General features: G+C 34.9%; 2 protein-coding genes across 2 annotated transcripts; one reads left to right on the top strand and one right to left on the bottom strand.

The window, feature by feature from the left end:
• Positions 1 to 48,217: 48,217 nt before the first annotated feature.
• Positions 48,218 to 131,758, bottom strand: CHR24 (chromatin remodeling 24). Its single transcript, XM_089792588.1, has 21 exons — positions 131,330 to 131,758; positions 129,251 to 130,377; positions 122,216 to 122,346; positions 121,949 to 122,003; positions 88,206 to 88,343; positions 87,655 to 87,762; positions 87,400 to 87,455; positions 87,208 to 87,298; positions 74,156 to 74,293; positions 73,945 to 74,034; positions 73,424 to 73,660; positions 73,249 to 73,320; positions 61,325 to 61,405; positions 61,084 to 61,202; positions 51,509 to 51,620; positions 51,329 to 51,397; positions 50,491 to 50,585; positions 49,566 to 49,709; positions 49,346 to 49,417; positions 49,053 to 49,182; positions 48,218 to 48,825 (listed from the first exon to the last, which is right to left on the bottom strand). The coding sequence occupies exons 1-21, from the start codon at positions 131,535 to 131,537 to the stop codon at positions 48,496 to 48,498; spliced, it is 3,603 nt and encodes a 1,200-aa protein (XP_089648714.1). The 5' UTR covers positions 131,538 to 131,758; the 3' UTR covers positions 48,218 to 48,495.
• On the top strand, positions 108,109 to 120,571 carry LOC149549173 (uncharacterized). Its single transcript, XM_089793670.1, has 3 exons — positions 108,109 to 108,281; positions 108,378 to 108,608; positions 120,372 to 120,571. Exons 1-3 carry the CDS (start codon positions 108,131 to 108,133, stop codon positions 120,569 to 120,571), a joined length of 582 nt encoding a protein of 193 aa, XP_089649796.1. The 5' UTR covers positions 108,109 to 108,130.
• Positions 131,759 to 144,179: the final 12,421 nt, after the last annotated feature.

The following is a 144,179-nucleotide window of genomic DNA, read 5'->3' as shown; positions in this document are numbered from 1 at the left end:
TTAATCCTAACAAGTGGTATTAGAGCTAGATGGTCATCATTTTTTTTAGCCAAACTATTGCCATATTTATTTTTAGCAATCCTTTGCAAGAAGGTCTCACAATTGAGTGGGAGTCTCACGATTGAGTGTGAGCAATGGCAGATGAGGATAAGCTAAAGGTGGACAAGTTTAATGGGTAGAAATTTTATTTATGGAAGGTGCAAATGGAAGACTATCTTTATCAGAAAGATTTATGGAAGCCGTTGGAAGGCAAAACCAAGAATCAAGGATCTATGTCAAATAACGACTGGGATCTTTTGGACAGAAAGGCACTTGGAAGCATTTGATTATGCTTAGCACCATTAGTGGCTTTTAATATTACAAAAGTGAAGACAACAGAAGAGTTGATGCTAACCCTAGCAAAACTATATGAAAAGCCCTCCGCTTCAAACAAGGTATTTCTCATAAAGCATTTATTTAATATGAAATTCACAGAAGGTGGATCTATTGTGGAACATTTAAATGATTTTAATACTATTACTAATCAATTATCTTCTATGGGTATTAATTTTGATGAAGAAATCAGGGCTCTCTTGATTTTGTGTTTTTTATCTGAAAGCTAGAATGGCTTGGTAATGGCTATGAGTAATTTTGTTCCTAGATCTAGTACCCTAAAATATGATGATGTAATCGATATTATTTTGAGTGAGGAAACTCGAAGGAAAACCTCAAGTGGATCTACATTAAGAAGTGCTTTGAATGCACAAAGCAAAGATAGAACGACTAAAAGAGAAAATAATTCCAAAAATCTTGGGAAATCAAGAGGAAAGTCAAAGGAGAGGAGGTCTCAATCAAGAGGACCAAATGACTATTGGTACTATGGAAAACCAGGGCATAAAAAAATGACTATTGGACTCGAAAGAAAAATGAAGGACAAAATAAAGATAGAGACAAGGAGGCAAATGTGGTAACTAACAAATCCAAACAGGATGCTTTACTTCTATCTTTAAAAAGTGTTGATGATTCATGAGTTTTAGATTATGGTGCTTCATTTCATGCTACACCTCATAGAGGTTATTTTATTGATTATGTCCAAGGGGATTTTGGGCTTGTTTATTTGGGAGATATAGAACCTTTTTAGATTATTGGAAAGGGAAAAGTTAAGATTAAGTTGCAGAATGGGAATCATTGGCTACTACATGAGGTAAGACATGTTCTAAGGTTGAGTACGAATTTAATTTCAGCAAGGCAACTCAGTGATGAGGGTTGTGTAGTTACTTTTAATGATAAAAATTGGAAGGTTTCAAAAGGTTCCCTTGTAGTAGCAAAAGGTGTGAAAGTAGACACCTTATATCTTTGTACAAGTCATATTGTTCCTTCCACTTTAATTGTTTTAGAGAAAAATGAATGTTCAGGAATAGTTGTTGCAGTTGAGCAGGGAGAACAAATAGTTGTAGATTTTGATATAGCACTGCAATACAATAGACTTGGGCGCATGAGTGAGAAAGGTATGAAAGTACTTCATTCAAAGAAATTTTTACCAGGTTTGAAATGTGTTAATATGGATTTCTGTAAAAGTTGTGTCTATGGAAAATAAAAGAGAATGAGTTTTGTGAAGACTGGGAAGGAAAATAAAAGTGAGAAATTATAGCTTGTACATACAGATGTATGGGGACCAGCTCAAGTATCTTCCTTTGGTGGCTCTCATTATTATGTTACATTTATTGATGATGCAACTAGAAAAGTATGGGTTTATTTCCTTAGATAGAAATCTGATGTATTTCAAAATTTTAAGAAATGGAAATGCTTGGTTGAAAATGAGACTGGAAAAAAATTAAAATGTCTCAGATCTGATAATGGTGGTGATTATTGCAGTCATGAATTTGAAGATTATTGCTCTGCTAATGATATTCATAGATAGAAAATTGTTCCAAGGACTCCACAGGAAAATTAAGTGGTTGAATGCATGAACAGGACTATAATGGAACGTGCAAGAAGCATGAGGTTGCATGTTGGGTTGCCCTTGAACATATGGGTAGAGGTTGTCAATACTATTTTATATTTGATTAATAGAGGTCCCTCTACTCCTTTGGGTTGTGGTATTCCATAGGAAGCATGGACTGTTAAGAATGTGAGTTATTCTTTTCTTAGAACATTTGGTTGTGAAGCATTTGCTCATATAGATTCTAAAAATTGAACCAAGCTGGAAGCTAAGTCAAAGAAATGTGTATTTTTTGGATATGGCCTTAATCAATTTGGTTATAGGCTTTAGGATTTTGAAAATCATAAAATTATAAGAAGCAGGGATGTCATATTCAATGAGAAAGTTTTGTACAAAGATTTTTTGTAGCAACATGAGAAGAAAGAAAATGATTATGTAGTGTTGGATGATACTCCAAAAGCTGATGCTCTAAAAATTCCTCATGATGTACAACAACTGCAACAACAAATACCACACACCCCAATGAATGTTAGATGGTCAACAAGGATGAGTAGACCTCTAGAAAGATTTTCTCCTTGTATTATATTTTACTTACTAATGTTGGTAAACCTGAGTGTTATGATGAAGTTGTGCAGGTGGATACCAAGATTCGGTGGGAGTCTGCAATGAAAGAAGAAATGGACTCTTTGTTGAAAAATAAGACATGGGATTTGTCAGTTGCTTGCAACTAAAAAGTATTTATAGAATAAGTGGGTTTACAGGTTGAAAGAAGAGGATGGAGGTAAGAAAAGATTTAAACCCAAGTTAGTTGTAAAAGGATTTGCACAGAAAAAGGGCATTGATTTTGATAAGATATTCTCTATTGTTGTTAAAATGACTTATATTCGCACTGTTTTAAGTATTGTGGCTACTAAAGATTTACATTTAGAGTAGCTTGATGTTAAAACATCCTTCCTTCATGGTGATTTGGATGAAGAGATATATGGCTTAGCCATAAGGATTTGAGGTCAAAAGTAAGGAGAACTTAGTGTGCAAATTGAAGAAAAGTTTATATGGCTTGAAGCAAGCACCTCGGCAATGGTATCTGAAATTTGATAGTTTTATGCATGAGCATGGTAATTTAGATCATTGTGTTTATTTTAAGAGGTTGGATGATGATAGTTACATTATTTTATGTTTATATATTGATTATATTCTTGTAGTTGGGTCTAACATGGATCATATTAAGGGGTTGAAATGCCAGTTAGCACATGCATTTTCTATGAAAGATTTAGGGGCAACAAAAAAAATCCTTGGTATGAAGATTTGTAGAGATAGGAAGCACAAGCAATTGACATTATCTCAAGCTGATTATATTGAGAAGGTGTTGCAACATTTCTCTATGGAGAATGCTAAAGCTATTAGCACACCTTTACCTAGTAATTTGAAGTTAACTAAGGAGATGTGTCCCAAGACACAAGAAGAGGAGGAAAAGATGTCTAAGGTACCTTATGCTTTAGTTGTAGGAAGTTTGATGTATGCCATGGTATGTACTAGGCCAGATATTGTACATGTAGTGGGAGTTGTTAGCAGGTATATGAGTCATCTAGGAATTGAGCATTGGAATGTAGTTAAATGGATTCTCAAATATTTGAGAGGAACATCCTATAAGTGTTTACACTTTGGGGGCTCTACTATTGATTTACAAGGATATAGTGACACAAATTTGGCTAGAGATATTGATACCAGGAGGAGTACTATAGGTTATGTATTTACTATTGGTGGGGCAATCGTGAGTTGGGTTTCTAGGTACAGAAGGTTAATGTTTTATCCACTATAGAGGTAGAGTATGTTTCTGCTATAGAGGTAGCCAAGGAGATGATATGGCTTTGGTTCTTCTTAGAAGAACTGGGACAGCCTTAGAAGGATAATTATTTGTTTACAGAAAGTCAAAGTGTTATTCATCTTGCAAAGAATTCAGCTCTACATTCAAAGACAAAACACATACAGTTGTGGTACCATTTCATTCAGTCAATTTTAGATGATGGATGGTCAAAGCTAGACAAGATACATACAGATGACAATCCAGAGGATATGTTTACAAAGGTAGTGACAAGGGAGAAGTTGAATTCCTCTTTAGCTTCGATTGGTCTTCTCAACTGACAAGAATAAAAGAATAGACGAGTCTAGCGTGGTTTGATATTCCAATGGGAGCTATAGGTTTTAGCGATGCTATGATCAGTCTCCAAGTGGTAGGTTATTATTATGGAGTCTGATCCGTCTCCAAGTGGGAGATTGTTGTGATGTGGAGCCTAATTAGACTTGGAGGTTTATTCATTGCAGTATTTTCTCCATATTATTTCTGTGGTGGTTTTTGGGTAGCATCCCCAAGATGGGGTCAAGGGATAGTGCCCCTACAGGGTCTTGGATCAACACCCCAAGTGTGCTCCCTATCATAGTATAGGGTGGGGTTGAGGACAACACCCCTGTGGGGTTTTTGAGGGTAGCACACCCAATGCCAAAAATGCCCTTATATTGTAAAAGGTGTCAGCTACTATTTTTCTATTATTCTAACCCTAATTTTGTAAGCAGAAAATGCTTGTATAAAAGGCTTAGGTTAGGGATTTCATAATGTGTGATGCAAAAATTGGTTCTTGCAATGGTATTGAGCTATAAGTGATTACGAATTGTAATCAAGTTGTAATCACTAGATCGTAATAATATTGGACTTGATGTTTGGTGGACATAGCCTAGGGATTGGGTGAACCATGTTAAATCTTGGTATCTTGTGTTCTCTTTTATGTGATCTACTATTTTTTGGTGTTGGTTATATTTTCATGTAACTATTATTTTTGTCTAAGGTTAATCCTAACATATTGTTTATGGTTGTGGAGTCACTACAAAGTATCCAAGTACCTCCTTTCTTGGGTGCTAGCATATTTGAAACTTAATATGGACTTATGATTTTCCTAATTAGGTCATTATCAAGGAGCTCCTAGACCTATTTTTTAATTTCTTCATTATGTTGGGAAGTCATTCTATATACATATTTACTAGGTAATGAAGCTCCCAAAATAAAATTAATTTTGTGGCTTATGGATCTTCTAGGTGGTAGTGTGGCATCTTTCACATCACTTGTGATCTCCTTAGACTAATCAAGTAACAATTGTACCTTTGTAGGGATGTTTGGCTTCTTTGCTAACCTTTTCTCCTTTGGTTTTAACATCAAATAAAACATCACCCCTCCTTCCTTTAAGGTGTTTAAGAGCTCCTTTTCTCCCACTAGAAGTACATTGGGAACTATATACTTCATCTCTTCTCCCTCTACTATCTATTGTATCCTAAAGGTCACCTCATATTTATTGAAGCAAATGAGTTCTTTTCTTCATCATGAATGGCATTCCTATCAAACTTACATGGCCTGCCTAGTAAGAGATGACAAGCACTGTGGGTAATACATCGCAAAATACTTCGTCCTTATACCTTCCTATGGAAAAGTCTACCTAATCCTACTCATATACTAGAACATGTTTCCCTTTGTTTAACCATGTGGCCCTATTAGGATTACTATCTGGGATTCTCTAAAAATTAATCTTACTAATTTCTTCATCAGAAAACCTTGAGTAAATGAAAACTTTACATACCTTGCCCAAAATATTGCATTTGATCCTAAACAATGATCTCATTTGGATTGGTTCATCCTTGACAGGTTATTTTATCTTATCATGAGGTTGTCTCCCACCTTAGAGTCTAAGGCTACCTCTTGTGACTTGCTACATGTTGCATCTTCTTACAAATAGTTGACTCTCATCTTACCTCTAGGTCTTTTCAGGGCATCTATAGGTAGGGTGTCCCAACTAGTTGTAGTTGAGAATTTTACTATGGATAAGTAGGAAACTCTCTTTTCTCCACAAGGTCTTCATCTATAACTTCTTCTATATACCCTTCTTCTATTATATCCACCTCTACTACTAGAATCTCCACTTTTCTCTATGAGTTTGGATTCTCCTCGGTGCCTCTAATCTTAAATTTCTCCCTCCAAATCTTCCTCTATGGCCTCTACCATCTCTTCCCCCACTTCTTGTTGGAAATTTGGCTAGGGTATATGAAATAAGGTTGTCACTTATGGAAAAATATATTTAGGATTAAGTGATAAAAACATGAAGATGAAGTTTTGATAGAAGGACTTAAAAAATTGTCTAAGTATCACAAAGTTTATCTATTAGCACAGAAATAATTTTGATTGGTTTAGCTAATATAATTATTATTGACATGTATGCTCTCAAGTATAGTATGGTAGGATACAATAGGTATGTGTGTGAAGTTATACAAATAGTACACACTGAGTTATTTCAATTTTCCAGTTGTAGTATTGAGCCGATAGAATAGGATAAAGGCAAGGAATTAGGCATTTCATGTTAAGGAATTATTTTTTTATCAAAATAATTACTTTATCAATTAGGGATGACATCCTAGAAGTTAACCCTAAGTTAGAAGAATATAATTTTCTATTTTGGCAAGTGTGTAAAGGTACAAAGGCTGAGAGTACAGCTTATTATGAAATACTGGGGTTTAAAAGAAAAAAAATTGAATGCGAAGATATAAGTTGTTGTTGTTATTTGTATGTGATTTTTTTTAATGAAAACTTGGTAGTAAAGTAGTAAAAAGATGCATTGTGCAAATTTGATACAACATGCTACAAAGATTACATCAAATATTGAAGATATCAGCAGATGTAAAGTGGTTTTTTCTATTTATATTTTTATAAACATAATATCATTGTATACTTCTTGTTTGGGTAGTGGGCTCAGCTAGCATACTTTATGTAGTTGTAATAAGATTCTTATAAGATTCTTAATGATATCCATAATTGGGGAAAAGCTTGTGGAATACTGATTCACCCCCCTCCCCCTCTCAATATTTCCTATTTCTAACAATTGGTATTAGAGCCCAATTACTCAGAGAAGGTGTAATAGCTTGAGTAAGATCTTTATGGATATGGATTAGTTACAAAAGAACCTAGAAGAAGTTCTTGAACAATTTGATTTACTTATAGAAGAAAGAGATACTTTGAAAGACAAGTATGAAGATGCTAAAGACTACATTGAGAAGATGAAGGACAAGATTGAACATATCATATCTAAGAAAGAGTCTAAAGATCAAACAAGTATTGCAATAAATTTTCAAGTCTTAATAAAGAGAATGAGATTCTAAAGCATAAGCTACAGATTACAAATCTAAAGTTGATCTTCAAGGATGACGATAAGAAGATTGAATCAAATTTGAGATATGAGAATTCAAATTTGAGATCTAAAGTTGCAAAGAAAACATTTGAAATTGAATCATAAAAGTTGCAATATGTAGAACTTGAAAAGTATAATGTAATTGTGAAGGAGAACTAACACATTCTAAGAAACATCTTGAAAAGTTATATTCTAGCATTGAGAAGGTTGATGAGCATATCTATATACAGAGATATTCTTATGATAGGATTGGTCTTGGAAATTTTGAAGGAGAATCATCTAAGAAAAATGAGTTTACAAAGGAATCAAATATTGTAATCCAAAATCTTGAGCATGAAAAGGAAGATTTGAACAAGGTTGAGTCAAATCAATCTAAAGATGTACCTAACCAACCTAAACAAATTGAATCACCTAAAAAAGTAAGGAACCAATTTAGAGGAATATGTTATGCATGTAATGAATTTGGTCACATGAAGAAGGATTGTATAGATAAGTCCTTTAAACCCCTTTCTAGTTATTATTATAATTATCATGGTTTTGGTCAAAGAGCTATTGAATGTAAGAAACCTAAATTCAATAATGATAATAGTAGAATGTGTAGAGGTACTAACCCTACAGCTAGTAGACCTATTAGAGGAACCAATATTATAAGGAATGGAATTTTGTATTATAAGTGCAGCAACTTTGGGCATATAGCTAGAGATTGTAGAGCATAGATCAATCAGTTAGGACCTAGATATGGAAACAATGTTATAGTTTGTCAAATTTGTAACAATTTGGGTCATACAGAAAGATTTTATAGGATGAACAATATGATAATTCCTAAGAACATGAGGAACAACATGAGGAACCCTAATCCTAGAAGGAATATGAACAACATAAGAAACAAAAATAATAGCAACAGTTAGAGAGAAAATGTGAAAGATCTTGTAGGAAATCTTGATGAATCATTCCTTAAAGATAAGGAACTATCAATTTCATATGTTATGTTGGAGATTTAGTCAAACTGAAGCACCTAAAAATAGATTAAAGTCAATCATAGTCACCAACCAATCACAATTTGATTAAGCAATTCATTTCATTAATTAATATAATAGAATTAGCATCAAAATAGTATAAAAAACCTTAGGGAAGGAATTGAGAATTACAAAGTTATTATAAGGTAAAGAAGGATGTAAGGAAGCTATTATTAAGAGTGCATGAGATTTAGAGCTTATATGCAAGTGCGTGAAGTAAAAGAAGTTCACTAGTAAACATAAACATATTTTTGTTTCTTGCATACTTGCACAATCAATTCAAAATTTTATTCAGAGAGATTTAAAGGTTGGAATCAAATTTTTTAGTACCATTTGATCATGCAATATGTTAAGGAGTCCTTGGAGAAAATTTAAGAGAAAAATTGAAGCATTTTGGAGCAAAATTAAAAGTGAATTCAATAAGCCCTAATTTCATAATTTTGAGTATTTACCATTTGTACAGTCATAATTTGAATGATTAATTTCATAGAAATGAAAACCCCAACTATTAGTAATGTTAGTGAGGGACCCAGATATAAATTCAAGAAGCATCCATAATTTTCACTAGAAGCATTTTCACAAGTGTCTAGTAGGGTTTTTCACATAGAAGACATATGTTCTTGCATTCATTGTAAGTTTGAGTTAATTGGATACAATGAAATTCACAAATACATGAATGTGGTATACAACAATGACCTTGCATTGAAATAATGGTTTCAACATTTAGGAGACCTAAACATCACTAAGCATATGTTCTATTCAAAATTTGATAAACATGAGCGGACAAGGATAATTTTGAGCCATATACATGAAGATATGTTCTTGATAGGAGACATACCTATTATGATTGGAAATGGCATGATTCACAAATTAATTGGATTGAGAAATGAGAGTAAAAAACCATTGAAAAGTTAAGAATGTTAAAAAGTTAGTGGAAACCAACCTGAAAACAATATCAGATGGAAGAAACATGAAGTTGGATATGATCAAGGAAGTTGATGTTAGACTTGTAAGCAAGATAATTTAATATAAGATAAATTGTAGTTCAAGATTGAACTCTATACCTACAAGATTAATCCATGCAGCATATATGATGACTATAAAAAGAGAGAAAGTTAACATGTGTGGAATTTTGAGGCAGAAATTACTTGACAACATAGATAGAATCAAGAAGACCAAGAATGTAACATTTAGATTTGAATCTTTATTGACACATTTGTTCTTCCAAATAGTAAGAAAGTCTTCTGGTATGCATAATTATGAATGGAACTCCAACAAATTTACAATGGACCTAATCACATGCTAATTTAGAAAGAAACTAGAGGATAGAATGATAGAAGATATCACTAGGACGATGAAGTATTTTCAAGCAGAAATGAAACAAAGATTTAAGATTCTAGCATCCCTAGTTGATAAGAACAAAGATGAAAACTTTTTTATGGTTGAAACTGATGTTACATGCATGGAGGAAGTAGAGCCAAGAGTCAAGTTCATTGATGTTGTGGGATATGAAATGATAGAGGAGTTAATTGAAGGATATGCAAAGATCATCTTGGAATCAAAAAAGGATAAGAAGTGTCCAAGATGGGGCACCTATGAAGGAAAAGTCAAAGAAGTAGACATTCAACTACATAGTAAGGATATCAAGAAGAGATTTGAGAAGATAGATAGTATATTGAAGGAATTAGTATGAACAAGAAGAATTTAGAGAAGCCATGAGAATTGCAATGGAAATGAAAGAAAGTGGATAATCTAATATTCTTATTTCCAATCCATTAGCCATTGATAGAGTAGTAGAGGGAGTAATAGTGGCATTACCATCCACACAGACACCTATTGCACCTTATGTAGTAGTTGCACTTGTGCAACCACCATTAGTTCCACTAGTTTAGTCAAAAGAGGAAGAAGATTTCAATATAATTAAAGTCCATTCAAGCACTCCACCTAGCACCAGAAGATTAGTGAGATTTCTAGAAGTAAAACAAGAACCTATTGAGGCACCTAAACAAAATAGAGTAAAAGGAATTGACATTGGTCGATGGAAGAAGAGAAAGACATTAGTTACTTACATGGATAAGAAAAAGAAGAAGAGAACATAATAAGAGACAAAGAAATCAGAATTAGAGAAAGAAAGTATGGAACAAGAACTTAAGAGAGAAACAAATATTAAGGAAAATTAAAAGTATCTACTAGAGAAAGGAAATGGAATCCAAGAATTGAAAATTTAAATTATATGATCATAGATTATGGAAATTTTTCACAATCAAACAAATTTTATGACTTATACAAAAACTTTGAGAAGTTTGAGCTAGAGAATGTAGTAACAAGGCATATGATATTGAATAGAAAGAAATTCATTGATATAAAAGGACTTATTCATAAGGACTTGTATAAAATATTTCTAAATAGAAAGAAGAGAGTTGTTGAAGAGGATAAAGGAATAAAGGAAATATTAATAAGGAAACTATGTGAAGTAGAAGATGATAAGCACCTTGAAAGAATAATGAAGAGTATTAAACCTTTACTAAGAAATAAGACAAGAGACATATTAATAATGGGAGGAAATTATGAAGAATTAAATAAATAAATTGAAGAGGTTATTATCAAGGTTATGACTTCTACAGAAGAAATCTCAAGAAAGGAAAACAAAGTGATAGGGGGAGAAATTCCTAATCAATATACAAAAGAGGTACAAGATGAAAAAGACATATTAGTATCTACACTAGAAACATCAAAGACCACAAAAGATACAAATATGGAAGAGGCAACAACTAGTAAACTTTCAAAAGCATCAAAGATGCTACAAGTAACAATTGATGTAGATACAATTCATGTGGACAACACAAGCATTACAATGGATACAACAGAAGATCCTTTTAAGGATTTGAGCTCCTCTCTTATTGACAATTTGGTAGACTACACAAGCTTTGAAGATGAAAGGAAGGAGGAAGAAGAAAGGAAGAAGAGAGAAGAAGAGACAAAGAAGAGAGGAGAAGAAAGGAAGAAATAAGAAGAAGAAAAGAAGAGAGAATACGATAAGAAAGAAAAGCTTAAGAAAGTGGTGAGAAAATGAAAGATAGCTGGAAAATCATAGTTCAAGAAAGTTATAACTTCAAACTTGAGCTAAAGCATCTTGAAATAGAGGAAGCACCAATACAAAAAAAGGCAAGAAGGCAAGAAGCAAAAGTAAGTGCATTGGATAAGCACACTCCTCAAATGGTAAGTGAATTAAGTTTTTCTAGGTCACCACTTGAATCAGATTTCACAACCCTATCTAGAGAAAGATCGTTGAGAATAAAAAAATAGTAAAGAATCTACAAAGTTTATTGATGGAACTCACTAAGAAATTATAGAGTATCATATCAATCAAAGTTACTGAATTAGACCCTCAGACAAGAGAAAAAGAAGTGATCAAGGCTTTTGATAATGAGTTCACACGATCATCAAAAGTTGCAGCTATAAATGCTCAGACCCTTCATGATATCAAAATGTTCAGAAAGGTTTGTAAGAACATTATAGAAGACTTGAAGAGTCTTGATGTATGCATTGAGGAATTAAGGAGATTCTTGACTAAAGCAAAAGCATTATATGGAAAATGTATTTTTTCACATGATTTTTTCAAAGATATCTCAAATGAGCTAACAGTCAAATGAATAGAGTTGAAGACTTTTGTTACTGAGGTACAAAGTCCTAATGTACAAATCATGGACTCATAGAGTAAAATTAATAGAATTCATGATGACATTGGGCTATTAGAGAAGAAAAAGGATATGATGTTGAAAATATTTTTGCTATTGAGAGAGTGCCTTACCTTAGAAATTAATAATGTGCAGAAATAGTTTGATGAATGCCTTTCAGCTAAAGCATCATATGAAAAATTTATGAATTTAGATTTGAATGCAGTAGAGATTGTATCATATGGGTTATGTGCATTAATCAGCATATTTGGAGCAATCAAGGAAAGGTTTGACAAGGAATTCTCTATCTTGAAGAAAAATTGTATGGATTACATCACACAGATATCGACTCAACAATTTTAAAAGTAGAAGTTTAAATTTTGATTTTTATATAAGTTTTGACACCACTTTTTTCATTGATGTCAGAGGGGGCATATAGTAAGGAAACTTGTATAAGTGAATATAGTAAATAAACTGTATGAGGGAGCTATAATTAAGTGCGTAGTCAAAGGGAGAGCATCCTCATGTAAAGATGGTAAAAATAAGATAATGATCCACAGTTTTTGTAAATTTTGTAATGGCCATGTGAAGATTCACAAGTTTTATAATTTTATTTTTGGGACTTAGATAATTTTCCCATATGTTGCCATCAATGCCAAAGGGGGGGGGGAATTATTGGAAATTTGGCTAGGGTAGATGATATAAGGTTGTCATTTATGGCAACATATATTCAAGATTAAGTGAGAAAAACATAAAGATGAAGTTTTGATAGGACTTAGAAAATTGTCTAAGTGTCACTGAGTTTATTTTTCATCATAGGCACTATTTTGATTGGCACAATTAATAGAGGCATTATTGGCACGTGCTCTCTCAAGTATAGCAAGTACAGTATGTCAGGATACCACAGGTATGTGCACAAGGTTGTATGCATAGTATGAACAGAGTTATTGCAGTTTTTCCAGTTGCAATAATGAGCTAACATAATAGGATAAAGACAAGGAATCGAGTATTTCATGTTAAGGAATTATTTTGTTTATCAAAATAATTACTTGACCAATTACTGATGACATCCTATATGTTAACCCTACGTAAGCAAGATATAATTTTGAATTTTGACAAGCATGTAAATACATGAAGGCCGACAATATAGGTTATTATGAAATAATAGGGATAAAAGAAAATTTCTTGAATGTGAAGATGTGTGTTGTTTTGATTTGTATGCAATTGTTTTGTGATGTGAACTTGGTAGTAAAGCATTAAAAAATCATATTATGCAAATTTGATACAACAAGCTACAAAGATTATATCATATATTAAAGATATCAGCAGATGCAAAGAGGTTTTTTGTATTTATCTTTTTGTATACAAAATATCAATGTATATTTCTTGTTTGGGAACTGGGCTCAACTAGCATACTTTATGTAATTGTAATAACAACTCCTAATAGGACTAAGCTGCTAACAAGGCTTGGTCCTCTAACAAGGATTGAGACACTAAATAGATGTACTAGATTCCTAATAGGGTTAATATCTTTCACCATATACTTTTAATCAGTGAATCATTTTGTGGGTACCATCCCCACCAGGGTTTTCCCTTGGCCATTGTTTCCCTAGTTAACAAAATATGGTGCTATGTGTTCCATTACTTTATGGTTGTTTTTAGTATTCAGCTTAATTAGTTTACTTTCATATACAAGTTATAATATTGTTAATTATATCCATTATTGGGAAAAAAAATTGTGGAATATTGATTAACCCCCCACCCCTTCTTAGTATTTCCTATTTTTAACACATCTATCTCTACTAATTGATTCATGCTTCTTGTTCTTTTCTGCAACCTTAAGTGCTAGTTGATAACACTTATGCACTGTATTTGGGCTCAATGGATTGATTTCCTCTTGTATATTCCACCTCAAACCATTGAGATATCTTGCAACTTTTATGCTTTCATCTACTACCACTTTAGACCTTTAGCATAGTTTGTGAAATTCCTCTATATAGGAATTCACATCCAAATCTTTTTGCCTCAAGTTTCATCTTTTCTAGTGAATTTGAATATCATAGTACTCTAGTAGGTATTTTTTTATAATCTTGTTCACCATACCTTTCCAAGTTGCAATTTGATTCTTACCTTCCTTTTCCCTTTCTGACTGCACAAAGTTCCACCAATTCAAAGTATCTCCTCTCATCCTAGACTTGGAAATCTTGAATTTTTGAGCCTCTATAGAACCCTCACACTCAAAAAAAAATCTAAATCTTTTATCTACTCCATCACCAAATATGGCTCCATCTTTCCACTAAACAGTGGTACCCCTTCCAAATCTTTACCACCTAATGCTTTCAAATCCTTCAAGAACGATTCTTTAAGAAACCTATGGTCTAGTTTAGGAGCCTTCTATTTTTATGTATTTACCTTTATCCTTTGTTTCTTTCACCTTCTCACTGACTTCATCAGTCTTTACTTGAACCTCACCTAGTTTGCTTTCAATATATATCATCTTTTCCTTTAGGGTCTATTTTCCACCTCCTAATCTTGGAAAATTTTGGCCAACTCCATATTAGTCACCATATTAGTTTCACCTATTGATTATAGTTCAAAAATATATACACCAACTAGCCTATAGTATCCCCTCTAACTATGAAATCCCATATTAATACTCCTAATTGACAAAAAGAATATAACAATTGATTGATTACTAGATCAATAAAATAATAAATAAATATATAATATATAATATATTAAGATAATTGAATAATGAATAATTATATGTCCTATGATGATAATAATTATACTCAAAGGAAAAATACACATCATCTAATTATATCATTAAATTATATTAAAATAATATTTTTTCGCTTAAACATCACCATAGATCTTAGGGTTTGGTCAGATTCATTGAATCCTTCCATCAATTTGCCTTCGATTTTCTCTTCTAGAAACTTCTCCAAGATTCTCCTTGAATCCATGCATATAAACACTCAAACACGGTTTCCCTTGAATTAAATGCTCTAGGTCATCCATCCTTATCTTCAACATGTTTTCCATATTCCAAGAATTCAATTATGTCGGATAGAAATCAAGATTTCCTCATAATCTGTAAAATGTTGTCACTCGGCCAACAATGGGTTATGATGCTCAGTCATCACATAATTACTCAGCACACTTGTTGATACTCGGTCGATACTGATGCATAGTTGATATTGTATTTTGGTTGGCTTATACTATTGCTCAGTCAACTCTAGCATCCCTCAGCATATACTTTAAGTTCCTTAATCTTCTACTCTTTTCTCATTCAATCCTATGCATTTGGTCTTTCTTTGATTACTTCTTCTAGGCTTCAATACAACTACCCTCTCCACTTAGATTATGATTCAACAATCACATTATCTTGTCAAGATCTAACTAATCAAGTGCCCATTGTAATTTCTCATAACTCAACCTTTCCTCTAGCTCATTTTGTTATGTATTTTGATCAAATCATCTTCATCAATCATCTTGATATGGAACTCTAATCATATAGCAATTGTCTTACCAATAAGCTTTGACATCAACGAAAAAATAAAAATTATTCCTATTGTAGATCCAACAAAAACTACAGAAAAATAATACATTTGCACATGTTATTTAATTCAAGTTTCAGTATAGTTTATTTTAAATATAACTCAATGTATCTACAACAAAGTGCATATCATGTGAGGGATACCAACACATCTAGGTCTCAAATGATGATCCATAAAAGGCACATTGTTATATGTCCTTTATGGTTCATAGGAGTATATATGTGGATTGTAAATAATCATACTCTAAAATATAATTAAATTTGTACATATTTTTGAATATCACCCTCTGCACAAAGAAAGTCAACATATGAGGTCATTTCAACATCATTATGGAAAGAAAAAGCATCAGTAGGATCACTTTTGGGACCCCTATGTATATCCTTGAAACTAATGCAAATATGTGTTATTTTGGGAATTACCTTGGCCTGAGTAATTGCTCTAACAAATTTCCTAAAGGGCACTCAACAAACCAAGAGCAGAGATCATCACTTGATGATGGAAAGGTGTAGGAATAATTATTACAGAAAGAGAAATAAGGGTTTGTTGGCATTGTCAATTTCTAGTTCTATCATTAAGTTTTTTCCTTGCCATGTCTTATAGCATACCTCTACTGACCTCCTGAAATGCTCTCATGTCAAAATAATTGGGTTTTTTACCCAATTCAAATTTTTCCCTTAATTTTTTAAGAAAATATAGAGGCATCTCATGATTAGTATGTGGTGGATGGTCAAATATCATCCACCACTACTTTAAGAAATACTTTAATATACATGGGCTTTGAAACCATATAATATATATATATGGGGTACCTTTTCATTTATAATATCACCCATCCTCGAGTTCACAAAATGCCTTTTCAAATCAACTTTTGAAATTTTTTAACCACAGACCTCTTTATAAGAGAGGTCATCAAAACAATAATCACACACTGACTCCCTCCATGTGTGAAAACTATCAAGTTCTCTCTCCAATTTTTGGATAGAATCTACAGTGCCTTATATACTATCTATGAGATGAAGTAGATGAGGAAGGGGATGAGGATCATGTCTAATGATCCCAATGCCTTGAATGAGAGAAGCAATGTTTCACCTCATATTGACTCTCAAATCCTTTGGAGTAGGTGGAGGAGGAGGTGTAGATTTTCAGGGAGATGGGGGTTGCGATGGGACATGGAGATGGGGGTGGAGATGGAGGGGTTAGGGTTGGCTCCTAACTTAAGAGGTCATCTAGACTGAAATCATCCATGACTTTAATTTGAATATATATATATATATATATATATATATATATATATATATATACAACTTGAAAATCTACAAGTACTATTTAAATGTAGACATATAAACATGTCACATGTAAATTTAATACATCCAATATCAAAAACATATATAAATTACACATAACATAGAAAGAGAGGAGAGAGAAATAGAGGAAAGAGAGAGCAGAGATAAAGAAAAGGGGAGAAGATAGAAAGGGGGAAGAGAGAAAGAGAAAGAGAAAGGAAGGAGAAAGAAAGGGAGGAGAGAGAAATGAGGAGAACAGAGTGAGAAAGAGAAAAAGAGGAGAGAGGAAGATAGGAAATAAATGTCTAAAACATATAAAGTAAATACATCTAAAACATAAACTAAATACATAGATAGACATCTAAAATGTTGATTTAATGTCTCTAAGCATAAATAAAGTATAAAGAAAATGTACATCTAAATATCAAAAACATATATAAACTACATGTAACATAGAAAGAGAGGACAGAGAAAGTGAGAAAGGAAAAAGAGAAAGGGAGGAGAGAGAAATAGAAAGGGGAGAGAGAAATTAAGGAGAAATGAAGGAGAGAGGGAGGAGAAAGAAAGAGAGGAGAGAAAAAGATAAAGGGGGGAGAGAAAGGGAAATGAAAGAGAGATAAAGGTGGGAGAAAGAGAAGGAGAAGAGTGAGAAAGAGAGGAGAGTGAAAAAAAAGAGTGAGAAAGAGAGAGGAGAGAGAAACGTAAAGGGAGGAGAGAGAAAGAGAGAGAAAGAGAGAGAGAATATAGTAAGGAAGGAGAGAGTGACAACAAATATAAAGAGAGAGTATATTAAGGGAGGAAAGTGAAAGAGAGAGGAAGGAGTGTGTGTGTGTGTGTGTGTGTGTGTGTGTGCAGGCGCGTGCGTGCATGCGTGCGTGTGTGCGTGCATGTGTGCGTGCGTGCGTGCGTGCGTGCGTGCGTGCGTGCGTGTGTGTGTGTGTGTGTGTGTGTGTGTGTGTGTGTGAGAGAGAGAGAGAGAGAGATGAAGAGGAAAAGGAAAGGAGAAAATAAGGAGAGATCAAAAGAAAGAGAGTGAGAGAGAAAAAGAAAGGTGAGAAAGTAAATATAGGGAAAGAGAAATAGAGGGGAAGATGGGAGGAGAGAGATAGAGAGAGATTAAGGAGATGAGATAATTAGATAGATAATGATGTGTGTGTGTGTGTGTGTGTGTGTGTGTGTGTGTGAGAGAGAGAGAGAGGAAAGAGAAGAAGGAAGGGGAGAGGACACATCAAAATGTCTAAAAAAATAAAAATACATCTAAAACATAAATTATATATAAGAATTTAAAATATAAATTAAATACATCCAAGTTCATCTAAAACATTAATTTGTTGTCTCTAAACATAGATAAAACCTAACTTGAATGTACATCTAAATATCAAAATGTATATATAAATAAAAACTGAGAGGAGAGAGAGAAAGAGAATGGAAAAAAGAGGGAGAGAGAGAGAGAGACAGAGACAGAGAGAGAGGAAAGGAGAAAGTGGGGAGAGCAAAAAAAAGAGGGAGAGAGGGAGTGACAAGAGATAGTGAGAAGAGAGAGATTTTGAAATCCTAAGGGAGAGAATGAAGAGAGGGAGTGAGTGAGAATAGAGAGACAGAGAGCAAGTGAGGAGAGAGAGTTTAACATTTTCAATTTTCTAGGTCTAGAGTTTACTTTTCTACTTTTTATCTTCTATAGATGTAGGATAATATATGTTTTTATTTTTATTTTTTACTTAAGTATAACCATTTTTTTTTCCCTAGGGTTAAAATTTTTTGTTTTTGTGTTTTTACCTAAGGTTTTTGTTTGTTTTCTACCTACGATTTACGTTTTTGTTACCTAGGATTTAAAAATTTAGAATTTTTCTAAGTTTTATGTATTCTATACTATGAAATAATTATTTCTCACAAAAAAAAGCTAAATGAAAAAATATATATAAACTATTATTTATAGACCAAAATAATAAAATACTATATATTTTTTAGCAAAAAAATTAAAATACTGAAGGAAAATAATAATAAAATAGTTGAACATACCTAGAGAGTGAAAATGGATAAGAAAAGGGGTTTGGCATGGCAAAGAAGAGTGAATTTTATTTTAAAAAGTTGGCACATGTCGCCTAGAAATCGTGATCATGTTTTTGAAGTTATAAAAGTCGGCGAAAATGGATTAGAAAAAATTATTCATTTTTAAAATGGGCAAAAATTAGGCGCTTCCTTTAGTTTGGGTGCCTGAAATGAAATAGGAACTTTATTTATAATTGGGCATTGGATTTAAATTTTTGGGTCAAACTACTGAAGTGAAACTAGGAGCCCATTTCTAGTGGCTAAACTTTTCAACTTGCCAACTTCTGTGAAATTAAGAGTCGTTTTGTGCTTTCACCCAGGATCTATAGGGTCCTTTATTCCTTGTTTGTGAATAGAAAGACCTTGTCTACTATATCCTTTTTGAAAACAAATTTAATATCCTACATTATAGCAATAATTGAGATAAGAATGGAGAATACTTTCATCTTCAGGTTTTTATAAGTGTGTGGTGTAAGGAGGAATAGTAGCATGATTAATCTCTTTAGGGAGATTTAAATTCTTCTCATCATTAGCCACATCTATAGGTAAGAAAGAAGAAGCTTTATCAAGATCTTCATTGTTACTTAATAATATATTAGGCAATAAATCATGAAGAGAATCCATCATATTAACATTATTTAAAATACTTTAATATAAGAAGTGTCTCTAGGAGAAGAAATGGGATCTAAAAAAATGTGTAAAATAGCATTTGTATCCTCTTACATCAAGGTATCTTTAGCAGGAGAGAACCTAGTACTCTCTTATATGGTGTTCTTAGGAGTATGATTTCTATTACATTAGAAAAAGATAACCCAGGGGATACAAATTTTGTTCATATCAATGTCATATTTAGATAAATCATTTTCTACAAACTCTTATGAACTCTATGTATTTCATCTATTTCATTAAGAACATAACTATATAACCACATGAAACGTGGATAAAATTATTGAGAAAAAAAATGTTATAAGGAAGATTGATTGAAATTCTCATGATGTCATAGCAAATAGGGTAATGAAGAAATACAAGTGACATGAAATGAAAGAAGATATTATCCATCGCATAAATTTGATAAATGAAAGTAATAAAAAGATTAATCACGTAAATAACAAACCAATATAATTTAGTGAGTTCTATCATGAAAATGAAAGCTAACCAAGTTAGATCTAGCAATGAAAATTTGAAGTATGCATGAATAGTCAAATCTGTTCAAATTCTTTAGAATAACTGAGAGGGGGGGGTGAATCAGTTATCCAAGGTCCAATGATGTCCAATACAACTTTTTCTACAAATCTTTAATGGCACATAACTGAAATTTTCATGCATGCAATTGAACATTAAACAATCATGAAAAGTAAACATGCATCACACCATAACACTAAGGATTTGATAACCCAAAAACCCTCCAGGAATAAGAAGGTAAAACTGGAGTGGGGATGATACCCACAAAATAACTACACAATTGATTTCAACCACTTCTGATGGTCTGCCCTGTTAAAGGCTATAGCACATTGTTAAATGTGACCTTGTTAAAGGATTTAAGAACATTCAACTTGGAATATCACCCTGTTAAAGGATTTACATAGAGTTGTTAGGCTCACCCAAGTCCATGGGATTAACAATCACCTACTCAAAAGAATCTTTCATCCCTCTCTAAGGATCTCCTATCCTCCTCCTAAGGATCTCTTTTATCCTTCTCCTGAGGATCTCTTTATCCTTCTCCTAGGGATCTTCTATCCTTTTCCTAAGGCTTATCCACCTAGTTGTTAAGCTAACCTAGCAATGTAGGGTTTCAATATCTAATACAATGATAAGAAAGTATTAAAAGGGTTTTGACCTGATATAGATTGTAACTTCAACCTTGCAGATTTCATATCACTCTCCAGTCCTTTTCTTTGCTTAGATTTCCTCCCTTGCAGTGCTGACAGCTTGTTCACCCTTCAAGATCTGTCTCCTTGAGTTCTTCCACTCGTTATGTCAATGCTCTTTCTGGTCACTCGATCAATTCAGAGTCTTGATGCTCTATTTTTACTCTTCTTGGCTTCTTCGCATGATTACACTTATGACCAACTCCCTCTCATGCATGCGTACTTGATCTTTGACCTGTAACTCCTTATAAACAAGTTTTGTTATTGATTTCTCACTCAAATCTCCTTCTCCAACTTTAGGGTTTCAATGGATTACATAGGCTACAATGTATCTGTCCCATATCTTGTTTCTATTTAGAAACTTCCTGATAAATCCATTAGCATACGCTAAAAATGTTTTACATAGTGTTCTGTGCCACCAGCTCATCATTCTTATCTTCTATCTGTTTCACAAAATTCTAGATAACTACCATGTCGGCTCAGATCTAGCGAATCTTCAATTTTTCAAAATAATGCAGCAACTCCGCATCATTGGTTTATTGATGCTAATCACCTTTTGTGTTACTCAACTTCTTAATATTATTTACTGGTGCTCGGCACCTGTATCTTGCCACTTTGCTCAGAACTTGAAGACTTACTGGGCATCCATTATCTTTTTCTGCTACTCAGCACCTGAAGGATTATGTGTTACTCGGCACCTGATCTTCACTCGATACCTGAAGACTGCTCAGCACCTGAAGATCACTTGGCATACACTAAGTTGAACTTGCTTGGCTTCAACTGAGAATCTTTTCGGCACTAACTAGAACTTAGTTAATCCTTACATCTTTGATATGTCTTAGTGTGTCCATCCTCTATGTCTTAGAGTATGTCATCAATACACTATTTCATCAATGGCTTAGTTGATCCTTATACTTCATTACAACATCATAACTTCAACCTTTATCTAGGTACTCTAGTTACATCTTATTGATTGCCACATCCTTGTCAATCAACCAATTGATAGTATTTGGATCACTTAAGCAATTGTCATTCCTGCAAGTGGCAAGTTTGAAATCAATGACAAAACAATGATTGAAAACATTCTTTACCAGTTCCATTATTCTTCATTCATGATCTTTTCAATCATTTCAAACAATCTCCCTCTTTGGCATTGATGGCAAACCAAACTGATCAAATGATTAAGCTGATCAACTTAGTTACCACCAAAATTTGAATCCTTTGTTTTGCTTCTCCCTCTGGACTGCTACATCCTTACTCTGTATTCCTGATCCTTCATATATATCTCCCTCTTTGTATTGATCAATTTCTCATATATCTCCCTCTTTGACATAAATGCCAAAGATGTAGCATCTTTAACATGCTAAATAGAGGCTTTGCATCTTCATGTTTTTCTCCCTCTGTCACCATGCTTGTGACTGATCTGTAGTTCTACTCCTGTTGTCATCCTCTACATCATTCTTCTAATAATTCAATGATCTGCTCCTGTTGATGCAAGGCAGCTTCTATGTTGCTTTAGACTGTTTGAGTTAGGGGCATTACCCCCAACTTGCCTCTAAGATATTCATAAGCATCCTTGGGCAATGGTTTGGTGAAGATATCTGCAATATGTTCCTTTGTGTGAATATACTCCATCTTCACTCGTCTATCTTCCACCAATTCTCTAACATAGTGATACTTGATTGCAATATGCTTGGTTTTTGCATGCATTACTGGATTCTTGGATATGTTTATAGCATTTGTATTGTCACAATACAGTATCACAGGTTTAGTTACCTCTTCTTTCATTCCTTTCAATAGATGTTTGATCCACACAATGTTTGTGCAATTGACTACTGCTGCCAAATATTCTACTTCTACAGTGGACTGAGATGTGCATGTTTGTTTCTTGCTAGTCTAAGTAACTAGCCTTTTACCTAAGAATAATGCTCCTCCACTTGTGCTTTTCCTATCATCAATGTTTCCTTCCCCATCTACATCTGTGTATGCATTGAGCTCAAACTTCTCATTCTTTTTGTAATATAGGCCAAAATTATCAGTTCCTTTGAGATACTTCATTATCCTTTTTACTGCCATGAGATGATTTTCTCTAGGATTGGCAGAGAATCTAGCCACTATTCCAACTACTAGTGCTATGTCTGGTTTGCTATTTACAACATATTGTAGTTTTTCAATCATGGATTTGTACATTGTTTGATTGACTTCAGTTGATTCATCATTTTTAGATAATTTATGTCCTATTGCCATTGGTGTGCTGACAGGTTTGGAGTCTTCTAATCCAGACTTTTGAGTATCTCCTTGATGTATTTTGATTGTCTCACAAATATACCATATTTTAGTTTATGCACTTGCAATCCTACAAAGAACTTGATTCTCCAAACATAGACATTTCAAACTCATGTTTCATTTTGTCAGCAAAACTTTTGCACAGTACTTCCTTTCCTCCAAAAACTATATCATCCACAAATATTTCAAATACAAGAATATCCTTACCTTCTTCTGATTTGATGTACATGTTGTTATTATCATCAGTTCTTTCAAATCCTATTTGCACCAAATACTTGTGAATTCTCTCATACCAAGATCTAGGGGCTTGCTTCAATCCATATAGAGCCTTATGTAGTTTACATACCTTATTTTTGTTCTTTTCATCAACAAAACCTTCTGGTTGCTCTATGTAGACTTCCTCTTCAAGTATACCATTCAAAAATGTGGACTTTACATCCATTTGATAGACTTTAAATCCTTTGAAGGCTGCTTATGCTAGCAAGGTCCTTACTCCTTCCATTCTAGCAACTGGAGCAAAAGTTTCTCCATAATCTAGTCCTTCTTCTTGTGCATATCCTTTGCAGACTAATCTTGCATTATTTCTTGTGATTTCACCATTCTCATCTAACTTATTTCTGAACACCCACTTGGTTCCAATCACATTCTTATCAACTAGTCTTGAGACTAAGGTCCATGTCTTGTTCTTCTCAATTTGTTTTGTTTCTTCTTTCATAGCATTAGACCAGTCATCATCTATTATGGCTTCACTTACTATTTTTGGTTCCATTTTGTTGAGAAGACATGTTTCATTTCTGAGTCTATTCCTTGTCATTGGTCTTGCCTCTTTGTTTCCAATAATTTGATCTCCAGGATTATGTCTTTTCACATACTTTGCCAATACAAGTTCTTTCCTTGTTTGCATGTTGTCTCCTTCAGAATCTGTATCCTCATGCATATTTTCATCAGGTATTTGTTCATTTTCCTCTTGTTGGTTGTTCTCAAAATCTGAATGAACATTTTCTATATTCTGCAACTCGGCTTCTGAATGTGTCTATTGTTCGGCATTCATTGTCTATGACTCGGCAAATATTGGATTATGTTGCTGATTGTTACTCTAAGTTGCAACTTCACCATTATTAGGTATACCTTCATAAAAGTATACAAATGTCTTGTATTCTTCTGCTTTCTTGGTGTTCTCAACACTTTGAATTTCTACAAGCTCATCAAATTTCACATTTGTGCTTTCTACTACTTTGTTAGTGTTACCATTCAAGCACTTATAAGCTTTGCTTCTAGTAGAATAACCAAGAAATGTGCCTTCCTCACTCTTTGCATCAAACTTTCCATTCCTAGACTCTTTATATATAAAGCATTTGCATCCAAATATTTTGAAATGTTTTACATTAGGAGAATGCCCATACCATAATTCAAAAGATGTTGCATTTGTACCTTTCTTGACTTGAACTCTGTTGAGTGTGTAGACTGTAGTACTTACAGCTTCTCTCCAGTACTTTAGTGCAACATTTTTCTCCATCATTAAGGTCTTGGCACAGTCAATAACTGATCTATTCCTTCTCTCTACTATACCATTCTGAGGTGGAGTTCTGGGTGCTAATGTCTACCTTTTAATTCCTCTTTTATTGCAGAACTCTTCAAATTCTCTTCATGTGAATTCACCTCCTCTATCAGATCTGAGACATTTTAGGCTCTTTCTAGTTTCTTTCTCAACTCTAGCCAAGTACCATTTGAACATTTGAAATGCATCTGATTTTTGTTTTAGGAACATGACTGTCATCATTCTTGAATAGTCATCTACAAATAGCATTATGTATCTGTCACCTTTGTAGCTTTGTACTTCAATAGGACCACACAAGTTAGCATGAACTAACTCTAATACTTCATTTGAAGTATAAGTCTTGCTTTGAAAGTTGACTTGGTCATCTTCCCTAGTTGGCATTGTTTGCACATGATGTTATCAGGCTTCTTCAACTTTGGTAGACCTCTGAATTTCTTCATTTTGCTGATGCTTATGAAATTGTCAAAATTTACATGACATAGCCTCTTGTGCCATAACCATACATCATCAGTTTGAACAATAAGACAAGAAGCATCTTCCATGTCTAGGTAAAACAAATTACTCTTAGTCTAATCACCTTTTCCTAATAGACTTCCTTGAGAATCATAAATCTTTGCAACTCTTTTTTCAAATTCAACCTTACACCCTATGTTGTCTAACTGTGAGACACTTAACAAGTTATAATTTAGTCCTTCAACATAGTATGCATTATCACATGATATCTTTTCAGTAAGCTTGATACGACCTTTCCCTTTGATCTGACATGGTGCATTGTTACCAAATCTAATACTATTTCCTTCATATTGAATAAAGGTAATGAACTTAATTTTGTCTCCAGTCATGTGATGAGAGCATCCGCTATCTATTATCCATCTATCATTCTTGTTCATATAGCTTACCAGAGCAGTTGTTTCATCTTCATCTGATTCATCTTTCATAGCCACATAGACTACTTCATCATCATTCTCGTTAGAGTCTTCTTCAACAATATAGCATCTTTTGCCTTAACCTTTGTAGTCCTTGTTTTCCTCTTTCTTGTTCTTGAAGTTGCCTCCATCCTTGTAATTTTTCTTTTGTGTGCATCTGGCTGCAATGTGACCAACTTCATTACAATTGAAACAAATGATTGGTAGCTTACCTTTGAATTTGCCTCTTCCTCTGTGAAATATTCTTGCTAGTAATGCCTCCAATTGGTCCACATCATCTTCATCAGTGCTGCTATCACTGGATACATACTTTCCTTTTCCATTATTTTTCTTTGTTTGAACCTCCTCATTGTGTTTCATTGTCATCTTAGCTTTAAATGCAGATTCAAAAATTTTTGGCTTGTAGTTGTCAAAGTTGGATAGCTCAAAGGCAGTGAGTCTTCCAATTATTCATTCAAATGTCACTGTGTTGCCTGGTACACACCTTAGCTCTTGGATGGTTGAAACTCTTATAGCATAGATGGGAAGCAAAGTTCTCAAGTATTTGTTGCATACTATTTCTTCTACTAATTGTCCTCCTGGGCTTCTTATGGCACTGACTACTTCCTTCATTTTTGCACCATATTGAGCAGCATTCTCTCCTTCTTCCATTTTCATATTATCAGATTTTCCTCTTAGGCTTTCTCTTTTGGCTCTCTTGACATTATCATCTCCTCCATCGATTCTTGATAGTGTTTCCCACATCTGATGTGAAGTATCATATCCTTTGATGTCATCATACTCAACATAGCTTAGTGCTGAAGCAATATCTAACATTGCTTGATTGTGCTTCTTCTTCTTGCTCATGTCATCTGCAGTGAGAGGTCCTGCAGGGTCTACATGATCAATTGTGATTGAGGTCTGTGCATAGTCGCCTATTGATCCGAGGTGTAGCTTCATCAGACTTTTCCATGCAACAAAGTTATCTTTTTTTAGCTTGGGAACTTCTCTCTTGGACATCTTGATCTTTCTACTGTTAGTACCTTGAAACAAATCAGCAACCTATCTCTGATACCAATTGTTAGAATTCTTTAGAATAACTGAGAGGGGGGGGTGAATCAGTTATCCAAGGTCCAATGATGTCCAATACAACTTTTTCTAAAAATCCTTAATGGCACATAACTAAAATTTGCATGCATGCAATTGAACATTAAACAATCATGAAAAGTAAACATGCATCACACCATAACACTAAGGATTTGATAACCCAGAAACCCTCCAGGAATAAGAAGGTAAAACTGGAGTGGGGATGATACCCACAAAATAACTGCGTAATTGATTTCAACCACTTCTGATGGTCTGCCCTATTAAAGGCATGCCCTGTTAAAGGCTACAGAACATTGTTAAATGTGACCTTGTTAAAGGATTTAAGAACATTCAACTTGGAATGTCACTCTGTTAAAGGATTTACATAAAGCTGTTAGGCTCACCCAAGTCCATGGGATTTACAGTAACCTACTCAAAAGAATCTTTCATCCCTCTCTAAGGATCTCCTATCCTCCTCCTGAGGATCTCTTTTATCCTTCTCCTAAGGATCTCTTTATCCTTCTCCTAGGGATCTTCTATCCTTTTCCTGAGGCTTATCCACCTAGCTGTTAAGCTAACCTAGCAATGTAGGGTTTCAATATCTAATACAATGATAAGAAAGTGTTAGATGGGTTTTGACCTGATACAGATTACAACTTCAATCTTGCAGATTTCAGATCACTCTCTAGTCCTTTTCTTTGCTTGGCTTTCCTCCCTTATAGTGCTAACAGCTTGTTCACCCTTCAAGATCTATCTCCTTGAGTTCTTCCACTCGTTATGCCAATGCTCTCTCTGGTCACTCAATCAATTCAAAGTCTTGATGCTCTATTTTTACTCCTCTTGGCTTCTTCGCATGATTACACTTATGACCAACTCCCTCTCATGCATGCGCACTTGATCTCTGACCTATAACTCCTTATAAACAAGTTTTGTTATTGATTTCTCGCTCAAATCTCCTTCTCCAACTTTAGGGTTTCAATGGATTAGGTAGGATACAATGTATCTATCCCATATCTTGTTTCCATCTAGAAACTTCACGATAAATCCATTAGCATTTGCCAAAAATATTTTACATAGTGTTTTGTGCCACTAGCTCATCATTCTTATCTTCTATCTGGTTCACAAAATTCTAGATAACTACCATGTCGGCTAAGATCTGACGAATCTTCAATTTTTCAAAATAATGCAGCAACTCGGCATCATTGGTTTACTGATGTTTGGTACCTTCTGTGTTACTCGACTTCTTAATATTATTTACTAGTGCTCGGTACCTATATCTTGCTGCTTTGCTTGGAACTTGAAGATTTACTCGGCATCCATTATCTTTTTCTGCTACTCGGCACCTGAAGGATTCTATGTTACTTAGCACCTGATCTTCACTCGGCATCTAAAAACTGCTCAGCACCTGAAGATCACTTGGCATACACTAAGTTGAACTTGCTCGGCTTCAACTGAGAATCTATCTAGCACTAACTAGAACTTAGTTAATATGTCTTAGTGTGTCCATCCTCTGTGTCTTAGAGTATGTCATCAATACACTATTTCATCAATGGCTTAGCTGGTCCTTATACTTCATTACAACATCATAACTTCAACCTTTCTCTAGGTACTCTAGTTCCATCTTATTGATTGCCACCTCCTTGTCAATCAACCAATTGATAGTATTTGGATCACTTAAGAAATTGTCATTCCTGCAAGTGGAAAGTTTGACATCAATGACAAAACAATGATTGAAAAAATTCTTTACCAGTTCCATTATTCTTCATTCATGATCTTTTCAATCATTTCCAACAAAATTCACCAAAATGTAATGAAATAACATAGGTGTGAGCATGTTCACTAGGATGGATGATTAAACTAAAAAGATCACACCTAATTTCTCTCACAAATTGGAAGGAAAGATAAGCTTCTATGATGAAGAAGACAAGTGTTGAATGGATGTAAAGCTTCCTTTGTTATGAGTTGAAGATGACTATGTAAAATAGAAATGCATGATCTAGGGAAATAATGGAAGGAAAGAGGAATGATATGCATGAAGGTGGATGAAAAACCATAAAATCCAATACCAAAAAAAAAAAATACAATAATGATTGACCGATCATATTATTTTTAGTCTAAAAAGGTAGGTATGGAGCAACCAAGAGGATTAGGGGCAAGACAAATTGCCTTATATCAAGAAAAAATTAATGAAAATCCAATCAATAATTATAGCTCTCTATCAAATCTCATATCCTTGCCTATAGTTGTGCCACTTGTCACCAGCAAACATGATGGGAAGAAAGGTTGTGGAAAGGGGTTTTCCTTGACCAAACCCCTATTGAGTTAATAATCTTGAAATCGAATTGAAATACTTGAAGGTAAAGAGTGTTTTCATGTAGAAGAAACTTTATAGGAGAATTAGATGTCTTAAACCTTGATGAAGCAAATGCTTCTTGAGATTCGATCAAAGGTTTTACGTAATGACATGAATCCATAAATACCTAAAAGGAAATCATAAAGGGAACGCTTTCATGATGGTTGTAAATGCTCACCTCAATGAAGGATATGGTGGGATGAAATGCCTGGAATTCTTGAAGTTCTTGAACAATTGAGTCTCCCTTGAATGTTTCTTAAATTGTTGAGATAATGATTTTTGATTAAAGGAATGGATAACTTCGCTTTTTTGTTATTTTGTATGGATGCCAATGTAGTGCCTCATGTGGTGTCATTATGTACCATATCTTATTTTGGTTCGAGAGATACTTTATGATATTCATGTATATGTGCATTTGAGATGCTTCAATAACTTGACATTATTTTAATTGCAAGTATCATAGCTAATAGATGTTAGATGCTATATTGTTCAGTTTGATCATATCTGCATGATGATGTTAATGATGTGGCATGATAATTTTTGATGATATCTAGTTGTTTTGCATTCAAATATAAACTTTGTTATGGTTATTTGATGGATTTTGTTGGACTCGTTGTGATGTTCTTAAGCTATGGTTAAGTATATCACTATGTCAATAAACTTGTATTATAATGCAATGGTTGAGTTATAATGCAATGGTTGAGTTAAATGAAGTATTTTAATGAATTTAATTAAATGTTCATTTTTGCAATTTTGCGCACTATTGCTTTAGCTATATATTATGCATCTACTCTTGATTGAGTTGTTTATTATGCAAGACTTATATCCTCGGTAGTGGCACATGGAGTTAGTGATTTGGTTCTTCATATTAAGCTATTGTCATCCTTGAATGGGTGATGTATCTGATTTAGCTAAATAATTAAACTCTTCAATAATGTGCTCATCCGTAGTTGTCATAGAAAATGTGAAGTAATTATGATGTATTATTTGGGAATTTTTATATTTGATTTAAATTTAATATTAAATTTAATGGCTAATTTTTTGTTGTTAAGTTCCAAACAATTGGAATGGCCAGATTTAATTGGAAAAATGGGCAATAAAGTTGTTAAAGTCATTTTATGTTTTTGTATTATAAGTTATTTGAAAAATGTCTTATAATATAGCATTGGAACTTTTAAAAGTTCACTATGCACTTGTGAATTCTATTTTTGGAGAGAACTTGCTCAAAACCTCTTTGTGAGCTTTTCTTATTTTGTTCATTGTGAGAGAATTGCCCAGAGAATCAACATGAGAGTGATCTCATTGGATTACTAGCAAGGAAATCTCCAGTTGTCAATCTTTTCATCAAATCCAATGGTTAATTCTTTTTACGATTGCATTTTTTGTTTCGCCCTCTTGGTTGTGAGGTAGGGCTCTCTCATTTATTTTTGTTTGCTTTCTTTAAGCTTCTATTTTTTATAGCTTTGTGGCTAGAGGTTGAGAACTAGTGTTCCTTTTCATTTTCACGCTTTAATTCAACCCAGTTGGGCAAGAATGAATAATTAGAGGGTTTCATGTGTTAAATTGAAAGTTTTAGAGTGTTATGCTGTCAAATTTTGTGGCAACTTGTATCTCAAATTTTATTTAATTTCTAGGTGTTTGATCCCATTTCGGAAGTGGGTTTTTTATTTTGTCAGATTTTAACAATTTTGTTTTTTGAGCAATTTTTGCATCGTCCCATTTTTATGTATCACCCAAATTTTACGAGTGTTTCATGGAACATGTTTTGGGTGTGAATTCTTAATGTATTATTGGTTTCCAATCCAACCATGATTTTAATTTAAACACATTGGGATTCATGTCAAATATGTACTCCTGACAATATGCATGGTTGAGTGAATTTTACACTTGGTATTTTTTTGTCATTTCTCATCCAACCCATTTTTAGTCTTGATTTCGTGAAGATGGATTTTCCCTCACACAAGCATGTGTGTGTGTATGATGGGATCTTGCAAGACTCAAGCTCATGGATATAGGTTAGTTGAGATGTGATTCATTTAGGGTTGCGTTGGGAGATTGCAATGCCTATAGGCACTCTTTCTGTGATGAGAATGGGTATATGGGGTAGGTAGTGGAGTGACTTCTCTTGTGTACCCCAACCTGGAAGTGGCTGACAAGGTATCATGAAGAGGTTCTAATAAGTGAGAACCAAATTAACTAATGGGTAATAAAACTTAATAAGTGTACACATGTACAGTTGTCAAGCATCCTAAGGGAGTTTTTTCAAGGGTGAGGTGTTGATATGGTTTCCAATTTTTTGAGTTTGTTCTAGGGAATGGTATGTGGCCTCTAGTTAGAGTAGATTCATGTCAAGTATGTGGCATCATTGGGGGAGTTGATCCATACCACATGTAGCTTGGGCTTCCCGGTGCCAAGCAATTTACACTCTATTTGAGTCCCTACATAGTTATCCCATAGAGTGTGTTGTTAGAAAGTAAAGTCTTGCATTTAAATAAACACTCAATATTTTTATTAATTCTAAAACATGTCAACAATAGATGCAAGAATGATAGGAAGACAACCATGCACAATAACACCAGATATGTTAACTAGGGAAACCCTTGATCTCTGCTCTAACCTTAGCCACAATATAGTTCCTCTACTCTTAACACAAGATATAGTTCCTTTAAAGCTCACAATACATCATCAACATTGATCTCTACTCTAACCTTATCCAATTTTGTATTCAAGTTTGCATAAACAACATAGTGATCTCACTGATTACAAAACATCCACACTGGATCACATGTACACTAATCCACAAGGAAATGACCTTTCATTTATACCAAGTTGTAAGAATTTGCTTAAGGGCAAAATTCACCCAAGAACCAAGAACTCAAACACAAGCACACAGTAGACCAAAGAAGGATATGATCAATTAATCAGAGTATGTCTGAATACATTGCTCTGTTCAGAATGTGATATGCTATGCATGATTCAGAGTACACTAGGAGTGCCTGATTATAAAGGCTACAAGAGAGTTTCTAGAGTGTATAGAAGTTAGCACCATGAAGTGTCAAACAACCAAGCACATGTCCACAAGTTATGGATTATCCTCCATTAAGCACGGAAGTAAGTGCGGTGATGAGAGGATAAGCCTACAAGGGTGGGACACGCAAAATAGTGTTGTAGACACCATGTGCTCAAATAAAGGTGCAGACTCCTGTGTTGTCAACATGACAAATCACAAGGTGGCACAAAATCCTAAGTGTCCCACAATAAAAATAATGCAAAGTAATTAACTAATGCATTAACCTAAGTAAACTTAAGTAAGTGTAAATAGTGAAGTACTAATTTACACCAACACCCCCCCTTAAGTGCAAGTTAGGGGAATGCACTTAAGCTTACGAGCTAGGATGAAGATGCAGAATGGGTCCCAGCTACTAGGCCATGTTAGGTACCCATGTACATAATGAAAATGCAATGCAAATCTCCCATAAAGCGGGGAAAGAGGGAAAATCTCATGGGAAAAACCCTCCCCCAAAAAGAGAGATAAAGATGGATGCATCGATGGATGGAGTAATCAAGACCCCCCCCCCCCCCCCCAATTATGACATACATCCAATATATACAAAAGAGAATGAAAGAAGGAAGAGAGACAGAAGAGGCTCCCCCCCTCCCCCCCCTCCCCCAAAAGAGAGAAGAAGGAGACGAAGTAGTCCCCCCCCTTAAAAATAGTGTGCCGATCAGTGAGAAGTGCTCCGATGAAGAAGCTGATCCACGACCTCTGAACAATGTTCCTCCCCTTTGGAAGAAACAATGGCAAGGGTGCAGGTGAGAAGTGTCCCCTGGATGGAGAAGGAAGCTCGATGATGACCGGTATCACTGAAACCTGTGTCAGAACACCAACAGTCTTCTCGAATGTGAGAGAGATCACCTGCAGATGTTGGACATAAGTATCCACAATCACACCAACCTGAAATGATTGATCATGTAGAGAATGTACAAGAACTGTAGAAGAATCAATCTCAGCAAAGAGAAGCAAGAAATCGTCATAAAAATCTCCCATATCAACTGTGTGTGACTCCAAGAACAGAGCTGAAATGTCTGGCAAGAAATCAGCACCTGGAAGACCATGTGTACCCTGCAATGCTGAAGTGCATGAATCTATTACTGCGGCAAAAGATGAAGTGTCCGCCTCAAAAAGCAGACGGATGTCATCAAGAATGTCTCCCACATCTTCAATCTGAGACTCCATGAACAAATTTGCAATGTCTGAAAGGAAGTCTTCGCATGAAGGTAGAGTAGGAAGACATAAAGTATCCTGCTGCACTGAATCCGAAGCATCTGTGGCTGGAATAGGATCAATAAGAGCAACAGGAGCTGGAGGTGTGATCTCATCTAAAGAGGTGTCAGTTGCAACTGGAGGTAGGAGATCTTGTGGGAATGGAGGAATAGCTGGATCTCCAAATGTCTCCCAAAGATACATCCAAAACTGATATGGATCAGATGACTTAATTTTGAACATTTTTTCATGGTTTTATAATCCATATAGCGACAAAGAATAGTAAGAAGGATGTCAACTTGAGCAGCAGTATACTCAAGATTAGGCGCATATGGTAGTGCATTATGCTGAGAGAGATATCTGGCCATTAGTTGACTCCGTGCTTGATAGTTGTCTGGTTGCAAATCAATCAAATCGTCCTCTTCCATGATGGATCAATCAAAAGAACCTCCAAAAAATCAAATAACCCCCCCTAAAAAGATGCTTTTGGCATGTGAAATGTGGTGTGTCCACTAGTCAAAAAAGAACAAAGTAGACTATTGATTTTGTTAGATGCAACTGCCGCTTGAGGCCAAAGACCCAAATGTCCTAATTCTGAAAGTGACAAATATGTCCACACAACCCTAGAATCTGAATGCAGATCTGGAAAGTAGACAAAAAAATATGCACTTTCAAAAAAAACAGAACTTGAAAAGGAGTCCAGATGTGCCCGTACGGAGCGTTTCAAGTTGCAAAGTGCAGGATGAAGCAGTTACAGTCGCCAAAAGACGCAAATTCTGACCAATCCGAGCACCAAAAATAGAAAATAATACCACCACTGAAAAATTCAGGAAATTCTACCTGATTTCAAAAAAAAATTGCACCTAAATCGGAGATCGGATGCCCGAGTTATGACCTCGTGAAGATAGGCTGCCAAATTGAAAAGCAATATGGAGAGGGGTCTTGAGCAGGAACTGCGAGCCCAAATTTGACGGTCAAACAGCCGTCAACGCAGTGCAAAAAATACCCTGGGATGACGTCCTGATGGGCGTCAATTTTAAACCAGTGAAATAATGACGTCAGCAAAAAATGTTCCCTTGCTGACGTGGCAATCTGAGCTTTCGGGGTTCGTACTGTACAGAACGTACGAATTTGCTGACGTGGTTCAATACCGGCTGTCCACAGGTGATGTGGCAATTTCGGTTTGCACTGGAGTGACATGGCGACAGGTTGGACGGTGCAGTCACGTTTCCACGTGGCAAATGTTTATTGATTCTGCGTGGAAGTTGGAAAACCGCGTGCGTGCCGGAATTTTAAAAAAAACCTTCGCCGGATGGATCTCCAACGCTGACGCCAAAGAGTGGTAAGCAGCGCCGGAAACCTCGTTCAGCGATGCCGATTTTTACTGCGCCGGCGGGAGAAACGAACACAGACGCCGGAGGTTAGCTGGGATATGTAGAGAGGTCGCGCGGGTGTTGAACATAGATTCCAGAGAATGGACGCGGGCCAGATGGCAAGAAATGTCGTTGCCGGATCCAAATCAAACGTGCTGGTGAACTCTGTAAACCCTCACCGTGGTCGGATCTATGCTGGAAAACACCTCTGTGTGGGCGGATTTGCTGCGACAATCGAAAAATGGAAATGGGCGCCGAGGGATCGGCGAACCCTCGCCGTCACCGAAACTGTGCCGAAAAAAGTTGCAGCCGGAGTGGAAATCGCACGTCGGGTCTTTCGATGCCGATGCCGGAAAAAAACGTTGAGGGATGCCGGGAAAGGATGCTGCGAACCTCGAAATTCGTGGATCAAGCCAAAAATTGCAGGATTTCGGCCAGGCCGAAAATATAATAAAAAACCTGCGAAATTTAAATGCCACCACAATGTGCAGTACGGGATCTGACAGCCCGTATTGCATAAAAAAATTTCTCTGATGGGTGCCCAAAGGGCCAAAAATTTCGCAAATAAAATTGACGAAAAATACAAAGAAAAATAACAGATCTGAAAATAAATTAAATCACAGATCTGAAAATGACCATACCCATACCGTAAATCGGGCCTTCGGGTTTCGATTTGCTAAAAAAAATTTTGCCTCACGGTCGACTTTGAGCCAAAGTAGGCTTGCTTATAGTCGATTTTCACCGGTTCAGCGTTTCGAATGCAATGGAGAGGTCAGATCTAATGCTGGACGCTCCCAATTTTTGCAGCACTCCGGATTCAGGCTGAGGTGATGAAGCAAGAGGTCTCGAACGGCTATGTGATGAGAAAGTCTCCAAGCTCTGATACCATGTAAGAATTTGCTTAAGGGAAAAATTCACCCAAGAACCAAGAACTCAAACACAAGCACACAGTAGACCAAAGAAGGATATGATCAATTAATCAGAGTATGTCCGAATACATTGCTCTGTTCAGAATGTGATATGCTATGCATGATTCAGAGTACACTAGGAGTGCCTGATTATAAAGGCTACAGGAGAGCTTCTAGAGTGTATAGAAGTTAGCACCATGAAGTGTCAAACAACCAAGCACATGTCCACAAGTTATGGATTATCCTCCATTAAGCACGGAAGTAAGTGCGGTGATGAGAGGATAAGCCTACAAGGGTGGGACACGCAAAACAGTGTTGTAGACACCATGTGCTCAAATAAAGGTGCAGACTCCTGTGTTGTCAACATGACAAATCACAAGGTGGCACAAAATCCTAAGTGTCTCACAATAAAAATAATAAAAATAATGCAAAGTAATTAACTAATGCATTAACCTAAGTAAACTTAAGTAAGTGTAAATAGTGAAGTACTAATTTACACCAACACAAGTATTGAGTCGGCCTTGAGGATTCTCAATTTACAATGAATAATATAGGAAATCATACAAAATCTTAAGATTTTTTTAAGCATATGCATGTAATAGCATGGTTACCTAAAACGAAATATTAGTTAGTATTGGAAATAGAAGTAAGCTTTTAGATCTTTCCATCTTATTGTTTCTAGTAGGTGTTTAGGTGTTCATAGCAAATGTCACCATAATCATTCTAGAATTATTGTAAAAGGAGATCAAAAAATCCAATGATGTTAGTCAGGTTGAACTATACCATAAAATGTCAAAATATAAAAGGTCACTACACAACGCTAGTTAGTTAACTTGAAATTTGTGTGTTCTAAACCCACCCTATATGGTATGATTAAGGAAATCATATGTATGGAGTTGAAGAGTGGTGACCAACCTTTCACTGGATAGATTATTTTCTCTTTCATTTGCAATGATCGAGAGAGCCATAATATTCTTGGTTTCATAGCTTTGTATGAGAATAGACTAGTGAGGGCAATTCTTTGTCATGAGAACAAGTTATGGATTAGGATCTATAGGATTTTCAACCTTCGTTATGGGAAAATCTTCCGTGTCTTTCACATTATCGTATTGGTCTTCAAAGTGGAGTGGTTTTACCTTTGTTTACTTAAAAGTAACTTGCACCTCTCAATAGATGATTATAGAGTACTTGTAATAGGTACACAATTATTTCTTGCTACTAAAATGGAGGAGGATGAATTATTTATTAAAAATGATTAGACAATAGGGTGAGTGGCAATTTTCGAGGTGTCATGTGGTATCCTCTTTTTGAATTATATCCTACTTTTTGTATCCATTGCCATCTTGAACAACCTATCTAAATATTTTTCTTTGGACATAGTCATCTATTTACAAAGGAAATCAGAGAAACAAAAAATAGATGTAGCTAACTTGAGTCATTTTGGAGTTATCAATATATTACTACACTAGCTGACTCTAGATCTTCTTAAATTGTAACCATCAACCTAACATGTTTGGTAAATAGCTAAGGGGATACAATATTTCCTTATAAAATGCTTACATATCTAACAACTAAGTCATCCTCTCTCCTCTTTTTTCATGAATTATTAATGAATTTTTTACCAATTTATGGTCAATTCTATTAAATGAACCTTACATGTACACATTAGGGGTTACCTAGATCATGACATATTTTAAAATATGCTCTGGGCCTATGAGTTTGAGAATCTAGGTTTGCACTGGTAAATGTTCCATAAAATTTGGAAACGGAGACCTTTGTTTCAATCTAAAATGTAGGGGTTTGACTGGCATACATATTGCTATAAAATATTAAAGTGGCACTTGGAAAACTGTAACTAGATCTTGCATGGCACAATTTTGACTTTCTTTGATTCAAAAAAAATGGGAGAGGACTCATGTTCACTAATTCTTCAAAATTTTGTTTGACAATATATCAATTAGGATCCATTACAAAATGGTAAGAAAAAATGAAAATAAAATGTATTAAGGGTTTTCCAAAAAAGTAACTTATAACTTTTGATTCCTAGTTCTAATTTTGATATTTTTTTAGATAAAAATATCAATGATATGGACGCATTAAATTGGTCCACCCAAAAATAAGTTGTCAAGATTTACACGGTGATGCTTGTGGAAAAGAGAATATAGGGTTAAACTAGAAATGCTCAATGATGTTAGATCATTTATTGCAAATGAATAGATAGGAGCACTGAGTGAAACCCCCAATGATCTTAGAGATCTATGGAAACCAAAAGGGAAGTAAAGGTTTATCAAAACCTTCATGAATATCATATCAAGTCTATGACCTTTCAACTCTAATCTACATAGATAACATCTTACCAACATTATTAGTATGATAGATAAATGACAAAAGAATACTATTGTTGTTGAACCATTTGTGAACACCATGGTTGGTAATTTGTGACATACAACATGAGCATGTAAAAGAATTTGACATTGATGATATTCTAGTAAATTCATCCACATGCAAGTGAAATGGTAATTTTTTTGGTCTAATCATATCAAACTATCAAAGATAATAAAATTGCACAAAAATCTAGGAAACGTCTCAATTCCCTACAAATGTGAGAAAATAATGAGAATCGAAGTCACACATAGTGATTTTATACATGCACTATAATACCATTAATAACCCACCAAGAAAAAAGACACATTGTTACCAATTGCACTACCTTTGTATAGTGTGTTATAGTCATATTCAAGAAAACTTAATGTTATGTTTAGGGGAAACTCACTAGTAGTAGTTATAGCTAACTTCATGCACTTAATTAAGATAGGACAATATATCATATTGCAACATTTTTTTCAATTGTTTATGTATGCAAATTAATTTCTTAACGCTAAGGTTTTGGCTTCTATGTATTAATGATGCACATTGTAGGAGTCATTATGCGTGGAATGGTCAAAATAGGTCATTTCAAAGTGTCAATTGATATGTGTCCCCCATTATGCCAATAATTGTTCACAAAAAATCACCAATACTTGTGGACAAATACCTTAGTAATGGTGCATAAATGTCCTAGTAGTGGTTCACAAGCCTCCAACAGTGGTGCACAAATGGGTCAATCATGAATCAAGAAAGCTAAAACAATGTACAAAACTTGATCAACTAATAGTACATAAATGATTCGCTATTGGTATATGTGAGATTATTTACATTAATGATTATAGGGGGTCACTACAACAAAAAGTGAGTGGTTATTGGACTCTAAACCTCTTTTTTGGTACATTTCCCCTATATTAAAGAGAACTTATTTAAGTATTCAATTAACGTAATTTATAGTGATTGGTCAACTTTGTTTGGTCATCCATCCATTTATTATTTAGTACATATAGTTAAATGGCCTAGATAATAAGGTATTTCTTATTGTACAGAATGAAGTTTTGCTTGGCAATAAGAACAATTATAATGTATATTGCAAAAATTATGCTTCCAAGTGAATCCCCTACCTCTAGGATTTTGTGAAATTATTGTGGCATGTCTCTAAAGAAGTTTTGTTATCAATTTTAAATTTTTGACTTCCCTCTCCACCCAATTGAGCTTTGACTACTAGTCATTATCGCAAACTACAAAAAGAGATGGAAAAAATAATACTTGAAAAAATCCATCAAAGGACTTTGGAATGGGGTTTAAATGCATACCCTTAATACTTAAATCTCCTCTATGGAAGCTACTTGGTACTCCAAAATCAATCTCCTTCGAATACAATCACCTTTCTTCAAAATGTCAAGATGGAGAGAGCATTTTGAGAGAGAAAATGAGAGGTAAAAATGAAATGTATGTTTGTTTGAAGGCGACACATTGGGCTATTTTAGGGTTAGGAAGAAATAATAACTAAAAAAAATATGTTTTAATTTGCTTAGACTCACTTTTCCTTAGGTAGACCTCCCAATGCACCTGGGTCTCTATTAGGTGCACATAGGGTTTATAACTTGACGGACCCACAATTTTGGGTGTGCACCCTTTGTACACCCAATAGGTACCCACAAATGTACTCTTACCAACTTTGTACACTTCCATCTTGGCATTTTGAAGGAAGTTGATTGTATTTGAAGGAGATTGATTCTAGAGTTCCAAGTAGCTTCCATATAGGAGATTTAAGGGTCAATAGCACTCACCAAGTAGCTTTCATCAAGTAGTGTTAATTGTATTTGAAGGAGATCGATTTTGGAGTACCAAGTACCTTTCATAGAGGATATTTAATTATTATATGTAGACTATATATACATACATAATAGCTATTAATAGCACTCAACAAGGCTTGATCCTTGGTGGGCTCATTTGGAACGATTCAACTCCACAATTAGACCAAGGGCCCATAGATTATTTTACAACCAACTAATGGGTTGTTTCAAGGTCTCAGAGGATTCAGTTTCATAATTTAATTTGTCATGTTTTACCTAATTAAATAAATATTATTTTGTATGATCTAAATATTTTAAATGTGTTAACAACTTCCTATTAACATGTTCTTGGCTTGTTGAGACCCAGTTTGCATCTTACAGAAATCTTCTTAGACAACTTTGTAATGTCCCTCATTGGGACCTTCATGAATTTATTTTTATTCTTCAATTCCAAACTAGTTTTTTATCATTTCTTCAACATATTTTTCCCATGCTTCAGCCAAGATAATTTTCCATGAGAAGATGACGATCCCTATATCTATTTCTGGTGCATCTACTTGTATGTTTGGATTGGGAATGGTAAGTTGGGTGACTCCAGCCGCATCTTTTCATCTCAATTCTACTAATAGTGCTCCCACTATAAATTTTAATTATGATTTTGGTATTATAGATTTTATCATGATTTGGGTATTGTAATAGATTAGAAATCTTACTATAATTTATTTATTTTATTTTTAATTAGTTAATCTTATATTTATATTAATATATAAATATTATCTAATTTACTATACTCAAGATATCATTATTTCAATATTAACATTATATGTAATTATATATTTGAATAATATGTTATTATAGTGAGGATGGATTATTAGTTATTATTATTAACTGTATTTTTTTTTTCATTTTATTATTATTGGGATATTATATTATTTTTATATTACCTCTTATATCAATTGATATAACATTATATTATATCAATTTGATATCTTATAAAATAATTTGTTTAATTATTTAGTGATATTTATTTATATTATTATCTATTAAATTTAGCTTAGAAATAGGGGACATTACAACTTTTGAAGGTGAGAGAAGCATTAAGTCAAATGGTTGTTAGCAACCAATGGGGTATATGGAAGCAATTAAATTCAGAGAAGGCAAACAAGGTCAAGGCATTGATCTTAGATGACAATTGATGGGTTTGTGTGGTTTATGTATTCAAATTCACCAAACCTATCATGTATATGTTTGATGTGTTGATTCAAATGCACCATGCGTGGGTGGTCTAGGATGGCATAGACACAATGTTAGAGAAAATAAAAATTGAGAGTTGCAATGTATTTCTTTGTCCTTGTTTATTGAGAGATCTAAATCAAGATATCATTTGATGTCCTAAGTAATACAAAGGAGAGAGTGATTTTGAAGACACGTTTTACAAAAGGGTGGAAACTATTAATTAAGTCATTGGAACAAGATAGCCACGCCATTGCACCTCCTCGTGTTTGACCTATCTCTGAGGTACAAACAAACATTTACTAGACTCTTCAAAGATCCAAATGTAGAATCAATTGTTACGCAAGAATTTGAATCGTTTGAATAGTTTTATGTGATCTGAGAATGTGGAGAAGCGTTGGCTGCCGGCTAGGCTAGGGTTTTTCCCCTAGCCTGTTCTTGGTGTTGGATCTTTACTATTTTTCTGTTCTGTTTGGATTGCTAGCTACTGGACATAATTTGCGTCAGTGTTTTTGGAAATCTTCTGCAGTCAATTTTGGATTGGGGTTTTATTGTTTGCATGGCAGGGCCTGGGATTTCTTCTCCATTGCTGAGAACAAATGGTTCTTCTCCAACTATGCATGCAATGTGATCTAAATCGTTTTATTCAGGGGAGAGCTCCAAGCTGAAAAAACTTAATGGTTGTTTTCCGCGTAGCCATGATCGCCATGTTCTAGTTATTCCTCCAACGGCTGTAATGGAGGACATTGATTATTGGACCAAGCATGCTTTGATATGCAAATTTCTTGGAATCCGGATTTCCCTATCCGCTCTTGAGGCATGGATCCGCCGCTCATGGCAAGTGGAAGGCGATATGGAGATTATGTTGGCGGGGAATAGTTTTTTTTTTGTTGTATTCTCTTGCATGTCTGATCGGGATCGTGTTTTTGAAGGAGGCCCTTATTTCTACAACCATGTGGGGTTATTTGTCAAACCTTGGCATTCAAGTTTTAATTCTGTTGAGGATCTCCCTTCAACAGTGCCAATTTGGGTTCGCTTGCCTCGTCTTCCCTTGGAATTTTGGCGTGAAGACATCCTTCGACAAATTGCTACTTTGTTGGGGAAGCCGGCTACGATCGCACATCAATCCCTCGATAAAAAGGTTATTTCTTATGCTAGAATTTGTGTTGAAATTAATTTGAATAACCCATTACCAGATTCTTTGGAAATTTGTATGGGGGATTTATCTTGGGTGCAGTAGTTAGATTATGAATCTCTCCCTTTCCGTTGCCGGATTTGTCATGAGTATGGTCATTTACTGCGTCAGTGCCCCCATAACTCAAGTTTCAAAGGAGTGGATGGTTCTACAGCTAGCAATACTGGTGGTTTGGCAGATACTACAGGGAAAGGACAATCTCAAATGGTTAATACTACCAAGGGGATGAATCCGAAAGATGCTACAGGTAAGGGTAAGGCTCAAATGCAAGATAAGGATGGATTTACCCCTTTTCACCCTCGTGCTAAGGGTCGTGGTCAAAAGAGGCCTTTGAAAGAAAGATTATCTTATTCAGATTTTAACCGCTTTGAGGTGCTGGATAGTATGGTTCTAGAGGAGGGTATTCCTCCTATCTCTTCTGATCCAGTTTGCCCAGATGAGAGATCTGTTCCTAATGATGCTTGTGGGGCATCCCAAGTTGTAGTATATCAGAACTGTGAGGTCCCTGTAGCTCTTGTGACAGAGGCTCTGGTGACTCCTGCAGTGTTGGAGGATAATGATGTTGTTTTAGCTGATTTGGTTAAGGATGTGCTACCATCAGGTAAGGGCAAGGGTTCTCCTCTCCCCTTGGGGTTGATGTCTCGACCATTTAAGCGGGCTTCTTCTACTCCTCCTCTAAGGAGTGGGCGCAAAACAGACCAAGAGAAGATTAAACTCATAGGAGATATATTGATTGAGTCTGGTTCAGTGAAACCTTTGGATTCTCATTTTCCCAATTCTACCCAATGATGATTATTCTCTCATGGAATGTAAGGGGGTTGAATAGCATCCCTAGACAAAAGGCTATTCATAACTTGGTGGTTGATCATAGCCCTGATGTTTTTTGTATCCAAGAGACTAAGCTCTCTGTGGAGTCTATGGTCCAACATGCCTCTAGTACTTGGTCTCGTGGCCAATGCCAGTGTGTTGGGGCAACAGGCAGTGCGGGTGGTTTAGCTATATTTTGGGATCCTCAAAAATTTCTCCTCTTGGCTGGATGTCTTCTCGCTCAGCTCTCTCTATGGTAGCTTCTGCTCTAGACTCAAGAGAGGTAATCATGGTTACTAATATGTATGCACCTGTTGATCTTGTGGGAAAGGAGGAACTTTGGGAACATATTCAATATGTTAGAAATTGTCATCCTTATCATCCTTGGGTGTTAGCAGGGGACTTCAATTCAGTTTTAAGTCTGGAGGAGAAGCATGGTGGTTTGGCTAGATTGGGGCCTTCTTCTGCTCTTCTTCGGCAACATATATCTCTTTTGCATCTCTCTGATGTTAAGCCTTCTAATGGTCTCTATAACTGGAATAATCGCAGGACTGGTGTTGCTGCTATCTCAGAACGTCTGGATAGATTTCTTGTTTCTTACTTCTGGGTTAGTGGCACCCTTACTATCTCTTCAGAAATCCTTGATTGGAGGGGTTCAGATCATTGGCCAATCAAATTTTCCGCTATAGGGGCTTATGTTCCGAAGCATCCTTCTTTTAAGTTCCAGTTGATGTGGCTTCGGGACTCCTCTCTTCATGATTGTGTTTTCTGTTGGTGGAAAGATGGTGCTCCTGCATATGGTACTGCAATGTTCTCATTTTCTAAAAGGCTTCAATATGTTAAAAGGCAGCTCAAGATATGGAATAGGGAATGCTTTGGGAACCTTCACTTTATGAAGAGGCTTGCTCAAGAAGATCTTGATGTCATCACAAGGGAGATTAGAGATCGAGGTTTCTCAGAGGATCTTGGCAAGGTTGAATCCCTTGCTTCTAGAGCTCTAGAAGAATGGGAACTTCGAGAGGAAATTTTTTGGAAGCAAAAGGCTAGAGTTGATTGGCTCCAGGAAGGTGATCGTAACACTGCCTTTTTCCATAAAACAGTGCAATCTCGCCGGAATCAGAGCACTATCTCTTCTTTGGTTAATTCTCAAGGTATCCAACTGAATTCCTTGCCAGCTTTGTTCCAGGAGGCTATTTGGTACTTCTCTACCCTCTTCTCTGAGGACTGTCCTCCTGCTAATAATGAAGAAAATCTTATTTTGTCCTGTATTCCTTCCCTTATCACTCAGGAAATGAATGATTATCTCATGCGTCCTATTTCTTTGGAAGAGCTGGAGGAGGTGGTCTTTGGCATGCCTAAGGGGAAGGCTCCTGGTCCTGATGGCTTTCCAGTTGAATTCTTTCAAGAATTTTGGGACATCATTAATCATGATTTGTTGGAGGTGGTCAAAGAATCCTATGCTAGCAAGCAGATGCTTCGAGCTTTTAACTCTACATTCTTGACTCTTATTCCTAAGAGAGAGGGTGCTAATCAATTGGAGTTTTTTAGACCAATTGCCTTATGTAATGTGGTTTACAAAGTTATTACTAAGTTGATTGCTGAGAGATTGAAAAGGTGGCTTCCCATTATTATCTCAGAAGAACAAGGTGGTTTTGTTGCTGGCAGACAAATTTTGGATGGGGTGGTTATTGCTACTGAGGCTATTCACTCTATGGCTACTTCAAGGGAGAGAGCCATGTTTGTTAAGCTGGATATGGCTAAGGCCTACGATAGAGTTAAATGGAGCTTCCTAAGGAGTATTCTTCTTTCTTTTGGATTTAGCTCTGACTGGGTGAGTTGGATTATGAGTTGTGTTACTTCTGCCTCTTTTTCTGTTCTTATTAGTGGTCAACCTTTTCAACTATTTGGTGCTTCTAGAGGCCTCCGCCAGGGTGACCCTCTCTCCCCATATCTATTCATCATCATGGTTGAAGGCTTGGGCAGATTCATTAAGCATCAGGTGTCCCAAAATTCTATTCAAGGCTGGCGGTGAGGTAATGGCTTACCTTCTCTTTCCCATCTTCAATTTGTTGATGATTATGCTCTTGTTGGTCTTGCTAGGATCAAGGAAGCTGAAGCCTTTCGACATGCTTTGGACGTTTATTTGGCAGCTTCAGGCCAGAAAGTTAATGAGCACAAATCTTCCATTTACTTTTTTAACACTCCTGATTCTATTCAGCACAAGATTGTTGGTATCCTACGGTTTCAGATAGGATCACTTCCTTTGACTTATCTTGGCATCCCTATTGCTGTTTCCAGGCAGCCACGTCTCTTCTGGCAAAATTTGATTACCAAGCTTCAAGATAAGGTAAATCATTGGACTCATAGATGGCTTTCTACTGCTGCCCGGGTTACTCTTCTTCAAGTTGTTATCCAAGCTCTTCCTACTTATCGAAGCATGGTTCACGCTGCACCTATTTACTTTCTCAAGGAGTTTGATGCTCTTTCTCGACAATTCCTTTGGAGTGGTAATTTGCATATTACTAAATGGAGCTTGGTTAATTGGGCAACTGTTTGTAGGCCTAAAAAGGAGGGTGGTCTTGGTCTTCGATCTGCTCTATTGAGTAGTTAAGCTTTGGCTGCTAAACTTTATTGGCGATGGTGCTCTGGACAACATCAACTTTGGGCTCGTATTATCACTCATAAATATTTTCATGGTGTTGATCCTTGCTCTGTTTCTGCACTTCCTTTTGAAGGTCGTGGCTCAATGGTTTGGCATACTTTGAAGACAGGTGCGATGTTGGTAAAGAGGGGTCTGTTTTGGATATGTAAAGGAGGTTCTCAGGCTTTGTTTTGGTATGATGCTTGGGATGGATTCCCTTCCATTTTATCCATATACCCTCATCTTCAGCCTCTTTGTGACTCTTTTCTTGCCGTTGGATGGGATAAAGTGGCTCATTACAAGACTCCTTATCAATTGGGACCTGTTGTTGGTTACAGATGGAAGCATTCTTCTTATTGGCCTCCTGGAGGTACAGACATGGATCGTTGGGAGCTTTCTCAAATTCTGGCCTCTAGAGAGTGTTCTTCTTTGCTTGGTCCAGATGTTTTGGCTTGGGACGGTACCTTGTCTGGTAAATATCATGTCTCTGTTGGGTGTCAGGAGATAACTAGACAATTATTTGGAGATGCTGGGGTCCCTTGGTGGAAGCAAGTTTGGAATAAAGTTTCTTGGTCCAAGTGCAATTTTTTCATGTGGCTAGTGGCTCACAACCGTTGTCTTACCTGGGATAATCTTTGTAAACGTGGATTTCAGGGCCCCTCTTATTGTGTTTTGTGTGGTAATGGAGAGGAGTTTGTCTCCCATTTGTTCTTCCATTGCTCCTATTCTACTCAGATATGGCACCTTTGGTGGCGCGCTTGGGGTTGCTCTTGTCGGCATGCTTCCTCTTTGCCTGAGTTCTGGGCCTACTTGGGTACTGCTCCCTCCAAGTCTTCTTTTCTCCATGCTGCTTGGATTGCTGGCCCATCTTTCATGCTTTGGCATATCTGGTTGGAGAGGAATCGTCGCATATTCCAAAATGTTCGGCTTGGTGTTTTGCATCTTTGGTGGAAAATATCACATTCTCTTCAAGAAACTATTCTTGTGAAGTGTGAGCTTGATGGGGGTATGGATCCGATTGATCTTGCTATCTGTAATCGCCTCAATTTTCATCTGCAGGATGGGGCTGCAGCTCATAGGTTTCCTTCTATGTCCAGGCAGTTTCATCATCAGAGGAAGGGTCGGGTTAACCGGGATGGGCACTGGACTCCTCCTCCCTGTGGAGTTCTAAAAATTAACACTGATGGTTCTTCCTGTGGGAATCCTGGTCCGGCTGGTATTGGCGGAGTGGCTCGTTGTAGTTCTGGGGATGTTAAATTTTTCTTCTCAGTTCATAAGGGTGATTATACTAACAATCTCATGGAAGCTCAAGCTATTTTATATGTTGTGGAATAGTGTTGCTTGCGAGGATGGAGTAAGATTATCTGTGAGTTTGATTCCCAAGTAGTGGTGAACATGCTTTCTTCGCAAGAGCTTGAGGATGTTAGTTGGCAACTGGCTACTGTTGTTAAGCAAATTCTTTTCTTCTCTTCCTCTTTTCAGTTCATTAGGTTCACGTATATTCCTCGTGAATGGAATAGAACTGCTGATTGTTTAGCCAAATGGGCATCTAGTCATGATCCGAGTTGGAATATTAGGGATAGGAGGCAACTGTCCTTTGAGATGGTGCAAGAATTTGATGATCTTGTTGCTCAGGATCGAGCTCCTTGTTGAGCTCTCCTTGTTGTATTCCTTTCTGTCTTAATAAATTTTTACCCCTCTTTTTGCAAGAATTTGAATCGTTTGTCTCATGAAAAGACTATAACCCATGTGTTGTAAAAGACCAATCTAAAATGGATGCTATTACATGGTGATATGTCCATGGTCAAATTTATATGAACCTCCAACCTCTTCCAAGTAAAATTCTCACAAGTTTTTTTTTTTTCTATTGATCACATGTTTTGTAGAATTTAGCAATTGACATTCTTGAATTTATCTTACATTTTTTAAATTTTATTCTATTGGGCTTCCCTAGGTTGCAAGCCCTCCTACAATTGAATAGAATTGGAGTACATGCTCATTTATCACTCAATGAAGTGTAACCAATTAGCTGCAAAAGAGTTGATGTCTTGGTGTCTATTCATTCCAATTTGTGTCTTGATCTCATATAAGAATCCCGAATACAAATAAGGGGCGGCGAAGCTTTGGAATACAGCACCTTAGAAACAACTACAGTTGATGTAAATGATGGTGCTAATGTCACACCACATGGTACATCTAGTGCAAGTGGAAACACTTTGGGTGCAAATGATGATGATAATCTTGTTCTTGCAGCCATTGAAAATACAATAGACAATTTTTTTTTTAAATCTCTTTGATGATTGGTGAACATTAGATCATATTTCATGAACTACATTTTGCAATTCAGTAATTGTAATGATTTTCAATGAAGTGTGAGCATAGACGTAGATGATATCATTGATATTTCTTAATCAAATATTTGCCAACTATCAATTAATATTTATCTTTAGAATTGACAAATGATGAAACATCATCCCATAAAATGGTTTAGTTTTACAATTTTGTATGTTTATCTTCTTTTTTAACATATTGTATGTTTTATCTTCTTTTTTAACATATTGTATGTATATCTCGCACCCACGTTGGGTTCGTGTACCCACGCCCAAACTGGAACCAGTAACTTAGCTGATGGGTGGTATTTGTCTTAAATAAGATGATTAAAATCTACAATAATTGGAAGCTTAGTTTATTCGGAGTGTTTGGGAGCTAGAGAAGTAGTGATGCACTTTTAACAGTAGATTGTCCTTGAATTTATTTAAGGTAAATTTTGTTGCAGAAGCATTAAGACCACTCAAAAAATATGACAATACAGTTCATATGAAATGATTCCACTGAATGATACGCGTCAATTCATCAAACGTCATTTTAAATATATCCATTCACTTTGCACTCGATCTAGAAAATAATTACGAAAATACCACTGAATGATTATCATATGTCAATTTTAATATATTCATTGACTTTACACTCGTTGTAGAAAATAATTACAAAATCGCTTGCACATCAATTGTATTCAACTACAGTGGACACCCAGAAGTTCATATTCCCAGTAAAAGGAATCAATTGATGTATACTTCATCAAAATTCACAGCTGGCGTCTGTCTCAAAAACTCGACAACATCCAACTTCAGTCCTGTATAACCTGAACAGAAAGTTTTTGGAAGTCTGAAGAAATGTCTTCAAGGTCGATAATACTGTCACCTTTCCAAAAAGAATCCTTTCTGTCTCCGTGTATATTCTCTTTATGAGATGTCACAATCAATTGATTGCTTCGTTGAGATCCAATACATGATAAATTGGCCTTTTCAGTTGAGAGAACTGAATCAGATGAACTATCAGGTGCAAGTTCTACAACACTCTCAGAAGAAATCCTTTGCAAGTTATTGAGTTGATTAGTTAAATCCCTCACTTTCTTAAGTAAGTTTTCCCCTTTGTCTGGGAGTTTAGCCAATAAAGCCTGAGATTAAAAAATACCTCTTTTCAGGCAACAAGCACTATGATAAATCATTAAAAAAGGGTTGAATGAATTATGTTTAACAGTAAGAAATAATCATGCATAGAATGCAGCCAAAAACCATTAAAAATTCAGAAACCATAGTTTAAAAGAACAATAGTGCACTTGCTGTTTTACAACTTATATAATAATTAATCTTGTCAATTGCTAAGGGAATCCAATCAGCATACCGTATTTGCAAGAGTTTTCTGAAGACGGATGATATTCTCTTTGATGCTACGTTTCTTCACTTCATTGTCATGTACAACATGTCTATGATCTCCAACATTTACGTCTTTTGGCCTGAATGCAAATTCATGTCTGCAAGCAGAGAATGTTATAAATCAACACACCTAGTCCATTAATGGTAGATTTACGTCTTTTGTCTTCAAAGCACAAAAGTAAAAGGATAAAATCTTTAAATAAATATTCCAAGCATCATGTGGAGCACTTCTGTAGCTTAATAACATTATATCTGCCATACCCAAGCACAACATCATCCTTAACCGATTTTGAGATACAATATCCATAAAGGGGCGCTGTGAACTCTTTTCTCCTGCACACATAGTTCAGATAAACACAGATGATAAAAAGTTAGTCAAACTCTTATATCTCAAGATAATAGTGTGTACTTAACAAGTAATTGACCAATCCATACAATGAAAGGGTGATCAGAAATAATTCCAATTATCTATTATTTATACCTAATATCCCACTTATATGAATCTTCATCTCCAGGAGGCGGTGCTTGCACTGTTTCCGTCTTAGAGTACAACATGCTATGATGACTTAATCCAGCAATCCCCTGCCCTTCTAGGAAAGCAAAATGGTTTTTTAATGAATCATCACTGCAAGCATTAATGAAACCAATGAGTTTACTGATCTTAATAGAACGCCAATTTTGTTCTCTGATCCATTGAAACAATACCAATGCACTTGGTCAATGTTTTATTTTACCATCCATATCAATAACTTATTGCAAAGTATATATTTATGCCTTCTAAAAAGGTGGAACAATTCTTATAGAACCTGCACACTAAATATCAATGAAACCAATGTATGTGCAAATCATATCAAGGAAAAAACTGTAAGCATTTCGTGTAATCCCAAATTATTGTTCTCGGCCTTAAAAAAACAATAAAAACAATACCGGTGAACTATCTTTCAGTTTTATCATTCATATCAATAACTCATCAGAAACTATAGACCATCATATTATTAACACATATTGCATATATATAACAGAAAAAAATGCCTCAACAAGAAAATTAAATTTTACGTATCCAGAAAGTACAAGAAAAAAAAATTATGTAATTAAATCTCAGTTTAGAAAAGGAATACATGTCTATGTTGGCAAATGAGATTGAGCTTACGACCAATTGATGATCTATCATATTAACATTGACTTCCAACAACGTGGTGCTCATATGATGTCAAAGTCTTGAGTGCATTTTGTTTCAGGACATTCTCTCAAAGTCTACAGAAATTTAAAGATAGCTAAAAAACTAATGAGAATAGATTGGCCATACGATTTATATAAAAAGCAAAACACAATATATCACAGTACCTTTTGAAAATATAGTAAATGCTTTAGAATCATGGACTAAATATTAAATAAAAATATCATACATTTCATGTTGACTGTCATGTTCCTCATGAAGTTGTTTCTGAGTCAATGAAACATCGAATCCACTCTCTGGTATAGTGAAAAGATCTCGAAGTTCCTGCATTTGCATGTATAGAAGATTTTTCTTAGTTGCCGATTTGTGACAAGAATCCGATTCGGGCACAAAATCGGATCCGTGGATTCGGGGATTTTTTATTTTCCCAATTATGATTCGTGCATATATATATATATATATATATATATATATACTAAAAAATAAGAGAAATATACATAATTCTAAAACTAAATCATTTCATAGTATGCATCTATGAATCTAGTATACTTGATCAATGACATTGATAATTAATCTATTTTCATGATTATAAAGAAAATCAACACATTCATGATTATAGATAGTAAATGAACTTGCATTGTGATTTAGAGGGTCATTTTTAGGGTTTAGAGCCTTTAGAAAAAATATATATATTAAAAAATGAGGCTGGGCCCACTTTTTTGCAAATTTTTTTGGACCCTGCCATGGATTCACGCAGATCTGCACGTGGATCCTCGAGGATCCGGGCAGGATCCATAATCCTGCCTGTGGATCCATAAGGATCTGCACGCCGCAGATCCGTGCAGATCCTTATGGATCCACAGGCAGGATTATGGATCCTGCCCGGATCCTCGAGGATCCATACACGGATCCGGACCCGAATCCGGATCCGAGGGTAAATGCACGAATCCGGTAACTAGGAAAAAATCAATTCCATTAACTTGAAAGCTGCCAAAATAATTTGATAAAAGTGATAGCAAACAAAAGCCTGCACAAGGTAAATACCCAGTGACCAGTTCAGCAATCACCTGTTCAGAGAAATATCGAGTTTGCTGTTTGTGTTCTGTTGCAGTTTTGAACAGTCCTCCTTTGAACACCTAAAATGATTAATTAAAAAGCACAATATTGAGAATAACATATGTAACTGCACAAGAAGATTTCAATAATGATTGTATATAAGTATTTTCAAAAACAATAAAAACTAAAACCTGTTTTCGATAAATCTTTTCCTCAATTGTCCCACATGTCATTAAACGATAGACAAGAACATTTCTTAGCTGCCCAATGCGATAAGCACGATCAACACTTTGATTGTCTGTGCTGTAAAAATAAAACATTTATTATACATAAGTCACTTCAAAAAAAAATTAAAACATTAGACCACATTCTCAGGGTTTACATTTGATGCATTGCAAAAAAAAGACCCCCTATTAGACTTCTAGGCTCTTCTCCTATTTTTCTGTGCTTTCGACAAAATATATCCTGAAATTCCCTATTAGAAGAAGTGAAGGTGACAGATCTTCTAGCTGAATTGATTCATAAATGCTTGGAAGCAGCAAGATACCAGTCAAAATAGCTATCAGTCAGGGAAGGCAGATGTTACTGATTAGTCTTTTAATAAACTTGATTCATTACCACGAACAACTGATAGAAATAATTGATGGTGCAGAGAAAAGCTCAGAGTTCACACTTTAGCTCTGTACGCCACTATGTACATGTCATAAATGCTTTGTTCTAGCATCCATTTTAGCTCTTCTAGAGGACTTGGTAAACTTAAAACAGAACCCCTCACTCTGTTATCCATCTTAGACTAGCTCAATTCTAAGGAGTTTGATTCCTAAACTAGATTTCTATAGACACAATCTCATTCTTAGTTTCAGAGTTCAATTTCCAACTTTCAATCCAAATACTTGTCACATTGCACACCAGAAATCTCAAATAGTGTGCCTGAAATTGTGTATCTATACACAATATCCTGAGACATTTTTGTTATCAATTGGTAGCATCTTGCGTTCACATTATCTGATCACATACACAAAATCAGCTGTCATCAGTCTCAATTTGAATCATTCATATTTTAGTGGCATCCAACGTTTTGTATTTCAATCTTCTGAAATGAGCCTCAGGGTTTGACTACATCAAGGATATCACAATATATTTTCATTGTACATAATAGGCGTTCAATGAGCCTCATGCCTTGAGTACACTCTACATCTAACAGGTTTTGTAGTCGAAACTATGCATTAGAAAAAATTGTGTGATTTGGACCAAATTAATGTGTAAGCTCACCTCGAAATCTAGAAAACTTGGGATTCATTCTCACAAGCCTCTAGTCACTAATTCAATTTTAGATTTCAGTTTTCAGCCCTTTGTCACAACATGTCAACAATTTAAGCACTAATCTATCTGTAAATTCACAATACTTTTGTCAAACATCACTCAATCCATCTAAATTAATCAATCTAATCTTTTAAATAATTGAGTGTTTAATCTTTAGATTAAACCACCTAAATCAAACTTAATTAGTTTATTTCCCAACAGGAAGAGCTTCTGGAACAAGCTTGTGCGTGTTCCATATATATAAGCAGTTTGTACACCTTCCTGATCCATCATCAACATAAGAGCGAAAGATGGTAGGACTGCAGCAGTCTCAAATACAGTGCCAAGAGATTAAAGGAAACACCAAAACCAAACGAGAATGGTGCAGGGAGTGGCAAGGAGGGGAATAATCAGCAGCTGCAAAACTAGTCAGATGGGAACAAAACTGGAGTATATTAATCACAGATTTACAATGATAGTTATATGATCTTGAAATATTATACAAGAATAAAAGGTTATAATCAAAATCCTAATCTTATAATTTTATCGTGTTAATTATTAAAAGTCAATTTTATAATATAATGATAAAGTTAATCCATGACATTAAAAAGTTCAACATTACAAAATACAAAATTATATAGACAGGTTATATTGTTCATATATATTGTATCATAATGATAATACAATGACAGAACCCTGTTAAAGGCATTTCCAGATTCAACACTCCAACCTCTGGATAAGATCAAACACTTGAAGTCCATCACCAACAAGAATGCTCAAGATGAACTTCAATGATACTGCAATCCTGGACCCTTGTGGCAGGAAGTGTGATTGAAGACTCAAATGGTGGCATCCAAAAGGCTCACACAGCAGACAGTACAAAACTAAAGCTTCGACTCTTCTCCAGTCTCCAACTAGTTCAAACATGCAAGATGAATTGCGCAATCATTGATGAGGCTCTACAGCCAGCATCCTCTGTATCAAAAACAGGCACTCCTCAAATTGGAAGAGTAATTAAATACTAATTGAGACCTGGAAGGTTCTTGATATGCCTAAGCATTTCTCTAGCCAGCACCGCTACTGAAAGAGTAAAATAGTAGTCCATTATATCTTAAACTTGGGATAGATTGTGTTCATGGAACAATCATTGGAACCGATGTTGGTCGATCGCAAGGACAAGTTCTGTGTGAGATATGACGCACACACAAACTAACAATTGAAATCCATGATGTTGTTGAACTTCAATGCTGATGGAATGAAATCCACAAGGTTGTTATACACAGGCTAGCTGTAAAACTGAAATGCAAGTGGCTGATGAAATGAAACCATGTTGTAACTCCTGCAGATGCAACTTGCAAGTGGCAAACAAGATGAAGACAAGGTCATATCATGTTGCTACAAAGTTGTCAGTTACAACAAAAGTGAATACAAAGTGGCAGGTGAAGTTCATCTATGCATGTTCCTCATATCATGCACAATTTCCTCCTATTAGCTACTGCTGCATTCTTAATTTAGCAAATTATTTGTAATAATTTAAAATCTTCAAACAAAAAACTAGTAGCAGAGATGCTTCTGCTTCCAGGCAAATACATGTATGCTCAAAAGTAGGCACACTTCTATTAACCCTTCTGTCCAAGATATCCAAGGCAAATGGAATCTTAAATGGCGGCTTATAGCTTCTTATCTATGACATGTAAGAATCAAAATGATATGATAATGGCTCTTAAATGAATCTTAAGATGGAGACCTGTGCAAGGAGCACCATAGAATGGAAAATTGAAGGAGTAAGAGCACGAATGCTATTGTCCAAGAACTTCATCTGATATGCAATGCAAGTTAGCTAAGACGAAAGATGCAAGTTTAAGCTAATATGATATGCAAGTATTAGGATGAAGATTACTATCCCCTAATTAAGCTAGGAGCTATCTAATTGCAATAAAAAAACTAAACTACTATGCCAGTATGAGTGTCCAAAGTGAGTGCTCAAGTCAAGAAATCAAGAAAAAAAGCAGCAGCATAACATTAGCATGAAAATCTAAGATTATGAGAGAGTGAGGAGAGAGCATCATTTTAAAGAGATTTGGACGATAGAGATTAAGCCACAAAATTAACAGTGGAGGTTTATTCTTATTTTGACTTTCAGCTCAAGATTTTCGTAAGGCAATATTTATGGCTATGTTTTCAAGACAGAAGAGATCCACTCACCTTGGGAAGTGTGCATTCAATGTGTAGACAAAAAGTATTTTTCTTTTATTATTAAATTAGGAAATTCTTATTTCATGTGCACACATAGGATAAAGGGCTCTTTTACTTAATTCAAAGGGAGCATAATTCTTTTCATTAAATAAAACTTAGGATAAGTGATCAAACAATAGGATAAAGTCAAATAAATGATGATTTGATGATTTGATGAAGGATAAATGATTGATAAATATGCAAAATTCATTAAGCACGAGATGTAGCCTAGCATAGAGCTTTCAAATGCTGAGAAGGGGGCTTATGGTTTACTAGACCATTTTTGGGTGATTCCAATAACTCTCTTGGTGCTAATTTTGGGCATCTCCTAGCTCTACCGTATGCTTCTGCTTTCAGATGCATAGTCTTCTCCTTTCATCCATCATCCAAATTTGTATTTTGCATTTGATGAAAGAAAGATAACAATTGTGAAACTAGATGTCTAAAAGTGCTTTCTAATATTTTGACCTATGTTGATCATATAATAATATAACTTTGGGTGTATTTTATTTGCTTCATTTTGGAATTTCAGAGTTTCTAAAACTTTTTCTTTTTTTGCAATGTATACAAATTATATTTATATATATTTACCATGTTACCAAGTTCTCCAGACCATACTATGCCCGTCTGATCCTATTCTGATCCCAATTTAGGGCTAGTAAACCCTAGCATCTGCTAGGTTCACCCTGGACAACAAGTACCCATATGTTATCAAGGGTGCCTAAGGAAGACCTTGAGTGAACCTTCACCATACCTTTAAGGACACATGTACCCAAAGAAACAGAAAATTTTTAATGTCAAGAGTCCTTTTGAAAAAAGATCTAACAAAATTTGACAAAAGAATTCGCAAGAGTATTGACATCAAACTCTTAAGTTTTACGCAACAAGAATGTGCTAAAATGGAAGCTCTGGAACAGTGTATGGATATCTAACTTTGCAATACTACATTAGAAACATGTGCCAAAGTGGAAGATTTGGAATATATTCAACATAATTTGGATTCGACAACCGTCATCACATAATGGAAGGGATTTTTGATAGATATTATAGTTGTCATTGTCCTTAGAGACATGTATGTAAAATGTTAAACCATAGACACAAGGCACATAAAATGTTTGGCATTAGGCCTCAAAGAGATGTCATCTTGAGGATTGTACCTTAGAGACATGTATGTAAAATGCGAAACCATAGACACACGGCACATAAAGTGTTTGGCATAAGGCCTCAAAGAGATGTCATCTTGAGGATTGTACTAATTTGAAACTATACAAAAAATGGACTTGTTGAAAAGGCAAAGGGAACTTTCAAGCAAATGCAATTGGCAAGTGTGGGAGCTTGTGAATAGAATATGAAAATCCATTAAAGCATATTGATACATGGCATTTGTCAAACCTTAATTGTTTGACATAAAGCCTTATAATAGTGTGTGTTTGTATTGGCATGAATACCTTATAGAGATTGTTAGTGTGCTTTGAGCCTTTGGGAGATGATTGAGTGCTTATGAGTTGCATTCATGACTTGGTTTGGTAGATATGTATATAAAGTTTGAAAACATAGACAATGCACGTGAATTGTTTGACATAAAGCCGTATAGTAGTGTGTGTGTGTGTGTTGGCATGAATACCTTATAGAGATTGTTAGTGTGCTTTGAACCTTCGAGAGATGATTGAGTGCTTATGTGTTGCATTCATGACTTGGTTTGTCATTGATGTCAACATATCAACATTCTGGATAGTTCTAGCAAAGTTGTAGAGAATTTTGTTCGACGAAGTTTTTGGTTGTTGAGTTGCTTTTAATGGGCTTAGCAGTATGTTCTTGGATGCTAAAAATGTTGTTGTTAGAAAGTAAAGTCCACCTAGATAATTGAGAGGGGGAGGGAGTGAATCAATTATGCAATTAAAACAACTCTTAATATCCTTATTAATTCTAAAATATGTAAAATGTAGATGCAACAACCATAGAAAGATAATCATACACAATAACACCAAATCTATTAACTAAGGAAACCCTTGATCAAAAGGAAAACCCCAGTGGGGATGGTACCCACAAGATGATGTACTAATGTAAAAGTTCCTTGTGAAAGGATGAACCCTGTTAGGAGTCAATGAAATACAATCAGTACATATGAGTCCCTATTAAAAGACTTTGAATCCTTGTTAGGAGATTCCAACCTTGTTAAGAGTTGAAAGGAAGACAGGAGGACCCACTATTCAAACAGTTTCAGTACTATCCTCACTAAATAATACAAGTGTACATCAACAACTGTCCACAACAACTTCTCTTGCCAAATACAATTCCTTGTAAGCTCACCATGCCTCAACTGCACCAATCTCTTCTTTGGTCCAAAAGATATTCGCATGTAAGTTCGCACAATACATAACATAGATATGATTGCATATCACACTCTACCTCAAGGAAATAAACTTGCCTTTATACCGAGTCGTAGAATAAGTTATTGAGTAATATAGGACCGACTTAAGATATTACATTACAATATTACATCTTTTTCACAATTACAAGTGATCCATCAGTTCACAGTCTTCATAACTTCACTCGTTGATCATCTGAATGTGTGTGATTAACCACTGTATCTTCAACATGTCTTCAACCTTTGTCCAAGTTCGCTCAACCAAATTCTATCTATGTTAGACGATACAATCCAAACATCATAACATGTTTTCTAGAAACTCTATCTGAAAGTTGCCTTCACCAAATCCATCATAACTTTGTCCAATCTTCATATTTTTGTATGCACTCTTAACTATAGCATCTAGACATACTGTAGAACATTATCCCATGTGCGCATAAGCCGATCTTTAATCCCTGAATTGCGCGAAGCCAAACTCTGTCTACTACTCTGTCATTCTTCACAGAATAACCAGTATGTTGACATCAATGACAAACTTTCTCATGAATGCAACACACAACCACCAAATCATATATCCAACACTGCTAGGATACTCCCACGTAGGAACACCACCAGCATTCATACTAACAGTTGTATCTATGTGTGCGGAAAGAATAATCATGTTTTCAATGGTTACAGAATGAAAGATTCACACAATCCAGCACATTGACTTTACGCAATGCAACATGAGGGTTTTTTCCCTAATAAATAAAGGGTCCAAGTTAAATTTATATCAAGGATCAAGTCAAATATTACATAGAAAAAAAGAGTTGTCGGTAAGAGCAAAAAGGTCCAACAAAACTGCACAAACTAGCAAAATAGAAGCTATAAGACCTACGCTAAAAACAATTAACACTAAAAGAGCAGCTGTAATGTTTCTGCAAATGCCTAGAACCATAGTTGAAATAATAATCGACTACTCTGCGATTAAACAAAAATCGCCAAGTTCTTCCCAAGGGCGAGTTTTTCCTAGGAAAAATCACCTCCCTGCAAAAACTCACCGATTAATGGCAGAGTATTCAGCGAGTTTTTAACAAAAACTCATGAGTTTTTATATGTGACTCGCTTGCACGCACAGACCAGCGATATAGGCAAAAAAATCAAATTTTTTCATTACCATTTTCTATTTTAGCATTTAGAGGCTACACAGTCACATAGCTCATGTCCACTTCCAGTGCAGGGCACCTCTTTGAAGACTAAACCCCCTCTCTTTTCTGCTAGTAGAAATGGGAAGAGGAAGATGTGATTGTATTGATGTATATACTATTTAATATTTACATCTAGTTTGACAGAAACTATTTACTATTTCGCTTCCTGCCATTAGCATTCCGCATGAGAATGCGATTTTGCAATTTTGTACCCACTATATATATATATATATATATATATATATATATAGATATATATATATATATATATATATATACACTCTGCTTGTTTCTTTTGTGTTCTCTTTAATTAACTCATTAAATGCATCTTCTCATGAAATTTGCAAAAAAAATGTATTTTTTAATTGAATTTTAGCAGTTGTTTTAGGTTCCCGAGTTTTTTTTTTTTAAATTGCCTACTTTTTTCGCGAATAAACTTTTGGGGGCTTGGCGAGTAGTTGCCAAGTGAGAGTTTTCCAACTATGCCTAGAACAACAAAGTGTATATGATTATAGTGCTATAATCAAAAAAACCAAAGTCTTATCTGAACAAATTCGAAATGGGCCTTCCTAGGAACAGCTATGATTGCTTCTGAAGTCATTTATGAGCTGCATCCTGTCCACCCTGCTCTGCCACCAATATTAAGCTGAAGAACTGCCTATATGACGGCTGGAAATGAGAAAGACCACCTGGACACAGAAAGTATTGCCAGTAAATTGAGTACCTCCTTCAATCTCCAAATACTTGTCAGTCTTGCTTCATATGCAAGCCTCCCTTAATGTGTATAATGGCATAAAAGCCTCACAAAAACCAAAGGCCTAGTGACGGGGTTTGGTGCCACCAAACAATTTTTTCATGCAAGACATCAGAAACAAACTTAGATTTCTGGGAGTTCATAGATTTTAAACATAAGATATCACAATTTTTTAAAATCCTTCACATTTATTCTGTCAACCTTAGTCCCGACATCTCACCCAAAAATAATCAATCTGATTGTCAGTTGACTTCCATAGCAGAAACAATTGTTTGTTATTAACTCTGTTCAATTTAGTTCACAGTCAAAAGGGTTTATCACATAAAAAGACTCACTAAATTTGATCATTCAATTCAAAATATCCATCTCTTAGAGATTGTATTATTCCCGGTGACAAGATTACCTCTCCTGGCATTTATTAGTATCCTCTATACTTGACAAAACCCTCACAAAACCATGTCCCCAAGTATATCCAAATCTCCATTGTTTCTAATACTGACAATCCTTATTGATTATAATTTACATATTATTTTAATAGACTCTCAACGGACATGTTTCCACTTAATCAAATGAGAAAGCCAGCATGAGATCATTTGTATCTGCTCCTGCATTAGCCAATTCATCTGCTAGTGTATCGCCTTGTCTATAAATGAGTTATTCATATTGTTACACTTTCTAATTTACTGATCAGATATGAAGCTCTATCCAAATAAGATTTCAGTCTCCTTGCTCAGAGGTCATTAATTGTAATAACCAGATCTTCGTCTATCTCAACTATTTTCAGATCTAGATCCAGACATAATGATAAGACTAATCCCTCCACTAGGGCTTTAAGCTCTGCTATATTATTGGTATCAATCTCCAAATGTTTTGCCAATTTTGCAACTATGTCACCATTACAAGAACTTACAACACATCCTGCCGCCGAGATCCCTGCATTGCCTCTTGACTCCCAGTCAAACTTGAGTTGACATGAGGGCATTTTTATTTAACAGTTATTCTGTTTATTTTCCTGCAGGTGATGATTTCTTTTTGTTTCCTTTTTTATTTAATATTGCTGATGATGAAACTATTTCACAATTTCACTTCCAAAATCTGTGTTTTCACAAGTTTGCTCTATTTGAGTTCATTATGGCTGACACAAGAGTAGTTTTCTTGCTCTGTGCCCTAATTAATTTTAGTGGCCCTTGGGCATTGCAGCAGCTTCTCCATTTGAAATAGAGCAACCTCATTCTTAGTATTCTCTTCTCATTAGCCCCCTTCCCCTCCACACAAGATCATTTATTTTTCTGATAAAACCTCACAATATAAGCAGCAGCTCTTTCACTCCCTCCAGGAATGTAGCTCTATCACACTGAAATTTGAATATTGAAGAAATGCATTGATGCTGCATTATTTCATTGTAATCAACATCCTGGCATTTAGCTTCCTATGCGTATCACTGCAATTCTACAAAAAACCTAGGGGTCAGGCAGTTACTCTCCAATTGTTTATTTGGTACAATGCTAAGACCCATCTGTTATGCTGGTGTCTATCTAGTATTGGTCTCTAAAAGACATAATGGTATTGAAGTTAAGGAAATTTACCATGGTTTGGAGCATTTCAAAGCAATTCCAACATATGTTCCACAACTTTATGACGGAGGGAACACTAGGACGAGGGAATGAGTTAAATTTAAAAAAATTGTCCAATACAATGAATGTAAATTGACCATATTGCACTAGTGTTGCACAAAATGATAATATCTATAATCGAAGATGAAAATTACAATGTGAAGCACACCTAGTGCTGTTACAAGTCATTGATATTTTACACATACCAAACTTAAACTAGTTAAGAATACAACTATATTTGACAAAGCTTATTGACTAGCCTCCGTATTGTTGTTAAAGTGCATATAAAAAATTCATTAGCACTTACCTGGGGTTCCAAGCTGGATCTACAACAACTACTCGATCAGCTCCGGTAAGTGTAAGCCCTAGTCCGCCTACTTGTGATGTGAGCAAAAAGATGGAAATTGTGTCACTTGTTTGGAATTCCTACATGAAATGCAATGCTAACTCTCAGTAAAAAAATGTTATTGAACATTACTATAGTCATTAGAACCTCCAAAACATTTAAGTTGTCTTAAAAAATTAGTCGGTGGACCCAAAATACATACATTTACAAGTTTTTCTCTATCACATGCCTTCAATGTTCCATCAATACGTCGAAAGTCATATCCTTTGCACTTTATTTCCTCCTACACTCACATGTTTAAAAAATGGCCAACATATGACCCACAAACTTCTAGTACAAACAAACAAAATGGTTTATACGAATAACTTTACAATTATTGATTCATTTGGAAAATTTTAATGATTATTTCTAACTACCATCATTTTTAGGAATATTATAAAAAAGACATTGATCAAAATCATTGAAGTAAAGTTTGATTCATAATGAAGGGTAAACTAAGATAATAAAACTACACAAGAAGAACATGTGATTATATATACATGTTACACCAGCACGAGGGTACTTTGGGGCGGCTGGGCAAGTTTCCAAGACGCGGAAAAAATAGGCCTCAATTTTGGGATGGCGGAGGGATGGCTAGGGGATGGCGGCAAGGAGAGGACGAGCCAGAGAGGGGTGTTCTCTAGTATACGTATAGAACTTGAAATGCTAGTTATGAAATGATGCTTTAGTAGTTCACTAGAACATATCAAATTAAAATACTTGAATGTAGCAAAATTGCAACATGTATTAGAACCATTGACATTCAACATAGTAATGTATTACATACCCAATAGTAACATTCAAAAATCAAAATTCAAATAGAAATTCAAGTACACATCCCAACAGCAGCATGGTTGCAGAATGGCAGAGGTGGGGGTGCTTGGGTACTCAAGTACTCGGTGCGGGCACATCTCGGGGATGAGTACTTCAAGGTTTGGGAGGGGGGTGCGAGTCTCTGGGTTATACTGATTATATATGAGTTACCTCTTTAAAGGCAAATATTTGAAACATAATACAAATGAGGTAAAATATGCAAAAACATAAAAACTAAAAATACCATTAATTGATACAAAAGGGGGAATGTTTTGGATAGTAACTATCATTATCGGCTACAAAACATTTAACTCCTTTCCTTATAGTCAAAAATCCATGCTGATCGTGGAAATAAAGGAAAGCATATGAAAAAGTATCAAAAGGAGAAAACGATGGAGAAATTTTCTAACGATGGGTATTTGCTCCAACAAACTTTCTCCAAAGGCTTAAAAGACTCACCACATCTCAAAAGAAATGTGTGAGGGAAAGTGGGGAAAAGAAGATTTTGTATTGGAGCCAAGGATTTAGTTGGCAGTTCTCAATGGACTATAAATTATGATTTCCCATAGGAGAAGGAGATTGAACTTGGCTCACATTTGATTTTAATTATCCTTTTCATCAAGGGTAAGGCAAGGTTTTTAGAGTGATTAGTTGGGAATCAATTGAGAACCAAATCTTGTTATATTTTTGCTTGTACTCTCACGGAAAGTTATTTTACCACATGAGGATCACAATGGATGGCCCCACTTTAACTACCAAATGAGGGATGAAAAAGAGAAGGGATGAATCATTTCATTATAGAACTTGAAGCATAAGAAACAAAGCACAATTTCTTACTATTTTAAAACGTAATACTCCAAGAAATAAGAGAACACAATGGAAGAAGAAAAGAGCACCTATGAAGATTGATTTCAAGATATATTAATGGAAGGATGAAGAGATGCATAATGGTGGCCCAAATTGAACAAAATCTTGACAACAAGGAGTCCCGATTTGACTACAACAACAACCACGAATATGGAAATGTTGCAAACATCTTCTAACTCGACCACTCCAAACAACTCTTAATAACAAAAAGAGTGAAGGGCATTAAGTTTAAGAGAGAAGCAAACTTAAAACATATATGGAGATCCCTCAAAAATAGAAACACAAACAAGAAAATTCATTTTGTCTTCTCCAACAACATCCACGAATATGGAAATGTTGTAGACATCTTCTAACTCAACCACTCCAAACAACTCTTAATAACAAAAAGAGCGAAGGGCATTAAGTTTAAGAGAGAAGCAAACTTAAAACATATATGGAGATCCCTCAAAAATAGAAACATAGACAAGAAAATTCATTTTTTCTTCTCCAACAACATCAAAAATAAAGATGGAAAGATAGATTATGAATAATCCCTAGGAAATGCACCACACTAATCTAACTTGGGGAAAAAATATGTGTTTAAAGTTCCAAAAATAAGTCTTGAATAAAAAGTGACAAAATCCAACTCAACTCCTTATCAATGTAAAAGAAAATAATATTCAAAAGATGAATTCTCTAAAAACAGAGTATGCACAAATCAAATATTCGATAGCATATTGGCATAAATGGTAAAGAGACTAAAACTTGGTATGCTAGCTACTTTTTTCTATTAAAAGATGTTGAAACCATTTCTTCTAGGATGTCATTTCGGATTCGATATGGATGCAGATTTGAGATTCAAGTTTGAAATTCATCCAAAAAAATTGGGGGTGATTTTACCACATGAGGATCACATGGATGGCCTCACTTCAACTTCCAAATGAGGGATGAAAATAAAAGGGATTGGATTATTTCAATATAGAACTTGAAGCATAAAGAAATAGTCCTCAACAAAGCCCAATTTCTTCTTATTTTAAAAGGGTAATACTTTCAAAAAAAAGAGAGGATAATGGAAGAAGAAAAGAGCACCTTATGAAGATTGATTTATAGATATATTAATGGTAAGGATGCAGAGATGCATAACGGTGGCCTAGATAAAACAAAATCTTTACAACAAGGAGTCCCAATTTCACTGCAACAACAACCACAACTATGAAACAGTTGTAGACATTTTTCTAATTCAACCACTCCAAACAACTCTTAATAACAAAAAGAGCAAAGGGCATTAAGTTTAAGAGAGAACCAACCTTAAAACATATATAGATTTCCTTGAAAATAGGAACACAAACAAAAAAAATCCTTATCTTTTGCAACAACATCAAAACAAAAAAAATGGAAGGATAGACTACAAATGATCCCAAGGGAATGCACCACACTAATATAACTTGGGGAAAAAATAATGTGTTTCAAGTTCTTAAAAAGACTATTGTTGGGTCTCAAAAAAGGAGTGACATAATCCAACTAGATTCCTTATCAACCTAAACGTAAATAAAATATAGAAGATGAATTCTCTAAAAATTGTAAAGGCACAAATCAAATATTCAACAAAATATTGACATAAACAATAAAGAGACTAGCACTTGGTATGCTAGCTACTTTTTTCTATTGGAAAAGACACCTAAGATGTTGAGACCTTTTCTTCTAAGCTGTCAGTTTGGATCCGATATAGATGTCAATTTGAGATTCAAGTTTGAAATTCGCCAAAAAATTCGGGGTTTGTGCTCAAATTTGTTTTGGGTTCATCAGTACACGAATATATGTTTTCTTAAATGTATGTATGTGCATACATACAGACATATATACATTGATGCATCCATACATGCAACAACAACAAAATTCATAGACCACTACACCAATATTGAAGCAACATGCCAAAATATAGATGTCAATTTGAGATTCAAGTTCGAAATTTATCAAATTTTTTTGGGGTTGTGCTCAGATTTGCTTTGGGTTCATCAGTACAGGAATATGTGTTTTCTTAAAAGTATGTATGTGCACACATATAGACATATTGTAACAACCAGTTTTCCCGGGTCTTAATTAACAACTATCATATCAAAGAAATACAATTATTTCTTCATCTTCATAAGAAGACAGTTATATTAGTTATGTTCATGTGAACGAGATTAACAGTTACAATTACTTAAACTAGAAAACTCATAACTAACATCTAAAAACACCATCAATGAATTTACTATGGAAATTAAAATCTACATACCATGGAATTTGATCCGAAAAATCAATGTAGGGATGCTTCTGCAATCACCCAGATTAGTCCACAAATATCACTTAGGATCAATTGACGACTACCATCAAATACCACTATATCAAAATCAAATGACGATTACCATCAAATACCACTATATCATTTAGGGCATCATAAACCACTGTATCAATTAGGGCATCAATTAACATTAGATCATTTGGGGCATCAAATACCACTATCAATTAGGGCTTCAGATACCACTGTAACATTTAGGGCATTGTAAAGTGCCTTGACAATTTTTGAAGTTTTATCCCTGTTTTTCTGCCTTAAGAATTTTGTCAAACACTTTCCTTGCAACCTCAGTTTGTTGATGTTTGTTGTTTTGCTATGATTTTTGAATGCCAATGATATTGATGAATACAAATGATTGCAAAATAACTAATTGAAAATCAAAGTGATATGCAACTTCTTTTATTATTTTCCAAATGCAAGTACATGAAATTCTAATGTAAAATGCACACCTACAACCAAGAGGTATTTTCACAAACACTTGGCATGCATCCTATGAATGACTATGCAATGAGATGTCTTTACAAACATTTGGCATACAAACTGAACAGCTGAATTAAGTTGATTTCTCTTCAATACTTCAATGTTTACAATGACTGAATACTTCGGTAACAAAAAGACATATATTACTTGTCAAATGTATCCATCTACAATTGCCAAATGTAAATACCAAAAGAACCTAGAATAAGTAGCTGAGATGACATGCTTTTTGGCTTTGCTTTTTTCGGATTTACTTTTCCAGACTGCTTTTTCAACTCTGCTTTTTCTCTTTGCTTTTTCGGACTGTTTTTTTGGATCTGCTGCGAAAATTGAAACCTTTCTCCTTGCCAACTGATGTCAAAAATTAGATGCACGGGCTGAACAAAAATCACCGAATATTATCTCCCAATTAATCACAAATGAATTGGTTGAATACCAATTTCTCCACTCCCAACTAGGGTTGATATCTCACAACCGAAATTGGCACTTTAGAGTCTTCAAACCCTCAAGCGAGTATGCAAGCACTAAGGCTCTCAACACAATAGATGAATATGCAACTCAAGATGTGTAAAATGACCCCCCAAAGGCTCCTTATAAAGATTTCACAAGCAACTCCAAGAAGCTTCTAGAGGAATCAGCACTTTATTCTTTTAAGTGACTTTTTGATATTTTATTATGTTAGTCAATTACATATTAAATCAGTTAAATATAAAGTTACTTTTTAATATTTCATTATTTGGTAACCTTATAAGTAATTAATTTAATATATCTTTTCCCCCTTATTTCTTCGTTTTTAGCCTCCGGGGAAAATAAAGGCTAAAATAAAATAAGTAGTTGGTGCCTGTCAAAAAGGGGACATTACAAGCATCAATTACCATTGGATCATTTAGGGCATCACATACCACTATATCATTTGTGGCACCAATACCACTATACCATTCCTGATCTTCTAATTGCTTAACTCTTTTTGAAAAACGTTTGAATGCATAGCTTATCTTTATCTGATGCACATCTGACATCTTGTGAAGAGGGGAAACATTGTCAGGTGCTTAACCACCCAACCTCAGACCATAACTTATCCCCACACAATCTCAAACAAGAAAGGCCCTCCCTACCCGGAATAGACATGGAACACCTTGTCAACCACTAAGCATCCTGGTATCTAATCACACCACTCAACTTGACAGTAGAAGAAAACAATAAACATGATCATGCATGAGCTATTAAATGATATTATTCCAAATTTAATGTATCATATCTGACTTTTATTTCTATGTCATTGCAGACTTCATCTCACCTCTTCACCTTTTCCATGGCTATACAGTCGGTGAATCCTAGGTGCTCGGATCTCAGAGCAATCAGCTCTATCTGTTGATTCTCAACTAATTCAAGATTGATTTATACTTATATTCCAACTTATCACAATCTGTGACTTGAAAAAAATATTCTTAAAGATTACAAAAATTATTGTTCAACTCTATCTCCATTGGTATAATGATTCATGGATTCATATTATGCTTACTTGGCTTTCACTTGCCATGATCAAATCTATTTTAAAGAGGATCAATTCTGTAATATCAAACAAGATATTATCACGATAAATATTGTAGCTTACTATTATGTAATTCGATGTCATTGCACCATTTGATTTAAGAAAATCAAATTGAAATATTGGATTCGGGTATTCCACATAACCTGGATTAATTCGGAAATGACGTCTTGCTAGACACTTAGCTACTTGCCACACCTTTACTTGCAAAATATCAAACGCAGTCCCAACATAAGAGTGCTCATGATTTTTGCAAATCTTCTGAATAATCGAAAATCGTGGTTGGAAAAGACAATGCAAAGATTACTAATTACAGAGCTATCAATTGCCATGATAAACGTGGTCGATAATGAAGAAGCCAGGTGCTTGAGAATGGAAATCGGGTGCCAGAAAAATAGAAGTTGGGTGCCATAAAAATATATGTCGAGTGCCATGAAAATATAAGTCAAGTGCCATGAAATAAAAATATTGCCTTCCATCTCCTTCGACTTCAAAAAATATAATGAATAATTTGACTCCTTAGCTTCCAAGAAGTTGTAACATAAAGAAAATGTATTGACTCTTGGTCGTCAAGTAAATGTGCCAAGTGTTCAATCGATTTTTAAACAAGAAAAAGAATAAAAGGTTGGAAGAAGATGCAAAGGTGATAATATACTGGTTTATTTGTGAGGTGGCATCATTATATTATAAAGAAAATAATATTATGGTGTCACTTTATATTTATATCTATGCGTACATACATAGGCATATATTGTTCTTGGTGAACATATATTAAAATAATATGGTGAAAGATCATTCAAAGCTTTTGAGGTACGTATTATATTTTAATTAAATTATTTTATGTTCTAAATTATTTATTTAATAGCTCATGCGGTTCCATCGATTATATCTTGATGTTCAAGTCGCTAGATTTTCAAACATAGTGATTCACGATTCATACCCATTTTCCCAATGATGGTGATGCTCCCGTGCCTAATTCTTTTCCAACAATGCTTACACCCCTTCAACATGCTTCCTATAAGGAAATTCTTCGCAGTTAAATTATATTACCATCATAAATAATCATAACGACTAACCACCTTTTCAATTCATAGATTCGTGATAATTAATCACTTGCATGTTATCTTCATATGGAATTATAACAACTAACCATCTTACCATTTTGCAGGATTATAACAAATTTAACTGTCAACTGACTTCATGTGAACCTCAAAGGCTATATTTTAAATTAGGTCAGAAATTGGGATGTAACACATATATACATGCAACAACAACAAAATTCATAGACCACAATGCTAATATTGAAGCAACATGCCAAAATGTACCACCACATATACTAATGTTTTAGTCCAAATGACATAACAAAATGCCAAAAAAAAAACCACCATATCAATGTTTCGATTCAAAAATAATAATAACATTAATAATCAATCATTATTGATAATATCATTAAAACAATCAAACAAATCATCATCACTCATTGCAAATTAGAAGCACAAAAAGTGCCAATAGTATCAATACGAGAAATGTCAACCTCAGGGACAACCTTAGCATCACTAGGTAGCTTGTGATCAACATCATAAATTGCAAGTGCAACAAAGTGGACTATCGAATCTTCCAATTTTACACGCTCCGATTCTGCATCCCAATATTTTGCATCCCCTTTTTGTAAGCGTTGTCTTTGTGTTGTGATCCTCAAGTTTGAATGCACAAAAACCAAGTTGTTTGCCTTCTTGGAATTGAGTCTATTGTGTTTTATTAAGTAGGTGAAGGATTTTGTGCTCTAGTTCCTCTCAATGATGATGAACTAGCAACCTATTGAGATTTTCAACTTTGAAATCAAAGTTAAGAATGTTGAAAAAAAACTTATAAAAATATAAATTCAATATTCATCAACAAGAATTTTGAAATTAGAATCTTAATAGTTAAGAACTCAATTGTGATAAAAATTTATTGGAAATAGGTTGTAGGTGTTGGTACACTTGTCCATGCAAGTACCACCATTTATGTGTATCAATATTGTTTTTGTCTTCAAGAGCCTCAAAACCACAATCATTGGTGCTTACAAAACTCATGAATTCAAACATCACTATAGGTTGTATATGATCGAGATTGAATCTTTGAAGGGCTGCCTTGTACCCATGAGCAACTTCAGGATATTTGTATGGGGCAACTCTAGTAGTACACTCCCTAAGGACCAATTGATTATAGAACCTAGGGCTCAATGCAAAGGCAAGGGCACCCAAAGGGCTCAATGCAAAGGCAACGACACACAAAGGGGCAGTCATTTGTTCCATCTCTCAACCATTATTATTTGTAATTCCTCGAAGAACTTTTCTTTAGTATCTTGCTCTCTCAATTATGATTTTCTACTATTCTCAATCATGCTATCTGTGCCACCATATAACTCACCCATGCAAGGGCTATCCATGTTAGTGTATTGGATCATGCTCAATATGGGCTCATTAAACCTCAGGAGGTACTCAACACGATCCCTCCAAGAGGAATTTATTTTCATTGCCTTAATGGGAGTTGCCTTAGTACTACTAGGTTGCCTTTGTATACTCTAATTAGCATTGATTACCATTATAAGCAATGCCTCTTTAAACTTCACAATCTGTCTCAAAACAATAGTGTTAGCAGCAAAACAAATTGCAGCAACCTATTTTAAACCAAAACAATAATAAATTAAAATCAAGATCACAATTTAAATTTAAAAAGTTAGAAATTTTAATAAGCTAAAATCTAAATTTTAAATAATTTAACTTACTTTTAAGAGCTCCAGTTTCAAGAATTACATAAATATGGTTTATGACATATGGTGGTTAGTGACGAACATTTGGATCTCCTATATATTGTCATTCATTTTTTTGATCCACTCAAATTTAGCACCATTTTTCGCAGCATTAAGTTGAGTGGGCCTCAACATTTTTTTGCAGCATTATGTCTTCCTCAACAATGTCTCTAGGTTCATTATGAAATGATATTTCTAAGGACCGCTATGCTCTCTTACTTGTCACCAGTTTTTCAGGAACATACAAGAATCGATGTACCTCTACAGATGGTTCATTGGTAGTGGAAACTAAAGCCATAAATGTTGTTTTGGTTTTATTTCTAAACATTTGCAAAGTATGAAAGTTTGGATTCCTTGTTGCTTTGTCTTTGTGTTTTTTTCTCTTGAATATATTTGTCCACGATATGGTTTGGAAAGAGTTTTAGGTATTACTCTATAACTTTTGGCTTCATCGTACATAACTTGATCCCTTTTTGACCCTTTTTGAAGGAAAACGCACAAATGTGCTTCTACTCTACTATAACAGCTACTATCTTCCTCTTTGCAATGGCTTTAAATCCACAAATAACCTCCTCCACCTAGTATTAGTTAAACCATTTCCACATATTTTCACAGTGGAGAGGTTTTATCTGTTTTGACCAAACGTTTCCAATGCTAGAAACACTTGCCATTTTATGAATCTGTAAACAACACACAAAGCCACTAACCAAAATCAGAAAAGAAAATAGAACTCCATAGCTCCTTTCATTTTGAAAAGAAATGCAAAAAAACCTTCAAAAACAAACAAAATAAACAAAACCCTACCTCTTTTGTTGAAATCTTCCTCTTCAATGCCTTTGAAGAGTTGACCACACTTGAAACCATGTAGAAATGGCTCACAAACAAGCTTAGAGCATGCAACAATCACCAATCAACATTATTTGAGCAATGACAACCAAATAAGGAAGTTCAGCAATGGAGGCAACAAGTTCTTATGTTGATTCATAAATGCACAAATGACTTATAAAATGATCTTTTGGTGCTTTTAGTGGTCACTTTTAGGGTTGGAGGGTCGAATAGACATAATTTGGCAAAAAAACTTTATCAAATAATTTAGTGATGTTTTCGGCCAAATTCGCCTCAAATTCTCCTCAACATTGTTTCATGTCCTTGTTGGTATTTCAAAAGTCTACCAAATTGTCAAAATGTCTTGTCAAGTCCTTCTGGCAATCTTTACTACAAATTTGATTGTCTACGACAAATTTCTTGTATACTGAATCTCGACTTCAACTTTCAAGGAGAAAATGTAGTAGCTTAGCTTTTCTTAATATGGGTTCTAAGTGGTAAGTGTTTCGTATGAGGAGGTGCTAGTGTCAAAGTGTGTTTTGATGACTTGCGCACAGACTTCTGGATATGAAGACTCATCCAAATCTCAAATGACCCATCATGTTAACACTCAATAAAGACTATCTGTACTAGATTTTTGCAATAAGGACATGCTTTGTCCTAAAAAATGTATTGAAATAAGCCTCAAACATTGGATTCTTGATGCGATTGTTATGAACCTTGTAATGGGACTCGAAGAAAAAACTGCGAGCAAAAACCATAACTAATCTCCAACACAAAGCGAGAACAAGTCTAGATTTAAAACATACATAAGAAAACCCACACTGGTACAATTTTATAGATTTGATAATCTAAAGGTCAAGGAATTATTTATCCTTTTAAATTTAGTAATAAAATGGTTAACAACTTCCAAACTATGTTGTTTTTCTTAAATTCCTAAATCTGGGCATTGACCAAACACAAACACCAAGGCCAAAAATGGAGGACCCAACCCCCAACATGCAAAAAAACTTAGCCATCACACCATGCCCCTAAGAGCAACTTCCACATTGCATTTTAACCAATGTAACACCAGTACAAGGAGACGCCAAGATGAGTGTCCAATATGGGGAAATAAAGGCCTCAATTAGGAATAGTGGCGAGGGGACTTCATACTATATAGAACATGAAATGCTAGTTATGAAATTATGTTTCAGTATAACATGCCAAATTGCAATACTTTCACATAACAAAATTGCAATACAAACCAAAACCATTGAACAATCAACATAGTAACATAGTACATACCCAATAGTAGCATTTATCAGCAAATAGGATTTACATTAGTTCTATCAAATATCAATTATATCATAATTGATAAAGATGATTACAATGAGCAGCATCATGCATGATATGAATCATGATCAATATCAAAATGAATACAATATCATGTCAAAATGATAAAAAGTAGTGATGGGAAGTGTCTAATCATCCCCCAAGCCAAAGTACTCATCACTGGAACTACTAGACTCCTCATGCTCAAGTTCCGCAAAAGGAACACCAACCAATCCTACATCTGTTTTTACTGCTATCTCATCCTCATCAATATGAGACAAATCATTTGGCTCTATATTGCATCATGTTACTAGGCTCTATTTGTGCACATTACAACTAGCTTCTCCTCTCTCTCTTAGAGGTAAGTTTGTTCCTCTTAATAGAGTGGATGTAGCACCCAAGCACCCAATTCGAGGTAAGTTTGTTCCTCTTAACAAAGTGGATGAAGCACCCAAGTACCCCTAACATCCCCAAATAGACAAGCGGTGTGGCGACAGGTGTGGTTGCAGAGTGGCGACACTTGTGTGGCAGTGGGGATACTTGGGTACGCCAAGTACCTATCCAGGGGGCATCCCTGCACTATGTACTCCTAGGTTTTGGGCTGGGTGCACAACCTTGAGTTTAATTGATTTTATCATGGGGTAACCTTTAACATTAAAGCAACTGAGATCTCCAACTGTATCAAACTGATTTTAAACTTTCTCTTTATTGCTTTCCGAGTTATGATGTTATCTTTCATTCTACTTAAGTTATTTCAATTAATTATACCTTTTGTTAATATCACTTTCTCCACAATGCTACTTCATTTCTAATGCACTTATTTCCTTGGATTATAAACTCCACAAACAGCATCAGCCTAACACAATCATCAAAAAAACAATAATAATAGAGCCCTGTTATATGATAACCAAACCTTATCATTCTAATAATTTTTCTGCTACACTCTACATCCAGTCTCAAGTAAAACTCAAAATAGATAGGTGTTCTATAGAAAACTCTATATTTGCATACACTATTACATATTCCATGGCCATAATTTTCTTTATAAACAAGAAGAATAATAGTAATAGCTTTGAAGTAAGTTAAAAAGCGAATGACTAACTAAATAAAGGGCAGATCTATATGACATACCTGAATAACATCTAGCATTTTGCGAGTCTGAGCAAAAATCAGGACTCGATGATCCTCTGAAATGAGATTATCCTGCATGATATCTTGAATATTAGGAACATTATTTCAACTTATAATTTTATAATGAAAGAAGACTGTTTGCCTCAAATATCAGTAAAAATATGAATAAGCTCACCAATAAGACCATCAGAAAAGCTATCTTGCAGGACATGCTTCTGTTTCTCCTCTGGCTACATTCCAAGGCATCGTTATTTCCTACAGATTTGGCTATCTCCTCTGCAAAAGAAACTTCTTCTTGCATCTCTTCTAACACATCCTCCTCTCCATCAAACATGGATTCCATTCCTTCAGCTATGTCATCAGTAGCTCTTTTTGTCAAAAGTCCAGGATGGTCACAAATTTTTTTCAATACCTGGTGCATAAATGGAAGAATATAGCAGTTGACTGAAAAACAATTCCAGGTCTTGATAAAATGAAAGAGAATTCTAAGCAAACAAACAAGACCAACAAATGCACAATTCTTATGTCGGTTTTCAAGAGTAAGAAGACACAGTTGGGGAGAATAACATGAGTGTTCAATTGCTGTTTCCACCAAGAAAATTTTATCATCTTGGGACACTCTTAAATGTAAACCACCAATAAGACTTGAAAAGAGTATGAATAAGTAGGTCACAGCAGCATTAAATGATCACTCACAGTTAGAGCAGCCAAGGCCCTTCCCTTAGATGAAGGCTGATAGGCTTTAATTGCTGCTTCACTTTTAAGGTAAGCGGTGTAAACTTGCCGCTAGAGAACAGACAAGTGACAGTTTCATTTAATCAATTAGTTAATCATATGGACAAACTTAAAGGTTTCCAAGAGAGAGGAAAATAAAGTATAACTAGAAGTGCATAACAAAGACTCTTACCTGGTAACCCGTCAATTTCAACCAAACAATTATATCATCCTTTTTAGCTAGTTTTATACTCGTAGAATTGCTGGATTCTGGAAAGACTTGACTCTTCATTCGACGCAAAAAATATGGCTGAATTTTATGCCTCAAGTCCTGAATATTTAGATAGCGATACAACACCGGTTACAGATAAATCACTTAGAATTTTTCGGGAAAACAAAAAGCTTAAGAGCAAAACAAAGCTTTACGAATAATGTTGATTACAGAGGAATTAGCTCTCACTGGAGACCCACTAGCAGAAAAATGATGTTAAGGCTTGTAATTATCCCTAGTCCAAACCAACACAAGCTAAATTAAAAGCATATATATGAGAGCAAGATTCAAGGCACCCTTGTAGATTTACTTATCAACATCTCGAGTTTTTAGAAAGTATCTTCCTAATGTCCTCGACCAAACGTCACATCCTAGCTAAGAGTAAGTATTATAAATGGTATATTGATACTAATTAATTATATTTTTATATTAAGATCTTCCATTAGTATCCAACATGCCTAAATATTGAAACTTTTTGGGAGTTCCATCAGAACTATCACTTCAATTTCACTAAGACATGTTTCCACTTACCCAATGAATTTGTGTAACGCTGGATTCAAAGGCATCTTTTCAAAATACATAAATCCTGCATTTGGACAAAGCATGAAGATCTCTAGACTTCAAATTAAACATGAACAGTGAACCAGTTACCAAATGAAATCATCAAAACCTTAGTGATAATTTTCCCCAAGACCAAACTTAACATTGTTTTCAGAGCAGTTAAAGCTGTATGTTATCAAAAAGGTACACAGTTATCAGCATATATACCTCTTTTTTAATACAGCAGGTTACCTCGGACAGCAAAGAAAAAGAAATTATAGCTTATGTTTACTTTTGAATGATAGCACTTCAATCATTGTTATATAAGAAATTTAATTTACCATGTAGGTTATGTGCTTTCCAAACTATCAAAGATGTCTCATTTTTTTCAGTAAAAGCTAAATCACCAGAATTTTATATTTTAGCTTTGGTTTCGGTATGGGTTTAATTCTGGGCCCAGTTCTTGGCCAGTTCTACCTGGGCTCCACCTGGGTCCTTCCCAGGCACCCAGAATCTATGTGGATTCCTGCTGTGATAAGATGAGAATAAAATGGACTAAATTCACCTAAAATCAACGTTATAGTGTAAAGCATTTTGGTTTTTGTAGCATCTATGAGATATTTAAAATATTGTATGTTTTTTTATATGCAATCTTGCATCAGCCAGAAAGATTTCCTTTCAAATTATCTATTCACTATCCTAGTTGGACAATTTACTATTTTTTAAGGTAGCAATCGTCCTAGTTGGCTCATTATCTTATGTGATTCCTTATGGCATGGTCTAGGCATCATGGAGATCCCATGTCTAGCTTTGCAATTCATTATGATGTTTCTGGAAAAAGTTATCTTAAGATTGATAGTCCTATATTTGGTTTTCTATTCCGACGACCACAAAGGTAAGTTTCGGCTTGCGATGGAGTTTTAAAACATATGATGCTTAATTGGTGCATTGTGCTATGTTGTCATACATGTGGTTGACCCTCTTCTATGTTCACACGACATGATGTATCATGTTGAGGGTGTTCTTAAGGATTTGGGTTCCAACCTATGTATTTGCAATATGTTTCCTTTATCCTCTAGATTATGGATTGGACAATCAACTTGTAATTGGTGAGATCTTGAATATAAGTAAGGCAATAGTCCTTGTTTTAGGCAATATAGATAGATGGAAAATAGATGCCACTCTAACATCGAATTTGATAAATAATCAAGCTTGTATGCCTAGAAAGTAAGAAGGCTTATATCCTAAATCTATAATCTGCAATTGCATTCCAACTTGATGATAATTAAAGTTCCACTTCCTTATGGGTGGGTGTTATTATTGTTTTGTATTATTATTTCCATTGTGATAGTTTTGGTTGCAAGATGTGACATCTCCTTTTGGGGACTTCTCTGACCTTGATTGCATCAAGTGGTATCAGAGCTCAATTGCAATTATTGGTTTATAGATATGAATTCCTAAGCTTGTGGAGTTGTTTACTTGTTGCTTGTGGGGTGGCAAAGTTGAGGATTTGACCCACATCAACTAGTAGCTTACGCAAGGTGATCAAGAATAGAATTTGTTGTTGACTGGCACGACAGGGAGAATTACAACAATGACATATCAGATTGAGTTCTAGAGACCGTAAACCCTAGAAATCTTGGTTTTGACACAGCAAATGGTATATCTGACCTACATTTGAAGGGGGATGTGCAAGGAACAGTTCTTGATTTAGTTGGGAAGCAAGTTGGTGATTCTAAGACTAAGTAGATGAGTTGTTTGAGGCAAATACTTTGTGTTGGTAAATTGCTTGTGGTGAAAGGCAATTGACACTTGTGATCAACTCGTTGAACTAGAGGAGACTAAAAACCTAAAATTCCTTAAGTTTGCAAGGATGCCCCTAGAAGGATGGATCCTAGAAGGCTAGAGCCTAGAGCAAATGATGGAGGAATTCAGAAATGAGATAAGGACTAAAAACTGAAATGCATTGACTAGGGCTAGGAGAAACCCTTAGACTTGAGATGAATTTCAAGAAGTTGTTGATGATCTTGAAATAGCTAAAGTTCAAATCTCTGCATAAGAAGAAAGATTGCTGAGAGCTATGGTACAAATGGGTAAGAACAATAGAATTGATGTTCCTTGCTTTACTAGTTTATTACATCCGGAGGAATTGATAAATTGATTTAATGAATTAGGAGATTACTTTGAGCTTGAAGATGTTAGAGATCCACAGAGGGTTAGGTTGCCAAAGACTATGTTGAAGGGTCAAACTATCTTATGGTGGAAGAGTTACAAAAGGACAGAGAAGATAATGGTAATGCTAAGATCACTAGATGGAAAGTCTTGGTTTCTACACTCAAGGCTAAGTTCATACTGAAGGAGTACATGAAGGAATTTTAAAAGTTGCCAATCAAATCTGTACACCAAGAGTCATCTAAGGAAAGGTGGTTAGGTATGTTACTAGATTGAGACTTAACATTCAAGATGAGTTATGTAAGCTAAGGATTAGTACAATTGAGGATGTTTATCAATATGCTCTAAAGGTACAAGATAAGTTAAAAAGAAGATAAGTTGAAGAGAAGACAAATTACCCCTAGGGTTAGGGATAAACTTGTTGTTGATAAGGGCAAAGATAAACTTGTGGTTGAAGAGGAACTTGATTAGAAGATTCATGGAAGGGGCAAAGGCGATAGAGAGTTCAAAGGTACTTTCCTCAAATGTGGGAGTGTTGGACATAGAGTTTCCCAATGTTTGTTTGGTTCTTGCAAGGGAAAAAAGACCTAGTGATACATGAGGAACAAGATGAGGAAGGTGAACTTTGAGGAAGAAGTTGAGGAAGTTGCGCCTGATATGGGAGAATCTTTGATGATCAGGAGCAGTAAGTAAGAAGAAACTAGAATCTTATGAGTGGATTAGGGGCTAAGAAGTTGTTAATGATGTCACAGATGGAGTCAAGCAACAAAGGATAAAGCAAACATTGGTTGTTGGTTGTAGCGATGACAAAGGCAAAAGCCATTGGTGTAGTGAGACTGATCAAGGTAGAATGGATGTTGAGAAGTATCAGGGCAGAATGACACCGAATGTTGAGAAGTATCAAGGTAGAATGGCACCGAACATGCAAAGTTGATGCAGACATTTTCCTTCTAATGGAGACGATATGTGGGTTAAGAATCAACATGGGGTTTATGCTTTGAATCCTATCAAATGTTCATAAGTTCCTCTTATGAAAAAATTTTAAGCTCACTTGGGGTGTCTGATGCGGGAGCATCCTTGGGTCGTTGGCAATCTTGCATTGTCTAAAAAGAAGTTTTTTCAATTTATTTGTGTACAAGTCCAATTGGAAAATATCTTGTCATTTGAGGTAGCGATCATCCCTATTGACTTGTCAGCTCATGTCATCCTTATGGCATGGTGTAGCCATCATGGAGATCTTTTCGCATTGTATGCGCATTTTGCTGGATAAAGTTATCTTAAGATTAGTTTGGTCCTATTTTAGGTTTCATGTTCTAACAACAAAGGTGGCAAGATTTCGCTTGTAATGGAGTTTCATGACATACAATGTTGACTAGCATGTTGTTCTATGTTGTTATACAAGTGGCCAACCCTCTTGTGTGTTTGCAAGCCATGATGTAATTATTTAAGGGTGTCTTATGGATTTAGGCCCTAGGATAAATGTTTATAATACATTTCCTTTATCTTGGAATTTGTGGATCAAATAACGGATTTGTGGCTGGTGATCTTGTATATAAGTAGTGCAGTAGTCCTTGTTTTAGAGAGTGTTGATAGATGAAAGACAGTTGGTAGTCTAGCATTGGATTTAATAAATAATCATAATTATATGCCTAGAATGTAAGAAGGCTTGTGTCCTAAATCTATAATCTGCATTTGCTAGCCAACTAGATGATAATTGAAGTTCCATTTCCTTATTTGTTGGTGCTATCATTGTTTTATATTGATATTTCCGCTGTGGTGTTCCTGGTTGCAAGAATGGACATCTCCTTTTGGAGAATTCTCCAACATTGACCGTATCAATTTTTTACCCTCAAGTGTCATTGTGTAATTTGTTCTTGCTTGATTTTTTGTTTCCAAATATTGCATTTCTTGTATTCTAGTTCAAAATTTAACATGGTATCTAACCGAGCGTAAGAAAACAATCAAGAACAAAAAGTTTTAAGCTTCGAATTATTCTTTGCTCTACTTTCAGTTTGCTTGTTTTAGCTTCCAACAATAGTAAATGGACTCAAGGTAGAAGATAGGTTGGATGGTGCAACCAACTTGACTTTATGGAAATTTGGAGTTCCCATTGCTCTTAAAGAAAGTGATCTTTTGAATTGTATGATTACTAATGTAGCTAAACCTTCTGATGATAATAAGAAAGCTCCAAGCCAAGAAAGGTATTGATTGATTATGTTAAGAATCATCGAGTACTTGCTATATCCAAGTTGAGTTTAGATAAAGAGATGTTTGAGTATCTTCAATGTTTGTATGAATTCAACAACACTAGTAGAGCTCTAGCCTTAAGATGCCAACTACTATATATTAAGATAGCCAAAGGACAATCTATTGCATATTTCTTCATGAAGGTTATAGAATTGAAGGATCAACTCAATGCTATTGGAGATTCAATTGAGGACAAAGAACTAGTTATGTTGGCCACGAATCACATTCGTCACTCTTGGGAATCTTTCATTCAAAGAATTGGCAGAAGAGATGAACTACACAAGTTTGATCAATTGAGAGCTGATTGCATTCAAAAGGAATGTGGATTGGAGGCTAGAGGAAATGGGCGTAAATCTCACTGTGACAATGATTATGTCATTGTTGCCCTAACTTCTAAAATGAAAGGATAGAAAGGAAATTTCAACAGGTACAAATAGGAATTATGATTCAACTCTTTAACCTAAGAAGGATCTCTCAAGAATCGAGTGTTTCAAAAGTCACAAGTAAGGTCAATTTGCTAGTGATTGTTCATGAAGACCCAAGAATCAAGTTGCTACAAAAATGTTGAAAATAATTATAATAGAGAACCAAGAGAAACCTCAAAGGGTTTCTTATTTATTTCTACTCTCTCAAGTAATCTTCCTACTAATAATGATGCTTGACTAACTGACAATGGAGCATCTCATCATATTACAGGATGTTGTGAGCATCTCTATAAACTAATAGAAAAGGATTCTCATTTACAAGTTATTATTGGTGATGATGCTTGCTATTCTATGAGAGGTGTCAAAACTGCATCTTTTTGTTTAGGCTCGAGGATTCCTATTCATCTAAGTGATGAGCTGCTCGTTCCTAGAATCAAGTGAAAATAATGTTACATACCACATTTTTCTTTATAATTTAAAATATTCTATATAGTCGTTGAGATTTCATGTAAATTGGAAATTTAGTTAATTTGATTATTCGTTATAATTTCTTGTGAATTGAGCATGGTTGGTTAAATTGGTTATTCATTATGAATTACTATGAATTGGAAATGGTTAATTAATATGCTTATTGATATAATTATATTTGAATGATTTGGAAGTATGCTCGCTCTGCTATTTCTCCTTGCAAGCGCGACGAAAGAGGGGAAAGCATTGACAGAGAGGGAATAGGGCATGAGCACCAACCTGCCACCAAGTTATTAGGTATTTGCCTAAACCACTTTGGCTAGAGAAAAGCTAACTAGGACAAACTATATAATACCATGTATCCACTATTAGCTCACTAGGTCATCTAATCAAAAGATTTATATATATATATATATATGAACAATAAGAAAAATAAAACAGTTACCTTTAAATTTAAACCTAGGTGTTCTACACTATCTGATGTCGGATATGTTATATTATAGATAATACGCATGGTACCTAGGTACATTTGTGCATATTTCATTATACATATATATGTGTTTATGTATACCTTGAAATAACACATGTATATATGTATACGTATACATTAATGTAATGAATATGTATGTGTATAAACAACACGTACATGTACACTTAGATAATATGAATATTATCTATAATAGTGTGGGAGAATACCAAATACCAAAAAAAATTAAATTATCTCAAATGGTCTAGCGGCCTTTTATGTTCCATTTAATATTTTAGCCTTCTATATTATTTATATTTTTGCCAATATTGCAAACGCATGCTTCACCACCTTGCTTTTTTCATGCACCTAACTCCTTGTGCTCATTCATTCCTGTGATAACCAAAACTTTTTCTATATAGTTGGCAATCATAGTCACTCGACGGCTTGCTCTCAATTCATCCATTTATTGTTGCCAATCTGCAATGATCGGTCAAAAATATTTACAAACCAATTTATTTTTCTTTGCCAGCTTGCACGCTAAACATTGTTATTTGATTGAGACTCGTTGGATTTCATAGCTCGAGCAATAAGAAGCAAGTGACATCGACATTGCAGCCTCTTGTCAAGTCGTATCTCATGAATTTTCCATCTTATTTCATGCTTAGCCAATAATGACTATAGTGCATTAATCTTTATAGAATGGTCCAATCGGACCCTGTAATATTATTTGCAAGGAAGTTCGAACTAGTGAGGGACTGTCATACCAATCATGCAAGGAGCCTTGGGCTTCCATTCTATCTTTGTTCTTTTTTAATAGATTTCCTCTCTAAAGCTTATGTATTGTAATGAGAAGAATATTGTGTATATGTCATGTGCTTCCAAATATAGTGGCATCGATCTCTTATGTCTCTAAGATTATAGAAGCATACCTCTATTGAAGGGTGTCTACCTCTATTGAAGGATGTCTAATTACTTAGAAATCATAACTCTTTCTTGTCCTCATTCAAGAAACTCTTGAAAGGCAAAAGATATTTCTTTATATCATTTAACAAAGATAACTTAAGCTGGAAAGTTACTCTAGGGATCATCAAGGATGGCCAAATATGGCAAAGATGAATGATGTAGCATGTGTAAATTGGATAGTATGGACAATCTGCAGAAAATAGAAAGATGCTTCAAAATTAAGATGAAATTACAATATGAAAACTAATAATATAGTCAACTTGTGGTGGGAATTGGGTATTGGTTTTGTTTGTCAAGTCGATTGATGGATGATCTTGCACATAGTGTCTTTGGACATCCCTGGCCAGGGTAAGATTAGTGGCAAAAGATGTTGCTATAATCACTAGGGATCAAGATTACTCACAGTTGGATTGATAGTTTGTTAGGAGGCTTTGGCAATCTAGTCGGTTATGTAGTTGACAACTCAACACCAAGATGCTCAAGTGGCAGGATGAGATCGTGTACGCGTGCCTTGTCTTGTGCGGGGTAGGGCCATTCTCTACTGAGAATGAGTGGGTATTACACTAGAATGAGTGGGAGGTTAGAATGAGTGGGAGGTTAAGCCTCTGTCAATGCTTCTCCTCTCCTCCAAATGTCAAGACATGCACAGAACATATCGAATCTACTTCTCTTCACACAGTATGATCTAAACCTTCCTAGTATTCCATTGTTCTCTTTTTTCAATTTGCAATTATATTTCAGTTTCAGCTTTATATATATATATATATATATATATATATATCAGCTAATCCATTTGATAGATTTTTCTTCTTAACAAAGAGTAGTTAATCTTCATCTATTAGTTAAGGCCTTATTATGAAAATGAGATTAATGAAGGATACAAATAAATGAGATTATTATGAAAATGAGATTAATAGTTAAGGCTTCGGAAATTTCAGCTGTTACAAATAAAGGATACCAATTGGCATTTGTGAAAGGCAAAATTCTTGCATGGAAGAAAAAAACCAGCACTTAGAAAGCTTGTGAAATTGGGGTTTGTCATGATAAATGACATTGTATACGGTGCCATGATAATGCACCTCATAAGAGTGTAAATATAATACACTTAACACAAAAACACTCAGAGCAGGTGCAAAGAAGGTGCCCATAGCCAGTAGCATGACAGACTATATAGACTTTTAACTATTCAAGCCTTGGCGCATAATTCCATGAGTTCTAATTAGTTGTGGTATCAAAGATTCGCTCATCCAAATTTCAGAATGATTTCCTCCATGGAGAAGATAGCCATTGGTCTTCCAAAGCTCAATCAAGAACATGAGGGTGTCTGCAAAGTTGTGGTCTAGGTGAGAACATTAGAAGTCCTTTTCCATCTAGTGAAAGTAGAGCAAAAAGAAAGTTTAAAGTTGCTTCATTTTGACTTGTGGGGTCCTATGTATGTTGTAACATTAAGTGATTTTTCATACTATGTTACTTTTATTGATAACTTTTCTCGTAAGACCTGGATTTATTTTCTGAAAACTGAAGAGTCTAATGAAGCATTGTCTAGATTTAAAGAGTTCAAACCTCTAGACGAGAATTTGCCCAATAAGAGGATCAAAGTTTTAAGCCTGACAATCAGGGTGAATATTCTTCACGTATATTTCATAATTTATGTATTAAGTTGGGATTAAGAGGGAGTTTTGTGTCCCTTATAATCCACAGCAAAACAGAAACACTAAAAGAAAGAAAATGTCTAGTTTTGACACAATGAAAGCCATAATCAATGATCGGAGAATAAATTCTAGAAAAAATGAAAGCCATAATCAATGATAGTTCTGAATTGCAGTCCACATTAAATTCTAGACAAAACGACTCAGTACAGAGCATTCACAAGTATCAAACCAAAAACTGGTAATTTCAGAAATTTTGGGTGCCAACTTTGCATTCTTGTACCTAAAGATAAAAGGTGTAAATTGGAACCTTCAAGCAAGATGGGACTTTTTGTTGGCTGCAGTGAACCTTCAAAAGCTTACGGGGTATACATTCTAGGTCAAAACCAGACTGAAATCAGCACAGATGTTTAATTTGAAGAAGATGTAGCTTGCAAAAGATCTAAAGGGATAAATAGAAATGGATAGAGAAAATCATCAGGCTTTTCAAGATGTAGATATCTATTACCCCAATTCCCCTTATGAGATTTGGTGAGAGACTCCTAATTTAGATTATCATATTGATTTTGTTGATCCTGTAAATTTAATTGCTGGTCCAATTAATGTTTCATTTGACAAGAAGAGACTTTTGTGGGCCAGGCATACAATGCAAGAGGCTTAAAATATGGGGAAACTCATTGCACTTTCAGAGAAAGTTAGAAACCTCATAAGTTTATTACTTGTGTTGCATTAATGAGTTATAAAAATAAATCTGCGCCTTCAAGCTTTGAAGAGGTTTTGAATTATCAAGTATGGAGAGATGTCATGACGGAAGAGTATCAATCGAATATCAAGAATGATGTTTGGGGCATTGTTCTTAGGCCTAAAGGTAACTTTGTTATATCTTCTACATGAATATTAAACATGCAGCGGATGGAAGTGTTAAAATTATAAAGCTAGATTTTTAGCTAGAGAGTTTTCTCAAAAGGAAGGTATGGTTTATGAGAAGACATTTGCTCATGTGGCTTAGTACAGTTCCAACAAAACTATCATTGCTATTGCAATTGTTAAGTTATGGAAATTATATCAAATGGATGTGAAGGCGGCATTCTTAAATGGTGTAAGTGAAGAGGCATTCATTGAGCAAGTGTATATCAACTCCTATGGAAGCAAATCTGAAAAAGTTACATGAGGTCACAACCAGTTCAGATTTAATTGAGCTCACTTTGTATAGATGATTGATTGGACCACTAATGTATTTGGTCAATACTAGGCCTGATATATGTTATGTTGTCAAAACTCTCTGCCAGTTCATGTGGGATCCTAGACAAATTCATCTTTTTGCAGCCAAGCACGTCTTGAGATATGTGCATGGTACAATGGGTTGTGGTCTGAAATATACTTTTTGTGAAGGACTGAACTTGCAATCTTTTTCTAATTCAAATAGGGCAGGGTGTGTGCCTAATATAAAGAGCATTTCAGATTGTTGTTTCAGCTTTAGTTTCAGCTATGATTGCCTACTGCAGCAAGAAACAATCATGTGTAGCTCAAAGTACAGCAGAAGTTGAATATGTTGTGAGGCAATATGTTTTCACTTGAATATGTAGATTCTTTGAACAAACAAAGTTGTGTGAAGCTTTCGGTTAATCCTGTTTTTCAAGATCGAACCAAGCATGTAAAGATCAAGTATCATTATTTAAGAGATATGGTTCAAAGGAAAGCAATTGAGCTCTAGTACATTTGCACGGATGAGAAGACAAGGAACATTCTTAACAAGCCACTTCGTAGATTGAAGTTTTCCTATTTTTGTTATAAGGTTAGTATAGTGGAGAATGATGCTCTTGTTGAGAGAATGCCTCAGCTTTAGTGATATTTATTTCATGCTGTAATGCGCATTCCTTTGTGATGGAGAAATTTGAGGTAAAAGCCCTTGTAAAACATTTTTCTCTGTGATGGAGAAATTTGGGGTGAAAGCCCTTGTAATACATTTTTCTCTAGGGACGGAAAAATTTGAGGTGAAAGCCCTTGTTGCTCTTTCCACTCATGGGAGTAGTCATACTAAATGTCATGTTCAGACACTCCATGACAACATCATGTTGAGTGACTCTATGACGAGAGCTTGTGTTATTTCACACATGGGAGTAATCATGGTGAACATCATGTTGAGTGAATCTGCAATGTTATCACATTGAGGGAATCCTTGCTGAAGTTTGTTATTAACACATATGGTGTAGCCATTGTGTTTGTCATGTTGAGAGACTCCATAACATATAAATGATCTCTCTTTTGCTAAGAGGGAGTGTCAATGTTTTGATGCCTGAGAGAGAAATAACCCATACCTGCAATGAGCATCTCATTTCCTTTGTTGATGATTCTAATATTCTCAAGTTTTTTTCAATATGTAAATGGTGTGCTAGACTATGTTTCCTTCCTTGGTTCAATCACATGTATTGGTGGTTATCTATTGTCCTTTGTTTTAATCTCTCCTATATCTTTCGACTCAATGGTTATGAACTTATGTCTCATTGACAGTTGTTTCAAAACCTCGAGTTTAAATGCTATCGTGATTATATATATTCTATCTATTGCTTATTGTATTGAGGCTTTGCATATATTGTTTTCTTCTCATAACCATCATCGCTCAGCTTTATGGTAACGATATGCAAGAGTCGTCGAGCTGTAAAAACTACGTGTGATTACCAATCATGTGTCATCAGCCCTCTTTATAAGAGCTCATGATTGTGATTATGTATTCCTACAGATTTGAAGTTGGATGATTTTGCATCATGCCTCATTCTTAATGTTGAGTGGCCTCTTAATTATGGTCTATGTCGCTCATATGTTTGTAGTGAATTGGAAACATCATTGCATCATAGCTCTCAATGTTTCAATGGAAGGGTGCTACCCATTGAGTGTCCCAAACATAATCTTTTGGTGGGATGTCTAGAATTCTTTTCTTTTCCCATGATTATTACATAGAATGCGACAAAATTTCAGTGTAACAAGCGTTAGTAATTTGGTGAGAAAACAATTAATATCATTTCTACAAGGAGTGTGATGTATGCTACAGAAATATTTTGTACATTATCCGAGCATGATTAATGTTATTGTGTAAATCATTTTGGTGTTTGTAGTATATGTGAGATGCTTAAAGTATTGTCTGTTTTGTATATGCATAGCAGATGTGCCCAAACTGTTAGAAGACAGACATCTTGATTGTCAATAGTTAAGGATCTTTGGTTATTTCATCTCCTAATCAAGATTGAGAACATTGTATTTGGATATTGAGCATTCAATGAAGTATCGATCTTTTGTGTGGTTGAGTTTATTACCCTTGAGTGGAGGGATTTGCCAAGATTAACCATTGTCTCATATGTTCCTGTCTGATTTTTTGCTTTTGAATATTGCAATTATTGTATTCTGGTTCAAAATTTAACATATAGCTACTGTCTTGTTTCTCCGCCAATCCACTATCCAATTCCATTTTCTATATATGGTTGAGTTCAATGTATAAGGGTTTCATATAATCCATGATGAATGACAGTATCACTGTCCATAAAAAATCAAACATTATCAGCAATCATATTTTGTGCCAAAGTTTCATCTGACATATAATTCTTACACATATTTCCATAACTAGCCTTTATAAGTACTATATGTATATCAGAACCGCCACCCCTGCCACCAACTTTGTCGTTCCAGAACTTCGGCCCTTTGTCCACCCGTCCCCAAAACCTGTCTTGCCGTCACCCCACCCCAACAGGCAGTGGAACACTGTTGTTAATGATTCATTTATGATAGGTTTATATATATAGACGCACAATGTAAATTAGTTATGGCCAGGCATGCATCATGGCATAACAGATTTATCAGGTCAAACAAGACCTCACAAAATATGAAGGTTGCCTAACATCTTGAGCCAACATGAATTTCAATGATTGAATTCATGATTAATAGAAATTGAGGTGAAAAAGCTATTTTATTTCCAAAATATTATCAAAAGCTGGCTAGCCATTACTCTGTAGGTTATCAGATTTTCTGTAGGCATTATGTTCTACTTACCTCTGCAACTTTGGATCCTATCCATTTTTGTCTTTCAGATGCTCTCTTATCATTTGATCGCAAAATGGGCTCCTCATATTTTCCCTTAAAACTGGTTGAAGGTCCCAAAAAATAGCAAGTCAAAAGCCATCAAATAAAATCACAATACAATTTATTACCAAACACACCTACAACATTGGGATAACAACTTACTCTCTCTTGTCTCCAAGGAGTCCTGGAACACAGAAGTCAAATAAAGCCCACATTTCCTGCCATTAAGACAAGTTAGTGATAAACCCTTCGAGAATCTATCAAAAGCAATTCGAAGAATTGACACCTAAATGTTTGAGAATTTCAAGAGGCTACCAACTTAAATAATTAGGACTGCTGTCCTTCAAATAGCCTACCACACAAATCACGCTAAGTCAGATCAAAGAACTAAAACACAACTATTGAATTATCTTTTACCCTTAGGTTATTTTGAATTGGTGTACCACTGATAATAATGCGATGTCTACTTGGTATCTCTCGAAGGCTTTTCGCACGCTGTGTACTGGGATTTTTAATGATGTGACCCTACGAATTCAAAGAAAATAAATATGTCAAGGCCTTATCAAATGTTAAAACCAGCACCTTTCATACTGCTTTACATAGAACATTCCAAGCTACCAGAAATAATTAGCATTAGAAATATTCCATGCAGATCTAGAGGCAAACCAATATGAAATAACATCACACACTTATAATAAACAACTGAAATCAACTATGAGACATAACAAGAAAAAACATTACTTTTCTCAACAATTGTCAGAATATGCATGACCAATTCCTTTTACTTTGCCTTGTGTAAGCTTAAGTTACAAAACAAATGCACAAGCAATGTGATTCATTTGAATATAGTAAAACAAACTAGCCACACATCCCTCTCCCCTCCACAGCCCCACACATCCACAATGAATCCTACTTGCATAATTTAAAAGGTATTGGTCAAAAAAGCACTGTACAGAGATCTTGCTAACCTCATCCAGTATGACATAATCCCATGTAAAATTGTTTTCACCAGCATCGTCAGATCCATCATTGCCTTCATAATTGCCTCTTATTGCTTTCCAATTATTCCTCACAATATCATATGTTGTGAGCAGAATGCCTCCAGCCTGAAATTCAACCATAACCATAAAATATTATTTTTCTTAAATTGGAGGTATATTTAGATTACTAAAACAATCGATAAGAAAAATGATATTTACAAAAAAAAGAATGACAACATAATCTCCTATGCATCAAGATGAACTAGTACATACAGATCAAAATCTACGTTTATATTTGTGTAACCATAACCCAATCAATTACATCATTTCTGCTTGTTGAGTAGCTCCTTCCCTTGCAAATAAATAACATTTCTCAAACTAAACTTTGCTAAAGCAGAGACTGCAGTTTCATATTTTGTGTAACTCCTACTATTGTGCTGTTCGTCTTTACTCCTTAATAGAGGTTGTGACTTCTCATTTTGTGGGTTCACCAAAATGTACCTCACCTTTCCCTCCATAGAAGGGGCATGCAGGACAAAAGTGAAAAAAAAATTTTAAAACCACTTTCCTTGTGAAGGAGAATTAAAAATGGCAGCTTTTTTGCAAATTGTGATCCAATAAATAGCATTTCTATTTGTTGGATAACTTTTGCACTTGCAAACATATGCTGCTTCTCAAACCGATCTTACTAAATTAAAGTTGCATTTAGTTTTGTCTGACTTCCACTTTCATCTACTTCATCTTCACTTCTTCTCAATAAGTTTAGACCATTCGATATTTGTATGGTTGTCACTTTTGTGTCCTTTACCCTTATCTGAACATTAGGAAGAGTTTTTGAGCCAAATTTTGCAAAAGATGCTTTCCTCAAGATTAAACGGGCGATCAAACAGCATATATATTGGTGAAAAACTTTCACTTCGTAAAATCTAAAGCTTCTTGAATTGGGGGGATCAAACAACATATGTGTTGTACAAACTCAATGTGACTTTTATAACAGTCAAATGATGCTTTGTGGGATTAACATATGCTTTACCCCTGGTAAATCCTATGTACTACATCAGTTTTCTTCTACAATTATTTGTTGAAGTTCATTTCCATTGTACTATTAACACGGCTGGTTAAATGACTGTCATGAACTAACGCTTATGTTCCTAATTTTGTATTGTGAATGATTTGCGTTCATGGAATGCAAAAGTGCAAAGTGTTAACATGAAGCAAGATGAAGAAGAAGATTGTGGTAAAGCAAGTTTCATGTGTTTATAGTTTTTCAACATTAAATGCAACTTTTCTAACTATTGAATGATGCTTTGTGGGGTTCTTAACCATAAAGTTTTCCCACAATAGATATTGTGTTCCAGGAACATTATTCTTCTACTGTTATCTCTGAAAATATGTTCATATTACAGTATTTACATTACTAATAAAATGATTGCCATGGCTGAAACCTAAAGATCCTAAAATTCTAGCATTGTACCATTGCCTACACAGGTTGTGTTTATCAATCTTTACAGATATAGGGGAAGAATTGAGATGCAGGAGAGGGCAATTACACGTATTTTTACTGCTCCCTTAAATTTTCCATAAAATGAGTATAGTTGAACATAAAACAGTTATATAATTGTTATCCATCTGTTAGAGTTTAGACTTCACAATCTATATTGTAAATGTCACCAGGCTTGGGCATAGAAATGAGTGTTCAATAAAATTGTTACTGGATTATGCATTTGACTATAGTGTCTACATGATATGCTTGACACATAGTTAACCGCCCTGAGGAATGGGGACATCAGCACAAGTTTCCGGGCATGGGGGGCAGAGGGACCTCAATTTGGGGGCAGCAAGGGGACGACAGCAACAGATGAGGGGTGTGTGTACATATTTATACATGTGGTACTCAAAATGCTAGCTATGAAAATATGTATAACAATATAAGACAAAGATTTTAAGATACTAATTTACTAAAATTGAAATACTTAAACAGTTCACTAAACATTGAACATTGAACAATAAGAATAATAAATTTAAATACTTGTATTAGCAAATGGAAGATTTCTAACCTCTATTATATAAATAGTAAATAATAATAATCGTAGATATAAAAAGTATTGATTATCTCATCATAAAGATGTTTACATTGAGTAGCATAACATGACATTTAATATGCCCAATAGAATATTACAAAAATGTTTTTATTAAAACAAGCTTTATTCTTTTTGGGTTGTACAGGGGATGCCAAGCCATACCCAGCAGTGCTCAAGGGACTTGTTCTTCTCACCCTATCTCCTTACGAGATGTCCGAATGTCCCCCCGTCTCCTCAGAGGATGTCTAGATGTCCCTCCATTATGAAGGGTGCTCCCCTTAATACCACAAACAAATAGTAGAAATACAGAAACGACAACAATTTGCAAGAATAGAAAACAGGCTTCTTATTATCTCCAATAGTATGGAATTGCAGATTTAAAAAATACGATATGCAAAGCCACTTGGGCATTTTTCCTTACAATATTCTATAACAGAAAGCCACAAAAAAAAACACTCAGAACTTCCCTAGACAACATTAAGGGCCTTCCTTATAGAGGCAATTTACCACCACTTGGGAAAGTTCTAGAATTTAGCCCTAACCCTTGAGGCCGACCAACCCTAAAATTATTTTATTTTTCATATTTATTACATTAGAGTTGGCTAGAAACAATTACAAATTACAATTTCAAGTAGCCGAACTTTTGAAAGCCAGAACTTTTTAACCGTAGATCTAATTAACTATGATAACCACTTTTTGGAAAGAGAAGCTTTTGATCTACAACACCATGGCAGCAAAGCATAGTCAACCAAGGCTTCGACCTTGTTTCGGAGCCTCTAAGGCCTTCAAATTTGAGCTCAAAATTTTAGTGCCAAAAAACTTGAATAACTTCACCAATTCAAATGGTATGGCAATAACATCAACTGGCAAGCTGATATATCTTAGATGAACCTAGACCTATGAAATCAGAATATTCTACGCTTGTATGAGCAACTTACTAAAAAAAATAAAAATATTAAGTTTCCACAAATAGTAACTATGCACTAAAAAAACCCTTATTGAAAAAGACAAATAAAGAAATATTTTTGGGTGGTACAAGGTTGCACTTACACCCAAGATGCTCTTACATCACCCCAATGGTGACATAGTGGTGGCGTCACTAGATATGCTAGAACAGCATCCCCATGTCCCCGATGTGCCCTCATCTCGAAGACATTGGGATTTTGGGGTGGACGTGTCCCAAAGTTACTATGGTTTTCCATAATGCCTATTATAAATTTTGTGGGTTATATTATTGTCTCTTCCATTGGGAATACGATTCCATGGCATCTTTGATGCAACCATTACAAGTGTATCCAGCAATCGTGATTAAAGGAAACTCAAACTCAAACAAACTTTCAATAAAAGACTTGACAAACATTGTGAATACATGATGACATTCACATTTTCTTCATTAAAAAATTTCAATAACATTGGTTGGGTGTTTCTACATACCTACAAGCCAAAATTGTCAATAGTTATCCTTGTCCTCCCACCACTTAGCAAACACAAGTTCATAAAAAGACAGGTTGAAATTAACAGTCTCAATATTTGAGATTTGGTTCTACATTCCCCTTCCTCCAAATTTATGTAATTGCTTGTGTTTGATATCCTAACCAAGTAACACAACCCTCGAGACAATTCCACTTAATATATGTAGTAGTTTGGCTTTGTGTGTGTTGTTACATCCCAAATTTTTTATCTTTTAAAAATAATGTCATAGCCGTTGTAATGGTTAATTAGATACTCTTGATATCATGATCTTTTGAAATGGAAGTTATGATTACCAAATTGATTCATTGTGAAATGACTTGTTAGTTGATTTCTATTGTTTTGACAAAATGAATACTTATATTTGTGGTGGATAGTCATTGTGACAATAATCATTTATATTGTTTTATAAATATTTTGATTTAAATGGAAGATTGTGTTATTATTGTGGAAAAATGCATTTTCGTTGCAGTAGCAAACGAAGGGGGGGAAAAATTACTAAATTGGATTCAAGGAGTGGGACACCAAATGTAATCCATCTTCACATTATTAGGTATCGGCTCAACTACCTTGATGAAGGATTTAATGACTAGGCAACAAAGTACACCTGGACAATCATGAGCTACTTGGTCAACTTTATAACAAGAGAAATAATAAACCTTTAATACCATGGAAGAACTAATACCTCTTTTCAATCTAAGACTTTGCTTGAGCTCACCTTTATAGATTTCTCCTATATATATATATATATATATATATATATATATAATGCCACCATGATACTCTAATAACATCTAAGGATTGTGCTTACATGTATATATAAGTACATGTGTATGTGTCTAGAGAGAATTTAATGATAAAAATATACTATATGTACTATGAAATTACATACGCATATAGATATATATATAGGTACTATCCTAGACAAATTTTCAAGACATGATGACATAATATTATATATATGTATATACATATATATATAAACATTATATTATGCAAAGATTATGGAGAACTGTATATATATATATATATATGTTCCAACTTGAGCGTTGCCACCCTCAACGGCATATTCTTATCAAAATTTGAATTCAAATATCCTTGTTAGTGCAAGTTGAGCACATTTCTTGTAACCATAGCAAGGGGACTATATTTTCCATCCCCACAATAGAGAGAGCTCTCTCTTCCTCACGCGTTCTCCCTCTCCATTCTCATGACTCTCTTCAATTTCCCGTGTTCTCTGTTTGCGTTAAAGCATATCACAGAATTTTAAAACCAAGTTGCTCGTGTGGAGCTATGGATTTCACAGTGATTATTCCACACTAACCCCTGGTCTTATATCTTCTTCTTCTATAACCAGGTCATTTATTTCTTTTTCCATCTTGTCATTGCATTGTGAATAATGTAATATTGATTGGTCACGTAACTTCCATCATATTGTTGCATTTTGTGAAATGCATTTCCAATTCAAGAAAGAATCAATTTTCCTTTTAAATGCAATATTAGGATTGAATATTGAGCTCAAGTAGCATTGAGAGACTACGATTTGCTCCTTATTTCACTCTTATTTAGATCAGTTGTTTACTTAAGCATCAACTGCTATAAGATTGGGGCAAGGAATCCCTAGCCAACAGGATTATATAATGCTCTATGATGTGCAAATTTGCATTGCAATATCTTATGTGTCCTTGGAATTTGATATGTACCAATTGTATATGTTTTCAACATAATACCACAAACAATCTTCAAATTTAACAGAATCTCATGACTACCAGCATTCTCCTAGGAAGCACCCAAGGCCAAATGGAGCCAAGTATATATATGGGTGAAGAGGAGACGAAATCCTGCAAGAGAAACGGGGAAATAAAACAATAAATCAAAGTTTTAAATATTTGATCAATTTTTAAAAGAGAATTGTATAAGTCCAAGTCAGCTCATGTTTATCCACGATGTAATCAATTGTCAAGTCGAGCGGTGGTGATCGGGTTGTCTAATACCCACCTAAATCCTTGGTCAAGATAGTATATACACACATTTGCCATAAATGATCACTAGACGTCGAGAGTGCTAGTTGACAAAAGAAGGCTAACAAAGGTATCCCTCAACCTTATTTGTTGCTTAGTTGACACTATAACACTGGTATGCTCAGGATGCCAAGACTATGGTGCCCCAGTCTATCTTGAGGTAGGGAGGGTCTTTCTCATAAGAGATTGTGTGGGGATATGTTAAGGTTTGAAGTTGGGAAGTTAATCTTATGTCAATGCTTCTCCTCTTTGCCGGATGCCAAGGCTTGTACAACACACCAACAGTTAATTCAATTAGCTCAGTATGTATCCTAAATCTTTTCCTTGTAATTGTCTTTATATTACTTGAAATGTCTAGTCGTAGATGTGGTTGAAATTAAGATATCTTTTAGTTGAAATTGTAGAAATCAGTTAGAAAAGATAATTTAGTTATCTTCATATGAAGTGGTTGTGATCGTTGTTTAATTTGAAATAAAGTTATGATGTATTGTTTCTCAACTACTTCATGTCATTCTGTTATGATATTTAGTTACAAATCCTAGAATGTGTACTTATTTCCAACTTAGCAAAAGCAATATGTAACATGTGGTATTAGAGAGCTGAGTTCAACTTTGAACCTTGTGCCCATCACTCATCAAGATTTGTAAAACTAAAAAATTCAGAATTAAATGTAGCAAGATGTATATCCAGAAGGCTCCCTACAAGAAAACCCGGCATCCCATTATCTTTTATTTGATATAGAACATGTTGAAGCATGATTATTCCCATTGTTCCATACGCCAAGATGGTGAAACCCTAGCTCAAGCCATGCAACGAATGAAGATAGAAAGAGTTAGATGGACTCCTACCAAAAAGGTAATACTAAGGGACAAACTTTTCAAGACATGGAATGACAGATAGACTGATCCTCTCATGATCTTCAGTAAAAATTGTATAGTGCAGAAGGCACAAAATTGAAACTGAACAAAAGGCCTAGGAATAGAATAGCTAACCATTCAAATTAGTATTCCTTTGTAGTATCCTCAAAAGAGGAGGTTTTTGTAAATAAAATTTGCTTCAAATATAACTGGGAAATTGGTGAATTTGTTAAAATGACCAATTAGTAATATCTTATTTTCTTGTACTTTCTTTTGAACAAATAAATACACATTTAAAAGTATGGGCATGAAATTGATTGAAGAAAACTTATTTATATTTCAAGAGCATTCAAAATAGGAAACATGAATAGCAATGGGAATACCGTAGATAATGAAGTGACCAATGAAGTCAACCAACAGATTCCCTCGGACTTGTTGCTTCAGGTTTTGTAAGACACGCAAACGAAGCTGGAAACCATGGAAAAGAAAACGAACGACATGGCAGCCCTGATAGGGCAAGCTCAAGAGGAGATGCAATCCTTGCCTCCACCTAGAGCAAAACATGAAAATTCTGGCCATATTGAACGGAACACCCAAGTCTCACCCACGCAAGCTAAGAAACAAAAGAAACTTCAAATAGTTAGCGACCGTTGAGTAACATGGATTAGTTTTTGCAAATGTAATTACATTGTCATTGTTATTAGTATTTTCCAAATGCAAATCCCATCTCTTATAAATATAACAGTAGGAGACATGTTTCTATGTTTAATCATTATTAGTTAATACATATTAACAATATTAATGACAATATAACATATGTATTATATATAATATATATGTATAACATTATATATATATATATATATATATATATATATATATATATATATATATATATGCAGTATAATTATAATATTATATATATGTGACATATATATTAACATTGTATCTTATGATTAAATCAATCTGACTGTAGCTATAATCTTAACACTCCCTCTTAGCTAGGGAGGATTTGTTATGGAACACATTATACTCTCAAGCATATGGAGATAAATCATCTGAATGTGATATTCCTAGAATGGCGTATTTAAGAATATCAACATAAATCCATCAACACATACATATATATATTAACATATATTACATATGGAATTGGCTTCAATTCACTAAGAGGCGAAAATTCTCAACACTCCCTCTTTAGCAAAGAGAAAAATTACAACAATTATAATACAAGATTTGAACACTGCCTTAAGTGTGGTATATGATAGATTTAAGTTATGGTGTCCAGCAAGATCCAGCCCGAAGAACCATAACAAATTGATTTTCATGGTGTCCAACAAGATCCAGCCCGAAGAACCATAACAAATTGATTTTCGTGGTGTCCAGCAAAATGCGGCCCGAAGAACCATGATGAGTTGATTATCAAGGTGTCCGCCAAAATCCGACCCGTAGAACCATGATAAGTTGGTTATCAAAGTGTCTAGCAAAATCCGGCCCAAAGAACCATGATAACACTTCCTCCTAGACATCTAGCACATTTAGGTGCTACAAGTTAATGTAACGAATCTACGAGATAGGTCAAACCATTGAAAAGGTCGTCACCTTACAATGGTTACCTTCTGGTTGATACGTTCATTATCATGACTTCCAACACTCTAGGACAACTTAATCAAGTTTGTCATGATAACAAGTCTACCATTTATAAGATCGTCACCTTACAATCGTTACCTTCTGTTTATATGTCAATGAAAGATCGTCATCTTTCATTAAATATCATATGTGAAATAGTGACCACCATGAACAAAGTCAGAGGGTGGTACAAAGGCTTTCACCTTAATTTTCTCTCATAGAGAAAAATGCATTACAAGAAGTTTCACTTAGAACTTCTCGTCATAGAGAAGATATCATTCACAAAAGATTGCACCTCACAAATTCTCCCTCTGAACAATGATCCTGGGAAGTCAAGTCCAGCAGTTACTCCTTAGAGGCTCTCTTCTCCAAGGATTCTTGTCAAATTCACTCTGAATCTGATATCTGGTGAGAAGTCATCACTTTCTCATGATATACAGAGGAGTAGGCTCATTAAAATCATGCAGTTACACACATAATTCTAGACTCCCTTTGCGTATCAATCTTCTAAACTATTGTGGTGCTTTAGAAGAAGTGTCATACTCCCTCTTAATATAGAAGAATCTCATAATCTCAATCATCAAAGATGTTTGCTTCAAGAGCCTCATTTTATCCATCTTGATCATCAAGGTCTTTGGGGCTACTATCATTAGATTGAGTCTGCATAATATTTGATAGCATATGTAAAGTAGCAACCTTCTTTTCCTGTAAGAATATCCTCAACCATAAAGGAAAAGATCAATGCAAATAACCCTTATCGTATGTATAGAATCACAAATAAGAGAGAGACTACAAAGATTAGATAAATGTAAAAGATAAGAATACTAATCTGCAAATGAAGATTCAGAAGTTGTCTTTTTAGATTATTTGAGAATGGAACATCTCACCTCTAAATAAGTTTCAAGTGGGAAATGGAACATTGACTATTATTCCCCCCACAATGTAAAATTTCCACTCATTCTTATGTTGTTGAATAATTTTGTATCAAATATGACAACTCCTTTCTAATTTCCACCTTGCCCTTTTCATCCATTTCAAGTCCAAACATTGATTTACCTTAACAGTAGTAGGGAACATGTCCTTCCATTTTCTCAACTCATCCACAATTCGCCAATATCTTGATTGAGTATGATTGTGCCACATTAAAGAATCTACAACTCATACGTCGAGTATATAAATTTCCACTCATTCTTATGTTGTTGAATAATTTTGTATCAAATATGACAACTCCTTTCTAATTTCCACCTTGCCCTTTTCATCCATTTTAGGTCCAAACATTGATTTACCTTAACAGTAGTAGGGAACATGTCCTTCCATTTTCTCAACTCATCCACAATTCGCCAATATCTTGATTGAGTATGATTGTGCCACATTAAAGAATCTACAACTCATCCACAATTCGCCAATATCTTGATTGAGTATGATTGTGCCACATTAAAGAATAATTTTGTATCAAATATGACAACTCCTTTCTAATTTCCACCTTGCCCTTTTCATCCATTTCAAGTCCAAACATTGATTTACCTTAACAGTAGTAGGGAACATGTCCTTCCATTTTCTCAACTCATCCACAATTCGCCAATATCTTGATTGAGTATGATTGTGCCACATTAAAGAATCTACAACTCATAAGTTTCAAGTGGGAAATGGAACATTGACTATTATTCCCCCCACAATGTAAAATTTCCACTCATTCTTATGTTGTTGAATAATTTTGTATCAAATATGACAACTCCTTTCTAATTTCCACCTTGCCCTTTTCATCCATTTCAAGTCCAAACATTGATTTACCTTAACAGTAGTAGGGAACATGTCCTTCCATTTTCTCAACTCATCCACAATTCGCCAATATCTTGATTGAGTATGATTGTGCCACATTAAAGAATCTACAACTCATACGTCGAGTTTCATTCATCAAGGAGAGACTCCTAGATGGTTCAAATGAATTCTCAAAATCTTCATTAACTTCTCACAACAACTCAAATTTCCTTTGTTCATGCAACGGTGTTTGTTTGATCTTTTGATTAAACCAATATTACGCACATCTTGCGGTCTATCTATTCCAAATTTATATTATTAGTGCATCTAGCACAACGTGGTTTACTCCCTTTGAATTAATATGATCAAGATCACCAATGGTTAATTGATTCATATCCTCTATATGCTTCCTCTCTTTCAAGGTTGCCTGAAATGTCAGTCTCCCTTTGAATCTCAATCTCCCTTTTTCCTACAAGAACATTCTCAGAGGAAAAAGATCAAGGCACATAGCTCTTATAAAAATACAAAAATACAAATAAGATAAAGACTTAATTGATTAGTTAAATAAAATACTCAAGGATACTAAATACCCATATGATAATTAATTAATGTTCTACGTAACTTTCCAATATGACCAAGGGTAATAGGTATTTGAATATTCACTATTCATAATAATAAAATATGTTAATAGATCAATATTAATAGATAAGCATGCTAGTACTAATATAACATACATGCTTACCTTATTTTTACTTACCTTGCTCAATGATAATGTGGGCTCTAATCTATGTCTTATTTGACCTTAACAGATGACTTAATGGACGCACATTTTACCCGATGCCCTTACAATTATTAGGGTTAATGTTCCATGATGTAACTACAAGCTACATGGTTATTTAGTTTAAACCCTTTTCTTATGAAAGCCTTGACATTTCAATATTCCTTATACTCCATGTGTGCATTGATCAGATGGTTCCTGAGTCATTTTTGCCTCACGGTGTGTACATTCACAATAATGTGGCCCTTAGCTGATGTCACCCTCCATCCTTCCTATGCATATTATTACATAACTTTATACAACTATTAATCATGTCCCTATCTTGAAATGGTGGGAGTTATCAATTGTTTACTAATGAAATACTTATGGCAAACGCTAAAGACTACACAACCCCGTTTAACATGCTGGTGTATTGTAAATTATATCATATTATTTTCTTAGATGAAATTTTCGTTCATCATACATAAATTCTTGCTAATAGATATTTAGAAATACATTGTCATTGATCTTTCTTAGTTATTCGTTGTTTTCATTGTTTAATCGTGTTTTGTAAAACATAGGAATGTTTTCTAAACTTTTAACTTGAATTTCTCAAAATCTTCAGGCAAATCAAACATCTAAACAAGATCCATGTCATCCACCAAATCATTTATTACTCAACTTGTCTTGTTTAAGACATTGACTTCTTTGCTTCTGAGAGCCATATTCCTGTAAACTTGGCCTTTTGACATTTTCAGATTTTGTGGTTTCTTGAAGAAGCATTTTGATCATTTTGTTCTTTTAGACTTTGCTTTAAAGGTGGTCTTTTAGGGGCAATATCTTCATTCTAATCATTAATGTCATTTATTTGGGGTCCAAATCATTTGGCTTTTGAATGCAAAGAGCCTTCGTATTGGATCTTTATTTGTAGCAGATCATAGCTTCTCTCTCATTCTGAATTGCTCACTGATCCCCAAAGGATGGAATAGATCAGAAGTGGCATATAATGGGTTATCATGTCCATTTGTTTTGCAGATTTAAATTTCAAACTTCTCATTATGAAATTATGACAAACCTGGTTTGATACAATGGACTAGACATTAGATAACTCTGCAATTCATCTTTACTCTAATGCTATATAATATTATTTCGTTTTTTACTTCATTCTAATGATTACTTGTTTGAAATAGTATTAATAATTATCCTATTATGTGTACTTCACAATTCATTTGGTATTTTCTAACATCGTGTTCTATAGGACGCAAAAGAACATAAGAGTGGATGTTGGATGAATGCATTTTTTGCATATATCTATATGCCTGATGTAATCAATATCTTCAACTATACTTGTGACAAGCAAGTCAAATGCATACAAAAGTTGTTTAAGTCTATGTGTTTCATCTTCTTTTCTACATTTGCAACTGACTCTGATACCATGTTGAGTAACATGATTCGGTTTCTACAAATCTTATTACACTACCATTTTTATTGGTATTTTTCAAATGCAGATCCCAATCTCTTATAAATATAAGAGTAGAAGACATGTCTCTATGTTTAATCATTATTAGTTGATATATATTAACAATATTAATCACAATATAACACATGTATTATATATAATATATATGTATAACTTATTATATATATAATATAATATATAATATATATGTTGTATAATTATAATATTATATATGTGTGTGTGTGTGTGTGTGAGTGAGTGATATATATTAACATTGTATCTTAGGATTAAATCAATCCAACTATAGCTATGATTTTAACAGTGACTTATCCTCGGATATTAAAAAAATCAAACCACCCTGATTCTTTGGCTCTGAATTGGGAGAAGATGGAGAGGCCTAGGTAACTGAGATGGAACAATACTTTGAAATTAGGAGTTTTTCTTAAACATCGAAGGCAGTATGGGGAATATAACACCTCTCAAGTGAAGCGAGCACTTGGTGGGGAAACACCAAGACAAAACTAAACATTAAAACACTTGAGGTCACTGGGGATAAATTCATATCCATTTTCAAAAATCGATGGTTACCCTAGACTTTCTATTATCAGAATCCTAGACAAATGGATATGAGTGTACACAAGTATTGGGAGAAGTTCACTAGATTGTAGAAGGATGTACCCTCATATCAACAAGACAAGAACCTAAAGGTAAGGAAATTCATTATAAGGTTGAACAATAGGATCAGAGGAGCAGTAGATGTACTCGCCTCCCGAATTATGGAAGAAGCCCTCGAGAGAGCAATCCAACAAGAATACAAGATAAAGAGGGATGACTCTATCCAGGATAACAAAAGGAAAACCAATTGGAACACTAAAAGGTCAGATTCGAGATCCCATAAAAAGCATTTTAAAAGTTTCAAGCTCAATAAATTGGAGCCAAGAGGAAATGGACGCAGGGAATTCAAGGGTATTCCGAGAGGAGGCAATAAAGGAAATTAGAAGAAGGGACCGCCCTTAGGATGTTACACCTATGGAGGGGATCATTACACCAACAAGTCCTTGAATCAATCAAGTACAAATCAGCCACCTTGACCCCCATTACCACCACAGCAGATTGTCTACCAGTATAGGATTCACACAGCATTAGACAATCAACAAGCAAAGCATCAACTGGGGTCAGTAGAAACCTCGAGTAAGATCTACAGAAACCCTATTTCTATATTAATTGATACAAGATCAACATAATGTTTTGTATCCCCAAAGTTGTTAAGTAGATTCCCTAGAAGAACTAGTTTTATGGCAAATCCATGGACTATCTAGTATGCAAACAAATGAAGGGCTAAGGTAGAGTAGTGCTTGTTTGAGGCCCAGATTGACTTTCCGAATTTTTCGACAAAGCTGAATCTATATGTAGCACCTATTGGGTCCTATAATATAATCTTGGGTATAGATTGGCATAATGAACATAAGGCTAAGGCCGACTGCCTTGCCAAGATAGTAGAATGTTTAGATGATCAAGGAAAACCTGTAACCATCAAGGGAATTATACACAAGGTCAAAACATGCCAAATATCTACCTGCAACTTAAAAGATGCAAAAGAAAGGGGTGTGAAATTTTCACGATAAAAATATAAGACTTGAGAAAACATGTAGATACTACTTATGGTGACAACTACATCTTCGAAGATGGAGAAATTAAAGAAAATTTGACAAGATAACATAATATTATATATATGTATATACATAATATAGAAACATTATATTATGCAAAGATTATGGAGAACAACATATATATATATATATATTTCCTTATGTTCCAACTTGAGCGTTGCCACCCTCAACGGCATATTCTTTTTAATATGTGAATTAAAATATATCTTGTAACTATAAGTCGAGCACCTTTCTTATAACCGCAACAAGGGAACTATATTTTCCATCCCCATGGTAGAGAAAGCTCTCTCTTCCTCACACATTCTCCCTCTCAATTCTCACAACTTTCTTCAGTTTCCCATGTTCTTTATTTGCGTTAGAGCTTATCACAGAATTTCAAAACCAAGCTGCTCGTGTGGAGCTATAGATTTCATAGTGATTGTTCCGCACCAACCCTTGGTCTTATATCTTCTTCTTCTATAACCAAATCACTTTTTTTTTTCCATCAGATCATCGCATTGTGAATAATGCAATATTGATTGGTCACGTAACTTCCATCATATTATTCGCATTTTTTTAAATGCATTTCAGATTCAAGAAAGATTCATTTTTCCTTTTAAACGCAGTATTAGTATTGAGCATTGAGCTTGATTAACATTGAACGGCTACAACCTACTCCTTATTTCAAACTCTCATTTGGATCAATTGTTTACTTAAGCATTGATTGCTATAAGATTGGGGCAAGGAATGACTAGCCGATGGAATTATATAATGCTCTATGATGTGCAATATCTTTTGTTTCCTTGGAATTTGATGTGTACCAGTTGTGTATGTTTTCAACATAATACCACAAACAATCTTCTAATTTAAAAGAATCTCATGACTACCAACAATCTCCTAGGAAGCACCCGAGGCCAAATAGAGCCAAGTATATATATGCGTGACAAGGAGGGAAAATCCTACAAGAGAAAAGGGAAATAAAACAATAAATCAAAGTTTAAAATATTAGATCAGGTTTTAAAAGAGAATTGTATAAGTCTAAGTCAACTCATGTTTGTCTAAATGTAATCAATTGTCAAGTCGAGCGGTGGTGATCGAGTTGTCTAATACCCACCTAAATCCTTGGCCAAGGTGATATAGAGACATGTTTGCCATAAATGATCACTAGAGGTCGAGAGTGCTAGTTAACAGAGGAAGGTTGATGGAGATATCCCTCAGCCTTGTCTACTGCTTAGCTGAAACTCTAACACCAATATGCTCAAGATGGCAGGACTATGGTACCTGAGTCTCTCTTGAGGTAGGGAGGGCCTTTCTCGTAAGAGATTATGTGGAGATATGTTAAGGTCCACAATTGGGAGCTTAAGCCTTTCTCCTCTTTGCCGAATGTCAAGCCTTGTACAACACACTAACGATTAATTCAATTAGCTCAGTATGTATCCTAAATCTTTTACTTGCAAGTACCTTTATATTGCTTGAAATGTATAGTCGTAGATGTGGTTGAAATGAATGTATCTTTTAGTTGAAATTGTAGAAATCGATTAAGAAAGTTAATTTAGTTATATCTTCATATGAAATGGTTATAATCATTGTTTAATTTAAAATATAGTTATGATGTATTGTTTCTCAACTGCTTGATGTCATTATGTTATGATATTCAATTACAAATCCTATAATTTGTACTTATTTCCAACTTGGTAAAAATGGTATGTTACAGCTACATTTACAAAAAAAACTCAAATTCAAAAAATACAACATGCCATTAATTTCATGTTTTTATGAAATTGTAATTTTCATTATTATCTCTCTTTTTTTCAGTTTTCAAAACATAATGGGGACAGATTATCTTAGAAGAGATGATTTCACCTTACATAAGAGCATATATAATAGCTACAAATAGGCTTGTGGTCTATGAGAGTTCATTTTATTTTTTATATGAAACTCACTTTTCAGGGAATAGGAAAAGGCAATAATTAAACAATAAAGAATTTTACAAAATTTAAGAAATTTAAAACATTATTTTGGCAAGGGATTGACCATAATTATCATATAGACACATTATGAAACAATGAGTTGAATTGAGAATCCACATTAGACAACATGCAAATTAACAACATTTCAATGTCTAGTCATTTGATTTTCTTTTATCAAAGTACACATAGAACAAAAAGAACAAGCACATATTTTCTAAATTGCTCAGAATCCGTAAAAGGTTCATGTTAAAGTGTTAGTAAATACAAAAATTAATACATGATGGGCAAAGAAAATAATAGGATTTTGAACTACTATTAAAAATAAACCAAAAGAAGAAATCTAATTCTCAACATAGATCAGCATAAACCAATCGAACGAAAGTAACCCCATGTCAAAGAAGAAAACGGCCAAACTTGAAGACCAAAAAACACTTGCAAGTGAAAAAAATGTTGGTATCTCTAACTGTTGTTGTCTATTAGTGTCAATCACTTAGTCATTTACAAGGTAGAGTTAGATGGTCATCACTACAACTGAGCTACTCTACATAGGCCGAGTCATGTACATAAGATAGTATGAACCGAGTAGTTCTATATAAGCCGAGTAAGGAATGGTCACAGAGCAATTTTCTATATGGACCGAGCTCATTCAGCCACCAAGTGAAATTCCAAGTATATAGTACCGAGTGATATAGTATGTGTCAAGCATCAAGAAGTTAATATAGGCTGAGCAAGAGCATTGTCGAGCACCAATAACAGTAGAGGCCGAGCAACACAGAGATTACACAAAAGTGAGGAATGGAATAGAGTTTTAGGTAAAACGAATATCAAGCCAACTTGGAAGGATTATTTATGTTTTGAAGAGGTTGTTATATAACATTTAATACTTGTTGAGGTTGTTATAGAACATTTACATGACATGAATCACATATCCCCATGTGTTTGTTCAACGATCAGGATGAAGAGGCAAAACATAGAACCATCTAGAACACTCTTGATGAAATCTTTATATAGTGATGATCTTAACCTAGATCATGCGTGTGTGAGAGCTGAGAAAGTGGTCGTGAGCGCACATGTGAAGAGCAGAAGTCATTCAAGGATTTTGTTATCATCTAACAGAACCAGTGACCTATTCATAGCAATGAATGTGAAAGGGAAAGACAACAGTTATCAGAATAGAGGAGAGAATCAGTTACTAAGGAGAAGACTAGCTTACAAAGCAAATAGAGAGTCAAGTACTAAGTCAGTTTTAACAGACTTGAATCAAGGTAAATCTCTTAACAGAGTGGTCTTAACAAATCTTTGCAAATCTCCTAACATGGTCCTTACTTAATTGTAAGTGTTAAATTCCCTAACAAGGTGAAACCTAATAGTTTCTTAAGTCTTTAATAGGACAAACTCTTCATAGGGTAGATCGTATATTATGGTCAAACATTGTAACCATAGATGGAAAACTCGTCGAGTTTCCTAGCTCGGCGAGTTTTTCACCAGTTAACTCACCGATTTAAAAACTCGGCAGTCTGGTAAAAACTCGCCGAGTATTCGGCGAGTAATTGGCAAAAACTCGGCGAGTTTTTATGAAAAACTTGCGATTTACTGGTGAACGCGGCCTGTGACGGATTAAAGCGGCAGTGAGTGTGTTTTTTCTCATTCTTTGTTGTATTTGCATTGTTTAGAGCCTTGAGGAGTGAAGAGAAGAAAGTTTGGAGGCATTCTTGGCTGATTGCAAGTGATTCAAGGCGGATTTGAGTGGATTGTAGAGGATTCTAACCAATTTTATAAGACAAATTTCTTTCCAGGTATGTTCATCTTATCATAGTTTGAAAACTTTTTATAGTTTTATAACAAATGTTCTTTTGTTTTTGTTGTTGTTTGTAAATGTTTTCAAATCATTTAAAATCATTTTGAATCATTTGAAACCCTAGCTTCTAAGGATATGGTTGAAATTTGTTGTTTGCTAAGGATATGGTTGAAGTTTGAAGTTTGAATCATTTGAAACCCTAGCTTCTAAGTTCTAACTTTGTTTATTCATTTTTCTATATATTTATGTGTAGGGCAGCGGTCAACCATTAAAAAAATGACAAACCCGCAAGAAGAGTGGCCACAAACACCATGCCCATCTGGATATATAGGCACTTGACCTAAAAATGCAAGAGATAAGGCATGGCGGTATGCCTATGAAGCTCCAAGTCCAAATGATATTGGGAAGGTGATATGCATTCCCTGTGAGAGAATTATTTCTGGAGGCATAAACCGCCTCAAATATCACCTTGCAGGCATAAAGAAACATGACTCAAATCCTTGTCTCAAGGTTACTGATGAAGAAAAGAGATTCATCAATGCCCTACTTGCAGCTGCTAAAGAGAAAAAATTGAATAGGGAGAGAGCAAAATTAGCTATGAGAGCAGCCATAGCTGAATCTGAAGGAGCTCCTTTTGATATGCAAGAGGAAGAAGAAGCACTTGAGAACATACCAGAATCTCTTCGTGGCCCACGGATCCGCAAACAAAATTTCTCTTTTACCAGTTCCACTTCTTCTACATCTCCTACTTCATCATCACCATCTGGATCCCCATCAGGGATAGGTGGTTATTTTGTGCCCAAGAACACACCTGGAGCACAGCCATCATTAGAGGGCACTGCATGGTTTAAGGAGGTGCATGAGCAAACTGATATTGCAGCAGCTGATTTTTGGTTTTTAAACAATATCTCAATGAATGTCGCTGATAGTCCCTATTGGGTCAATATGGTGAATGCAATGACAATATCAAGCAAAGGGTACAAGCCACCTAATCGCAAGGATATGAGTGGAAGGTTAGTATTTTACTATTTAGTAATTGTAAATAATTGTGATTCACTTTAGTTCATTGTTATATTTAAATATTAATTGTTATAACTTATTTCCTAATTTTTTACTAACACTTACACTTTATTTAATATTACACCTAAATTTTGTAGGTTGCTTGACAAAGCGGTTGGTAGGGCAACATTGTTGATAGAAGACCAAAAGAAAGAGTGGAAGAAGTATGGCTGCACCATTTTATCTGACGGGTGGACAGATGGAAGAAGTAGAACCATTATTAACTTCTTGATTGCTTGCAAAGATGATGTAGTGTTTCGGAAATCTGTCGATGCCTCCAACAAAGTGAAAAATGCAGCCACATTGGCTTTAATGTTGGAGAATGTTGTCATGGAGGTGGGAATAGAGAATGTGGTGCAAATAATCACAGACAATGCAACAGCATATGTGGCAGCAGGTAGATTTAATTTTTTATATTTGAATCAATATGAATCATGAATGTAATGCTATGGTATTATTCAATTTAGATTTGATGTAATTTGTAAATACTAAATATGGAAAGTTTGTTACTGATTATTGATTTTTTGCTAATCTTTTAGGTAGAATCCTCCAAGAGAGCCATCCCACACTTTTTTGGTCACCTTGTGCAACACATGTCGTTGACCTTCTTTTGGAGGACATAGGAAAACTTGATTGGGTGAGTCCAGTTGTGAAAGATGCTAGGCGAGTCACGAAATATATCTATAATCACCCATGGGTTCTCAGTTTGATGAGAAAAGCCACTAAAGGCAAAGATTTGATGAGACCTACTATGACAAGGTTTGCAACAGTCTTCTTGACGTTGCAAAGTATTCTTGACCACGTATTGGCTTTGAAGCAAATGTTTGTGTGTGCTGATTGGGTTGCTTCACCTTACTCAAAGAAGCCCGAAGGAGAGGTTGTGGCACGAATAGTCTTTGATGATAGCTTTTTTGAAAAGGCTAAGGAGATTGTGGAGGTAACTTCATTATATTTTTAGTTTATTCAAGTTTCATTATCAATTCATAACTTACTATGTTATTAACTAATTTGTATTTTTCAAATTTCAAATGTAGATGTCTCTGCCCCTGGTTCTAGTCTTGCGCACATGTGATGAGCAGCAATCCCCAATGGGAGGTCTTTATGAGGCCATGGATAGGGCAAAAGAGGCTGTTAGAAGTTACTATCACGGGGACAGTCTCAGATTTGACCCCATTTGGGAAATAATTGATAGGAGGTGGAACAATATGCTCCACCAACCTATTCATGCAACAGGCTACTTCCTCAATCCCAAATTCAAGTGCTATGATAATTGATTGTCCTTGAAGTTCGGATTTTAATAAATCTTTATTTTACTTTACTTTTATAGGTTGTGTAGTAAGACTTGATATCATTTTCTATTTGTTTTTGGGCTCATGATTCCTACTCAGATCCTAATGGAGAGGTCATGGAAGGTCTCTCTAAATGCATTGAGAGAATGATATCAAGTGAAGAGGAGAGAGACCTTATTGTGACCGAACAACAAATCTATGTGGAATTAAGGGGTCCTTTGTTCTCTTCTATGCTAGCAAAGAGAGCAAGATCTACTCAAGCACCAGGTAAAGCGTCAAACTTTAAAACTTTTGCTAATTGATAAGTTGTGCTTCTGATTTTTTTTTTTAATGCTTTATAACTTTTTAAATTTTGTTTTGCAGATGCTTGGTGGGCAAGTTGGGGTGGCAATACCCCCAATTTAAGGAAATTTGCTCTCAGAGTCCTATCCCAACCTTGTAGCTCATCCCATTGTGAGCGCAATTGGAGCTTATTTGAGTCCATCCATACAAAGAAAAGAAACAGAATGACTCAAAAATGGCTTAATGACCTTGTTTATGTGCACTATAATCTTAAGTTGCGTATAAAAAAGGCACAGCTCTTAGAACTACCTGGTCCACTTGATCTAGATGAGATAGATCCTTATTCTGATTGGACAGCACAAGAGCCAAGTCCATTGTTTACACCAGATGAGATCGCTGATTTGGAGAGGCAGGCCATGGAGGGGGAGGCTAACACTGATTTTCAGTTCACTATGGATGACATTGAGGATGAGGACGAGGATGATGATGATTCAGGCGAGGATCAGGCATTACCATTAGGAGGAGATGCATCCTCTTCTAAGACGCCGAGCTAGTCAGTAGGGACATCGAGCGAGGGGGCACAGTCACAGAGTTCACAGTCACGCAGCTCACGCCCTATCCCAGTGCGAGGCACTTCTTCTAGGACTAGACCCCCTCACTTTCCTGCTAGTGCAACTGGAAAGAGGAAGATGTGATTGACATTGTATTGATGTATTTAGACTTTTAGCATTTACTTCTAGTTTGACAAATTGAAACTATTTAGTAATTTACTATTTTGCTTCCTACCATAAGCATTCTGCATGAGAATGCAATTTTGTACGCATTATACATTTATATATATCTAAACTTTGTTTCTTTCTTTTATATTGTCTTTAATTAACTTATTAGATGCATCTTCTCATTAAATTTTGCAAAATAAATGTATTTTTAATTAAATTTCAGCAATTTTTTAAGTTCTGGAGTTTTTTTTTTAAATCGCCGAGTTTTTCCCAATTAAACTTTTGGGGGGCTTGGCGAGTTTTTGCATTTGGCGAGTTTTCCAACTATGATTGTAACCTTAACTTGTTAACTTTATTACTGCAGTAGTGAAGATTTGTGGGTGTCGTCCCCACCCCAGTTTTACCTTCACCTTGGAGGGTTTTTGGGCAACAAATATTGTGTTATGTGTTATTACTTTCATGCATGTGATTAATTTGATTTACATGTTATAGCAAAGTTTACATTTATAGATTTGCATGCATAAGTTATTATTGGATATGGATGAATTGGTTGAAAGGTATAAATTGTTATAGATCCAGATTCACCCCCCCCCCCCTTCTCAATATATAGTCTACTCCTCCATAAATCAACAAAAAATGCGTAACCACATAGGAAAAACACACAAGCAACACATCCCCAACCTGATTTCCCTTCTCCCCGTATCGGGGAAGTTTCCAAGCTAAGGGGACATCCCCACCCCATCCCCAATTTTTTAAAAATTCCAAAGGACGTCCAAAATCTCGGGGACATCGCCCAATTTTTTTATGGGGGGGGGCGTGCACCTCCCAAAGGCAATTAAGGATGCCTTCGAAGTCCCCAAGATGGATGGGCGTTACCCACAAAGTAGGTTGCACCTTCACCTAAACACACGTTTTACTTTTATAAAACTTTCTTTTTTACATCAAGGTAGTCCCCTTCTTCCAAGTTTACCCCATTATGCTTATTAATATTTGGTAGTTAATTCCTACTCTTTAGGGTCCTCTGGTTAGTAATTGGCAACATTAAATTAAGAATCATGAAATCAAGAATGTTTCTATAGTCATGCTACATGGCGCAAAATCATATAGCGGACTATTTGCAACGTTTTGGGAAAGTATGAGAAGTGCATTACAAACCTACAACATGCATCTTTATGTCGTTTTGTGGCAATAACTTAGTGCTAGGTTGGTTGTCTTGACCTAGGCACTTTGTAGAAGATTTGGTGAAAACAGGAGGTTGCATCAAGGTGTCATCTTGCTATAACAACCCTATGTCATGATTGGAACTGTAGAGCAGTCTTGTTTGTATTATTATCAATCCACTTAAAATGAATTGCATGTGCAACTTTAGCGATGTAACAGTGTAACCCCAACTTAGATCGTTGGTGAATGTAATCTAGAGTGAGACGAGGATTGGGAGACATATACTTATCTACTATCTATAGAAGCCCTTTAATGTTAATGTCAAACCTAAAACAGTCAACTCCAACACAATTTCGGAGGCTTTTCATGTTAGTATTTTATTGGAATGTTATTTCATCTTCAAGCACCAATTCACAAATGGTAGTCTTCAAAAGCAATTGTAACACTGTGCCTATAATTTGTAAACCAATAATTTATATCAGACATAACTGGTAGTAGTGTGCATCAATTTGGATTGTGGGTTATTGTTCTTGTAGGTATTGACAATGAATTCCGAATTATGTTCTTGGGTGTATCCAATTTTGTATGTTATTATTTTAATAGTACATGCATAAATGAATTCAAAATTTATGAATGCATATTGAGTATTGAATTTGACCATTGAAATGTTGCATATTAAGGTTCTATAATGTTTAGATGGCATGCTTCATCCAAGATTTCATATGAATATAATGTACTTATGCAAATTTCCAAATATATTTTAAAATTTACCTATATATATATAGACATTCTCCTTGTCATTCCCAAACTTGGGAAAAAAAACTTGTCGGCCTCAAAACTCATTCCCCCATCCCATGTTGTCCTTGTCCTAGAAACATGTGGTAACATTGTTCACAATGGCATACAATTGTGTTTAATAACAAAATCCTATTTCTTAATCATGGGTAGAAGGAAACATATAATATAGAGTTCTAGTATGAGTAGTCACAATTCTACAAGCTTGTGCCATATGGAACAGCTAGTAGTCCACAAACAATTAGTAGACATCTAAGCACCTAGGAATTCAAAGGAATGCTAGTTATCTGTTACATCCCAATTTGTGACCTAGCTTGAAATATAGCCGTTGAGGTTCGCATGAAGTCAGTTGGCAGTTTAATTTGATATAATTTGGCGAAATGGGAGCATGTCGAAGGGGTGGAAGCATTGTCAAAAAAGAATTCAACAGGGCATCACCATCACTGGGCAAACAGGTAAAGGACCTAGCGATTTGAAATAGAATACATTTGCGGGACTCGCATGAGTTATTTAATAATTTAATTAAATTAATTGAGTTTAAATATAAAACATATCTTAAAGAATTTTAATTTATCTTTCATCATATTATTTTTAATAAATATTTAATTACGTGCATTTAAATATAAAATGATTTGGCACCATTATCATTTAATAATTTAATAGTTGTACATTATAATAATGTTCAAATTATAATAATTGTATTATTATAATCTTCGAATTTTAATCTTCCAATTCTATTTTCTTTTTATTATTCTTGCTTTTAACCAATTATTGTTTGGCATGTTTAATAGAATTTATGTTTTTAAATTCATATACACTTCTTGGGAATTCAAATAGATTCTTGTAACTACAAGAAGTCATTAAGTCGGGCTCTTCTTTTAATTGAGTTTCATACCCGAAACAATTCATTCTTCTATTCCTTTTTCATATCATTCCTTGCTAACGAAAGCTCAGAGAACAACTACGTCTAAAAGTTGATACACTTTACTGCTCTTACCTCCGTCCCACTATTCCTTCATAAACTTTGCCACAAGATAAATAACAGAATAAGGATACGATCATTCTCTTTCAGTCTTTCCAACCTTAGCTGCTGATAATACTGAAACGAGAGCTCAATAACTCGTAGTCATATTTACCTGCAATATTCTTAGCACTAGCCGTGGATCACAGTCTGAAGGCAAGAATTTGTTCAAGACTCAAGCCTTCTAAACCACTTAAGGAGTCACGTAAGACACATGTCATACTCTGCTTCACATTCTTTATTTTGTTTTCTTTGCCAAAGTCGATCTCAGATTATATATATGCTCAAAGCACACTAGTTTTTAGTTAATCTTTTTCATGCTTATAACAACCATAGCAAGAACATTGTGAAACCATTTTCATCTCACGAAATCTAACAGTTTATTTCCAATGCAAAGTATGATAGGTAGGAATAAACGTGTATACACCTTTTGTACTCTGTTATATATTTGAAAACCATGTCATATACTCAAATAAAGTGCTTGAATCCAAACACTTTAAATTTTGATATGACATTGAAATTATAAAGTTTGTTTTTTATTCTTTCTCATATATATATGTCCGAATATGTAGAGCTACTTTGAAATTATCTTTGGATCCATGATAAGAAAGTATATCAACCCAGTTTAGAATCAAATGCATCCTGAAATATATTAAACTAAGAATGAGATATTGAAACCAAAACACCAAGGAATTCACTAGGCGAAGATGCCAGTATGTGGTAAAGAAGATGTAAAGTATCATTGTGATCTTTAATCTGATAACACCTGGGAATCACCAGCTTGGAGGCCTAAATAAGGTGAGAAGGTGAAGAGAACCGGCAAAATGAGATTGACATTAGTATTCATAAAATTAATACATAAAACATTTCTATAGCTTATGCATGTTTCACTCATGAAGAATGTTGTCAATTTTGAGATCTTTAAAGAACATAATTATGTAATCACAAAGTGTGAAATGTTGGATATATGTAATAATTGATAAGAGTCGTCTGCTCTAAGGATTTCAAATATATGAGACTCACCCGACTGTGTAGCCAAGAGAAAAAGGATGACGAGGTGAAAAAAAGGGAATCTGTAATAATTGAATCCGTATCAATTATGACATTTCAATATTTATCATTTAATATGAATTATTTAATAACTCATGCAAATTCCTATTATTGTGATCTCTTGTTGCCAAGTCGTATGGTGAGTTACTTACTAGGAAGCCCAGTGGATGGCAAGATGTCCCCTGTTTGTTTCGGGTAGGGAGGGCCTTTCTCATTAGAGATCGTGAGGGGATAAGATTTGGTCCGAGGTTGGGTGGTTAAGCCACTGACAATGTTTCACCTCTCTCAAGATGTCAATCATGAGTCAAACGGAGATAAGTTATACAGTCAATTGTTTAACGGAAACAAGTAATATCACCTTTATTTATAAGGAGGTAAGATTAAATTGAGTTATTTCGTTGTTGCTATTATTTTGCACCTAGATATAAGAGATAGAATCATGGATTGCTTTTCATTTATATGAATATCGAATATAAGCATATTTCTAACCTTGAGATACTATCACAGTTAAGTAATCGGAGGAAAATGAATATGAAGCCCTAATTGATTGAGAGATGACTGGAACCCTAAATGATACAGTGGTAATCGGAAACTCTAATTGAATCTGTGGTATTGGAAGTCCTATTTGAATCAGTGGTATCAGAAGCCCTAATTGAATCTATGGTATCGGAAGCCCTAGTTGAATCCATGGTAGCGGAAGCCTTAAGTGAGATAGCGGTATCAGAAGCCCTAAATGAACCGAAGGTAAATGATGCCCTAATTGATACAGTGGTAAGTGATGCCCTAATTAAAAATATAGTGGTATTTAATTGTAATTATCATTTGATTTTAAAATAGCGGTTTGTAGATGATAATCATCATATGAAATTGTTATAGTGTATTTGTGGACTAACCCGGGTGGTTGCAGAAGTATCACTAGTTTGATTTCGATCTCAGTTTTTCGAGGTATGTGGTTATCAATTTCTGTAGTAATTTCATTTGATGGTATTTCAAGTTTTTAGTTAAGAAATTTTGTCTAACTAATTTTAACAATAAATCTTATTCACATGAACATGAATGATATAACTGTCTTCCTATGAAACGAAGTAGAAACTGTGTTTCTTTGAGTATGTTAGATGTTAATTTAGACCCGGGAAAATGGGATGTTACATAATCCTAACATTTAGCATAAATATATTACAATTCTAAGGACATTTCCTATTTTTGTTCGGGATCAAGGAGTTACAAGTTGATGTTTCCCACCAATATCATCTGTGCCAAAAACAAGACCAACGTGAGACAATGTTAAAAGAACATATGGAATGCTTACCTAGTGTAAGCCTCCAAGTAATATATACCAAATCTATAATTGCATTGAATCTATAATGGCCTCCCATAACAATTTGACTATTGATAAATGCACATGCCAATTATAATATATGGGAAGTCAGTCTTCAAGCCAAATCCATAAGCAATATATCATTCAACGTTCCACCAAAGAGTTGATGAATCAATATCTATCACTTTTCAAATTGAAGATTATTTCATCCTTCGCACTAAAAATCATGGCTCCCTCATTGAAGCATGGAAACTCCTAGGATCATAGCACAGTGTTGTGAGACACTCAAAAATCATCACTCCTATAAAGGGAGATGAGAAAATTGTAATCTTGACAACATGAAATAGAAAAAAAATATAATCCCGATTAGATGGGAATAATTTTAATCTTATTCAAGAAATACTGCTTTACATTATTATTCAAATAAATATACATAGAAGTTTCCAAAATTTTATTTCAATTCTAAATTTAGATACCAAAATCAAAACTCAAACAAGACAATTCTTCTTTACACTACACTTTTCTCTTCAAAGGATGCTAAGTGAATTCTTGATAGTGGTGCTTCAAAATGCATGACCTATATCATTTCAAATGAAAAGGTCTACCAAAGAGACAGCTATATCAAAAATAGCCAAGACCTGCAATAACTTTATTTGAGATGTTTTATTTGTTCCTAAGTTACCAAAAAAATTGCTTTCCAATTCACAACTCACTTAAGAAGATTTTAAAGTTATCCTTCTTAAGATAATGCTTTATCAAAGAACAAGATTATTGTATTCTTTATCAAGGCATCCAAAGACATGGTCTTCACATCATTAATGGTATCATCTTGCCAAATCCCATACTCCATTGGATTTAATCCATTGTGACTTCATCAACCTACTACAAGTTGCATCTATTTGTAGTTACCTTTATTCTTTACCTTTCAATTAAGATTACAAGAAGATGACATGGATATAGTATCTAAAGAATACTAATTGTCTTATTCAAATTCAATGAATTAAACACCCTACTTGAAACCAATATAACCTAAAGCTAAAAGAATATAAGAGAAGATAATAAAAAATGGCATCCAAACATAGAATTTTGTGAAATTTGTATGTCACATGAAATTCAAAAAGAGTTCAACATAACACTCACAGAGAATTTGAGCAAAACCTAGATTTAGATAAATGAAGATTTCTTATATTAGATATACCCAAAAAATTAATAAAACCATATTCCAATATCAAGGGTATTAAAAGATACATGATACGAAGAATTATGCAATAATATACATAGGCACTTGGATGCGTTATTAATAAAGATAACAATCTAATTATTAGGAGTAAACTCACATTAATCCCAGTCAAAAGGTGTCAAAGGAAGAGTTGAGTTAAATTTCACGAGGAATTTTGAAACAATGATTTAGTTAGCTCAATATGACTAAAATAATGATGGCCTAAACTAAACAAAGATGGCACCTTCTTACCACACTCATTATTAGCTACTTATATAAATGTCAATGCCGTCTTGAATAATCTTTTGTACGAAATTAACCTCCATTTCACTTCTTTCGATAAGCCATTTCCAATTGCGTTGGTCACAATTTTCTCCAAGTATTCAAGATTTTGTTGATGTTTAGGGCTTGACTTTTTAGGCATGCCTTTTTATTGAACCATGTTCCTTTCCTCCCTTATCAAAGTTGCAAACTGTTCCCTACTAAAATGTCTTTCCCTTACCTCCTTGACCTCCAACCTACGAATTTCTTGTTACATCCCAATTTTTGACCTAATTTAAAATATAGCCATTGAGGTTCACATGAAGTCAGTTGATAGTTAATTTGGTTATAATCTTGTGAAATGGTAAGATAGTTAGTCGTTATAATTTCAAAATGAAGATAACAAGTTAGTTGATCATTTGTCACGAATTCATGGAATTGAGAAGATGGTTAACCGTTGTGATTAATTATGATTAAATAATTTATTATGATAATATAATTTAGCTGCGGAGAATTTCCTTACAAGAAGCATGTCTAAGGGGTGAAAGCATTGTCAGAAAAGAATTAAGCAAGAGCATCACCATCACTAGACAAATGGGTTGAGGACCTAACGATTTGAAACAGGATACATTTGTGGGAACCGCATGCACTATTAAGGAAACAATATAATAAAAACATAAAATAAATTAAATTAAAATATAATCTATACCTTTAGAGATTGTTTATTAAATTTTATCTTATCATTATAATAAACACTTAAATACGAACACATAAATATAAAAATGAAATGGCACCAATAAATTATAATAATATAATTTAATGATGTCACCTCACCAATATACTTATGTGAACGTATATAAGAACGTATTATAATAATAAAATAAAGTTTATAGCTCTTCAACTCCTCCTTAATTCTTTTCCCTCTTTATTTCTCTTCCTTTCAAATCAAATTAATGTTTGTATTCGTATGGTCATCTTGGAATTCGAATGGGCAAGTAATCTTTTTGTAACCGACGAAAGCCAAAGAGTCTATTTTAAGACCTATTTATATCTAGAGTCGAGTGAGATAGGGGGACGTAAGTACTTCCATTTCCACGTTCTTCCTTGGTTAATGCGATTTTTCTTCATAATCGACACCTTGCTATAAGTCCATTGTATATCCGTAAGACCTTTTTCATTGTATATCAATGCTGATGTATTCTTCCATATGCATCATTCCTTGTTAAGGATGGATATATATAACTGCGGTTACGCCCTAAGGAAACCAAAGAAGTATAGATACAAAATTGTATAGCAAGATCCAAACACCCAACTTCCAAATATTTCATGTGTCAATTTCACTATAATTACAATTTGCACTTCTAATATTAAGCAACGTCAATCTATATTATGCCATATGTGCTTTGCTCACTTTGACAAATAAAATATTTTGCTCTTTGGAAACGTCTGCAACATCTTAGGAAGGGGGGATTTCAAATCAATTGCAAGGCTTCAAACAGATTTAAATATACATCAGGTCATGTGTCTTACATTCTCTGCTAAGTGTCTAAGTCTAATTGTAGTCGGCTTTTCCTTTTCTTTTTGCTGAATAGTATCTCAAAGAAGTAATGCTAATCATAGTTCGGATTACCACTGATTATATTAACATTGTTGTACAATATAAGTAAAAAGGCTGAGATTAAATGTGTATTCAAGAGCATTACTCCCTTATAACAACCCTTAGTCAAATTTACATGCAGACTGGGACAATCTTTGGTATCATGTTGTTACTTTTCCCTGTAAAACATTGAGATCCTTTCTGATTTATAACGAGTATCTTTGAGATTATCTCATTTATGAATTTCAATGATAGAAAACTCAATTGAATTGTGTGAATCAACATTAATGCATGTGTTATCATAAAACATTTTCAAAGTGTTGTAACACCGAGGAATTCACCGACAAAGAAGCCATGAAAGGTGAAGAGGTGTAAAATAAATAGAATGGTCATAATCTTTCAGGCACCTAAGATTCACCCGCAAAGAAGCCATTGAAATGGTGAAGAGGTGGAGTTAACCTGCAAGAACCCAAAATGAAATCAAATATGACATAACAATGTTTATCAATATTAATATGAATTATTTATTAGCTCATGAGTGATCCTATTATGTAATCTCTTGTTGTCAAGTTGAGGGGTATGGTTAGATACCAGATTGCTCAGCTAGATGACAAGATGGTCCCTGTCTATTCCGGGTAGGGAGGGCCTTTCTCGTTAGAGATTGTGTGGGGAAAAAGTTGAGGTCCAAGGTTGGGTGGTTAAGCCCCTGACAATGTTTCACCTCTCCATAAGTTGTCGGACATGCATCGAACAAAGATAAGCCATACATTCAATTGGTTGTCGGGAACAGGTATCTTTACTTTTATGATGTACATGCAAGATGAAGGTAAGAATAATTGAGTTATATCAACATTATAGTTATTTTTACAATTAGTTGCAAAGGATAGAATTATCTGATAAATTGATATATCAATTTCCATTTATATGAAGCACATCTCCTAATCTTGAGTTCTTGCAACAATTAAGTAATCGAAAAGAAAGGAATTGAAAGCCTAAATGATTCAGTGGTAATTGGAACCCTAAATGATACAGCGGTATCAGAAGCCTTAACTGAATCAGTGGTATCGAAAGCCCTAATTGAATCCGAGATAACTGAAAACCCTAAATGAACCCACAGCAAACGATGCCCTAATTGATACAGTGGTATGTGATGCCCTAATTTTAAATATAGTGGTATTTAATCGTAATCATCATTTGATTTTGAGATAGCGATTTTTAGATGATAGTCGTCATGTGATATTGTTATAGTGGTATTTGTGGACTAACCCGAGTGGTTGCAAAAGCATCCCTAGTTTTGATTTCGATCTCAAATTTCATGGTATGTGGTTTTTAACTTCTAAAGTATTTTCATTGATGGTGTTTTCAACTCTTCGTTAAAAAATTTTGTTTAACTGATTTAACTGTCAATTCCTTTTCATATGATTGAAATTGATTTAACTGTCTTCCTATGAAATTGAAGTGATAATTGTATAACTTTGAGTATGTTATTTGTTAATTAAGACCCAAGAAAAACTGGATGTTCCATTTCTCAACATTTTGTTTTGTTCACCTTACAAACTCCTTTACACAACTTGATCACCTTCCATTGCCCATTTTGCAGCCACAACTCTTTGAAGGGTGGTTTTCCCACCTAAGAAAACACTATCAACATTTTATAAGGTGGGTTTGATTGTCCTTATGATATCGATTTTAGTAAACTATGTTCATTAATGTAGTTAAAACTTCAACCCTTGAAACACCACAACTTCTCAAACAATGTTTTGAGGTAAGATCTTTGTTTTGATAGAGGATCTTGTTATCTCCTTTTATTTTGTTGCAATTTTTACTTTTAAAATCCTTAAATCTCAAAAATCCCTCCACAATATTCTTGAACATTTTTTTAAAATAAGAATTTGTGCTTTCACAAGAAAAAAATACTTATGATTTTTAAAAGAAACAATTTGTGCTTTTTCATCTAAATGTCCACATGATTTTTATTAAACATCTTGCACAAATTTCAATAAGAAATTGCCAAAATTCTTATCTAGGTAGCATGAACACTCTTCAGCCCTTTTGGTTCTAATAAAGAAAAGAATTTCCAACGCTAGGTTACTATTGTCCCAATGTCTCCCATTCAATAAATTGTCAAAAACTACTTAACAATACAAACATAAACTTCTAAACAAAGCAACAACCACACAAAATGGTTGAATCTCAAATAATAAAGCCATCAAATAATTAAACCATCAAATCAATCTTCCATTCCATCAAAACATTACACAAAAACCTGTACAAGTTGTTCATCTCATAGTTGCATGGAAATTCATTGTATATTGCATTCTTCTATCTTGCTCGTATCTTCATACTATTTAGCAAAAATATGATCTTCAAAAACCTCGTTATCTCCAATGTTACATCGACGCAAGGGTGCAGTGCTGCAAAGGCATGTCGGGATGAGTTTCAAGTGCGAGAAAAAAAGGGCCTCAATTTGGGGACAATGAGGGGACAACGAAAGTGCAGAGTGGGGGGAGGGGGGTTGCATAGAATATATATATGACTAAAAATGCTAATTATGAAATCATACTTCAATATGACATACCAAATATAGTTGAATATAGAAAATTGAAATGCGATTCACTAACCATAAGTTCAAACTTGAAACTTGAAACTTCATAACCATTACCAATGACCATTGAACTTAGTAAAATGCTAAAACTTTTAAACATAATGATAATGAAAAATGAAAAATATAAAACACACATAGTACCATGTAAGTCAACCATTAACTATCAATTTATCAAATGACAAAAATGAAAGATTCAAAATTCATTGTTCAAATATGAATATCAAAAATGAAATAGACCTCATGGGACGCACATCAAACTAGGGTTCCTTGCTAAAAGAAACAATAAAAAACAATTACAAAAAATGTTTGTTTGTTATTTTACTTTTTAGCCAACATGTCGAGCGCACCCAAGCACCCACCCCCGCACCCGCGTCCCCGCATACCACCCGAGTGCTTCGACCAGTGCAGCCGTGCTTTTTGCATGGTGGGAGTACTTGGGTGTGCATCGTACCTGCACCAAGGATGTAGATGCACTCAGTGCGCTAAGTTTTTGACCCAGGTTCGTGCACCCAATGCATTGGATTTTTGACCCAAGTGTGTGCACCTGAGTAACACTAGTTATCTCTTACAAGATAATAGCTCAAGGATATTTCTACAGGATATTTCTAAATAAAAGACTTTCACTTTATCATTTATGAAATTAAAAGGGAAATACACAATAGAACAATTTCAAACGCTTGAACTATTTTCCAACCCTTCAACACTAAATTTATGCAAAGTTTCTTATCTGATCTAGAAACTCAACACCTTTCCAAAAGAGAAAAAGCATTTACAATCATCGTTGTATTTCTTTCTTCCTAGCATGGATCATCTCCAACATTGAGTCACATTTGAGGAAAGTGGCAAGGATGAGTTAGGAGAGGGGCAAGGCTCTACCTAGTCTTTATCCTCATTGTTTTTTATCAAGGGGTTCTTTATCCTCTCTTTGGGGGATCTATTATTGTATATGGGTACCTCATATTGCTTGTTTTGGCAAGTCCCATTCCTCATTTTTCATTTCTCATCTCTTTTAAGTTGCACTTACGGAGGGGCAGTAGTGTAATTTTTACCTATTAATACATATACTAAGATATCAAGAATATTTAATTATTCTCAATTAGCTAGTTAATAATGGCAGGTTTACATTCAAATAAGGTACGCAAGTACCACCATTGCCTCAGAAATTGTTCATTGATAATAGTTAGATGTCACATCTATTAAGTCAAGTCCACCTCTATACCAATTATACTGATTTAAGTTTTTAACCTATATCCTAAACATGAGTGATTGCAAGTTTACTAGAGACCTCTTGGAAATGCCACTTCAATGGACAATGCATCAATGAGATCTATATATTTTGCTACTCTTTGTCATCTAAATACCGAACCTTAATAATCTAATTTAAATGTGTTTAGCTCATAGGCATTAGATTATTAAGTAAATATGTATCCTACAAGGATCCACCCACAACAATAGAAAGGATCAGTTGGCTTACGAATGCCTTTTAGCCTTGTTAATCCTAAAAACTGCAACATGAAGCCAAAAATCTGGAATGATCTATTGGCCAATCATCCACTAATATAGAAACTTATTGGTCACGAGGCAATTCAAACAAATAACAGTAGGAAAATACAAGATCAAAAGGCCAAGCCTCTACTTATTAGAAACTTGGTGATTGCAAGGCACTTCAAACATTTACAGTAGAAAAATACAACATCAAAATGCCAAGCCCCCACTTATATAGTGACTTATTGGTTGCACAAAACTTCAAATGATTACAGTAGAAAAATGCAAGATCGAACAAGTTACTAGAAATTGAAGAAATGAAAAAAATGTACAACAGATCTTCATCAACTTTATAATGGTATACAAATAATACTGTCATATTTAATTTAGATAAAAAGGGCAAACAAATTTATAGTATCACCTGAAGAGCCTGCAGAAGAGCATACCCACGAGCACTTCCTGAACTTCCAGAGTAACTACAGCATCACATTGTTATATGAGTACATAAAAAACCTCTAGAAACTTGTAGATAAATTTTTAAAAGTAAATCAAATTATCTTTCATCTCCCATGTAGCAGTTCAATTTGAATAAAAATCGCATACAAAATCAGATCCACAAGCAACTTCAAATATCACCCCCCAAGAAATACAAACATAATGCCATTTGGTTTTATAGACCATAACTCACTCTCTAGTCTTCCTTGCAAGGCCAACAAAAGATAACTCCTTCATCCAGTGTGCAACAAGTGTTTTCGGTGCCACAATCAAGGCACGTTTGATCATATTTGAGGAAAAAAGGCCCAGTAGAAATGCAGACACCTGCAACAAAAACAGCATTTATCAACGCACATTTTGAAACAAAGATAGCATACCAAACAAAATTAGCTTATTTTAGGCAGCGTGGGCTAGGCCACATATATTAGTGGGTGAGAGTGGAACTTAAGACCTCCTATATGGAGATCACCCCAATTCACCGCTAGACCACAGGTGGGATCTCAAAACAAAATTAATTTCAAAAAAACCTTTCAAATAAATAGCTTCAAAATCAAAACATAAACAATTTTGAAAAAACAAACAGATCCAATTCAAGGTTGTATTCCCAAGACAAGATTTGAAACATCAAAATAATCATTATAACAATAAATAAAACATTCTTAAGCAAATGTAGTAATCAAAAGCTCAGAAGTAAGACTTGCACCTTGCCTCATATATCAATGGAAGGGAAGAAAAATAACAAGAACGGGCACTAGACTTAACTTTGTTCTACAAAAATGCAATACTTGTGGCTAATATTCATCGCTTTGCTATATTGTCATTTATTTCATTTAATGCTTGTAGCATGAAATAATTATTTTCATTTATTTCAATTTAATAATTAAAATATAAAACTTCGTTTTAAATAATAATAATTTCTCTCAAAATTAATAATGGAATGTGTATGGTTATGGCCATTGGAGGAAAAACCTACCAAAAAGGGCATTACAGGAGAACATTACAGAGAAAAACGGACAGAAACCCTTGATTCAGCCAAACCCTAAGACACTTCAAAAGCATGTAAATAAAGAATGGCAACTATTGGTTGGAGCAACATTTACAGCAAATATAAGAGGATAAATTCTCTCATTATGAAATACATGCTAAACATTTAATCTGAAATATATAACGAACTGTTAAAACTACACGTTTTTGGTTCATGGCATGCTTATAATTAATTATGCAACTATTATTGTGAGTTAATTATGTAAAGAAAAATAAGGAATATTTAAAAAAGGAAATTACAAATGGTATCAAAGCTCTAGAACTTGCCAGCATGTGTGATTTTCATTCTATGCATTTGAGTGATGGAATAAGTGAATATGACAGGCAAAGGGCAAAATATCCAACAAGATAAGATTCTGCAAATAATTTTGAAGAATATTGGTGTATTTTATGATCAGCACATCACTGATACTGTTTTAGACTTTAGTTGCCTTCAGGTTGATATAATGATAGAGATGTTGGGTCAGAAGCTCCGCATGATGTAAAATAATGTGAATGTTTCCATAAATCAAAGCAGCGGTGCAAGCACTTCAATAACTAAGAACAATAACACAGAGAACTTATTGGATTTGTCGATAAACCTATACATCACACTTTCATTTGTAAAGAGGTTCCTGTGAATTCAATATAAGTGAATGTTGATGCCAACTATGCAGATTATAAAAATCAGCCTACAGAGATTTAAAAGGCACTGTCTTCTACAAAATTCATGAATATTAAGAGAACCAGTAACACAATCCTTGGCAATTGGAAATGGACAAAAAAGAAATTAGACTTTGGCATGAAAACTTGTACCCTAGTAGTTCATTTGAGAGACAACATAACGAGGAAGCTCAGATTTTAGAATCTGAGCAGAAATTAAATGTTAGTCATGATAAATGTAGTGAAGGAAAAACCATTACAAAAAATTCAATACTAATGCATGAAGTATGCATCTACAACTATATTGGTACAAAAGAAACTGAAGAGAACCAAACTGAAAAATAAGAAGAAGCATTACTAAGACACAAATAAAACTTTGAAAGATGTTAAATTAAGAACCAAAAGACTATAAAAGCAATAATCAGAAAAACAAGATCAAATCAACACAAGATATTTGTCCTGCAAAAACTGTCCAGCCTGACGGGAAAATCCCAGCCACACTCAAAATTATTCCTCTAATGAAAAATCATGAGATTCAATACAGAACTTCACAAGCTTATAAGGAAGAATGACTTTATCAACAAATTGTTATTACATAACAATCACTTGTAGTATGTCCTTATAGGGTTAAACATTGACAGCATATATGCTTTTCCTTTTGAAGCACAGAGCACACCGACAAAACTGATCATACAATAGTAACACCGAGAATGTGATATCATTGACCAATATTTTTCAGACTATCTCAGACCCGCACATCAAATGGAATCACAATAATGAAGAAGATACATCAATTGCTTGGCATCACAATGTCCTGCCAAATCGCTTCAGCTATTATACGCAATCTCTCACATTTGTTAAACACAACCCAATGCTACCTTAAGAGTTGACGGCAGTTACACTTGTCATTATGTAATACACCAACCACAAGAACCATCCAATCCCTATGTAACCAACAATGCTTAAATTTCCACCGTAAATAGAAAGGATGGTGGTGATAAAGAATAGGAACCAGTCCTCCAAAAACATCCGAAACATTTATATCGAGACCTATACATTGCAGAGAGAGCACACGATGGCATATGCATTGGCAATGGTTACACAACCTTGTCATCAACACAAATACAACAGCAACAAACACAAAGCCATTCCAACAAAACAACCGTGCAAATGTAACATATTGAACAAATTTAATGGAATCAATCACGTTGTCATGCCTCGAAGAGGCAAAATGCAAAACTCAATGCTAAGCAAACATGACTTGATCGAAACATCATCTTCAATATCATATAGTGATAAAACATTATCAAAATGATTTTCGCAAGTAAAGAGAAATAAAAGCATAGTCCAACGATGAATAGGCTCAACCCCAACACAAAAGAAATGATGACTACACGTAAGCACAAACAACACAAAATGAATGATAGCTCTTGTTGCTATGAAAACATCACACTCCCTCTTAGTAAAGGAGGTATCATTTACAGATTCTCATGTCACAGAATCTCTCAACATGACAAACAATGGCTACACGCATATGTATTAAGCAAAACTTTATCACAGATTCTCTTAACATGATAGCATTATGGATTCACTCAACATGATGTTCAACATGCCTATTCCCATGTGTGAAATAAACACAAGCTCACATCACGGAGACACTCAATGTGATGTAGTCATGGAGTCTCTCAACATGACATCCACTAGGGCTACTCCCATGAGTGGAAAGAGCAACAAGGGCTTTACCTAAAATTCCTTCATCTCAAAGAAAAATGCATTATAAGAAATTTCACCACAAATTTATTTGTCTCAAAGCAAAATGCATTACAAAGCTTTCACCCCAAATTTTTCCATCACAAAGAAAAATGAATAACAAGGGCTTTCACCTCAAATTTCTCCATCACAAAGACAAACGCATTACAACATGATATAAGAATCACTGAAGCTGAGACTTTCTCTCAGCAAGGGTGTCAATCTCGACAATACCAAGCTTATCTACAAAATAAGAAAACATCACTCTAGGAAGTGACTTGGTGAGAATGACAAGTGTTTGATCATCTGTGCAAATATGCTTGAGCTCAATTGCTTTCATTTGAACCATATCTCTCAAACAATGATATTGATCTCCGAATGCTTGGTTCTATCTTGAAACAACAACAAGCCACACAAGCTGCAACATATTCAACTTTTGTTCTACTTTAAGCCGCACATGATCATTTCTTGCTGCACTAGGAAATCATAGCTGAAACAACGAAAAGTGTTCTTCCAATCAAGCGCACACCATGATCTTTCTCTAAAAGTGCCACGAGGGTTGCATATTTTTTCAGCCTCTTGCATACATCTATGGCCCACAAAGGTCTCTACTTGTCAAATGAAACATTACTAGGTTCAACTGTGGAATCTACAGATCAATAGGATCTTCTAAATCAAGAGTCTCCCTCTAAATCTCAAAAGATGAATCAGCAGCAGCAATATCCATATCTTGAGAAGTCTCTTGATTTTTACTATCAATTTCCATAGTAATCCCTCAATTTTTTAAAAGCTACATCTTCTTCAAATTAAACGTCTGTTGATTTCAATCTGGTTTTGTCATGGAATGTAGACCTTGTAAGCTTTTGAAGACTCACTATAACCAATAAAAATTCTCTTCTTGCCTAAAGGTTCTAACTTAGACGTTTTATCTTTCGGTAAATGAATGTAAATTGGACATCCAAAAAATTTGATATGACTGACTTCTTGATTGATACCTGTGAATGCTTCTTCAGAAGTCATATTGTCTAAAATTTGTTGAGGACTATGATTCTAAACATACATGACAGTCTGGCAAGCTTCTTCCCAAGAAAGGTTAGCACACCTTGATCATGGATCATTGCTTCACTGCCTCAACAATAGATCTATTCTTTCTTTCTACAACTCCATTTTGTTGTAAATTATAAGGGACACAAAACTCCTTAATCCGAGCTAAATTACAAAAAATTTCAAAGATGCTAATAGTATATTGACCCCCATTGTCAGACCTTAAAAGGTTGATCCTCTTATCAAGCAAATTCTCAACAAGAGCTTTGAACTCTTTAAATAGACTTCACCAATATCTTTAGTTTTCAGAAAATAAATCCAGGTCATACATGAGAAATTATCAATAAAAGTCACATAGTACCAAAAACCACTTAATGAATCAGCTCTAAATTTTCTTTAGCTCTACTTTCAGTATTGTGAAAAAGACTTTTAATGCTCTTACCTAGAGCACAACCTTTGCAGATACCATCATTTTCTTGATTGATTTTTGGAAGAACAATGACCATCTTCTCCATAGAGGAAAGAGTTCTTAAAATTTAGATGAGTGAATCTTTTATGTCACAGCTCACCAGTACTCATGGAGTCATGCACTAAGGCTTGAATAGAGCAAAAAGTCTAGATATACTTTCATGATGAACACCAATTTTACAAGTTGTCTTAATGCAAGTACTATTCTTCCAAGCAAGAACTTTGCCTCCAGCAAATGCAACTTGGTATTCTTTATCTTCCAATGCTCAAATAGAAATCAAATTTCTCTTGATTCCAAGAACGAACATTGCATCACTCAGATGAAGAGGAATTCCTAAATCTAAATGAAAGGGTGTAGCTCCAGCACCTTTCACAAAACAACAAGCATCATTACCAATAATAACTTGTAAATGGGTATTCTATTCAATTAGAAAAATGCTCTCACTATCCTATAATATGGTGAGAAGCTCCATTGTCAATCCGCATAGATGCCAAACGTCAAGTCCCAAGGGAGAGTAGGTTATGTACATCCAGTATCGTAGTACCACTGTCACATAAAGTGCCCCTATTGGGCAATCTTGCATAATATTAACTTTAAACCACCCTACAAGGTGCCAGGATTGTTGACCTTATAATGGACCTGCTTAAATTTTAAGCTCTCCCTTAAGACCTTTGTTACTTTCTTGGTTTCAAAATTTAAACAAAATATTTAGCTGAAAAACATATGGAGCCGGGAATCTAAATTCCTATTCATCAATGCCAGTTGAAAGTACCTTTAAAAAATGACGTAGTTTTGTTTAATGCATGCAATACCATAACAAAGTTTCAACATAAGGATGGAACTCCTCAAAGATTGAAAGAAAACTCACAGTTCAACAAAACAGGACAACAGCATCAAAACAAATCTAATGACCATAGTTTGCAAATTCTGCGAGCACTCCCCAAGTCAGCAAGTACTTTCTATTTTTTTTGCTGTGCAAGTACTTTCTTTTTTTTTTTGCTGTGTGAGTAGTCACAAGTTTAACTATCCCGTTTTAATAGACACAAAAAAAACATGGGTCATAATGTCAAGGCAGGTAAAATGCTGGTTAAAAATGTGTTTTCACGTGCTGTTTTTTCTATAAAACATTGCATTTTCTCTTTCACATCGTCAATTTTTACTTTAATATATTTTATAATTGATTTTTACAAAAAAATATGTTTCCGTAAGAGATTTTAATTTTTAGTTCTTTCTCAGTTGCTGAGTTTTGTCCGAGTTGAAAATTTTTGGCTTGCAGAGTACTCTCCGAGTCTGAGTCTGCAAAATATGCTAATGACAACTACCTTCAGAAAAACAATAGAAGTTGGAAGAAGTCAAAGTGTTGAACAAGAAGCTTTGAATTTCACTTCCCCCTTCTAAACAAGTTAAGGGCCCGTTTGGTGAGCGGAATAGGAATACGTATTCTGGAATACGTATTCCAAAAATTGTGAATTCCTTGTTTGGATGCACCAAAATGGGATTGGAATACGAAGCAAAAATGGCATACGTATTCCATTTTTTGGCCCAAAAATGGAGTTTTCCAATTCCACCAAAATAGGTGGTATTGGAATACGTATTCCTATTCCATTTTTTTTTATTTTAGAAAACATAAATTTTCGGGTCCGTGAATTCCCATCAAATATTTGCTGAACCAAACAGAGAACAGGAATACGTTCTATTCCAGAATACGTATTCCTATTCCGCTCACCAAACGGGCCCTAAAGGGTTGAGTGAAAAAAAAGATGGGTAAAAATTAAGAAAGAGGGGGAAATCATGAAACAGGAGAGAAATTTTATTGTTATATTAATCTTGCTAATGGTATAATTCTCAAACAATGCAACACAAAAAATCAATTTCTAAAGAGCGCAACAGTTATAATTGCAATCAGTATTACAAAATATTTACAAGCACTAAACATTTGAAATTAAGTACAAACAATTAACAAAGTTCAACATTTTTTTAATTCCTAGTTATGAATACAAGTTACCATTCTCCTGGAGCAAAGCAATCGTTACAGCTATTTGAAATAGAAAAGAGATAATCACAGCAGAGAGCACTTAGAAGTCAAGAAAGTATCCTAAATGTATAATGACTAAAAAATGTTACAATGCCAGTAAATTCAAAGCAAATTACTTTGCATATGCATTTCATTCTTTTGACAGTTGAAGAAGACAATAGACCTTGAAGTGCATATGAAAATTATATTCACATATGTAATTAAACAAACTAGGAAACTGCAATGCAAGTGAAGACAAAGAATACCTGCATTGTTTTTCCCAAACCCATGTCGTCACCTAGAATGCCTCCTCTGCATTTACAGTGAAGATTCCAAAACCATTTAATTCCTTCACGTTGATGTGCATACAGGTGTTTTGAAATTTTCCCAGGAAGTGAGTAAGTTTTATTATCATCAGTTAATACAATAGCATCTTCAGCAGCTGCTGAAGCAGCATCTTCCTCGTCACTAGCATTTATTTCATATGCATCCTTCTCATCATTGCCCTTTGCAGAATATGCACAATCGTTTGCTCTGCCCTTCAGAGACTTAACAGATTCTATTAAATCATTCTCATTCTCAGAACATGCAGAATCAAGCTCCGAAGCAGAAGAAGACACTTCAACTGCTGTACAAACTTGAGAAGTGTTTTTATCTTGTTCAACTCCCTTTGACAGTTTTACTTTGGCATTATCTGCACAAAAGATACTATGTGCATTGTCTGTTTTAAGGTTTGAAAGCTTAGGAAAATCTTCTTGATCCCCAAGACTAGAACCAGCAAAGAATGAAGTATCTCTAGTTGACTCAGCATAATTCTCTTCACCATCATCACCCTTATAAGACAATGAAGACAATGCCGATTGTGCACTCTCAAAATCTGGAGCATCGGAACTGTGAATGGGGCTTTTGGCTTCATCCTTTGCGTCCTTGCCACTAAATGCAGATTCCACATCCTGCCACCCCTTTGACTCATTTTTTCCATCGTCAACCTCATATTCATCATCACCATTCCACTCATCAACTGAGCTATCACTGAGAGGATTCAATGTATCACTAGTACTGGCCCTACATTCTACATTAAACTTTGCCTTAACAATGTCTTCTGTAGTGAAGGACACACAATTCTTGATGTTCAGAGAATGAAGCTTTGAACTTATTTCATTCACACTGATCTTGCTATCTTCTTTGCTCTTGGAAGATACAATGTTGGGCATTTGATAACTGTATAATCCTTTGTTTTCCTCATTGCATGCTTTAACATAATTCTCACAATTACCTTCATCTGCTGCGGACCCATCAGACAGTAGACTATGGGAGCTTGAATCAACAGCATTAGCAGAAACCTTACACAGCCTCCGTCTTCCAGAAATTTTGACTTTGTCCAAGCCCTTCTCTGCCCATTCAAATTATTCCAAAACACAGTTAGCATACAGATACTAGTGGGAAGCAACTCTTTCATAAATTCATCTCCAACCATTTACATAGCAAATTCAAACAGAAAAAACCCGACAAGTTGCCTATCATTTTTCATCAGTCTAAGGTACATGTCATGGCACAGAAATAAAAATTGGGCACGTAAACCAAAAAAATATAAAACTGGGAAAAAGTAAGATTGCAATAACAATCATTATAAACTCGCCTTTGGCTTCCACGGGCTAAGCTTAGTCAGGTGCTCTTACTTGCATGAAATCTTAAACCTAAAAAACAAAATGCACCTTCAAATTTTACAGTGAATTAAACATTACAAATAGAATGTTATCTCAAAGAATTTTAAATGGTCTTCGCAAGTGAATTTTAACAAAATGCAAACGTGTGTTTACTTCCACCCAGAAACTGCTAAACCGTCTAGCAACAAGAAATGGAACCTTCACTACAGGAAACCAAGGGGGTTATTCTCAGGCTACAGGAAGAGGGAGCTGGGGCTTCATTCTTTACGACGCCGCCGAACATACTTGGATTAACGCAACGTTTTGATAAAGCTGAATCTTTTACGAAAAATGGGAAAGTCTCAACATTGTGTTCTTGAAATATCTCAGCAGCAACAAGTGTAAACTACCCCTAAACCCGTACATGGAAACATGACTGCGGCTAGCTAATCCTAGTATTATGGGCAAAAATATCAATTCTCTTATTTCAGACACCATAACTCCACTCAGTTCTACACGGTTAGAGCATCGGATATGTTTTCTCTAGTTCTTATTTAATTTAAGCCCAATCGGTGCAAAATTGTTTGCGTTGCCTGAGACTTAAAGTGACTTGCAGCTAATGACTGTGAAAATCAAATTTGAAAACAAAAATGCGTTTATTTGCAAGGTTCATTCCAAGGAGTATAGTGAACTACGAACCCTGATTCTTCGGCAAGGTTTCTGTTGTTTCGCATTTGTCTGGAACGGATTTAGAATCGGAATTGAATTGAATTGGGCGAAGTTTTTGCCTTTCCGCTCGTAGGCGAGCCAACGTCTGAAGTGCTTGGGCATTCTTCTGATTGAGGCTTTGGGGTTGCCGCCTGTTCTCTCTTTCTTCGCCATCTTCAATTTTCCTCCCATTCGTCATTGTCTGCGTGCTCTGGCTCTCCTTGGGTTACACTAAGATAACAAATTTCCGATATCCGCTGATTTAAATAGATTGACAAAAAAACCAAGAATGTGCTTTACTTCCTTTTCAATCCTCTGGGTTTTTTTTCATAGTTTCCCTAGATTCTGTTGCAGATTTTGAAATTTCAACTCCCGCTTTGTCGTCCTCAGGTACCAAACTTGCCCTAAGAGATGATCCACAGACGTACGATCTTCTTATTCTATCTTTTTTTTAAAACATGGAGGATATCGTGTCATGACGAATTTTGGTCATGCTTAATCATATAATCTTTTTTTTTGTGATGTTTAGGTTTCAAAAGTGAGATAACGGTAGATGGTAAAAAATGATTTGGACACACATTCATCATTAACGTGCACTAACATTTCATCATTTCTTATCTCGTAACTTCATCATTTTGGCCAACTTGATTATCAATCAAACTCATTTTAAACATTTCAAAAAGAAAAAGACCGTTTTGAACATTTCAAAATAATGCATATATTCAAAATCATTTTATATCAACCCTAAATGTTTCAAAATCAAGTCAAGGCCCTTCTAATGTCACCAAAATCATTCTCGATCAAACCTAAATGAATTCAAAACATGTCAAGATTATTCTAATCCATTCAAAGCAATCCCAAAAACTTGTCAAAACCAACTTTGAGTAGTTTTAAAAAATCTTGGGCATTATTGAGTCCTTTGGTACATGGTCAAACTATATCAAACCCTAATTGAACCTCATCAAAACTTAATCTGACATCTACAAATCGATCATCAAGCATTGTCAAGTCTTTTAGTATCTAATCAAACATTGTCAACTCAATTCATCATCAATCTTTATCAAATCAATCATCAACATTAACAAGTCCCTTAGTGTTTGATCAAGTCTATCCAACCTTATCCAAATCAATTTAATAATATTGACAAAGTTCGTCAATAATATTCCAAACTAACTTTATTAATCAAGTATGATCAATTTTATGGCATTGACAGAGTCTATGAATGTCATACACCACCAATCCTTGTCCAATTTACCTAAAATATCATAAATCTTTATCAATCAATTCGACATCGTTATCCAATCAATCAATCATGATTATTTTCAAAATCGTCGCAATCAATTTGAATTCTCGTCAAGATCACCAAACTTGGGTTATTCTTGCATTAAATTAATCAACTTGGCTAATCATCAACTAATTTATCCCTTGAGAATAAATAACCCAAGTAGTTTATTCATATCCCCTTAACATTTAATAACATTAATTCCCCATCTTTCTTAACTCTCTCAATTTATTAATTCCAAATTCATGAATTATCTATTTTTCATGAATTTGGGGATTTTTTAAATTCCTAATTCCTAATTTCTAATTTCATTTTTGGAGGGATTTATGAGTTTTTAAATTCAAAAGACCTAACTCTGTCATCCCTCCCCTAATTGTGTTTTTTAATCTCCCAAAATTGTGCTTGATAAATCCCTACTGATTTGCCTCCAACCTTCTTCCACCATTTTTCCTCGATTTGTGCTTCCTTATTGCCTAATAATTTGTCTCTACCTTCCCTTTCATCTATTTCCCTAATTTGTGCCTTGATTGTCCATTCCAAATTATGCTTCCATTTGTCATCATTATGACAATCAGTTCTATTTGCACATTCATTTCCAATTTGTGCATTTGGCTCTCAATTTTCAAACCCTGCAAAGTGAGCCTTTTGTGCACTTATTTGGCTAACCACATTCCTAGTACTCTCATGCTATCATTTTTTTTGTCATCACTAAGAGAAACATCACATCTTTTTCAATTAAGAAAACAGGAGAACATACGAGCATCAATTGAAGGGGATTTTATTTGTTTGAAATCTTTAATGTTCAAGTTGGTTTTGTGATATGATTAGCTAGGTTGCATGTGGTTTTGACATTTATGGTTGTCACTTGCATGCTTAATATGACTTTTCCTGGTCCTACAATAAGATCATCTACATTAGGCATGTTTAGTTATATTGTGTTTTGTGCATTCAAATGTGCTACCTTATTTATGATTATCTTTTGGTTTGGATATTCTTTACATTTAATGCAAGTATGTTTATTTGGGTGTCACCTTTGAGCATGGAGATCCACATGCTTTAAGAGTTATGTGGAAGATGTCTCTTATCTCATTATTCTCTAATTCTTGTCTACATATTATGTTTTATAGATGAATTTGCTTGGTGTGCATACCATTGGATCTATCTTAGGAGAACATGTTAAATTAAATAATTGGGTCCTCTCTTTGTCCTTGAATGGACCACTTTATGTATCTTGTGTTTGGATGCTATATTTTAAATACAATAATGTTTATCTATGTTGAGGTTAACCTACAATAATTTTTTCAATGATGTATCTTATATTTAAATTAACACATTTAAGGATAGTTGTGTTTGGAAGAAAAAATATCTTGAAAAGCACAATATGTAAACAAAAGTACAAAAATAAGAGAACTCAATGAGAAATATTCTATTCTTGAAAGAAACATGGTTAGGTTCCATGTGTCACTGATGTATTGCACAACTGAAACTCGATATTTTTGTATCATGTTTGAAGATAGCAAGTTTCAATTGTGCAAGTCATGTTTATATTTCTCTAAAGGTAGTGAAACTTAGTGGGGAGTACTTAAAAATAATCTCTATGAAGTGAACCTAAATATTTTTTATTGGAGATTTATACATATATTGGGAGATAACTCTCACATTGTTTTTTCATAATTTTCCATTTTCCATTTAAATAATATTGAACAAACACCAAATGTTAAGATGGGTAGAGGAAATAAATTAACATAAACCAAAATCTCACTTAATTGGTCAATAAACTTGAATAGACACCTCATAATACATTAAAAAAATAAAGAACTAAATTAACACGACAATAATATTTTATAGGTACAAATATTTAAATTATGCAACTCTAGCTCTGCTCTGCATGTGAAAATGACAAATTCGAATATGAAATCTGCGAGAAATTCAGGTAAAAAATGGAGGCATCAAAACAGAAAGAAGCATCCCATAGACCTCCATAGGAGAGGTGGCTCCATAGATTACCGCAGCGAAATCCATAACAAGTTTAGGAAAGCGGATGCTAGATTTGAGGTTCTAACGGCTAATAGGTTTTCGGCCCTGGAAGAACCTTCAGAAGGAAATCAACGCCAATTTTGGGTAGGAGGGTTGCAAGGTAAGATGAACATTGCAGAAACCTCCTCTGATTCCTCAAGCAGATTTGAATCCCTTGCTCATCTCCCATTCTTCACCATTGAACAATTAGATGACCAAATTCGAGTTTTCAACCTGACTAGATATGTGCAGTCCAAGCCTATAAACCCTCTATCCCATTCAGGGAGTAAATTGCAAGTGGCCACGACCCCAGCTGTTAAGATTCCTTATAAGCCTATTTCCCCTTCTTCTTATATTCCCCCTCATCGCAGACAAATCAATACCAACCAATCCCCAACCCTAAAACAATTTCAGGGTCCCCCCAAAGAAACCCTAGATAAACCTATTAGGATTTCCAATGAAGCAATAGACGACACCTAGTATGATTATCTCAAGAAAGGGGTTTTTGCTATCTGGAATGGCCCGCTAAAAGAAATCTTGCTTTTAATAGAGTGGCTAAAAGATAACTGTCAGGAACAAGTAAGTATTTTTCACCATTTAAACAATATACTATTCTTAAAATGTGAGGAAGAATTTGTTAAGAAAGAACTCATTTCTGCTTCTGATTGTTTTTTTAGAGGTTATTGTGTCAAATTTGTAGAATGGTTCCATAATTTTCGCTTAGAAATGGTCGATTGCATGATCCCCACATGGTTTACCCTGATTGCTCTCCCTCTGAAGTTGTGCGATATAGACGTTATTTAATCTTTAGGGTCTGCAATTGGTGAAGTCATAGCTATTGATGCATTTTTTTCTATTGTAATAATGTTAAAATCCTCATTAACGTCAACATTAAACATTCTTCAGAAATCCAAAAGAGAGTTGAAACAAGTAAAGCTTCTTATGACATTAAATTTCAAATATATAAAGGGGAAATCATTGACATCTTGAGATCTGATGAGTTTCACAAAATCAGACCCAAGATTCTTCCCCTCACCTCGGATTTCAGAAGTAAATTCCCCAGGTTAAGCTCTGTAATAAACAGTAGGAACCAAGAACAAGGTAAGAAGGTTTCCTATTCAGAGAATAAAAATGATCAGAATACACAGAAAGGGCAGAGGATCTCTTTAAAAAGCACCATAACAGGCAAGACAAAAGATTCTCCACTAGCTCCAAAATCAGACTTCATGGAAAAAATTACAGGGGGAAAGGTTGGGAGATCCCCAAAGAGATAAAAAAAACATAAGAAAAAAGAAACAAATGTAATCAGAAATGATACTATAAATAGTGGATTTGAATCCACTAAACCACAGGAACAAAATGACAAGGAGAATACTGTTGAGACCGAAGAAGAGCTTGCTTTTATACTCATCAAAGATACTAGCAATGAGAAAGAGCAAGGAAAGTGCCTAGTTTTAGCTTTAGCAGATTTGGAAAATCAGAATGTTAGCACCAACAAGGAAGATTGGGGTGGCCTAGATCATCTTAATACAAAACAAGATAAAATCGTAAGTCATTTAGAGTAGGATGTATAGAAAGATATAGAGAGGAGTGACAAGGAAGGCCTGGTATCATCTACACCTAAAATAGGAAACAAAGAAGCAGAAGGCCTCTCTAAAATCTTATTTTGTAAAACAAGAGAGATATACAGAAGTAAAGAGGTCTCTGGAATTGATTCGGACAAAGGTAGAAATAAGAAGGTAAATCTAAACATATTAGAAATAGAAAACACTCTTCTATTCAATGCAGTAGAGATGGGAAGGAACAATACCTCCATTATAGCAGAAAATCAGGACCAAGAGTGGTTGTATTCACAAAGAGAAGTTGAACCAAAGATAGTGATTCATAGCAATAAAGGAATCAAAGGAATTTCCAAATTTTGGCAGACCCCGATTGAGTACCCTTCTTCTCCCTTTACTCCAGAGAAGGACCAGACAAATATATGGGATAAAGAGAGGGCGGGAATAGATTCAAATAGATTAGAGAATTATGATCTCATAAGGAAGAAGCTTCCACTCCATATCAAGCAGGTCACCTGGAGGATAATGAAGCAAGTCTTTTAGAGGAGAGGGAAAATCTGATGCTGGTCACTTCAAGCGGAATTAACAATAATAAAGAATCACGAAAGGACACAAACACCTCTCTATCAATTCTGGCCTTGGCTTCAGACAACATGGTGAATCCACCCAAAATATTTAGTAAATTTTGGCAGACCCCTCTCGCTAGCAACAACTCCCCTTTTACGCCTAACAGCACGGATCAGCAGACACATGAGGGAGAGACCCAAGCAGAAGTTCTACCAGTATTGGAGTTCCAAGAATTTTTGAATGAGGAATGTATCTCAAATCCTTTATATGATAAAGAAGATATGGCAAAGGAGGACATTGTAATGATTGATTAGCTTACTAAGGAGCCGGTCCAAGTTTTTAGTCCAGACAATCTTGATAAGTCATCAGTAACACAGAAGGAGAAACTTGTTTGGAGGGTCCTTAAATTAGGTGGTGAAAATTATTAGGGTGAAAATCTCAGAAGAGATATATTGAATATTCAAATGAAAGAACTAGTCTCAGCATTATCCAAACAATCTAAAATAGATAACTAGTTTATTGAAGAAAATATCTCAGAGCATCAAGACCAATTGCTAGCAAGAAAGATTGACTCAGTTCAGACAATAGAGATGAACACTGGACAGCTTGGGATCTACATGACACAAATTGGGCCTAAGTTGCCTTGTTATGGAAAGACAAAAGGCAAAAGAGGGAGAAAGTCACTTAAGGAACTTAGAGAATCAGAGAATCTCAACAAGGATCAGTAGAAGATAGATCAATTGTTTCACAATGGGAAGGGGGAGTGCCTTCTCACTCAGGTATGAAACTCACCACATGGAATGCTAGGGGCCTCAATGCCCCTAGCAAAAAGAGGTTACTTAAACATTATTAACCTCAAATCCTTTAATTATGATATTATTCTCATTCAGGAATCTAAATTAAATTCAGTAGAAATAGATAAATTTAGCAAAATGCTTGGAGTTTGGTGTTCTGTGTTTCAAGAATCTGTAGGGGCCTCTGGGGTTTGGGCATCCTCTAGGACCCTAGGAAGGTCAATATTAATATTCGCAACATTAATAAAAATTGGATTAGTGGCAAAGTACAAAGTTTAAAATCTAATTTAAACTTTACTATTATTAATGTGTATGGTCATGTTAATAATACGAACAAATTACTAGTTTGGAATGAGATTGATCAACTCTTGGAAAGTCTAGATAACGAACTTTGTATATTAGGAGGTGACTTTAATACAATCTTAGACTTTAAGGAAAAGATAGGAGGTACACAAGTGCTTTCACAAGCATCCAGAGACTTTAAAGAATGGTGCACTCTGCACAATTTAATTGACGTTCCTACCAGTAATGGGACCTATACACGGAACAACAGGAGAAAGGACTTCGCCTATATCGTAGAAAAGCTTGATAGATTTCTTATAAAAGGTGAATTGGACATCAACAACTTAAATTTTCAGTCTTCAATTCTTCCCATTGCTGGATCTGACCACTTCCCGGTCAGATTTGAATTTATTGAGCCTCACAAGCCTACTATAAACCCCTTCAAATGTGAGAAGATGTGGTTTCTAGACCCGAACTTCCTTCACAACGTCAAATTATGGTGGGACCAAGACAACTGTGTAGGATCTAAAATGTTTGTCTTTATTTAGAAATTAAAGATGCTAAAGGAGTGCATCCTTAAATGGAGTAGAGAACAATTTAATAACATATTCAAAGAAAAGCTGGATATAGAAAATCAACTTAAAAATTTAAATTATGAGGTCATTAGTAAGGGTATGGACAATACTAGCTATCTCCTCGAAAAGGAATTATTAGTAAAGCAAGAGTCAATCCTATCCAAAGAAGAAACCTTTTGGAGACAGAAATTGAGAGAAAGATGGTTGGCTGAGGGTGATCGCAACACAAAAAAATTTCACAATTCTACCTTATATAACAGAGCCAAGAGAAAAATCATGCGCATTAAAGACCAGTTAGGAAACTTATCTGAAAATCCTGAAGAAATAGCAGACACCTTTGTTGATTACTTTCAAAACCTTCTGAATAACCAGCAATGCTCGAATTATACTGTGCAATCTAGTGTTTTAAAAGTTATTCCTAAAATTGTTACCCAAGATGACAATAAGAACCTTAATAGACCCATCACTTTAGAAGAAGTCAAGAAAGTGGTTTTTGACATGAGCTCGAATAAATTGCCAGGCTCAGACGAATTCCAGGCCTTCTTCTTCCAAAAGTGTTGGGATATTATAGGTCAGGATCTTTGGAAAGCCATCGAAGCTTCTAGAAATGGTGGCTCCATCCTTGTTGAAATCAATCATTCCTTCATTACTTTGATTCCAAAGAAATGTGACCCTGACTCTCCAGGTGATTACAGACCAATAGCCTTGTGCAATACAATCTATAAAATCTTCTCCAAAGTTCTAGCTAACAGATTGAAAGAGATTCTCCCCAAGATTATCTCCAAGGAACAAACTGGTTTCATGCCAGGTAGATCCATCCTTGATGGCATCATCACCACTCAAGAGACGATTCACTCTGCAGGCCTTAATAAGGAAGCATGTATGCTCATGAAACTGGATATCCAGAAAGCCTATGATATGGTGGATTGGAGATTCCTGTGCAAGATGTTAGAAGCTTTTGGATTCTCTCGTCAATGGGTTAACTTAATTTTCAAATTCATCTCGACTCCTAAGATCTCGATCCTTGTCAATGGTACACCCAAAGGCTATTTTGATATTTCGAGAGGCATTCAAAAAGGGGATCCTCTTTCTCCCTCTCTTTTTTATTATCATGGCAGAAGCATTTGGGAGAGCGGTGACAAATGCTTATAATAAGCAAAGAATATCGAGTATTACTGTCACGAAAAACATGCCTAATATTACACATCAACAATTCGCTGATGACACCACTCTCCTAGGAAAGAGTAAGATCTATAAAGCTTGCTCCCTTAAAGGCATCTTGGATTTATATATGGAAGCCTCAAGTCAAAAGGTCAATGCTCTTAAATATGAAATTTTCTTCTTAAATACCTCGCCAGATATGGAATCTCAAATTTGTAGGGTTATGGGCTTCAAGAAAGGAACCTTCCCATGTAAATATCTGGGTATAACTTTAGAAAAAGGTTCAAAATCAAGAAAGGTTTGGGATGATACTCTAGTAAAACTGGATTCAAAATTATGCTCTTGGAAGGATAGATGGCTCACCAAAGCTGGAAAATGCACTAAGATCCGTGCAATGCTTTCAGCCATCTCGACTTACCCTCTGTCTTGCCTCCCTCTATCTAAACAAAATCTTAAAAAACTTAATTCTAAGATGAGGAACTTTCTTTGGAATGATCGGGACAATGATGATAAATTAGCTCTTATCAAGTGGGAAAATATTTGTAAACCCAAGACCCTTGGGGGTTTGGGGATTAAAAATCTACAGTGGCAAAATGAAGCCTTAGGGGCAAAACTCATTTGGAGGCTATACCACGAATACAACCGTAAATGGGCTAAGATCTTGTATAATAAATACCTTATCGCAGAGGACCTGCTTTCAATTTTTAGAATTAGCTCCCCTCCTAAAGGGTCTGAATGTTGGAATTTTATGATGAAGTGTCACCATTTGATCAATAAATGCCTTACTTGGGATGTGGGATCTGGGGAAGAGGCACTATTCTGGGAAGATTCTTGGGAAGGTAAACCTCCACTCTCCTCCTACAAGGTCCCCTCGACACTTAAGAATAGGCTAACTGAGCTTTGGGGAAACAAAGTTAGAAACTATTGTAGTCTGGCGGACTCTGAAGGTTCTCCTACTTGGAATTGGAAATCTCTCAGAGGTCTAGATTTTGATGAAGAATCAATTTACCAATTTGAGAAGTTTGTAGAAGATAGGAAACCTATACATTCTAACAAAAGAGACACCCTTATTTGAGCAGCTTCTAATAATGGGAAATACAATGTCAAAGATGGTTACAAGGCCATTCTAGAAACTTAAAAACTAGTATTTGTGGACATCCCACTTAAGCTTTGTTGGGATCCCTCCTACCTTCCAAAAGCTAGATTCTTTCTTTGGCTTGCAATTCAAAATAGGATCCTCACTATGGACAGATTATACATTGTAGGTATGTAAGGCCCTTCAAGATGTGCTCTCTGTAACCAAAATTTGGAGAACGTGGATCATCTTCTTTATCTTTGCCCCTATTCTCAAAAATGTTGGGAATGGCTTAGACGGATGCTAGGGTGGTCATCCCCTTTTCCTAAAACATTTATTTATTTGATTCGGGGATGGCCATCTTTTAATGGCATTGGTGTCTATAGTAAACTTTGGAACATCTCGCCTTCTATCATGATTTGGGAAATCTGGAAGGAAAGGAATTGTCGTATCTTCCATAATCTGGATCTCAAAACTGAGAATCTTATATCGAAAATAGAAGCTTGCATAGTAGAAACTATTAATTCATACGTAAGAAAGGTGAACCTAGAAGAAGGCGCATTCTCCAATCGGGATGGCCTCATGAAAAAAACCTGGCCTAATTTAATCAAGCCCCCTCTGTATTAATTAAACTAAATTTTGATGGGGCAGCTTGGGGAAATCTGGTATAGGTGGGATTGGATGCATCATTCATAATGAGGATGGGCTTTGGATTGTCAAAAAAGCTTGGTAGATTTTGCCCACATCCGATAATTTAGTTGAACTAGAGGCCCTCCTCCAAGGAATAAAGTTATGTCTTTAGCTTAATTTATCTAAAGTTTTTATCGAAGGCGATTCTCAAATTATTGTGAATGCTATAAGGAAACGGTCCACTCCCAATTGGGCACTCAATTCTCAACTAGAAGTGGCTCTGTCCCTTATAGACAAGCTTGATGACTATAAGATCGGCCATATCTATAGGGAAGGTAATCAACTTGCAGACCATCTTGCTAACTTAGGAGCAGATGGAGTTAACTCCATACTTATAAACGACGATTTCTCTCTGGTTCCTTAATTGCCTTAATTTCTCCTTATACCCAAACTCAAGGTAGACCTATCTTTTAGCCTGTTTCATTCTCATCTGACCCGTGTTAACCATTTTTATAATCTACCCTAGACTATGTCCTGACAGATTTAGTATAATTTTATCTTTTTATTTTATTCCACTTTTATCTATTTTTATATTTTGATTCCCTTTGGCTTAGCATTAATAATCATTAGTCGAGATGGATGGTTGTAGTACCGTTCACATCATCTCGGTGCTAGCTTCATATGTGTGATAGTCAGGAGAATCGTGTAATTATCTCCCCCATCATGTTTGATCATGAGCTCTAGCTCAACATTTATTTATCATCATTTATCTACTTATACGCTTTCGGCCCTGTAGTTTATCTGTTGCCTTCCAAAAATTTCCCTTCGCATCCCTTGAGTGTTATCAGATGGATTCGGCTCTTCTCTATCATCGTTGACCATGGAATCCAATATTTCTCTCTTCCACACTTCAGAGAAATGCACTATGGCCTTTTGTGGAGCAGTGAAACTAGAAAGATGGAATCGAATTCTACACCCAATGGATGACATGACATAGTTTGCTATTTACAAAGCCCTAGGTGAAGGGGTTTTTGATTATCAATACACTTGGAGAACAAATAGTGACATCATTGGGTCATTCATTGGCTATCTGGTAAGAGCCAAAGTTCAAGCGGATATCATAGTAAGGTTTTGTCGCAACCTGTTTGTCCCCTCTTGGAGAAAGGGGCTTGAACAAGCGATTTACAGTATAGACAACAAATTATGGATTCCCTTCCCTGAGAAATATATGAATCTTCCACTTGGCCATCTGGACCCAGACACAACCCTCCACCGCCAATCTCTATTCGTACGAGAGAACTTTACATTTTATCGTGAGTGGACAAAGATGGAGGCCAGCTTGAATTTTCTTCTTCGCTGGAGGGGCATCAATCCTGAAGATAATGTGGAATGGCTAATTAATTATCTCCATCTCTTTAAGGACTACATCCAACCTAGGGTAACATTCAAGAATCTAAAAGATTTGAACTTCAACACTCCAAATGCAGAAAGAACGAGCAGAAGGAAAGTTGAGTTTGAGCTCCTGCCGAATCTCCAGGTGGAACAGTTCAGCGACATCGCGGATGTGATCATGGTCCAATGGAAGGAAGGAAGAGGTCCGGTTGAAACATGATTATCCCTTAGGACCAGAATTATATTAGTAGGGTTTTTTTACACAGAGTAAGCAATTTTGTTAGTATGCTTATGACCTTCTAGTTTAATATCTTAGTATGCTACATATGTACAAACATTATATCATAGCTTCTCTCTCTAAGCTTTTATTCGTTGTATATGTGAACTTCTTGGTTTTTATATATAATAAATGGATACTATTAAGGATAATCCCAATCCAGGGCTGTGGAGATTCTGCTTTATTTTGAGGATTCGGTTTATGCACACTCTAAATGTGGGTAGTTTGAATAATTTTGCTTGGACAATGAACATGTTGGCTCACATCTCTTTATATAGGTCTCTTTCTGTATATGGGTTGCTTTTCTATTTATGGCTTTGAAACTATGCTGGTTAGACTTTGGCGTATGCCCTTTGTTCGCGAGCTCCCTCTTTGTTTGAAGCAGTTAGTTTCCAAGTCACAGATCTATCAACTTAACTGGTTTCTGGATATATATCATTTAGGTCAATGTCTTACAATTTAATATATGGACTCCAATTGGGGATGAAAGTCTTCATTTCTTGCTGATAATTCATGTAGTCTCTAGCTAGTTAGTTTTTATTTATTATCTTATGTGCTGTTATGATGATAGTTGCTAGAGTTTTTATGATGATTTCTATGAGTTTTTTTTTTTGTTGATTTCTAATCTTTCCTCTGTTTTTGAGCTTCTCAGCTATCCGACGTCTAACCTTCCTGTGTTTCTCTTTTCATGCATTTTAGATTTCCTCTCCTTGGTTATCTTTGTCCTCTGTCATGTTTTTCCTTTCTCCCCTTTTTGGCTACCATTATATCGCTTGCCTTAGTGTAGGATTTCTTCTTGCTCTGTTTCGAGCAAGGTGTCATATCTTCTCTAGTTTGAAACTCGTATACCTTCTTGAGCTTACAGGGACATTGTTTATGGTTAAGTATTGGGTATCAATTTACTCACCACATTAGGAAGATAAACAATGATTATGCATTAGTTTGTTGTAAACTTGTTACAGTCACCCTTCGAGTTTAGTAGGTTATATATCTGGGAGGCTAGATTTTGCTTTAAATTACATTATCTGATAGTCTAGTTGAGGTTACACTTTCTCCAGGAGGAATCCCATATATGTGATCAGATAATTGCATCTAGGTGCTCTGAGTCCAGACATCCTTAGAGTTTAGTAGGTCTGGCTTAGTTTAGCTTTCCCCCTTTTCTCAAGACTGAGAAGTAGAGTGAACTCTTGGACAATGGAGTTTATGTATGTTTGAGGAGAGTCATTGATTT

Source organism: Cupressus sempervirens, chromosome 7 (assembly GCF_028749045.1).
Source record: "Cupressus sempervirens isolate cs-2001-9-10 chromosome 7, ASM2874904v1, whole genome shotgun sequence".
Taxonomy (NCBI): Eukaryota; Viridiplantae; Streptophyta; class Pinopsida; order Cupressales; family Cupressaceae; genus Cupressus; species Cupressus sempervirens.
This window is presented reverse-complemented; position numbering and strand designations above follow the sequence as displayed.

What these genes read in the sequence shown, in the direction of transcription:
- LOC149549173 (XM_089793670.1), top strand. Translation starts at nt 108,131, where the DNA reads ATGGAAGGTCTCTCTAAATGCATTGAGAGAATGATATCAAGTGAAGAG. An exon ending in AAGATCTACTCAAGCACCAG is followed by an intron (nt 108,282 to 108,377) that starts GTAAAGCGTCAA and finishes TTTGTTTTGCAG; the next exon opens with ATGCTTGGTGGGCAAGTTGG. An exon ending in ACAGCTCTTAGAACTACCTG is followed by an intron (nt 108,609 to 120,371) that starts GTCCACTTGATC and finishes TTTACTTTTTAG; the next exon opens with CCAACATGTCGAGCGCACCC.
- CHR24 (XM_089792588.1), bottom strand. Translation starts at nt 131,537, where the DNA reads ATGACGAATGGGAGGAAAATTGAAGATGGCGAAGAAAGAGAGAACAGG. An exon ending in CTTGCAAGGAAGACTAGAGA is followed by an intron (nt 122,004 to 122,215) that starts GTGAGTTATGGT and finishes GTGATGCTGTAG; the next exon opens with TTACTCTGGAAGTTCAGGAA. An exon ending in GGGCCTTGGCTGCTCTAACT is followed by an intron (nt 73,661 to 73,944) that starts GTGAGTGATCAT and finishes TTTATGCACCAG; the next exon opens with GTATTGAAAAAAATTTGTGA.